Source organism: Balaenoptera musculus, chromosome 3 (assembly GCF_009873245.2).
Source record: "Balaenoptera musculus isolate JJ_BM4_2016_0621 chromosome 3, mBalMus1.pri.v3, whole genome shotgun sequence".
Taxonomy (NCBI): Eukaryota; Metazoa; Chordata; class Mammalia; order Artiodactyla; family Balaenopteridae; genus Balaenoptera; species Balaenoptera musculus.
The window spans coordinates 168,872,838-169,012,435 of NC_045787.1; the positions used below are offsets into that span (position 1 = coordinate 168,872,838).

Below are 139,598 nucleotides of genomic sequence, written 5' to 3' on the forward strand. Positions count from 1 at the left end.
AACCAGGATCGGAACCTAGAATTCTGGTTCCACAGTCCACGCGCTTGACTGCCCTGTGAATGTGCCTCCACAGAACCCCAATGACAGATGGGGAAACTGAGGCCCGGGGCGGCGGCAGGATGGGTCTGGGGTCTGCAGCCAGTTTTGAGGCAGAGCTGGGCATAGAAGATGAGCTGTCTGCTCTCAGGCAGCTCCCTGTGTCCCAGCGGCCCAGTTTCCTGGGGGAGGACGGCGGGGCTGGGACTGCCATCGCCCATGGAAGGAGCCGCACAGCGTCTCGTGATGCCTGGGGCTTGTCACGGCTCCTGGCCTCTGCGAGTTTCCACTTCCTCACCCATTCCCAGAAGGAAGCAATCACTTCCCTTCTGGGCTGCGAGGATGCGCCAGGTGGAAACAGCTCTCCCCGCAGCCCCCAGCCCCACTTGGGGGGATTCCTGAACCACATCAGGAGGGGGAGCAGAGAGGCTCCTGATTCCTCAGTGGCTCCAGGACAATCACAGCTGCAAAGATGGAGTTTTTCAGACTTCAGGTTGTGAACCACTCGTGAGTCACAAAACCCAAGCTGTGGGTGGCGACCAGGATTTTTTTTTTTCTTTAATGAAACAGAAGAGGAAAAAACAAAAAAAGAAATCGGTGCATCTCAACAAAATTAACTGTTGCGGACTTCCCTGGTGGTGCAGTGGTTAAGTATCTGCCAGCCAATGCAGGGGACACAGGTTCGAGCCCTGGTCCGGGAAGATCCCACATGCCGCGGAGCAACTAAGCCCGTGTGCCACGACTACTGAGCCCACGTGCCACAACTAGTGAGCCTGCGCTCTAGAACCCACAAGCCACAACTCCTGAGCCCATGTGCCACAACTACTGAAGCCAGCGTGCCCAGAGCCTGTGCTCTGCAACAAGAGAAGCCACTGCAGTGAGAAGCCTGCGCGCCGCAACGAAGAGTAGCCCCCGCTCGCTGCAACTAGAGAAAGCCCGCACGCAGCAACGAAGACCCAACGCAGCCAAAAATAAATAAATAAATAAAAATTAACTGTTTCTTGGTGAGATCTTTCTTTGTTCTCCACACTTTTGGGGGCAACCCAGAGGAAGGTCAAAGGGTGCAGCCCCCTGCCGTAGGTCTCACCGCCGTCTTGGCAGCACCCAGAGGAGCCGACGAGCTTCTGAGCGTCCGTAGAAACATCACATGAACTGATACTTTGATGAAGGTGAAGGATCCACAAGGGCTTGTGTTTACTCCTCTGCTTTTCCAGTAGCTGTGTGACCCTGGGAAAGTCACTTCACCTCTCTGAGCCCCCACATCTCCACTGTGAATGGGAAAACGGTGGGAATCTTAGTGACGATAATTCAGGCAGTGCCTGGGGAACTCCCCGGAATGATTATTAAAAAGCCCGTGAGCTCTGGACTCAGGACCGGGTTTGAGTCCCAGTTTGGCCACCCACCAGCTGCATGACCCAACCAATCTGGGGCTCAGTTTCCCCACATGAAATGTGGAGCCAAGAGCCGTTCCTCTTGTGGGCTTGGGCGAGCTGGTGCGTGTGGAACCCCCCCGGCACCCTAGGAGGACAGGGGGGCTTACGGTACCTCTTCCACCTCCAAATAGCAGAAGCTCCGGAGACCAGCCCGTCTCCCCAGCTTTCCCAGTGGGAGGCGAGGCTGTGGGTTTATCTCACTGACTGTGATAGTCAGAGGTTCTACTGCAGGAATATTTACTGAGTTTGATGTATCCCCGTCCTGAAATCCAAGGAATCTGAGACACACGTGGCTCCTTACTGAAGCATTTCAGATTGTGGAACTGTGGGGCGTTTTTTGTTTGTTGTTGGTTTGTTTGCAGGAAACTTTTTATTTTGGAATCATTTTCAATGGACAGAAATGTGGCAAAGATAGTCCGGAGAGCTCCCGTCTCCTCCTGAACAGCTTCCTCTCGTGATGACATCTTACATAAGTGCCGTGTGCTCATCACAGCTGAGATATTAATGTGGGACCCGTACCACTACATTTCTGTTAACTAAACTCCAGACTTTAGATTTCACTGGTTTTTCCACCACGGCCCCTTTTCTGTTCCAGCCTCCAACGCAGCATCTCACATGGCATTTGAGGGTTTTTTTATTTTAATAAGTTTATTTATTTTATTTATTTTATTTTTGGCTGCGTTGGGTCTTCGTTGCTGCGCGCAGGCTTTCTCTAGTTGCAGCACACGGGGGCTACTCTTCATTGTGGTGCGCGGGCTTCTCATTACGGTGGCTTCTCTTGTTGCGGAGCATGGGCTCTAGGCGCATGGGCTTCAGTAGTTGTGGCACATGGCCTCAGTAGTTGTGGCGCACGGGCTTAGTTGCTCCATGGCATGTGGGATCTTCCCGGACCCGGGCTCGGACCCATGTCCCATACATTGGCAGGCGGATTCTTTTTTTTTTTTTTTTAATTTATTTATTTTATTTACTTATTCTTGGCTGCGTTGGGTCCTCGTTGTGCGGGCTTTCTCTAGTTGAGGTGAGCAGGAGCCACTCTTTGTTTTCACTGCACTGGCTTCTCATTGCAGTGGCCTCTCCTGTTGCGGAGCACAGGCTCTGGGCACGTGGGCTTCAGCAGTTGTGGCACGCGGGCTCAGTAGTCGTGGCTCACGGGCTCTAGAGCACAGGCTCAGTAGCTGTGGCGCATGGGCTTAGCTGCTCCGCGGCATGTGGGATCCTCCTGGACCAGGGCCCGAACCCGTGTCCCCTGCATTGACAGGCAGACTCTCAACCACTGTGCCACCAGGAAGTCCCGGCAGGCGGATTCTTAACCACTGCGCCACCAGGGAAGCCCTTTGAGGGTCTTTTTTTTTTTTCCCTTTCTTAACTTTTCATTTTGAAATACTTTCAGAGTTATAAAAAAGTTGCACCGGATTCTTCTGCAAATGTTAACATTTTACCACATGCCCTTTATCCCATCCCACCCTGCTCTCTCTCTCTTTCTCTCTCTCTATATATATATGTATACACACACACATTATATATAAGTATATGTGTATATACTTATAATTTACATAATGCATAGCTATAGTTTATTTGCTATACATTTATATATTACATTTAATACGTACGTATTCATTGTTATCGGAACCGTTTGCGAGTAAAGTTGCAGCCCTGACACCTTTTCCCCCCCGGATACTTCAGTGGGCTTGAGTCCCACTAAAAAGCAAAGACCCCCCCAGGGCAGTGGTGAGCAGGTGATGCGCGTGATGCAATCCCTTCACCATCACGTCCCGCTGGCATTCCCAGTTTCCCCATGAATGTCCTTCAGGGCCATAGAAAAGCGACTCTTTTCCTTGGATCTCGAGTGCAGCGGTGTCGCTGGGTCCTGCCCTCACTGCCTTCAGAATTGCTGGGAGTGGGAGGGGCGAGAGCCCCCCAGGGGCGGTACAGGAGGGTTCCACCCCCTCTTCTGCCGCTTCCTACACTCCCCGCCTCCTCCCTGCTGTGTTTCCGCTGCTCCTGGTTCCTCTTTCTGGCTCCAGCCAGGGCACCCCTTCCCTTTTTTGCTGCTGGTCCCAGTTCCTCCTGCACGAGTCCCCTTCCCCATCCCTGGAGGGACCCCACACCAGTGTCCCCCAGGAGCCGGCAGGGCGACAAGGTGTTGCAGGTGGTTCCCGGCCCCGCACCTCCCGCCTGGCTATCATGCCCATTTCACAGACGAGAAAACAGAGGCTCAGAAAGGGAGATATCGGGGCTCAGACAGCAGGGAGCCAGGCCTTGCTCTTTGAGCTTCCAAAGCTTCTAGTGTTATTATCCCAGACCCATGACTGGCATTTTGACGTGCGACCCTGCACTCAGAAGGGCCCTGTGGTTTCATCCAGCATTTGGCCCTGGAGATTCTGTCGGTGAGCCTGCAAGGACCCCTCTCCCCACTCTGGTCCATCAGCAAGGTCGTGTGTATTCTGTCTCCCAAATATCTTGTGCATATGTCCTCTTCTCTCTAGCTCCACGTGGCCACCTGGGTCCAGCCTGGACCAGAACACTCCCATCTGGCTGGGTTCACCCCTCCCCAACCTGCCCTCCCCTCAGTAGCCAGGGGCCACCTGTGAGCCCCTGGGTCAGGCCCCACCCCTCCTCTACCCACAGCCCTCCAGGCTCCCACCTTCCTCGGGGTAAAAGCCCAAGTCCTCCCCGCGGCCCACAAGGCCCTGCATGACCTGCCCCGTCCCCTCCCTGCCATCCCCTCCTCCCTCTCTCCCCCTCGATCACTCTTCCCCAGACACACAGGCCTCCTGGCTGTTCCTCCAACATGCCAGGCATGGTCCTGCCCCAGGACCTTTGCATGTACTGTGCCTGCTGTTGGGAACGCTATTCCCCCTTCTCTTCTAATGAATTCTGTCATCTGCCAGGTCTCAGATGAGATGTCACCTCCTCAGTGAGGCCCTCCTAGATTACCCAGCCTAACTCAAAGCCCCCAGCTCCTTAGAACCCCTTCCACAATCATAATTTCACCTCCTCCCTCTCTCCCCCTTGCTCACTCAGCTCCAAGCACACAGGCCTCCTCGCTATTCCTCCAACACACCAGGCCTGGTCCTGCCCCAGGGCCTTTGCACGTGCTGTATCCACTGCCTGGTGCTCCCTCCTCCAGATCTTGGCACGAGAGCAACCTTCCCAGCCTTCAGATCTCAACGCCAATGTCACTTCCACTGAGAAGCCTTCCGTGACACTTAGCTGTAGTAGTCACTTAATCACTCTTTATCTATTTATCTTATTGTATTTCCTTCACAAAACTTTCTCTACCTGAAATTATTATAGTGAATAATAATAATAGTAATTATAATCATGGTAAAGACTACTATTGCTAATAATAGTGGACAGGAATGTAGCTCTTACTATGTCAAAGCACACTCTAAGCCAGGGGTCCACAGACTTTTTCTGTAAAGGGCCAAATGGTAAATCTTTTCAGCTTTGCAAGCCAGAGGGTCTCTGACTACTCAACTCTGTGGCTGTCCCGAGAAACCAACCCTAGATAATTTGTATACAACCAGGCACGGCCATGTGCCAATAAAACTTTATTGACCAACCCTGAAACCTGAATTTCATGTCATTTTCAGGTGTCACCAAAAAGGAATCTTTGGATTCCTTTCAGCTGTTAAAAAATTCAAAAACTGTAACCATTACAAAAATGTAAAAACTGTAAGGGTGAAAAGAATTAGAAATATAAAAACCATGCAAACTGTAAAACTTTGCTGGCCATGAAAAAACAGGCAGCTGTCAGGAATTCCTTGGTGGTCCTTGGTGGTAGGACTCAGCGCTTTCACTGCAGGGGACCCCGGTTCCATCCCTGGTCGGGGAACTTAGATCCCACAAGCCACACGGTGTGGCAAAAAAACAAAAACAAAAACACAAAAGAAAACAAGACCCAAAAAATAAAAACAAAAACGGCGGCCGGTAGGCCGTGGTTTGCTGCCCCTCCTGGGACAAACTTTTAATGAACTAGTTTACCCCTCACATCCACCCAGCAAACCACGTTTCACAGGTGGGGAAACCGAGACACAAGAGCCATGAAGCTGCTCACCCAGGATCACAGAGCGGGGATTTGAACCCTAGTGGCCGGATGTGGCGGGTGGCGGGAGCCCCGGAGGGCTGAGCTGACCGCAGAGTCGTCTCCCCAGGCCCCGGCGAGAGCGGGAAGAGCACGTTCATCAAGCAGATGCGCATTATCCACGGGGCGGGCTACTCGGAGGAGGACCGCAAGAGCTTCCGGACCCTGGTCTACCAGAACATCTTCGTGTCCATGCAGACCATGATTGAGGCTATGGAACGGCTGCAGATCCCCTTCAGCTGGCCTGAGAACAAGGTGAGCATCCCGGGTCTCGCCACATGGGCGCCACACTGGGTGGGGGTTCCTTAGGACTTCAGGGTGGGACTGTGTCCCTTCAGATCCCCTAAGTCCTTGTTAAGAACCACCTCCTCCAAGGTTTCCTGGGATCCTGGTCTGCATTCCAGACAGCTCAGCACCAGCAGGTACCCACCCCCCACCCCCGACTTGCAGGTTCCCCGTGGACACCCAGGGCTCAGCCATCTCTCCCTTGGACCCCATGATGCCTGGTAGGAGTCCTGAGTCAGCAGGCGTTTTGTTCTGGAAATATTAGTAGGGTGGACTGGTTCCTGAGCCCTGCCCCACCCTGCTGGGGGCCGGGGTGCTATGCAGACTGTGTGTCACATCACCCTTCTCTTTAAAATTTTTATTTTATTGTGTGAAGAACACTCAACATGAAATCTATCCTCTTAGCAAATTTTAAGCGCACGATGCAGTATCAGTAACTGCGGACACAGTGTCATCAGGAAGAGCTCTAGAATGTATTCCCCTTGCCTAAGGGAAACTTTATTCATAGCAAACCCAACTCCCTTCCCCTAGCCCATTCTACTCTCTGTGTCCTTGAACTTGCCTCTTCCAGATGCTTCATATGAGTGGGATCGTGCAGGATCTGTCCTTCTGTGACTGTGTTATTTCACTTAATATGGTGTCTTCAAGGTTCATCCACATTGTCCCCTGTTTCAGAATTTCCTTCTTTTTAAAGGCTGAATAGTATTCGAGATGTATCTATCTTTATCCATTCAACCATCGATGGACATTTAGGTTCTTTCCACATCTTGGCTGCTGTAAATAACGCTGCAGTGAACCTGGGTGTACAGATATCTTTTCAAGATCCCAATTTCAATTATTTTGGATAAATACCCAGGAGTGGAATTGCTGAATCATAGAGTAGCTCTATTTTTAAAAATTATTTATTTATTTATTTGTCATGCCACATGGCTTGTGAGATCTTAGTTCCCCGACCAGAGATGGAACCCGGATCCTCAGCAGTGAAAGCGTGGAGTCCTAACCACTGGACCGCCAGGGAATTCCCAGTAGCTCTATTTTTAATTTTGGCGGGAACCTCCATACTGTTTTCCACAGTGGCTGTACCAGATTGCATCCCCGCAGCAGTGTATGAGGGTTCCAATCACCAAGACCTCAGGGTTGGTTCTTTCTGAGGCCTCTCTCCTTGGCTTGCAGACGGCTGTCTTCTCCCTGTGTCCTCACATGGTCATCCTTCTGTGTGTGTCTGTGTCCCAATCTCCTCTTCTTACAAGGACACCAGTCCCATTGGATTAGGGCCACCCTCAAGACCTCACTGTAACTTCATTACCTCTGTAAAGACCCTGTCTTCGGACATGAACAACAGGAGCGCCTGCTTCCGGTGCAAAGAAAGGAGGACAGATAGAGCAGAGGTTACTGCCCCAGGCAGGGCCACCCAGAACTGGCGCTCCCTGCACGCAAGCCCCTTCTGGCCCCTCGCGCCGTGCGCTCCGCCTGTGCCCGCCCTCGGTGGATGGACGCCGGGACGAAAGGGGGTGGAGACGTCAGGAGGGCAACCCGCCCCACCCGGCTGCTCTGACCCACCCCTGTCCGTCCGTCCCTCCCCAGCACCGGGCCAACCTGATCATGAGCCAGGACCCCTACAAGGTGACCACCTTCGAGAAGCACTACGCCGTGGCCATGCAGTGGTTGTGGAGGGACTCCGGCATCCGCGCCTGCTACGAGCGCCGGCGCGATTTCCACCTGCTCGACTCGGCAGTGTAGTGAGTCTGGGGTCCGCGGGGACGGGCGCGGGGTCGAGGTGCCCAGCGCGAGGCGGTGCCGAGGCGGAGCCAGAGGAGACCCAGTCCCAGGGATCGGAGCCGGCAGAGGGGCCCCAGGCTGGCCGGCTCCCACTGCTGGGAATGCTGTGGGTGGTCTTGCCCCGGGGTGAGGCCGTCCCTGGGGTGACGCTGCTGCCCAGGTGACACAGCTCCTGGGGTGCACTGTTCCTGGGGTGACATCGTTCCTGGGGTGACACTGTTCATCGTCATGCAGTGAAGCTGTCCTGGGTACGACGCTGGGTGTCTAGTGCTCCAGGCTATCACTGTTCTTGGGGCAGTGACACACCTGGGGTGACAGTTTTCCCAGGGTGACGCCCACGCCAGCGAGACTGTCCTTGGGGTCACGCTGCTGAGGATGAAGCTGCTTCTCCCCATGCCCCCATGGCCTTAGGCTGTGCTCCTGAGCCACCTGGGACCCCAGAGATCCTGGCCCTCCCCCGGGGGCTCTCCTCCCCCCAGCAAGGTCCTCACCAGGCCCTGGGTGGGGGGCCTGAGAAGCAAAGGGAGGTTTCAAGGCCAAGACTCAGGGCTTCTGGCTCCACAGCTACCTGTCAAATCTGGACCGCATCACGGAGGAGGGCTACATCCCCACCTCGCAGGATGTGCTCCGCAGCCGCATGCCCACCACCGGCATCAACGAGTACTGCTTCTCCGTGCAGAAAACCAACCTGCGGTGAGCACATAGCCTGGTGGGTGGGGAAGGCTCCTGTTGGAGGGGCAAAGGAACTGGGGCACTGAGGGATGAGTAGGAGTTGCCTAGTCCCAGCCCACAAAGGGGCTGCCAGGCTGAAGGAGGCAAGGCTGGACACAGACACCTCCAGCCTCTCCATGGAATCAGGACTGGGACCTGGGGGAGTCCAGACTGAGCCCCCAGAGCTCTGGGAGGGTAAGTCTTCCTGGAGGAGGGGACATTGGTATTAGGGCATTGAAGAATGAATAGGAGTTCACTAGAGCAAGGAGGTGATGGGAAGGAAGAGACAGAGACTGTGCAGTCAGGGCTAGACCAGAGGGATTGATTTGGGGTTGGGGAAGCTCACCCTCTGAGCTTCCCCAGCCCCAAATGAGGGGTGAGGCTGGAGGTCAGGAGACCCAGGAGAAGGCAGGAGCCATGGTTCAGGCAGAAAGGGTTGGGAAGTGCCCGGGCAGTGGCCTTGGGGATGGAAATGAGGGGACGGTGCAAGAATGCTTTCTGATGTAGAATGGGCAGGACGAGATGAGCATGGAAATTAGAGCAGAGAGTCAAAAGTGACTCCCTATGGGGTTCCCATCAAGGTGACAGAGTAGATGGTGGAGCCACAGTGGTGGTGGCGGGATGGGAGGTGTTAGAATAGATGATGAACTCATTTGGGGCAGGTTGGGTCTGAGGGGTCTGGGGCATCTGGGAGGTGGCTGGGCGCACACAGGCCTGAGCTGGAAGCCAGAGGTGTGGGTGGCCAGTGCAGCAAAGGATGGTCCATGCAGAGTCATGGTTAGTGTCAAAGGCCAAGGAGAGGTCAGGAAGAATACAGTGAGAGAAGCGACTTCTGAGATTGGCCTTTAGAGAATCCTCAGTGACCTTAGTGGCCTTTAGAGAATCTTCAGTGACCTTAGGTAGGGAGCTGTGGAGGGTGCAGGGTGATGCTTGAGACCCTTCAGTGTTCAACCCACCCATGTTGATCCCTTGTTTCCCTGAACACCCCCTCCCCCGGCCCCATGTTGTTCTGGCCTCTGCAATAGTCCTTAGCAGGAAAGTTCATAATTTATCTGTTTGCATTGGGTCTCCTCCACTAGATGGAGAGCCCCTCAAAGTTAGGGGCTGAGTTTGATTCTCCTGCTTCACTAGTGATGATCAGCTGAAGGTCAGAGTGGAAGTTTGTAAATGTGAGTGGATGGTTGGAAAGATGGATGGATGGATGGGTGGGTGGATGGATGGATGGATGGACTTATGGATGGATGGATGGGGGGATGGATGGGTGGGGGGATGGATGGATGGGGGATGGATGGGTGGGGGGATGGATGCATGGATGCGTGGATGGGTAGGTGGGTGGATAGATGGATCAATGGGTGGGTGGGTGGGTGTATGTATGTATGAATGGATGAATGGATAGATAGATGGATGGATCGATGGGTGGATGGGTGGGTGGGTATGTGGACGTATGGACAAATAGATAGGTGGGTGGGTGATTGGTTGGATGGATGAATAGATGGATAGGTGAGTTGGTAAAAGTTTAGGAGTAAACGTAGTGGTTGGGGAAGTTCAGAAGGAAGGCTGGGCTGAGGAAGGGAATTATCAGATGGGGAAACTTGAGTCCGTTCTTAGGCCAAAGGTGAGGGCTCAGAGGAAACTGAGACTCCGAGCTGGCAAGTAGCATACCCCACACCTATCTCAGCCATCGGAGCCCCAGTCTCAACCGCTGCTTCACCCATCCTGCTCTGGATACGGGGTTTGAGGGAATCTGAGCATCATGAGACAGGCTGGTTTCGGGAATCAGGCGCCGCAGGCATCAGCCTGGACTTTCCTCCTGTACAGCAGGGCAAGTCTCTTCTTGCTCTGAGGCTTCTGGTATTTCCTACCAGCTGCCTGAGTAATGGTCCCATCCCTGGGGAAATGACACAGGGCTTGTTATCAGTAACCCACATTTCTTAGAAGAGAGAACAGGAAGGCAGGAGGGCCCAGGCTTTTGCTGTGGTGTGTGGGAGGGTGGAGGCAAACCCTTGCCCTGGGCCACACACAGAGGGGATGACGTTTGCCCATCTGTGTGGCCACTCGACACTCCCATAGTCAGCCAGAACACAGCTGATGGGACACTGAGGTCTGGAGATGATCCGCAATTTCCCTCTTGTCACCCAGCCAGAACCAGGGCAGACTGAGGGCAACCAGCTGTCCTCTACCATGGGGTAGAAATCAGGCAGCCCAGTGTAGTAGAAGCTCTAGAAAGTCCCCTCTCTCCCTATACCTCGGTTTCCTCATCTGTAAAATGGGCATAATAGCGATACTTGCTCCATGGGGTGAAATGCTGTAATACACAAGGTGGCTGGCATCTATTCTTGTTGCTATTAATATTGCTCATGGCATGTCCCAACCATGACTGGGGTCTGGGACGCCTCGTCACGGGGGTCCCGATTAAGCCTGAACTCTGAAAGGGAGTTGTTCCTGGTAGGATCGTGGACGTCGGGGGCCAGAAGTCAGAACGCAAGAAGTGGATCCACTGCTTCGAGAATGTGATCGCCCTCATCTACCTGGCCTCGCTGAGTGAATACGACCAGTGTCTGGAGGAAAACAACCAAGAGGTGAGGGGCCACGATGGATGCAGGGGCACCATTTCCCCTGCTTTTCTTATCCCCACCTTGGGCCGGGGACCCACAGCTGAGCAGGCACTCTTGAGTGGAGCTTTGTGTGTCTGGCTTGGCTTTGAGCGTCACCATCCACTCTTTTGTGGTCAGACCATTGAACCCCAACACATAGATCTACAAGCATTTGTGAGGCCAGGACCCTGACACACACACACACACACACACACACACACACAGAGTCAGACACTCGAGCCTCAAGACACGCACCCCACCCCTCACCCCCACCCCCGAAGCACAATGTAAGCCGTCCTGGGAATGTGGGTCATGGGGACAATGTCCTGCTTTTACTCAGAATTCTTCTCCTTTTCGTGAACTCTTCTCCTAATTAACCCCCTGCATGAAGGTCAGGCACGTTATCATCTCTGACATGTGCACTTTTCAGGGTTAAAGTTTCCCATAGACAGTTTCGGGATCCAAGGGTCTGATGTTATAATTTCGACTTTCAAACTGAATCAGATAGAATCAATTTGAGGTCATTCTGACACAGATCTTGCTCCAGTCCAGCCACACGAGATGTCCTAGTTTGCTAGGGCTACTGTGATGAAGTACCACAAACTGGGATGTGGCGGGCGTGGGGGTGGGGGGGAGCTGAAACAACAGAAGTGTATCGTCTCATAGTCCTGGAGGCCAGAAATCTGAGGTCAGGGTGTCAGTGGGGCTGGTTCCCTGTGAAGGAGAATCTGTTCCAGGCTCTCCCAGCTTCTGGTGGCCACTGGCAACCTTTGGCGTCCCTTGGCTTACAGACACATCACCCCATTTTACCTCCATCTTCAAGTGGCCATTTCCTTGTGTCCTAATTCCCCTTTTTATAAGCATACCAGACATTGGACTTAGGGCCCACCCTACTCCAGTGTGACCGATTCTTAACTAATTACATCTTCAAAGACCCTATTTCCAAATAAGGTCTCATTCTGAAGTTCCAGGTGGACATGAATTTTTTTTTTTTAATCAGTCATCAATTTTATACACATCACTGTATACATGTCAATCCCAATCGCCCAATTCAGCACACCACCATCCCCACCCCACCGCAGTTTTCCCCCCTTGGTGTCCATACGTTTGTTCTCTACATCCGTGTCTCAACTTCTGCCCTGCAACCCGGTTCATCTGTACCATTTTTCTAGGTTCCACATACATGGACATGAATTTTGAGGGTGGGGAGGACACTACCCAAACCAGTACAGGCACAAAACCACCTCGGGCATACATAGGCAGCTGGCCACACCACCCTCAGACCCAGCTGGGCGGGAATTGGGGAGCCTCAAGCTGCTGCTTGGGGGGCTGACAGCCCCATCTCTACGTGGGGGGAGGGCTCCTGTTTGGGCTGAGCTGGCCATCTGGATCAATGACCTGCTTGTGCCCCCCAACCCAGAACCGAATGAAGGAGAGCCTGGCCCTGTTTGGCACCATCCTGGAACTGCCCTGGTTCAAAAGCACTTCCGTCATCCTCTTCCTCAACAAAACTGACATCCTGGAGGAGAAGATCCCCACCTCCCACCTGGCTACCTACTTCCCCAGTTTCCGGGGTGAGTGGTTCTAGAACTTTCTATACCCTTCACTTCCCAAAAGCAGCTCCCAAGAGAGATGCTGGTCCAGGTCCTACCCCAGCCTAGAGCCAGTGGGGTTTCAAATGCAATGGGACAGGCCTGAGTTCCAGACCCATCTCTGTCCTCTGCCCAAGCTCTCTGAGTCTCAGCTTCCCCCTCTGTAGAATGGGGATAAACTAACAGAAGCCTTCATGCTGGATGCTGAAAACAGCAGAAATTTTTCTCCTCACAGTTCAGTAGGCCAGAAGTCTGAAATCAAGGTGTCAGCAGGGTTGGTTCCTTCTGGAGGCTCCAGGGGAGAATCTGTTCCAAGCCCCTCTCCTAGCTTCTGGTGGTCACCTGCAATCCTTAGCATTCCTTGACTTGTAGATGCATGTCTCCAATCTCTGCCTCTGTCACCACATGACTTTGTCTCTGGTTGTCTCTTGTCTTCTTATAAGGACACCAGTCATTCATTCATATATATATATATATATATATATATATGAGAATATATATTAATATTCATATATATATATATGAATGAGAGATGGTGGGGGGGAATCGCATGTGTGCCTCACCAGGATGGCCATCCTTCCCCCCACCCCTCGGCCTCAGTTTCCCCATTTGCACCTCCCCAGGATGTCTTTCTCTGCAGTTCCAGGCTCCCATCCCCCCAGCTCCAAGCCCAGCCAAGAGAGAGGGTCTCTCTTTAACACAGTTCTGCCCAAAGTCCCAGAGACCAGTCTCATTGGTCCATTCCAGGTCATGTGACCTGCATGAACACATACCTGATGCTCCTATTGGCTGGAACTGAGTCATGTGACCAGCTAGAAAGGCAGAAGATGGCGGTGGCCGGCAGGCACTTTGGTGGGTGGTCCCTGCAGCCCTGTTGCTGCCCGTATCAGGGACAGGGTCTCCAGAGCCCACCTTGGTCCCAGGAGGGAGAGGCTCCCACCTGCCCCATGAGCTGTGTGCCCTGACTGCCTACCCCTGTCCCCAGGCCCGAAGCAGGACACGGAGGCAGCCAAGAAGTTCATCCTGGACATGTACACCTGCATGTACGCCAGCTGCGTGGACGGAGCAGATGGTGGCAGGAAGGGCTCGCGCTCCCGCCGCCTCTTCAGCCACTACACATGTGCTACGGACACACAGAACATCCGCAAGGTCTTCAAGGACGTGCGGGACTCAGTCCTGGCCCGCTACCTGGACGAGATCAACCTGCTGTGACCCAGGCCCAACGCTCCGGACTCAGACCTGCGAGTGGCAGGCGGGACCTGCGGGCGGTGGGAGCGAGGTGGGCTGACGCTCAGCGAACCCAGGTGCCCCTTTCGCTCCAGCCCCAGGCCCAGGTGGCAGAAGGGCCACGAGTGAGCCAGGGTGGAAGGCCGATCGGCGCCTCCTCCTTTCTCCGCTCCTCAGCAGGACAGCCTCTGTGTCTTCCGTTCCTCGATTCACTGTATCTCCTTGGAGAGGGAGCATAATGGCCTTTTGAGAGGCCAGGGTGCAGGAAAAGGTGAAAAGAGCAGGGGATCCAGGACTTGGGTGGATGGGGTTCTCTCAGGACCCCCACCTCCAGGTATGTCCCCCCTTGGGCAGGGGTCTGGGACACTTTTGGGGGTGATGCACCAGCCCCGGGACAGGGGAGTGGTCCTTCATGCCGAGGGATGCGGACTCTGGCGCCCCCTAGCGGAAAGGAGCCGCATCCCAGCCTGAGGTCTGCGTAGCTCAGGGACTTCCGTTTTCTTAGGAGAAAGAGACGCCCGGAAAACGCCGCCGTATCAGAGCCTCGTGGCTCGAAGTGTGTCCTGCCCCAGTTTTCAGATGAAGGAAACCGAGGTCTACAGAAATCCCCCGCCCCCCTTCCTTACCAGGCTGGGGACCGGGCGTGCTGCATCTTACAACCTTCTGTATTTATTCCCTCACCTTCTGCGGGGCCCCTTGAAGGGTGGACATTAAAGAAATGACATTCTGGAGACCTTTGATTTCTTAGGGGCGTCCTGTTTAACAACCAACCCCCTGCCCCGCGCGGTCCCATTTCAGGTCGTCTGTCCCGGGCAGGGTAGCAACATGGCAAAGGAAGGAAAAAGTTCTACTTGCTGTCCATCCACTTGTGTAGGGCATGGTACACAGAGCTGTGTGGGACTGCGTGCACTTTGAGCCAGGAAGTGGAGTTCAACCTCTCTCCCTGGCCCCGGGGACATGTGAGCTGACCTTCTGTTGCTACTCACCCAAAATTCCAGCAGAAGCCACCACCTATCCCTGATGGAGATGATGATGACTCCACTTACCCCAGATCCTGGTCTCCCACCATCCTCAGGGCAGGCCCATGTAGCACAAACCCCATCACCCCCATTTTACAGATGGGGAAACCGAGGCACAGAAAACTGAATAATTTGACTAAGGCTAAACACCTGGGTGGTGGCCAAGCCAAGATTCTATTATTCATTCAAGAGGTTTTTTGTTTTGTTTTACTTTGTAAAAAATAAACTTTAATTTTTAGAATAGTCTTAGGTTTATAGAAAAATTGCAAATACAGAGGGTTGCCTTATGAAACCACACCTGATTTCCCATATTATTAATATATTAATATGGTACATTTTTTTTTCCATTAATGAACCAATATTGACCCATTATTAACTGAAGTCCAACAAATTTCCTTTTTTCCCCTAATGTCCTTTTTCTGTCCTGGGACCCCACCCAGGTTCCCACACGACATTTCATCATCACGTCTCCTTAGGCTCTTCTGGGCTGTGATGGTTTCTCAGACTTACCTCGTTTTTGATGACCTTAACAGTTTTGAGGAGTGCTGGTCAGCTATCCTTTTACTTCCCCAGGGCTGCTGTAACGAAGTACCACAGACAGAGGGGCTTAAAACCACGCAAATGTATTCTCTCACAGTTCTGGAGGCAAAGTCTGAGACTAAAGTGTCAGCAGGGCTGTGCTCCCTCCAGAGGCTCTAGGGGAAAGTCCTTCCTGCCTTTTCTAGCTTCTGGTGGCTCTGTGTATCCCTGGCTTGTGGCTGCGTCCCTCCCGTCTCTGCCTGTGTCTTCACATGGCCATCTCCTCTTGTGTGTGTCTGTGTCCAAATTTTCTTTTTACAGAGACACCAGTTACTCTGAATGAGGCCCGCCCAAATGACCTCATCCTAACTTGATTCTATCTGCAATGATCCCATTTCCAAAGAAGGTCACGTTCCCAGATACGTCTCCTAAAAGGTATTTTGTCAAATATCCCTTGGTTGAGTTTCGTTTGATGTTTTTCTCATGGTTAGTTGAGGTTTAGATTTTAGGTCGGAGGAGCACAGAGGTGAAGAAGGTTTTTGTCCCATTATATCAAGAGTACATGCCGTCAACATGACCTTGGTCCCCTGAGTTAGGCACCCAATTCTTATTTATTTATTTACGCTGCATTGGGTCTTCGTTGCTGCACGTGGGCTTTCTCGAGTTGCGGCGCACAGGCTTCTTATCACGGTGGCTTCTCTTGTTGCGGAGCACGAGCTCTAGGTGCGTGGGCTCAGTAGTTGTGGCACATGGGCTCAGTAGTTGTGGCTCGCGGACTCTAGAGCGCAGGCTCAGTAGTGGTGCACAGGCTTAGTTGCTCTGTGGCATGTGGGATCTTCCCGGACCAGGGCTCGAACCCATGTTCCCTGCATTGGCAGGTGGACTCGTAACCACTGCGCCACCAGGGAAGTCCCTGGTTACTTTCATTATCCCTGATATCATACCATTTCATCCACATCCTTCTAATATACAAAGACTCCCTTCTAAAAAGGATAACCATAATGCAACATTATCACATCTAAAAAAGTTAGCAATGATCCTTGGATATTTAATATCCAGTCAGTATCCAGATTTCCCCATGTGTCTTGTAAATGTCTTTTCTAAAGCTCCCCCCCGCCCCCCCGCCCTGCTGCGCTGCACGGCTTGCAGCTTTTGGGATCTTAGTTCCTCCACCAGGGGTTGAACCCGGACCCTCGGCAGTGAGAGAGTGGAGTCCTGACCGCTGGACTGCCAGGGAATTCCCTAAAGCTTTTCATTTTATAATAATTTTAGATTTACAGAAAAGTTGCAGCAATAGTGCAGAGTTCCTGAACATCGTCCACTCACGTTCCTCTGATGTGAACCTCTGAGATAACCATGCTGCAAGTCAGGTTATCAAAGCCGGGGAATTAACATCAACCTAACCTCTAGACTTGTTACCTACCTAGGTAACATTACCTAACCTCTAGACTTGTTAGAGTTTGGCCAGTTTTCCCTCTCCTGTCCTTTTTCTGGGCCAGGATTCCACATTGCATCTCCTGTCTTTGTCTCCTTGGTGACGGCTCGTCAGCCTTTGTCTGTCATGACCTGTTTAAGGAGTTCTGCCCAGGGGACTTCCCTGGTGGCACAGTGGTTAAGAATCCGCCTGCCAATGCAGGGGACACGGGTTCAAGCCCTGGTCCGGGAAGATCCCACATGCCGCGGAGCAACTAAGCCCGTGCGCCACAGCTACTGAGCCTGCGCTCTAGAGCCCGCGAGTCACAACTACTGAGCCCACGTGCCACAACTACTGAAGCCTGTGTGCCTAGAGCCCGTGCTCCGCAACAAGAGAAGCCACCGCAATGAGAAGCCCACGCACTGCAACGAAGAGTAGCCCCTGCTCGCCACAACTAGAGAAAGCCTGCGCGCAGCAACGAAGACCCAATGCAGCCAAAAATAAATAAATAAATAAATAAATAAATTTATAAAATTAAAAAAAATAAAAGAGTTCTGGCCGGTTATTTTATAGAACGTCCCACAATTTGGGCTTGTCTGATGTTTGCTCATGATGTGATTAATGGCATGCATTTTGGGCAAGAACGCCGCAGGGTCCCTCTTAGTGCATCAGCCGGGTGGGCCCATGATGGCAAAATGTCTCATCGCTGATGATGAAACGTCATACGTGTTTTTTCCGCAGGTGGTTCCTTTGAGTCAGGACCCAAACAAAGCCCACACGTGGCATTTGGTTGCTGTATCTCTAAGTCTCTTTTCACCTATAACCATCACCCAACCTTTTTTCTTTGCCATTTATTTGTTGAAGAAACCATGTCGTTTATCTGGTAGAGTTTACCAGCCTCCTGATTGGGTGGGTTGCTTCCCCGGTGTGGATTAATGGGCTCCTCTGTCCCCTGTAATCCCTGTGAATTGATCTACCTAGAAACATGAGCGGACTTCCTAGATGGTGTGAGCTCCACCAGACAACATATCTAGTTTGTTTTCTCTCTGTATCTCTGTGTCTCCCTGTCTTTGTCTCTCTCTCCATGAGATACGTAACAACATTAACACCCAGTTGGTTCCCTCCCCCACCTCGTTAAAATTGACCAGTGGGTTCAGGTGGCACAAGTCTGATTCATTTACTGCGAAATTTCCCCATGAACCTCTCTCATAATGGTCTTAGTGGCCACTGGTGATCATTGCTTACATATATCATTAGGGGTTGCAAAAATGGTGACTTTGAACACTTTCATTTCTTCTGCATTTATTGTCTGGAATTTTTCTGTTAAAAAACCCAGCTCAAGCAAAAGAACTGAAAGCAGGGTCTGAAAGAGATATTTGTACACCCGTGTTCACAGCAGCATTATTCGCAATAGCCAAGAGGCGGAAGCAACCCGTGTCCATTGAGAGATGGATGGATAAACAAATATGGTTCACCCATACAGCGGAATATGATTCAGCCTTAAAGTGGAAGGAAATTCTGACACACACTACAACATGCATGAACTTTGGGACCTTATGCTCAGTGAAATAAGCCAGACAGAAGGACAAGTACTGTCTGATTCCACTCACATGAGGTCCTAGAGGAGTCAAATCCATAGAGACAGGAAGTAGATGCTGGGGGCCAGGGGCTGGGGGAGGGGGAGTCAGTGTTTCATGGGGACAGAGTTTCAGTTTGGGAAGATGAGAAAGTTCTGGAGATGGATGGTGGGGATGGTTGCACAACAATGTGAATGTATTTTTTTTAGATTAATTTATTTTTGACTGTGTTGGGTCTTCGCTGCTGTGCGTGGGCTTTCTTTAGTTGCAGCGAGTGGGGGCTACTCTTTGTTGCGGTGCGCGGGCTTCTCATTACGGTGGCTTAGGTGCACGGGCTTCAGTAGTTGTGGCGCACGGGCTCAGTAGTTGTGGCTCGTGGGCTCTAGAGCGCAGGCTCAGTAGTGGTGGCCCATGTGGGATCTGCCTGGACCAGGGATCGAACCGGTGGCCTCTGCATTGGCAGGCGGATTCTTAACCACTGTGCCACCAGGGAAGCCCCAATGTGAATGTATTTAATGCCACTTAACTGTGCACTTAAAAATGGTTAAAATGGTAATTTAATGTCACATGTAATTTACCACAATTTAAAGCAATTTAAAAAATGGAGTATGATTAAAAAAACATCTTTCCCCTATCAAGTAATTGGTTACCCAGAAGTAAAGGCTGTGCAGGAAAGACAGGGTAAATGCCTGATTCTTGACTTTTCTTTAGCAGTTTTCAAAATAATTTGTTACTTCCTCAATATCCACAAAAGATCACCAGAGAGTTTTTTTTTTTCTCTTTTGTGTCACTATGAACTCATGGATGTAACATCTGATGTGTTTCTATCCATTGAATATCTTATTCTTCTCTTATGCCCACATTGTTTCGTCTTTGGCCAGTGGAAACCTCTTTGAGTTGGCCCCTAAGTCCTTTTGATGTGACCCAGTGGCCTTAAGGCCCTCATAGTTCTGGGGACTCCCCTGGCAGCCCAGTGGTTAAGACTCTGCATTTCCAATGCAGGGGGCATGAGTTCCATCCCTGGTTGGGGAACTAAGATTCCACATGCTGCGTGGTGCAGCCAAAAAAAAAAAAAGAGCTCATGGTTCTGGCACAGCATGATGCTTTCTACTCATTCCATACTTCACAGCCCCAGCCCTGGACCCGGCCATTTCTCCAAGGAGCCCTGCTTCCTTTTAACGGGAGATGATATTTAGAGACCATAATCTGACCACAAAGTTAGGAAATCCACATTTTCTTCACTCATCTTTTGACTTTGAAAATATTTCAGACCTACAGAAGTTGCAAGACGATGACAATGAACTCCCATAGACACTTCCTCTAGGTCAGGGGTCACTATCTGCTCTAAGCCTGTTTTCGTAAATAAAGCTTTATTGGCACATGGCCAGGCCCATTCATTTACACATGGTCCGGGGCAGCTTTCCCCGATGACAACAGTCATTGTGACAGAGACTGTCTGCCTCTCAATGCCAAAAATATTTACTATTTGGCTCTTTGCAGAAAAAGTCTGCAGACCCCTGAGCTAGATGCTCCCACAGTTAACCTTTTGCTTTATATTTCTCTATAAACATAATCTAAAAGTATACAATCTATTCCATAAAGAATATACACATTTTTTATTCTTTTTCTCAATTTTTTTCTAAGTAATTTGAAAGTGGGCAACATCATGCAACTTGACTCCAAAAAAACAAAAAAACAAACAAAAAAACCAAATGTATTTCCTGCAAACAAACACCTCCTGTTATGTAACCAGAAGGTGTTGGTCAAATTCAGGAAATCTAGCACTGATACAATAATAGTATTTAATATACAGCCCATATGAAAATTTCAACCGTTGTCCCAATATTGTCTTTTATAGCAACTCCCCCCTCCCCCCTCCCCCATTGTTGTATTCAGTTGGGGATCACTCATTGCATGTAGTTTCATATATCTCTGATCTCCTTTCTTCTGAGACAGCTTTAGGCTTTTTTTGTTGTTGTTGTCTCTTATGACCTTTTACGACCTTGACTCTTTCCAGGAGACCAGGCCAATTATTCTGTGGGATGTCCCTCAGTGTGGGTTTGTCTGATGGTTCCCACGATCAGATGCAGGTGATCCACGTTTGGCAGGAATATCCTAGAAGTGATGTGTCCTTCTCAGTGCCTTGTATCAGGAGGCCCAGGAGGCCCATGAGGCCCATTTTTTTCCCCCATTCCCAGTGTGTTTACTTGGTGTCTTGGTTAAGCTGCTATTCACCAGGTTTCTAAGTAAGGCATTTTCCCCTTTGTAACTGATAAATCATCTGTAGGAAAATACTTTGAGATTATGTAAATATCCTGCTCCCCAACAAACTTCCACCTAATTACTTTAGCATCCACTGATGAATCCTGCTTGGATCAATTATTGCTGGGATGGTTACCAAATGGTGATTTTTTAAACTCTGTTATTGAGTCAGTGCCTGGGAGTGGGATTGCTGGATCATACGGAATGATCATTCTTTTTTTTTTCCTAATTGTTTTTTAAAATACACATAACATAAAACGAACCGTGTTGTACATTTCAGAGGTATGGCTGAATGAATACATTCGTCATTTTGCAACTGTCACCACCATCCATCTGCAGAACTCTTTTCACCTTGTAAAACTGAAACTCTGTCCTCATTGAACCCTAACTCTGAATCCCCCCCCCCTTTCCCTGCCCCTGGCACCCACCATCCTACTTTCTGTGTGATTTTTTTAAAAAAAATTTATTTATTTATTTTATTTTTGGCTGTGTTGGGTCCTCGTTGCTGTGCGCGGGCTTTCTCTAGTTGCAGTGAGTGGGGGCTACTCTTTGTTGCGGTGCTCAGGCTTCTCATGGCAGTGGCTTCTCTTTGTTGCGGAGCACGGGCTCTAGAGTGCAGGCTTCAGTAGTTGTGGCCCACGGGCTTAGTTGCTCCGCGGCATGTGGTATCTTCCTGGACCAGGGCTCGAACCCGTGTCCTCTGCACTGGCAGGCTGATTCTTAACCACTGTGCCACCAGGGAAGCCCCATGTCTGTGTGATTTTAAGATTGTTCATTGTTGATACTCAAATTGTCTCAGGTTTGGCCAGCCTGTGTTTCTCCCATGGGTCCCCATCCTTCTCGGAGCCCTTCCTTACTCTCTGGTGCATCAAGACATTCCAGGCTCACCTTGTATGCTTTCTGCCCCATCCCTGGAATCAGCCGTTTCTCCCTAGAGTCCTGGATGCCTTTTTTTTTTTTTTTTTAGGGCATGATATTTAGAAGCCAAGATCTGGGTGCTAGGTGTGCTCATTCCTATTGGGTTATCTCAGTGGATGGAGTTAGGAAATTGATTTGTGTTTAAATATCAAGTCCACATGGATACTTTAATCCCATTTCATCCCTGTGGGGTTCTTCTATTTCATCTTTGCACCTTCTTTCTCCCCCAGGGAACACCTGATTCCTAATAATATCAACACACTTGCTACTTCGCCACATTTGCTACTTCACTCAATCCCACAGTACACGATAGTTTCAGAATCACTACATCTATGCCACTCCCAAAAACAAATGTACTGAACCAAATTTAAATTTTTTTTTGCAGTTCCCTTTGCCTTTAGAGTGAGTAGTGTGTCCAAAAGTTGCATAAGTTGGTTCTTTTCTATTTCTGTGAGGTTATGTTTTTCATTTGACATATCGTTCAGTTCATTTGTTTTCTATTTATAGTCCATCTTAAAGCTTCTGTCCTCCATCGTTGTTGATTTAAATTTTTGTTGAATATAGAAAGCATTAACAGTTTAAAAACTATACAAAGAGGAAAACACAAAGGGTGTCATCCCCTCCTCTCTTCAATTTCAATCCCATCCACTCCTGTAGATAACCAATTTGATTGGTTCTTGGTTTATCTTTCCTTTTGCAAAAACAAGGTATGTGGATATTTTACTCCCCCCTTCTTTATTATACAAAAGGTAACATACTACATATACTCTTGTACTTCCCCCTCAACTTAACAATACATCCTGGAAATCCCCCATTCCGCTCACAGAGATCACCCTCATTCTTTTTCATGGCTGCATAGTACTCCACTGTGAAGTGCAGTGTAATGCATCAGCCTCTCTCCTGTGTACAGACATCTGGATTGCTTCTAATATTTTACACTTACAAATGACGATGAATAACCTTCTGCATACTCACATGTGTATCGTTAAAGCTGTGTTTTCAGGACAGATTTCTAGAAGGGGGACTGCTCTTCTGTAGCATGGGGATAATCGTAAGATTAAATAAGGTATGATGCACATATGGCCTTTCACCCAGGCAGCAGGTACTTCATGGCAGAAGGTCACCACTGTTGGACAGCTTGGCCTCAAATTAGCCAAACTCTGCTCTCTCATAGCATTTTAGTCTAGTTCTCAATTTGCTCTCCCAGCCTGGGGTCAGGGGCTCAGCTGGGGTTGGGGTTTAGTCGGGGTTGGGGCTCCACTAGAGTTGGGACTCAGCTTGGCATCGGGGCTCAGCTTGGGGTCAGGGTTCAGTTCAGGGTCAAATCTCAACCAGGGTGAGGGGTCAGGGTTGGAGTCAGGCTACGGTCATGGGCTCAGCCAAGGTCAGGATTCAGCCTGGGATCAGGGCTCAGTCTAGGACCAGGGCTCAGTCCAAGGTCAGGACTCAGCCTGGGATCAGGGCTCAGCTGGGGTTTGGGGTCAGCCTGGGTCAGGGATCAGAGTTGGGGTCAGCCTATGGTCACAGGTTCGGCCAAGGTCAGGGTTCAGCCTGGGATCAGGGCTCAGTCCAGGGTCCAGGCTCAGAACATGCCGTGTGTCTCTCTGTGAATGTGCCTGGGTCAGGTGGTCCCTCGTGAGGCCGGGACTGGGTCTCGGGTGCTCATCCCCTCCCCCCTCCCCCCGGCTGCCTGCACAGCCCCTCCTCTCACAACCCCCCCCTTCAGATCCGTTTCTGCTTGGTCACCTCCAGTGATGAGATGCTGCTACTTCCCAGGGCGCCCCTCCCTCTGAGCTTCCCTGTAACTGTCCTGCTGCAGAGCTGAGCAATGAACTCAGGGTTCAGGTGCTGGGCGGGGGCCACAGTCCCTGGGCTGTCCTCAGCCCCTGTGTCCTGCCCACCCGCCACTCATGGGGGACACCAGAGGCCCTCAGACACCTGTGTCTCCCCCCTCAGACACTGGCCAGGGCCGTGCCTCCCCCCTCAGGCCCCCCAAACATCACTCCACACATAATCCCCGACTTCCTCTCCCGACCTGGTGCCCACACGCCTCCGTCCTCACCCTTCGCTGGTTGAGTCAGTGTGAGCCGGGTCAGGATGGCTGTGCGGTGGCGGTGGGGTGAGCGCCCCACTTCTGTGAGCCCCTCCCCCTCCAGAGGTGAGGTGCTGCCCCGGGTGGCGGTCCCCAGCAGCTCTGCTCCTAGCAAAGCCAGCTAAGGGGGCAGGAGAGGCAACGGAAAACCTGGGGAGAGAGGGTCTCGCCACGGAGGCCCTGGGTGAACGTGTGGGTGCGTGGGATTCACCTCCAGGCTGTGTGCTCTTCCGCGGGACCCGCGACGGACACAGCCTCTCCAGGCCTCGGTTTCCCCTTCTGTGGACTGCGTGGTCCTGGCCCTGTCGTGAGGCTAAAACGGGGTGCATCTGCGCTATCGATGAGGAAGCTGGTGGTGCTCCTGTGTGTGCAGCCGCTTGACGCACACTTATTAAGCACCTACTGTGCGCCAGGCGGGCTTGGAGCAGTTGGGGAGCCGGTGACGGAACAGCGGGTCCCGCAGGGAGTAGCTCATGGGGGCGGGGAAGTCGTCCAGCCCGGGTGTCACCGGGGAACAGGCTTCCCCCCCTCTGGGACGGGGCGGGGACCCCACCCGCAATGAGGCACCGCGGTCTCGCAGCAGGCAGCAGCCGCAGCGCCCTCCGGGAGTCCGGGTGGGAAGCGACCGTTGGGATGCCCCTCCCCGTCCCGGCCTCACCCTCACCCTGGGGGTACCTTGAACATAACAGGAAATTTCAAATAACAGGAAACCAAGACCGGGCAAGGCGAGCGGCTCCACCCTGCCTGGGGCGAACCACCCCGGGCCTCAGTCTGCCCCCGGGGACCGCGATGAACGCCACGGGGGCCCCGACCGAGGCCCCCGAGTCCTGCCAGCTGCTGGCGGCCGTCGGGCACAGCCGGCTCATCGCCCTGCATTACAACCACTCTGGCCGGCTGGCGGGGCGGGGCGGGCCCGAGGAGGTCGGCCTGGGGGTGCTGCGCGGGCTCTTCGTGGCCGTGAGCTGCTTGGTGGTGCTGGAGAACCTGCTGGTGCTGGCGGCCATCGCCAGCCGCATGCGCTCCCGCCGCTGGGTCTATTACTGCCTGGTGAACATCACGCTCAGCGACCTGCTCACGGGCGCCGCGTACCTGGCCAACGTGCTGCTGTCCGGGGCGCACACCTTCCGCCTGGCGCCGGCCCAGTGGTTCCTGCGCGAGGGCCTGCTCTTCATGGCGCTGGCCGCCTCCACCTTCAGCTTGCTCTTCACGGCGGGCGAGCGCTTCGCCACCATGGTGCGGCCGGTGGCTGAGAACGGGGCCACCAAGAGGGGCCGCGTGTGCAGCTTCATCGGACTTTGCTGGCTGCTGGCAGCCCTGCTGGGCCTGCTGCCTCTGCTCGGATGGAACTGCGTCTGCGCCTTCCAGCGCTGCTCCAGCCTGCTCCCGCTCTACTCCAAGGGCTACATCCTCTTCTGCGTGGTGGTCTTCGCCTGCATCCTGGCCACCATCATGGTGCTCTACGGCGCCATCTTCCGAGTGGTGCGCTCCAACGGGCAGAAGGCCCTGTGCACCCCGGCCCGCCGCAAGGCTCAGCGGCTGCTCAAGACGGTGCTCATGATCCTGGTGGCCTTCGTGGTGTGCTGGGGCCCGCTCTTCGGCCTCCTGCTGGCCGACATCTTTGGCTCCAACGTCTGGGCTCAGGAGTACCTGCGGGGCATGGACTGGATCCTGGCGCTGGCCGTGCTCAACTCCGCGGTCAACCCGGTCATCTACTCCTTCCGCAGCCGGGAGGTGTGCCGGGCCGTGCTGGGCTTCCTCTGCTGTGCGTGTCTCCGGTTGGGACTCCGAGGGCCTGGGGACTGCCTGGCCCGGGCCGCCGAGGCCCAATCCGTCGCCTCCACCACCGACAGCTCGCTGAGGCCGAGGGACAGCTTTCGGGGCTCCCGCTCGCACAGCTTCCGGATGCGGGAGCCCTTGTCCAGTATCTCCAGCGTGCGGAGCGTCTGAGCCCACGGTTGGGGCAGTGGTCCAGCTGCCGGGTGCACGTCCGGGCGCGCAGGGATGCAGCAGCAGGCAGCCTGGATGGAGAGGAAGGAACAGGGCAGCCGGGGGCGTGCGTCCCAGGGCCCTGCGGTCCTCCCCGAAGCCTCCTGAGGCTGCTGACGCCCAGTGGATTTCCCACGGTCTCCGTGGAGCAGGAGGCAACAGGAGAAACAGAGAGCGCGCTGGAACGGGGATGAATGGGTTTGCTGTGTACGCCGCCCCCCTCCTGTGAGATTCTGAGGAAATCCCAGCCCCACACTGGGCCTCAGTGGGGCTCCCAGGCTGCCAGGGCTAGGCTGGGTAGGGGGGTGTCTGTGCCCTGGCAACGCGAGAGTTCAATGATGGGATGAGATGCTGCAGCCCCTTATTCACATGTGGCATCAGGGTGATGGGATGAGGGCGGTGGGTCTGCTGGAGCTGTGCCTGCAGCACAGGGAGGGCCATGACACCCGCCCCTTCCTGTTCACTTCCCCTTTCCCTGCCCTATCTCTCATCTTGGGTCCTGGGCGGCCTCCTTCCCCCACCTCTGGCCTCTGCATCTCTTGGGACTCGGTCTGGAGACCAGCAGAAGGGGAGCCGACTGGCCCTCCTGACCTCGGGGAAATCTCACCCACTTCTCCCTTTAGCACTAACTGCCTCTTCCTTCCCCGTCTGTAAAATGGGCCTATAGCAGACGGAACCCACCGCAGGAGGCGGTCGTTACTCGCTCAGTGTTTTTGCCATGGCACGTGGCATCAGTGTGTTGACAAAACATTCAGCGATGGTGGAAATGTTCTACATCTGTGCTGCCAATATGGGACCCCCATGTGGCTACTGAGCCCTCGATAAGTGGCCTGTGCGACTGAAGACTGAACTTGGAATTCCTTTGCATTTAAACAGTCCACAGGACTTGCGGCAATGGTATGGGACAGCGACACAGGGGTACACCCTCCGGAGGTAGCCACCTTTGGCTGGTGGAAAGTTCTCTCTCTCCATCTTCCTAGCCAAGACAGTGCCCGCAAGTCTTTCTGCCTCCGTCTTGCCAAGTTCTTGGGTCAGCATCCCGTCTGCCACTCTGGATGGGATAGCTCCGTTCTGAGCCTCCGTTTCTCCCCTGCAGGATGGGGGATGCGGCGATGGGAAACTGTTTACTGCGCTGTTTCAATAAAGCAGCCATTAGCCACACGTGGGTATGTAAATTAATTAAAATGAATTTTTAAAATTCAGTTTCTCGGTGCATTTCTCGGAGCTGCCGTATCAAAGTATCACAGACTGAGGGGCCTAAACAACAGGAATGCATTCTTTCATGACTTCCCTGGTGGTCCAGTGGTTAAGACTCCGCGCTTCCACTGCAGGGGGCACAAGTTTGATCCCTGGTCGGGGAACTAAGATCCTGCATGCTGAGCGGTGCGGTCAAAAAAAAAAAAGAAAAAAGAAAAGAAATTTATCCTCTCATGGTTCTGGAGGCTGGAAGTCTGAGATCAAGGTGCCAACAGGTTTGGTTTGTTCTGAGCCCTCTCTCCTCGATTCTGGGGATTTGCTGGCAATCTTTGGCATCCCTTGGTTTGTAGACTCCATCTTCACATGGGTTCTCCCTGCGTGCACGTCTGTGTGCAAATTTTCCCTTTTTATAAGGACACCAGTCCTAATCCAGGTGGATTAGGGCCACCCTATTCCAGTGTGACTCAGCTTAACTAATTACACCTATAACCATCCTATTTCCTAATAAGGTCCTATTCTGAGGTCCTGGGGGTTAGGATTTCAAGACATGAATTTTGGAGACACAATTCAAGCCATACCACTTGATCACACTAGCCACATTTCAAGTGCTTGATGGGACATGGGACTTGTGGCTACTGTTTTGGACAGCGTAGACACAGAGCATGTCCATCATCACAGAAGTTTCTGTTGGACAGGACTGGAAAACGTTCCAAGCATGTATAAGCTGGGATACTTCTTACATTTTCCTGATTCCTGGTCCATGTGTGTTTATTTGGGACAGTGGCAGGCAGGGTGAGGTCTCGGTGGAATTTGATGTGAGTGGAGCCTGGGCCTCCTTGAAGCTCTCAGCCTGCGTCCTGGGCCTGTGTGAGCGGGCCCTGTGGCCCCTCTGCCCTGTGGGGTGTCACACTTTGCTTTGACTGAGCTGCACTAGTTGCTGCTCCCTCCCATCTGGGGTCTTTGCACCTGCCTTTGTTGTCCCCAGTAGAGTGGCCTGCCTGGCACGTGCCCTGCCCATCCTTCAGGTCTCAGCTTTAGCATCACCTCCTCCAGGAAGTCTCCCTGATTTCTCCTCCTCAGCCCTCTTCTGGGCTCCCACACCTGCCTGTGCAACTCCATTATAGATCCAATCGCGCCTGGTTACACATCCACCTTCTCCCCTGGACTTTGAGCTCCATAAGAGTGGAGGTAGGCCTCCCTGGGGGCACAGTGGTTGAGAATCTGCCTGCTAATGCAGGGGACACGGGTTCGAGCCCTGGTCTGGGAAGATCCCACATGCCACGGAAAAACTAGGCCCGTGAGCCACAACTACTGAGCCTGCGTATCTGGAGCCTGTGCTCCGCAAAAAGAGAGGCCGCGATAGTGAAGAGGCCCGCGCACCGCGATTAAGAGTGGCCTCCGCTTGCTGCAACTAGGGAAAGCCCTCGCACAGAAACGAAGACCCAACACAGCCAAAAATAAATAAATAAATAAAAGATTACTATTAAAAAAAAAAAAAAAAGAGTGGAGGTAGTGACAGTGTTTGGGCCACAGCTATGTCCCCGGCACCCAGCACAGGACCCAGCAGATAGTAGGTGCTCCATGACCTAGAGTGTTGGGAGAACTAGTCCTAGCATCATGCCTTCCACTGAGCCTGGGAAACCTCTTCCCCTCCTTACTCCCCACCCCCACCTTCCTCCCTGACTACGATGAAACTGTCCCCATGAATCCTGGCTTCTGCTCTTAGGTGGCTCAGGTGTCTGTAACCCATTACCGTTCCCCAGCTCTGCCACTCACCATGGGCTTCAGTTTCCTCATCTGTAAAATGAGGATATTGATATCCCCTGCCCTCCTGGGATGTTGGTAAGGCAAGGAATATAAAGGCCCTCAAACTTATGTGTCTGATTTTGTAATAGGGAAGAACAAATCTGACTCCTTTTTAGACCTGTTCCTTTTACTTTAACCTTTGTGCCCTGTTGCCTGTGCTTAGTCATGGTGGCCTTGTACCTTTTGTACAAGAATGTTGCCTATGGCCTGAAATATACAGGTGAGCCTATTCTCAAGGCTCCGACATTTAAGAGTCCATTCACATAGAGGTAAAATGTTTCAGAATAGGGAATAACATTTGTTTTGTTGGAGGTTTACAGGAACATCCTGACCTGACCTGCACAGCTGCAAGAACAAAGGATTCCAACACCAAGAAGTTTGCAACAACTAACCACCTCCCTCTCTCATTTGCCTTTAAAAGTGCTTTGCTGAAACCCTTTGGGGAGTCGGGGTTTATGGGGCATGAGACACTGGTCTCCTTGCATGGCCCTGCAATAAACCTTTCTCTGCTCCAAACTCCAACTTTTGGTTTGTTTGTCCTCACTGTGCATTGGGCACACGAACTTGCGTTTGGCAACATTTTTAAATGCCTTATGTATCACTCAACGTTATCCTAGTCACCTTTGTACTAGCTCATTTAATCCTTGGAAAATCTCCAGGAGGCAGGTACCATCATTAACTCCATTTTATAGATGGAGAAACTAAGACCCAGAGAGGTTAGGTAGCTTATGCAAGGTCACACAACTGGGAAGAGGCAGAGCTGGGATTCAAACCCAGACAGGTGACTTTTTTTTTTTTTTCGGGATCTTAGTTCCCTGACCAGGGATCAAACCCACGCCCCCTGCAGTGGAAGCGTGGAGTCTTAACCCCTGGACTGCCAGGGAAGTCCCCACAGGTGACTTCTGGATCCCTGTCTGTTACTGCCTCTTTGATGAATGAATGAATAAATGAATGAAAGAATGAATACCAGTTCCTTCTCTCCTTGGAAAACTCGAATGAATGTTCCATTTCATTCTATGGGCTGCCCCAAGGTTTCATCTCCACAAAGCAGGATTAGTTGAACCTCCCCATTTTACAGACAGAAAAACCAAGGCTCAGGAGAGGAGGCGGAATGGGCAGCCCTAAGGTCCAAGCCTTGTTATCTGAGCCAAGTTCAGGGCTCTTTCTTGCTTTGTCTCTAGGTGAGTGTGCGTGTCTTGCCTGTTCATAGCCTGGCCTGGAAGAGTGGGGGTAGATGGAGAAGCAGGTAATAAACATTTGCTGATGAAGATCACGTGGGCCAGAATTTCTCAGTCTTTTCCCTGCCCTGCCAAGCCACTCCTGACTCCTCATGCCTAGGACCTGCCTGGGGATGGCTGGAAGCAAGGGACACAGCTGGAAGGAAGGGGCTGGTGTGTTGGGGTTTTCATGACTCATTCATTCATTCACTCAACAACTGTGTGTCAGGCTCTATTCTGGGCAATGGGGTTGCAGCTATAAACAACCTGGTACCTGCTCGCGGAAAGGTCGCAATTTGCTGGGTGTGACGAACATCAAACTAAGAAATGTCCAACATCATTTCAGTAAGGAACTAGCCATGCAGAAAGTGGGAGGGGGCCCGTGAGTGTTTTGCAGGAACAGCGGATGCAGCAGCTCTGAGGCTGCACGAGCTTTGTGCGTTCTCATAATACCAACACTTATTGAGTGCTTCATGTATGCCTCATCCTTTCCAAGTGCATTCACGTGGATTATCTTATTGAATCCTCACACACCCCTGGGGAGCCGGAGAATAGTGTTAGATTATTTATCATCATATTTGGCAGCTGAGGAAATGGAGGCTCAGAGAGGTGAAGCGACTTGCCCAAGGTCACACAGCTGGGAAGTGGAGGAGCTGGGACTTGAACCCATGCTGTTAATCAACACAACTGCCACCTTTCACTTGGGACAGAAGAGAGGCCCACTTCCCTAGGCAACGGTATCAGAACCTGGGGGCCAGGGCCATGTGCTCTGCACCCTCTGGCCTCAGTCTTCCCATCTGTACAAGGGAGTGTGAGTTACTGATGCCCCTTAAGGCCCCTGGCCCAGAGACAATTGGGTTCTCAGGGGGCCAGATTAGAAAATACGAACTTAAGACACCCAGTAAAATTTGAATTTCTGATGAACGAATAATTTTTTTTTACTGAGTATGTCCCAAATATAAATACGCCTAAGTATAAATGTATCACCAACCCCGGCACAACACCAAGCTGCAGACTACAAGTCCCAATATCCATTGCGACATCCCTTTAGGAACCTTCTGTCATGATTTCTTGATTCTTCTTTCATTCTTTTATCCAAAAATTATATAAACCACCCACTGTGTGCCAGGCCTTGTGTTAAGTTCTGAGGAATACATCAGTGCAAAAAACAGACACAAGTCTTTGCCCTCATGGTGTTAACATCTATATTTCTTGGGAGTTTTAAGTGATTTTTCCCGGACTTCTGCCAGGAAGACTTCAGCTCCCATGACCCCTTGTGCTTGTTCAATGAGACTACAATTCCCAGGAGACCTAGCGCATCAGGCCGGCCCCTCTCTTCCTTATTCCCAACTTTCCTCCGGGTCGCAAGGTCACGTCTTGCACACCCCCCTGCATCCCTCCACCTTCTACCACAGCAAAGACAGGGTCTCAATAAGTTCCGCCGATTATAGTTTTTTTTTTTTAAGTCTCCGTATTTTCTGACTTGGGGTTTATGTGAAACCTTACTCAAACGGTCCACCACAGCTTCCTCTTTCGGGGAGTAACAGAATGGGCCTACAACTCCCAGGTGGCTCCGCGCGCGCCGGGAGGACTACAACTCCCAGCAGGCAGCGCGGCGGGCGGGCGGCCCTCGGCGGTGCCCGCAGGACCCCGGAGCGGGCGCGGGCTGCCCGGCGCAGCGCCCGCAGGACCCCGGCACCTACCCATGCCTAGGTGAGTTCGCGTGAGCCGCCGCCGCCGCCGTCCCGTCCCCGCCGCCGCCCCGCGCGGCCCCGCCGCAGGCCAGGATGCTGGAGGAAGCAGGAGAGGTGCTGGAGAACATGCTGAAGGCGTCGTGCCTGCCGCTCGGCTTCATCGTCTTCCTGCCCGCCGTGCTGCTGCTCGTGGCGCCGCCGCTGCCCGCCGCCGACGCGGCTCACGAGTTCACCGTGTATCGCATGCAGCAGTACGACCTGCAGGGACAGCCCTACGGTGCGTGGACCCGGGCCCCTGGCCTCCCCCCGGGGCCGGGCTTTCCCCATGGGCTCCTGACCTCCCCCAGCTTTGCCTCCCCGCACCTGACCTCCCGCTCAGCCTTTCTCCTCCCCGAGGCTCCGGCCTATGCCGGCCAGGATGCCCTCTCCTTCGGTTCGGTCTCTGCTCCCCGGGCCCCAGGACCTGCCTCTCCCACCTGTCCAGCAGGAGTCCAGCCCGCAGACCTCACTTGGGCCGCCAGACACTTACCCAGATCCCAGGCAAGTCCGAGCTTGGATACCTGGACCGACGCTAGGCCCCCAGCTCTCTCTGCCCCAGGGACCCGCCCCGCTGGCTGCCACAGCACCCCGGCCCCGTCCCCGACAAGGGCTACATACTCCAGCACGCAGAGCTCTCTCCCACCTTCAGGCCAAGCTGCCCCTGCTCCTTTTCTCCTGGGTCCTCTCTGATTCCCAGCTGGAACAGAGCCCCAACCTTGGGTCTTCTTCACTTGGAGTGGAGCCTCTCAGCGCGGTTCTTCCAGGCCGAGCTGGCCACCCTTTCACAGTCCCTGGCACCCCAGTGTGTTTTGTCCAGTGTCTACATTCTGACACCTTTCAGGGCTCAAGAAGCTCTGATCGCTGACCCCAGCCTGGCCCCGTGTCAAGGCCCATCTCTCCCCAGGCTCTGCTCCCTGGTCCCAACTCATGAGCCAGGTTCCTCAGAATTCCTTAGCTAATCCTTCAGTCCCCTGCCTTTGGGCTCCTGAAATCCCTTGGACCCCATTTCTTGCTCCCCGCTTTGGTGCATACCCACCCCTCGGCTTCCTGGAACACCACCAGCCCACCCTGGCTCCTTCTATCCACGATTTCAGGCCCCCACGGCTGGATCCTGTCCAGCTCCTGTTCCCCGGCCCTGCTCCCTCATCTGTCAAAGTTCTGACCCCAGTGCTCAAGTCATTCTGAATTTCTCTCTTTTTCCCCAGCCTTGCTGTATCTGGTGTTCCAGAACCTCCTGGTCTCTGGTTTCTCTTCCAGCTTGGTGCCTTAGGCCCCCACAAGTCAAGGCCCGCCCTCCCCAGTTCCCCTGGTCCCCTCCTCTCTGAGCTCTGGTTCTCTTGGACTAGCCTCTCTTGTTGGAACATCAGGCCTAGCCTGAGCCCCCTGGATCCCCTGCCACTGCCAGGCCCCTGGGGAGCCCCAGTGTCTGGAGATTCCCCTCAGATCCCTCATCACCCCAGAGTTATGTTGTTTCTGTTTAGTGCAGTGGTTGTCAACCCACTCAGTGGTTGTCGCTGAGTGATGACTTTGGGTTGTCGTGACTGGGGGTGCTCCTGGCATCGAGGGGGTAGGGCCAGGGGTGCTGCTCCACACCCCACAGTGCCTGGGATGGCCTCTCCCAGAGAATGATCTGGGCCAGATTGTCAGCAGTGCTGAGGGGGAGAACTTGGGGTTACAGTGATGTCTCTAGACCCCAGGCTCTCGACCGGTGGGGAGGAAGGCCAGGAGCCCCTAATGAGTGGGCAGTTTGTATGCGTTGTTGACATCCCCCTGGGGAGAGGGTTTCAGCCGGTGCTGTCACAGGTGGTCTTTTGAGATGTGGCGCATGCAATGGAAGAAGGGGATCTTTAGCATCTCTTGGTGGTTAACTGTAACAAGCTTGAATAGCTACGTGTGACTAGCGGCTGCCGTCCTGGTCTAGAGGATCCTGCAGTCCAGCAGCAGGCCTGGATCCTAGAACTCTCCAGGTCAACCCGCCAGACCTTCCCTCACCCAGTCACTCCGCCGTCCCCTCTCGCACTGCACTCGGAGCCTTGCCGGGAGCTCTCCCAGCACACCCAGCTCCGCTCCGGGACCCTTGGGCGGCTGTAATCCAGCAGCCTGGCTGCCCCGGATTCCCCCACCGCCTGCTCAGCGCTGGCCTGCTTGCGGGTGTGGCCCCCTCTCCCTGCCCCAGACAGGTGCCGCAGACCCGCTCCCTGACCGCATCATTCTCCTCGCAGGTCCTCGGGAACCTTCTCTCCTTTCTCCCTGCCCTCCTTCCCTCTTCCCCTCCTTTACCTGAGTTCTTCGCCCCTGTTCCTGGATTCCTTCCCGTTCTTTTTTCTGACCCAGTGTCTCCCCCCACCCCACAGGCCCTCCTTTCCGGCCCCCATCTTTGTTGCTCATGGTGAGAAACCTGGATGCCGAGTGGGCTCGGGGGTGAGCGGAGGGGCCTGGCAGGGCGCCCACCCGTCTCAGCTCGCACGTCTACACCTCCACCCAGATCACACCAGGCAGCGTCCCCCATTGGCAGGGATGTGAGGTCCCCACCGCTGCCTGGGGAGATGCTGGCGGGATAGTCCGGGAAGGCCCGGTGGTGCAGAGGGAGTCCCGGCTCCTCCCCGGTCGTGGAGCCTCTGAGGGCTGGTCTGCTGGGTCACTGCTGATTGCAGCATCCCCGGCATCACGCACGCCCTCGGCTCCCGCCTCCTGGCGTAACCCTTGCTCTGGGCCTCCTTTCCCAACTTCCTGTTCGCTCCTGTTGAGAAACAGGCGGGCAGGGTGCCGGGAAGGGGAGGCGTGTGCTCTTTGAGCTGGGGTGTGACCCCCACCCCCCACCCCCCGAATGGACTCCGGCCTTTCTGGGCTGGGCCGCTCACGCCCATCCCACTTGGTCCCCACAGAAACAGCCCTGGGAGGTTGGGATGTGGGCACCCACACCGGGCACGGGGATGGGCTCTCCGCCCCTTGCTGGTCGGTGGCTTCGCGCTGCAAAGGACCAGTGCAACCCGCAAGGAGAGAGGACTGGCCCTGGGCCCTCGGTAGAGAAGCTTGTGACCTCTGTCCAGGTCTGGTCCCATTGTGGGAACCGGCGACTTCCGTCCAGGTGTCCACCGCCCGCCCAGACGCAGGGGTGACCGAGGCTGCGCTGGCTTCAGCCTCATGCCAGCAAAGACGGTCTCCGCTCTTGGGGCGCTCAGCCTCTGGGGGCGGTTGGGGGGCTGGCGTCCACCTGGTTCTGCTCTCACCCCCCCCTTCCCATCTCTGGGTCTTTGTAGGCTCCACCCCGAGGTGACAGGTGACATCCGAGCCGCCCCTGGGAAGCTGCGGCTGGGACACGGGGGAGGGGCCTGTCCGGCATTCCCAGAGCTTCAGGGGCCCCTGAAGGTCTTTGCCGCCCTCCCCGCCAGGCCCTCCCGGGCTCCCACGTTGCCCTAAAGCAGAGGAAAGGCCCTGGGGCGGGGGAGAGGCACACAGCCCCCAGCCTGGGGCGCATGGCCCAGCTTCGCTCCTTGGTCACAGACCCCTGCCCCTGAGACAGCCCTGCCCTTTCCCACCTGGGGCGCTGTCCCTTCTGTGTTCTGCTGGGCCCCTCTGACGGACCAGCCCTCAAGATGGGCTGTAGGAAGCGACCCTTCTCCCGATGGCACGTCCTTGGAAAGCAGAGGTGGGGACCTCGCTCCTGGCCCTGAGCCTGAGGTCGTCTGGGCCTGGTGCATCCCTGAGGACACAGGTGTCGCCTTGCCCGGCAGCCTCGACCTCCAGGCAGCACACTCTGGCTCCCTGGGGGAAGCAGACCTGTTTCTCTGCATTGTTATTCTGACACTCACTGTGTGGGTCTCCAACTGGAGGCCCTAAGGGCCATATCTGGCCCCCATGTGCAGTAGGGTTTGTTTGTCTTTGTGCATCCTGGGTCAGCCTGGGACCTGTGAGACATTTTGGACCCGCCGTGTGCCTTTGTCACCTGGGTGATCTGACCTAAGAATCTGGATTTCTGGCAGCATCCCGCTGAGTGCTGGTGGCCCTGGCAGCTGGGGGCCTGCCTGAGCCCCCTTTCCCATCAGTGCAGGGATGGCCCTGAGGGCCCGCCGCTGCATACTGTGCACCCGTGGGTGCTGGCGCCCCCTCCTCGTTGCGCTGAAACGTCCACGCAGCTTCTCGCCGCCTTTCTCCAGTAGAGCTCTGAGGACAGCAGTGCTGTGTCTGAGGGGACCTGCTGGCCTTAGAAACGCGCTCTGTGCAATCCTGGCTGCAGCCTACTTCTCAGGCGGGGAGGGGTCAGCTGCCTGGAAAAGCTTGTGAGCGGGGAGGGGGCCAAGCCGGAAGCAGCCTCTCCCTCCCTCCCTGATTCTCTGGCCCTTTCTTGAGCTCCCAGAGATGAGAAACCCGGGTGGTCCTGCCCCCAGGGCACACCAGGCCATGTCTGGCATCATCTGTGGTTACCATGACTAGGGGGCTCCTGGCATCGAGGGGGCGGGGCCAGGGAGGCTGCTCCACACCCCACAGCGCCCAGGACGGCCCAGGGGGAACAGTGCAGCCCTGACTGGAAGAAGATGGACAGACCCTGGTGTTTTCCTTCCTGAGGGGCTTCAGGGAGACTGGGCGTTGGTTCGTTCCATGTCCTGAGCCTGCTGGGCTGGGAGTCGCCAGGCGATGCTGGGTTTGCAGTGTGGTGAACGAGGTCTCTACCCCTGGAACCCCCAGGCTAGTTAGGGGAGTAGATAGCGAGGGCCCCGGGGACATGGACAAGGCCGTGTTAGAGCTGTGAGGGGAGGGGGCCCTGGCCTGGGGAGGGCGGGACGGGGGCCACTGGTCAGGTTAGCCAGGGCAGGGTTTGGGTTTTCCTCGGGTCATTGGGAACTGTGGGGGGCAGTCCTGTAGGAGTCCTGGGGGCTCCCTCTGCTGGGGACTAGACCCTGGAGTGGGTGCTGGGCTCTGTGCTGGGGGTCTCCTGACACCCTGGGCAGGGCGTGAGGCACCTGTGGGGCCCTGCGTCCCAGGAGTCATGGGGAACCCGGGGAGGAGGGCTGGGGGAGCAGGACCGACTGGGTTCCAATCCCGGTGCTCCTGCTGACGGTCCCGCCTTCCGGGTGGGTGGCGTGGGGGGCTGCTGGCTGCCTCTGTGGGCCGGGGTGAGGGCACCCGCCCCTGAGCTGCCGCAGGGACATGGGGCGGGGGGCACGGCACCCAGCCTGGCAGGAAGCCCGCACATCCTCGCAGGGCGGCTGGGTGGGCAGGGACCACGTCACTCTCTGAGGGATGACTGTGGCCGTGGTGCAGTGGCGGAGGGAGGGTGCCAGAGCAGGGACAGTGGGTCCAGCCCTGGTTTAGGAATGGAGGGGTAGGGGGGTTGGTTCAAGGAGAAGGGTCTTAGTTTTCGGTGAGTTCTCGGAAGGCCCCTCGAGACCAGGGTTGGGGTGGGCGCGGCTCCGGTGGGTGGGCGGCTAGCTGAGGGACCCCTCCCTGCAGGCACGCGGAACGCGGTGCTGAACACGGAGGCGCGCACCATTGACGCGGACGTGCTGAGCCGGCGCTGCGTGCTCATGCGGCTGCTGGACTTCTCGTACGAGCGCTACCAGCGCGCCCTACGCCAGTCGGCCGGTGCCGTGGTCATCATCCTGCCGCGGGCCATGGCCGCGGTGCCGCAGGACGTCATCCGGGTGAGGCCCGCCCCGCCCCACCCCACCGGCTCCGGCTCCGGCTCCATCCCGTCCAGTCCCCGGTGCCCGCCCTCTAGGGGCAGCCCCGGGCCCCCCTGCCCGAAGCCGCGTGAACGTTTGTCTGTCCCGCAGCAATTCATGGAGATCGAGCCCGAGATGCTGGCCATGGAGACCATCGTGCCTGTGTACTTCGCCGTGGAGGACGACGCCCTGCTGTCCATCTACGAGCAGACGCAGGCTGCGTCCGCCTCCCAGGGCTCCGCCTCTGCCGCTGAAGGTGGGCTCGGGGCGGGGGGCGTGCGGAGAGGGGCCCCGCTGTGCAGTTTCCAGGACCCCCTCTCCCGGGCTGGGGGATGCTGCGGTGAGCTTGGCAGCCGGCAGCTCTGCCGTTTGACCGGTCCGGGGGCCATGGGGGAGAGTGAGCTAGCAAAAGTGGTCAAAGAATTGAGCCAAAAGGATCCAATCGCAGGTGTAGGAAAAGGAAGCTGGTCCTCGGAGCCAACGAGAGTGGGCAAGGCAGGCAGGTTTGTCCACACAGTGGACTCACCCAGCTCCTTGGGGAAACAGTTTGTGGGTATGTGTTTAAGCTGTAAAGGAAGGGTCATTCCTCCTGGCCAGATTATTAGCTGCGTGGATGCTAGACTGGGGGATGGCAGACTGTGGCCCTCGGCCGCCTGTTTGTGTAAATAAAGTTTTATCGGCACACAGCCAGTGTTACACACGGCTTATGGTGGCTTTCACACTACAGTAGGAGAGTTCAGTGGCTGTGACAGACTGGCCCACAGAGCTAAAAATTTCGACTCTCTAGCACTTTACAGAGAAAGTTTGCTAAACCCTGGTCTGAATTAAAGTCTGGACAGTGGCCGTCTGCATTGTGGCAGCACAAGAGTGAGTGTTTGGAAAGATCTTAATTTCTAGTTAGAGCGGAAGGGAGGGGGAGGAGTCAGCTACTTGGTGGAATATTACGCAGCCGTTAAGAAATGGCATCGGGTGTGAGAAAGTGCTTATTTTACGTTGGTCAGTGGAAAAACCAGAATATAAGATCATAGATCAGGATCACAACACTTTCTTAGGCGTAGCTTGTTTGTTTTGGAATAACACTGGGGTTCGGAAGAAGTTGCGGACATACTACGGTTCCTGAGAGGCACCCTCCCAGCTCCCCCAGTGATGACACCTCCCATGGCCATCACGATTGGGGTTTGTGTCATTGTCATTGTTGTTTTTCGGCCGCACCGCACGGCTTGCAGGATCTTACTTCCCCGACCAGGGATTGAACCCGGGCCCTCGGCAGTGAAAGCACAGAGTCCTAACCACTGGACCGCCAGGGAGTTCCCACGGTTGTGTATTTAAATGTGTAAAGAACGGAAGGGCTTGAGACAGGGTGAGCTCACGGGCGTTTTAGGGCAGCCGCTGCCCCCAGGTGAAAAAGTGGCAGGCGCAGTGGACCACTGGCTTGCATGGAGCAAGGTGGGCACCACCTCACCTCGGCTCAGGAGAGAGTGGAACTTTCCTTTCTATGAAAGTTTGAGTTCTCACGCCATCTTTGCTTTCGGGGCTGGGCTGGAGGATTGTGGGCCATCTGATGGGAAACTCCTGTTTTGGGGTCACTGCTGAAGTGATCCTTGGGGAGCTGGGTCGGAGGTTGTGCACGCGCCTTCGTGATTTAGGAACGGTCCCTGACGGTCCCGCAGAGCGAGGGCGCACGCGCCCTCCTCACCGACCTGAGTGGTGTCCGGGTGACTGTTTCACCGGCTCTTATACTGGACACCTAGGCTCTTGCCCGTGTCCAGTTACCGCATTGTGTTCTAGTCTGTGTGGTCAGTTCTGCTTTTGCTCAGACTGAACCCCTGGAGTCTGGGGTGCTGGGGTGGTGAGCGTGCCGGCTCTGGTCCGGGAACCCCCAGGCCGCGGCACGGCAGCCCCCGGGCTCAGGCTGGTCCTCCCCGCCCCCGTCCTCAGTGCTGCTCCACACCGCCACCGCCAACGGCTTCCAGATGGTCACCAGCGGGGTCCAGAGCAAGGCCGTGAGCGACTGGCTCATCACCAGCGTGGAGGTGAGTGCCCGGCGTGCCTCACTGCCCGTGCCCACTAGAGGGAGCCTCTGACTGGGAAATCGGGTCAGATGGCCGCCCGCCCGCCCGCCCTATGGAGAGATGGGCCTCCAGCCACACACCCTGCCTCGCCTCCTCCTCCCCCCACCCCTGCCCCACCGAGAGCCCCCTCCCCGAGTGGCCGGCCCTTCCCCTAACAGTAACATCACGGGGGCTCAGCTGAGCTGGTGGAGAGCAGAGCTCTGGGCAGCAATTAAAGCCTAATCTCCCACCGGGAGGGCGGGTGTATGCAGGCATCCAGGCCAGAGCAAGGTCCAAGTTCTCCCCCTCGCAGTCTCCCCACCCGGGTCAGCTCCACGGGCCGCCCGTGGGGTTGTCTCGCTGCACCCGTCCCACCCCCCCCGAAAAAAGCCTCCGGTGGTTTTGTTCCCCTTCCCCCACGAGGAGGCCGCAGCTGAGGCCTTGCAGAGCTGCCCTCTGTCCAGAGAGTAAGGGGCGTGGGGCCTCAGCACATGCTGCCCCCGGCTCGGACCGCCTGCGGGCCCTGCTCCCGACAGGATGTCTTTGCCGTCTGTTCCCTGCTGGACTTGACCGGGGGCTGGTTTACGCAGGAGGACCTCGGCCAGGGCGCTGGACCCCGACCCCCTGAGCTCTTCCTGTGCTGTCAGGACCTTGCCGTGCCTGCCGTCAGCGGGGCTCGGCCTTTGAAGGGTGGGCCTGGTTTCCCGGTGGCCAGGTCTGGCCACCCCCTGTGTCCACAGTGTAGCCGGCAAAGCCGAGAACACTGCCGCCGGGTGGGAGGCGGCCACTGCCTCAGGCCGGCTGGCCCTTCACACCTGTGTCTCTGCAGGGGCGGCTGACCGGGCTGGGCGGAGAGGACCTGCCCACCATCGTCATCGTGGCCCACTACGACGCCTTCGGGGTGGCCCCGGTACGTCCGTGCCCTCAGGGCCCCGTGAACACCCTGCGGGACGGGTGTCATCGTGAAGCTTCACTCCCCCAAACGAGACGTGACAGCAGAGGGAGGGGCGGTCCCCGGGGAGGCCCATGAGACCCAGCCAGGGATTCTCACTTGGGGCTGGTCACGCAGGCACCTCTGCCCGGCACGGCCGAGACCCCAGACCCAGGAGGAGAGCAGGTGCCCGTGCAGACCCTGTGTCTGCACAGACAGTGTCAGGACAGGGGGCCCCCGAAGTTCGGTTCCCGGCGCCCCCGAGGGCTGGCGTGGCCAGCGTCCCTCCAGGCTGCAGGCCACCCGGGGCTGTGCCCTCAGAGCCCCCGGCACGGTGGGGTGGGAGGTTCCTGCTGGAGAACCAACAGCCAGCTGAACCAGACAGTGTGGGTGCTGGGAGGGCCTGCATCCGGGCGTGCGCCCCTGACCGCGCCTTGCGGGGCACCCCACCTGGGAGGCCAAGGCTGTCCTTGAGGACGCCGGGGCCCAGAGGCCGGCCCTGGACAGTCAGCTCAGAGCCACGTTCTCACCCTTTTCATCATCCACCCCCACAGAGCCTTTTTAGACACCTGTGTCCTCATCTTCCCTTTCCTGTGAAATTTTCTTAGATATTTGAGATGTGATTCCCATAACATAAAATCCATCCTTTTAAAGCACGCAATTCAGAGGTTTTTAGTGAATTCACAAAATTGTGTAGACATCACCACTCTCTGCTTTCAGAGCGTTCCATCCCCCCAAAAGAAGCCCCCTCCCTATGAAGTCACCCCACCCCTCCCCCAGCCCCCGACAGCCAGGAACCCACTCTCCGTGTCTGTGGATCGGCCTGTCCTGGATGTTTCCCCTCAGTGGGGTCACACCCTGTGTGTCCTTGTGTCTGGCTTCCCTCACTGAGCACTCCGTCGCCCCCTCCCTGTGAACTTGAACAACATCGCACACCGTGTGTCAGTTGGTGAGCTGTGACTGTGGGAGGGTCCCAAGCCATGCAAACAACCCAGTTTTTTTCTCTCCAAGAACCAGTCGTTCCCCGTAGGGAATGTCGCCTTAGAGCGCAGGACCCAGACACGTGGGGGCAGTTCACAGCGCAGGGGGGCAGAAGGCCGGAGGTCCAGCTGGAGGGAACTCCCAGGGCGGATGCCCAGGCCGGACGGAGGCTGCGCACGGGGCTTCCCGCGTGCGTGGAGGCCGGGCGGCGCCCAGGGGCCGTCGGTCTTGGGTTTGGGCCGCGCAGGGTGGGTGAGCCCAGCTGCACTGGAGATGTGGACCGGGGGCGAGATTCGGGGGGGGGGGGGGGGGTGCGAGGCGCCGCACGTGGACGTGGGGTGACCTCGGCCTCCTCTCTGCACACTCGCAGTGGCTGTCGCACGGCGCGGACTCCAATGGGAGTGGCATCTCCGTGCTTCTGGAGCTCACCCGTCTCTTCTCCAGGCTCTATACCTACAAGCGCACCCACGCCGCGTAAGTGATGGGGGCAGGGCGGTTCCGACCCCGGAATCGCAGTGTCGGGTCGTGGAGCCCAGCTCCTCCCGGGTGCACCCCCGGGAATCCCCCCCAGGAGGCCGGGCTGCCCTCGCTCCCAGAAGAGCCGGGGATGCTCCAACGGCAAGAAGCAGAAATACCTGCGAGCCGGTTGCTCAGGCTGGCGTCTCCCCATCGTGGCCCTGGGCACAGCTGGTCACCGGTGTGGGCGCTCGTCTCTACACCGCGCTGCCCTGGGACGGCAGGGGCCCAGTGACGAGCGAGTCTCCCTGAGCTGCCGGGCCCGGCCCCATGCACACAGGTGCCCTGAGCGGCAGGGGTGCTCACGTTCCAGGCGGGGAGGGGAGGTTGAGATCAGGGTGTCAGCAGGGCCACGCCTCCTCCTGAAACCCCAGGGGAGGGTCCTTCCCGTCGCTGCCGGGTTCCAGCAGTGATGGATTCCTCGGTCCCAGCGTCACGTGGCCTCCTCTTCCTCCGGGTGTCTCTCCTCTCCTATAAGGACCGCCGTGGCCACGGCGGGATGGATGGGGCTGGGGGGGCGGGCGCGGGGACATGGTCCTTCACGACACCCCTGGCTTCAGTCCTGCTCGAGGGGCGGGGTGCTGAATCACCTGTCACTTTTTATTTCCCGATTGGTCCACCCGGTCTCTCCTGGTTTCGAGAGTTCAGTGAGGCCCCTGAAGCCATGCTTCTCACCAGAGAGGCAGCCAGAGCTGTGCTTCTCACCTGGAGCCCCGGGGGGACACTGGGCCATGTCTGGGGACATCTGTGATCATCATGACTCGGGGGCTCCTGGCACCCATTGGGCGGGGGCCAGGGATGTTGCTGCACACCCCGCAGCACCCAGGACTCCCCAATGTCAGCAGTGCCAGGATAGGGAGGCCCAACCCTGAAGGCTGGTTGGATTTCGTACTTGGGGGGAGACCACCTCCTCCTTGTCAGGGACCTGGACTCCCACGTGTCAACGCTGGCGCCCCACTGCTTCCCGCCAGGTACAACCTCCTGTTCTTTGCTTCTGGAGGAGGAAAGTTCAACTACCAGGGCACCAAGCGCTGGTTAGAAGACAATCTGGACCACACAGGTGAGCGGCCCCAGTGGCCAGGGTGGGGTCCGGGCCCCCGGTACTGCCCCCCACCTCCACCCACCAGCCCTCACTGCACTCAGATTCCAGCCTGCTCCAGGACAACGTGGCCTTCGTCCTCTGCCTGGACACCCTGGGCCGGGGGGACAGCCTGCACCTGCACGTGTCCAAGCCGCCCAGGGAGGGGACGCTACAGCACTCCTTCCTGCGGGAGCTCGAGACGGTAGGCGCCCCGCCGGAGGCCAGGCTGGGACATGGGATCTTTGCGCACCCTGGGGCCTCGGGTGAGCCTCAGGTGGGTTTTCTGGGGGGGGGGGGGCAGGTGGGCTTCTCCCTGGGTTCCAGAAGCAGGAGGTTCGGGGAGGGACTTGGGACCCGCCGGACGCGAGGGGCCACCTCCACAGAGACAGGCAGGGCTGGGGCGCGGCCTGCGGGCGCCGGGCAGAGCCTGAGAGTGCCCCTTGCAGGTGGCCGCCCACCAGTTCCCCGAGGTGCGGTTCTCCATGGTGCACAAGAAGATCAACCTGGCGGAGGACATCCTGGCCTGGGAGCATGAGCGCTTCGCCATCCGCCGGCTGCCTGCCTTCACCCTGTCCCATCTGGAGAGCCACCGCGATGGCCAGCGCAGCAGCATCATGGACGTGCGGTGAGCACCGCCGTCGGAGCAGGCGTGGGCCGGGGCATCAGCCGGTCCTTGGGCATCCGGCAGGCTTCCTGGAGGAGGTGGCACTAGAACTGATGGGCGTGAGCCAGGAGAAGGGTGTGGCTCGGTGGAGGGAAGACTTGGGGGGACGCGGGGGACCTCCCGGGGCAGCCCCCCACCCCACGCCGACGCCCACTCGGGTCGGGATGTGTTGCCTCTGAGGCTCCTCTTCTACGGTCCTGTGTTGCTGGCAGCCCTTGGTGTCCCTGGGCTTGTGGCCGTGCCACCGTCCCCGCCTCTGTGGTCACGTGGCCTCTCTCTCGTGCCTGTGTCCAAATTCCCGTCCTTATAGGGACACCAGCCGTGGGACTTCAGACCCCCCTACTCCAGTGTGATCACATTTTAGCTAATAACGTCTGCGGAGACCCTACTTCCAAATTGGGTCCCGTTCCCAGGTTCCGGGTGGGCGTGAATTTGGGGGACACTGTTGCCCCCACTACAGGGCATTACAGCAACTCCACCCTCAGCAGCCCATGGAGGCGGGTGTCCTGACCTCCCCCAAGGTCCAGAGGAGGAGACAGGCCCGGGGCCGCCAGTCACTAAGGCAGACGCGCGTCCATAGGGCGCAGGCTTGGCCCGGGCACCCAGGGTGCAGGGCAGCCCCGTCGGGGGCGGGCCCGGCCCAGAGAGGAGCCCGCGGTGCGGGGGGCGCCCGTCTGCTGGGAGGGCCGTCGCTCTGCTTGTCTTTATCGTTACCAGGTATATGCTCGCTCTTGGTTTTTGGCGATTGTGAACGATGCCAATTCCTGATATATGTGTTTTTAAAACCTGCCCTCGAAGGTCCCGGGTTGACTCTAAAACCCTGACCCGAAACACGAGGCTCATCGCCGAGGCCCTGACCCGTGTCATCTACAACCTGACGGAGAAGGTGAGCCCCCGCCCGCCCGCCCGTGAGCCCCCCGCCCGCCCAGCCGCTGGCGGGTCTGGACTCAGCCCCATGCTCTCCTCTCTCCGCAGGGGACGCCCCCGGACATGCCAGTCTTCACGGAGCAGATGGTAATGGGCGGGCGGGCGGGCAGGGGGGCCGGTGGGGCGGGGGCAGGGGTCCCGTGACCACGGCCGCTTCCCCGCAGCAGATCCAGCAGGAGCAGCTGGACTCGGTGATGGACTGGCTGACCACCCAGCCGCGGGCCGCGCAGCTGGTGGGCAAGGACGGCCCGCTCCTCAGCACGCTGGAGCGCTACCTCAGCCACTACCTGAAGGAGGTCAGGCCGCACCACGTGAAGGCCGACAAGCGGTGAGGCCGGGCGCCGCCCCGCCAGCCAGCGGGTGGGCTCTTCTAGGGCCTTCCTCCCCTCAGGGCCAGATGGGGCAGACAGAAACACTGGACGAAAAATAAACACGATAAGTGAGAAGTGCAGGTGCCCCGTTAAACGAGTTCCAGGTGAACCGCAAATTGTCTCGGTGTAAATATAGCCCACGCCGTGTCTGGGACATACTTACACTGAAAGCCCATTTCTTCTTATTTGCAGTCCTCGTAGAACTGAAGCCCTGTGTTTTATCTGGCAGCCCTATACCCCCAGCTACCCTTCGTGGACCTTTTGTGTTCTGGGCCTCGGGTGACTCCTACCCCAGGTCCCCTCCTGCCCTCGGGATGCTCTTCCCCACTGCAGGCCTCCTGAGTTCTGTCTTCTTTCTGTTCAGTGCTCCCATGCTCCCTGGTTGGGCTGAGCAGGGACCGAGGAGGGGTGTCTGGGGGATCCACAGGCAGGAGACACCCCCCGGAAAGCTTGGTGCCCCTCACTGGCTCTCCACCTTCCTCCCAACTCATGGCGCTCCAGGGAGAGCAAGCTCTTGAACAGAAGAAGAAACTGAGGCTCAGAGTGGACCCACAGCTGTGGAGCTGGGGGCCTCCAATTCCTAGGCTGTGGTCGTTCTCCCTCTATAGAAACGCTTCCCAGACCAGATAATTTCCAGTTACCACACTTCGTTTTAGAGAGTACACCCCAGAAAGCAACAGGAAAGACATTAGTTGAGAATAAAGGACGGTCCTTCCCCAGGAGGGGCAATGGCAGCCTTGTGCAGGCACACACCTGGGGTGCCCCCTTCCTGCGCCACGTTCCTAGGCTGGTGGGACCTCCGGTGGCCCTGCTATCAGGGTGAGCCTGCTGAGAAAGCGCTCTCTCACCAGGGACCCTGAGTTTGTCTTCTACGACCAGCTGAAGCAGGTGATGAACGCCTACAGGTGAGCGCCCTGGGTCACCGTCCAGGGGACTGGGTCCTCGGGACAGCTGGGAGCAGCCCGCTGACCCACCCCGCCACCCCCTCCCCTCCCCAGGGTCAAGCCGGCCATCTTCGACCTGCTTCTGGCCGTCTGCATCGGCGCCTACCTCGGGATGGCCTACACGGCGGTCCAGGTGAGCAGGGGACTGGGGGAGGTGAGGCCTCTCAGGAGACCCCTTGGGCGGCCCGAGGGCCTTCGTGCTGGCGGGGTCGCCCGACCTCACTGGAGCCCTCCCGCTGCCCCCAGCACTTCGACCTCCTGTACAAAACAGTTCAGAGACTGCTGAAGGCCAAGACGCAGTGACACGGCCGCTCCGCGCCGGCGGGAGGGCAGGGCCTTGCCCCTCGGCGGCTGTAACCCTGAATTACAGAACTTTTCTGTGTTGCTCTTGAGGATTTGGGGGCTTCTTTCTCTTGTTGATCCTTGGAGCTCCCTCGGAGGAGCGCTGGTGGAGGTCTGGTCTGGGGCCTGGCCGCGGACTCTGGGACAGAAGTGTGGATGAGCCCCCGCCCTGGAGTCGGCTCCGTGGCCCTCAGGGCGCGTAAGCCACGCCAGGAAAGAGGAACTGCGCCCAGCTCAGCCTCGCCCTCACCCCCGCCCGTGATGCTGGCCCGTGATGCTGACCGTGGACCTGGCGGTCGCAGGCCAACAGGGTCAGGGCCAGGCCACCCCCGTGCTGGCTCTGCGTCTGACCTCGAGGCTATCCCCACCCCCTCCGTCGACCCGGGTACTCCCTTCCCTCCCGTCTGGAGAGGGTGGCGCCGCCTCTGGGTCTCCGGGTTCTGGCCGCCCCCTCGCAGCCTTGTGCCCTCACCCAGCCGGCCCTGGGACGCGACTCCCCTGAGCCCGCTTGGGCGGCTGGCGCCTTGAACACCTGGCAGCCTCCCCAGGGGCCCTTGTGCTGCTCACCCTGCTTCGCACTGCCTCTGCCCCTCCTGTCCCCGCCCCGGACTCTCGGGGCTCTGCGCTCAGCCTGTCCCCCTGCGGAGCCCCCAGGGCGGGGGGCGGCCCCTTTGCTCATTTCCCTGGACCTTGGTTTCCTCATATGCAAGGAGGAGGATGCTTTCGGGGGGAGTGGGCACCCCCCCCCCACCCCAGGAGGAGACGTGACCATGGGAGCAGCTCTTCCTGGGACCCTGAGGGGGCGGGTCCGGGCCTGAGCCCTGCAAACCAGGTGCCTGGTGGGGCCTGAGCCGCTCAGAAGGGGTGGAGGGGGCAGGGCTGGGACTGACCTCAGGGAGACCCAGGTGTTCAGATTCATTAGCAATACAGTCAGTGAAGTGTTGAGTGCTGGGGCGTCAGGGTCCAGGAGAGGGGACTCCAGGGGCCTCCTGGCCACCAGGGAGGGCTCGCCTGCCTTCCGGTTCTGAGGGACCTGGAGGGGCTGGGGACTGGCTCACTCCCAAAGCCGCCCGATGCTCACTGGAGGGAACGGGCTCCTGGGGGCGCCTGGCTCGGCTGACCGTCCCGTCAGGCCTGGGATGGGCAGGCGTGGAGGCTGCAGGTCCTCTCTCTCGTACCTCCCTCTCCCTGCCCGGTGGCCCGTCTCCCCCAAAGACTGTTTACCGAGTGCCCGGCCACCTCTGGGGCGGGTATGGGCCCGGCCCCGCCCGGCCCATCCTATCATTCCCCACGTGTGAGTGTGTGAGCCGTGGACGAGCTGTGGTTGCCGCGTGAGCGTCCTTCCTCCCCAGGGCACATGGTCAGGATCGCTGACCAGTTGGAGCTCAGGATGTTTGTGGGACGCGGCCGGACGATCAGAAATAAAGCCATAATGAATGACAGCCTTGCGTGTCCTGTCCTGTCGGGGGCCGGGCCCTCAGGGTTCAGTCCTGCCCACGTGAAAGTGGTTTGCGTTCCCCTGGGGGGTGGGGGGCCTGGTGCCCGTATAAAGAGCAGGGCCAGCATCCCTCCGGCCCCCAGCTGAGACCACCACCACTCCCCACTGCAAGATGGGGGTAAAAACCAGCTCAGAGCTGTTGGGACAGTGGGGCGTGTTCCTTTCCTGCGGTGGCTGTACCACGAGCTCAGTGTCTCAAAACAGCAGGGATTTGTTGTGTCCCAGCTCTGGATGCTATGAGGGCGAGGATACCCGGTCTGTCCTGGCTTCTGGTCTCCGTGTTGCGTGGCCGTCTTTTCTGTCTTCTCTCATAAGGTTGCGTCTTTGGGTTTAGGGCCCATCCTACCCCAGCAGGACTGCATGCCAACTAATCACATCTGCAAAGGCCCTATTTCTCCGTAAGACCATAAGTCTGAAGTTATGCGTGGACGTGAAATTTGGAGGGACACCATTCAATCTGATGCAGGGGTGCAGTGGCTGTGTGAAGGCCACGCCCACTGGTCAGGCGCCGCCCCGCCCCCCCAGCCGCAGACCAGGCTCCGGGGAGGCCCTGGCTGGGCTGTGGTCCTCGGTGCCCGGTGCAGCTCAACACAGGGGTTCCGGCGTCGAGCTCTCTGCTCTGGACCTGGGAGCTCCCGAGGGTCTGCCTTGAACAAAGCTCTGCCCTCAGGAGCTTGGGTTCTGGGGGTGGGGGAGGATACACAAAGTACAGAGACGTATGCTGCGGGGACATGAAGCCACAGGCGACGGAGGCAGTGCGGGGGGTGCAATTTGGACGAGGCATCGGGGGAGCCAAGGGAGGGGGCTGTGGGATCCTTTCTCCCAGGGAGGTGGGACCCTGGAGGGCTGTGGGCAGAGGAGGGGGCGGGGCCTGACTCAGGTGCTCACAGGCGCCCTCTGCTGGCGGCTGCGGGGAGGACAGACGGGGGAGGGCGCCAGGCGCTGAGGATTGTGCTTGTCTAGGTGGGGGCACAGGAGGGGAGGAGCGGGCTGGGTTCCCCGAACCCAAAGGAGGGGCTAGGAGGGTGCTCCTGGGACCGTGTGGGCCAGACCGCAGGGGGCTGCTCAAGTTGCCTTAGTGACGCCCGTAGTCAGGGTCAGGGTCACAGCCGCCTCTCCTCAGACCCTCCTCTCCTCCCCCCACTGCCCTCCCCCACCCCGCCCCCCACCGCCCTGAGGCTGGAAGGTGGCTCTGGCCCCAGCACGGACTCATGTAAAACTCCCCACGTCTCAGAGGCAAAGCCAGCCCCTCATCTCATTTCAATACAGGTTGATATTTCCTCCTCGTTTTCCACAAAACTGTTCCATTGACTGTAGCCAAGAAAAGGAAAATCGCAACAACACCGGCCCTGCGGACAGAGATGGTCACCATCTACATGCTGGAGCTTTGTCCTGTACCCACACACCTGGGTACGTGGGTGTGTGTACACGTATGTACCCGAAACCTCGTTCTGGAACTGAGGTTCATGTATAAAAATGGTTTAAGTGTTTCTCTCCGTAGGCACAGTGGACAGGCACCCATGAAGCCATCCCACATGGAGGGGGTGGTGTGTGCGTCGTCCCGAACGCCCCCGGCTCCCCTTGCACCCCCTCCCTCCGCCCTCCTCCTCCCCAGGCGCCCGCTGGTCCCGTCACTACATATCAGTCTTGTTCGACTGTGGAGTGAAACAGTATTTCCCCACCTCCCCGCCACGTGCCAGGTACCGTGCGGGGGCCCGCAGACGCAGCCGCCAAACGGAGACCGCGGGGCTCGCGGTCCGCAGGGAAAGATGGATAAGTAAAAATAACGCCCGGTGGACATGAGGGGGCTCTTGAGTGAAATCGGGATGACAGGACGGTGGTCCAGGCAAAGGGCACAGCCCGTGCAAAGGCCCTGGGGCAGTACCATGCCTGGTGTGTTGCAGGAACAGCCAAGAGGAAGCCCGTGTGTATGCAGCAGAGTGAGGGAGGGGGAGAGAGGGAGGAGGGGAGGGCAGGAAGGCCCCCAGGACGTTGGTGGGCGTTTGCATTCTGCTCTCAGTGTGATGCGGAGCTGTAGGGAGGGGTGGGCTGAGGAGAGGAGGGATGTGGAGAGGTCACTGGCTCCCAGGGGACAGTTATGAAGATGACCGCGTTCCTTGGGCTCCCTCAGTGCCCATGAGCGTCACCCGAGGTCCCCATCAACCCTGGGCAGCAGCAAACGATTTGGGCAAAGGTGTCCTCCAGCGAGGGCATTGCACCCCCAACAGGGACCCCCAGGGGGTCACATCCAGTGGCTTTGATCTCTTCCCAGGGGTCTTTGTTTTAAGGCTGTAAAACAGGAGGAGCGTCCCATGAAACCACCTCGGTCCCTCCCCCTTCTGCACAGAGGCGTCGTCCACTGTCTGTAACTTTGTCATTCTTTTAAAAACGTTTACATGCACGTTTATGGATCCAGGGACAATATTCAGCATTGCGTGGTGTGTGGCCTACACATCTTCTATGGGTGGCATTGTGCCGTCCCTCTCTTGCGTTAACTCTTTTTTTAATTAATTAATTACTTAATTAATTTATTTATTTTTGGCTGTGTTGGATCTTCGTTTCTGTGCGAGGGCTTTCTCCAGTTGCGGCGAGCGGGGGCCACTCTTCATCGCGGTGCGCGGGCCTCTCGCTGTCGCGGCCTCTCCCGTTGCGGAGCACAGGCTCCAGACGCGCAGGCTCAGTAGTCGTGGCTCACGGGCTTAGTTGCTCCGCGGCATGTGGGATCTTCCCAGACCAGGGCTCGAACCCGTGTCCCCTGCATTGGCAGGCAGATTCTTAACCACTGCGCCACCAGGGAAGCCCTCTTGCATTAACTCTTGCTTTGGTATCTCCCACTTACACCCCACACCCCTTTTCCCTGCTGTGTAGTATTCTACCCTCAGAAGACACCACAACTTACCCACCCGGCACCCTGCTGATGGACATACCATCGCAAGCCTTCATAGGTGCCTCTTGGGAGGGAGTGTGTTTAACCAGAGGTCAGAGAACTGTGGCTCGTGGCTGCGTCCGGCCGTTCCCTGTCTTTGTAAATAAAGCTTTATTGGCACACGGCCACACCCACCAGACTGTGTATGGTCCATGGTTACTTTCTCACCAGGGACCCACCAACCCCCAAGTGCTTACCTTTACGGCTCTTTCCAGGAAAATCTGCAGCCCCCAATCTGCCCTCTGGTTTTTCTCCTTTCTCATCGTGGGAAACCTTTGGCCGCTACCAGAGCAGAGTGGCTCTGTGGTCCTTTTGCGGGGGACATACATCCTTGGCTTCTTTCGACATTTCAGTCTCAGTTCTGAGAGTTACTGCTGATTTTAATCGCCGTTTGACCTACAGCAGGTCCAGAGGAAATCAAGCCGGGGTCGGGGGGAAGGGGGCGGGTGGGCCATTGCAGGAACCGTGAATGAAGTGGGAGTGTCATTCCTGAGCGCAGTGTGATGTAGTGTCTGCCGGGCATCTCACCGGAGAGTCACTGTTTCCCCCTTTGTGATTAATAAGCAACTTGCAGGGAGATCCTTCAGTCTCTGCAAATACCACTCCTCCTCCAGGTCACCCCACAGTGTCAGCGCCCACTGACGATTCCTGCCCGAAACCAGGACCCTGGTGCCCAACAGGGACCCTCCTTCCATCCCTCCTCCTAAAGGTACAGGTCAGGATCACATACCTGCTCTTATGTACAATTTACAGAGAACAAAAGGGGAATCCAGGCAGGTGAAGCATCTTGCCTTGAGGTCGTGTGGCAAAAGGGCACAGCTGGCATTCAGACAGGTTTTTTTAATTAAAAAAAAAAAGCCTTATTGAGATATATTCACATACCATAAAATTTACGCTTTTAAAGTGTATATAGTTCAGTGGGTTTTAGTACATTCACAGAGACATGCATCCATCACCTCTATCTAATTCCAGAACATTCCATCACGCCAAAAGGCAACCCCGTGCCCATGAGTAGTCACCCCCATCCCCTCCCCCAGCCCCTGGCAACCACGAACCCACTCTCTGTCTCTGTGGATCTGCCTGTTCTGGACGGTTCACAGAAACGGAATCCTACACTATAGAAACCCACGCAGTTCTGATGGCAAGTTACTGGGTCACACTGAGGCTGCCTCATTCAGAAAAGAGAATTGATTCATGTCTTTCTCATTCTAACTTGGGGGGGAAAAAAACCCTGACAACTCCAGCGTTCAACATGGTGTGCACTCAGCCCCTCTTGTTCTCAAGCTCAAATTCCCAGGGCAAGAAGCCCTGTGGGGCAGGTGTCCACTCCTGTGGCGGGAGGGGTGGGGAGAAGGGGCCACGGCCCCCGGGCGGCCACGGCTGGATCTCTATTCCTGTTTCCAGCCCCTCCTTCCTTCCTTCCCCTTCTCCAGGCTTTCTCAGGGTTGGCCAAGCTGTGCTTCAGACCTCCCCCTCCCCGACCCCGTCCTGTCCAGGGAGTGGGGTTTGCTGAAAGAGGGAACAGGGAGGGGTTGGTCCAATGAGGAATCATTTCCCATCCCTGAAGCCAAATGGTGGGGACCGGGGAGGATCCGGGGTCCCTGCAGGAAAGTGGATGGGCAGCTCCTTCCCAAGAGAGGGAAGGCAGTGGAGTTGGGGGCACTGAGAACTGGAGAGCTCTGGCTGCTTTATGTCCTTAGATGTGTGAAGGCGGCAGGCATCTGGGGCAGGTGGGGACTGCGGTGTAGTGTTTCTGGGGGATGCATCCTGAGCCCCTAGGCCCTTGTAGGATGGACCTAGGGCATCAACCCCCTGGAATGTGCCAGAAGAGCTGTACACAGCCTGGGCAGTGAGGGTCTTCGAGGCATGGAGGGGGCAGAGCCAAAGGGCACCAGGGTCTAAGGGGATGAGGTGTGGCTGACCATCACCCAGGAAGACACTCAAGCTGGCTGTGCAGGGACCACTGAAGGGAAGGGGCCACCGGCACAGGGCAGCTCCAGGCCGGGCCCCCCGCCCCACTTGCTGACTCTGCCCTGCTGGCTGACCTTTCCACCGCCACCAATAACCCCCAAGCAGAGAAGGGCAAGACAGGGACCCAGAAAGGACATTTCCCTTCGTGGGCTCAACCCTCTTCACACCCACACCCTATGAAATGAGAGTCTTGCTAGTAAAAGTCAAGACAGGAACGCAGTGGATGTCTCCTCATAACTCTGCTGCCCTTACCTGGAGGCAGAGTCCCAGGCCGCACCTCAGACCCGCAGGATCGGAATCTGCATTCCTGGCAGGATGCCCAGGTGGTCTCGCGCACATCTGAGAGGTGCCAGCGGGGACTCTGCCCCCTGACCCCAACCTGGACCCTCTGCTGAGGTAAGCACCTTACCTGTCCACATCAGCAGTTCTCACCTGGGGCAGTTCTGCCCCCAGGGGACCCTGGGCCACATCTGGGGACATCTGTGGTGGCCACGACTGGGGGTGCTCCTGGCACCGAGCGGGTGGGGCAAGGATGCTGCTCAGCCGCCCACAGAGAATGACCTGATCCCAAATGTAGACAGTTTTCCTTTAAGATAAATTTATTTAAGTTTGGGTAATTATTTTGAGAAACCCTATTCTGGGAGATGAACACTAAGCAAGTGCAAAGGTCCTGGGGCAGGTTTTTGACGACAGATCCAGAGAGCCAGGCAACTTGCCAGAAACCTCCCAGCCCTGGATCCCCCAACAGGCTCTGTCCTCACCCTCATTGCCTTTTAAGTAACAGTCCAAACCGTGGGCCTCCTGCCATGATGCCAATGTGACAAGTTTCCTCTGGCTGATAATAAATCAGAGAGTCGGCCTCAAGGGCTTCAAATGCTTTCAGGCGCACAGCCTCTGTTTTCTCTGCCATGACCCTTTCCCTGATACGGCTGAGGTGTGTCAGGGAATAAACTCCAGGGATGAGTATTGTTCAGGATGTGGGATGCTGAATTTAAGTTCCCGGAGGTCAGACTCAAGCTAGACTGGGCTCTTTCCCTCAGTGGAAGAAAGAGGCTGAGAAAAATGCCTCTTTGACTCACAGGAGAGCTGATGGGGTTTTATTTTTATTCTTTTAAACGACTCTCCCGGCACATCAGAGGGCCACAGGGCTTCAAGCATTCTGTCTCCATGGAGACAGAGCCTATCTCCATCCTGGCTCCACAAGCCCAGCCTGGGGCTGAGCCGAGAACCAGGGGCTGGGCAGGGCCAAGGGGTGGAATGTTCTAAGAGGACTCTGGACCCCTCACCCGGGCTCTGCTCCTCCCCCAGTCCTGATGTCCTGCTCCTGTCTGGGGGTGGGCAGGTGGCTTCTGGTAACAGTCATGATAATAGCCATTTATTGAATGATCAAGATGTCCCAGGCGCTATGCTGAGCCTCACCTATTAGCTCACTGAATCCATGCCAGGGGCTTCACCCTCTTAATCTCACTCGGCAAATAAGGAAATGGAAGCTTGGCTGTGTAAAGCGTGGGAAAGACGGTGTGGGATCACGGGAAGCGTGTGGGTTCTGGAGTCCAGCTGGCTGGGTTCAAATCCCAGCACCCTCGCTGTGTGACTTTGCCCAAGTGACTTGACCTCTCTGAGCCTGTTTCCCCCTCTGTAAAGCGGGTATGGGAACAATACTTACCTCTTACGTTTGCTATGAGGGTGAGTTTGCCTGGGGAGCAAAGTTTAAGGGGGGGGTGCCAAAAAACATCAAGATAAAGATCATTTTAATGCAATAATTTTTTCTTTTTTTTTTTGAAGATCTGGGTTGTGTTATTTATTTATTTTTATAAATTTATTTATTTTATTTATTTATTTTTGGCTGCATTGAGTCTTCATTGCTGTGCGTGGGCTTTCTCTAGTTGCGGCGAGCGGGGGGTGCTCTTTGTTTCACTGCGCGGGCTTCTCATTGCGGTGGCTTCTCGTTGCAGAGCACGGGCTCTAGGCACATGGGCTTCAGTAGTTGTGGTGCATGGGCTTAGTTGCTCCACGGCATGTGGGATCTTCCCGGACCAGGGCTCAAACCCGTGTCCCCTGCACTGGCAGGTGGATTCCTAACCACTGCACCACCAGGGCAGTCCAATGCAATAATTGAAAAAAAACTAAAAATAATGCTGAAAAAATCCATGGTGAACAAAATGTCAACATTTTAAATAGAATCAGAATTACTGAGGTTTCCTTTGGCTCAGTATGGCACTGTTTCTGATCATGTTTTTATTTTAAAATAAAAACAAAATAAATTTAAAATGAAGTCCGTGTTGGTAGACTGCCCCCAGTGGCTGTGTGGTGCTCTTTCTCTTACAGCCACTGATCCCTGTTTCTCCAACCCTGCCTCAGGGCCTTTGCACTTGCCACTTCATTCTCATCTTTGCTTGAAGGCCATCCTCTCTAAGTCTTCCCTGAATTTGCCTCCTAAAGCCGTCCCTCCACTTCTGTTTCCTCCATTGCATTGATGACGGTGTAAAATATCTGGTTTACTTGTCTGTACCCACCCCAGGCATTTGTTGTGTGGATCAAATGAGTTCATACATGTCAAGCACTTAGCACAGAGCCTGGCACCTGGAAAGAGCTATGTGGCTTATCAATAAACGAGTAAGTATATAGCAAATTAGAATTAAATTAATTAAATTAAAATGAGTATAAATGCTATGGAGGAAAAAGGAAGCCTGAGAAAGGAAGTAATGGTAGCTGAACGATTTTCGATCAGGTGGACAGAGAAAGTGATGGGAGATTGAAAGAGTGGGCCATGCATCATTTGGGGGAAGGGAATTTCAGGCACAGCCTGTGCAAAGGCCCTGGGGCAGGACCATGCCTGGTGTGTTGGAGGAACAGCCAGGAGGCCCGTGTGTCTGGAGCAGAGGGAGCGAGGGGGAGAGAGGGAGGAGGGAAGGGCAGGGAAGGGACAGGACAGGTTGTGCATGGCCTTGTGGGCTGCAGGAAGGACTGGGGTTTTAATTTTGGGACATCTTTGTAGAGTTTTTTTTTTTTTTTTGAAGTATAGTTGATTTACAGTATTGTGTTAGTTTCAAGTGTACAGCGAAGTGGTTTGGTTTTATATATATATGTATTCTTTTTCAGATTCTTTTTTTTAATATCTTTTCTTAAAATTAATTAATTAATTATATTATTTATTTATTTATGGCTGCGTTGGGTATTCGTTGCTGTGCGCAGGTTTTTCTCTAGTTGCGGCGAGCGGGGGCTAATCTTTGTTGTGGTGCACGTGCTTCTCATTTCGGGGGCTTCTCTTGTTGAGGAGCACGGACTCTAGGCACGTGGGCTTCAGTAGTTGTGGCACGTGGGCTTCAGTAGTTGTGGCTTGCGGCTCTGTTGCTCCGCCGCATGTGGGATCTTCCTGTACCAGGGCTCGAACCTGTGTCCCCTGCATTGGCAGGCGGCTTCTTTACCAGTGCACCACGAGGGAAGTCCCTTTTTTCAGATTCTTTTCCATTATAGGTTATTACAAGATACTGAATATAGTTTCCTGTGCTCTACAGTGGATCCTTGTTGTTTATCTCTTTTATATATGGTAGTGTGTATCTGTTAATCCCAAACTCCTAATTTATACCACCCCCTTCCCCTTTGGTAACCATAGGTTTGTTTCCTATGTCTGTGAGTCTATTTCTGTTTTGTAAATAAGTTCATTTGTATCATTTATTTTAGATTCCACATGTAAGTGATATCATACGATATTTGTTTTTCTCTGTCTGACTCACTTCACTTAGTATGATAATCTCTAGGTCCATCCATGTTGCTGCAAATGGCATTATTTCATTCTGTTTTTTATGGCTGAGTAGTATTCTGTTTTTTTTGTGTGTGTGTGTATATATATATATATATATACACACACACACACACACACACACACAACAGAATATATATACAGGATATATATATATATATATATATATATATATATATATATCACATCTTTATCCATTCAGCTGTTGATGGACATTTAGGTTGCTTCCATGTCCTGGCTATTGTAAATGGTGCTTCTATGAACATTGGGGTGTATGTATCTTTTCGAATTAGAGTTTTCTCCGGATATATGCCCAGTAGTGGGATTGCTGGTTCATAGGGTAGCTCTATTTTTAGTTTTCTGAGGAGCCTCCATACTGTTCTCCATAGTGGCTGCACCAATTTACATTCCCACCAACAGTGCAGGAGGGTTCCCTTCTCTTCACACCCTCTCCAGCATTTATTGTTTGTAGGCTTTTTGATGATGGCCATTCCGACCTGTGTGAGGTGATACCTCCTTGTGGTTTTGATGGAGAGTTTTAAGCAGGGTTGACATGATGCCCATAGAGCACTCGGCCCAAATGCGTCCATATCCTTCGAAATATTTTGGACAGTATGTGTACATGGCAAGCGTGACAGAAAGTGTTGCTGTTGATATAACACAATGATTGCTATTTCTATTTCATAAGTTACAAACTTGAAACTGCTGAGCGCAGTGCCTAGCACATAGTATTATCAAAGTGTTCTTTCTTGTTGCTGTTATTATTATTATTCATGATTGTATACTTAAACATTCCAAGGACAGCCCTGTAAATGCCAAGTAAGCACCGTATAGAACTGTGCGCTACTTTTAGTGTTTTTCCTGCTGTTATCAGTGGGAGGAGCCCGTGCCACCTGGGGGCCTGGTCTGTCCTGCCTAAAGCTTCGCTGTCACCTACCCAGAAAGCAGGGGCTACGGGCCCGGTGGACTCAGTTTACCGGCCCGGACTGGGCGCCGGGATGCGGGATGTGAGATTCAGGATGTTCCAAGTGCGATGTGGGATGCGCGATTTGGGGTGCGCGATGAGCGCGGAGGCGGGATGCGGGATGCGGGATGGGCGATGCGCGCGGGGGGCGCCGCCTCGGCGAGGCGCGCTCTGGCCGCCAGGGGCCGCTGCGGAGCCGCCCTTTTGTGGTCCTGATGCTGGAGCGAGCGGGCGCGCGGAGGAGGGAGGAGGGCGCGGGGACGGGGCGGGAGAGAGGCGGGAGGCGGCGTCCGTCGCTCCAGCTGCGAGTCCGCCCGCCGCCCGCCGCCGCCGCCGGCTCGGTCCCGCGCCCGCCGCCCGCCTTCGCCCGCCATGGCCCGCCTAACGGAGAGCGAGGCGCGCCGGCAGCAGCAGCAGCTCCTGCAGCCGCGGCCCTCGCCAGTGGGCAGCAGCGGGCCCGAGCCCCCCGGGGGGCAGCCCGACGGCATGAAGGACCTGGACGCCATCAAGCTCTTCGTGGGCCAGATCCCGCGCAACCTGGACGAGAAGGACCTCAAGCCGCTCTTCGAGCAGTTCGGCCGCATCTATGAGCTCACGGTGCTCAAAGACCCTTACACGGGCATGCACAAAGGTGGGCACCCGGCCCCCTCCCTCCCCTCCCCTCTCCTCCCTCGGCCTCCCCACCCCACCTTCCGGTATCTTCTCCCCCCCACCCCACCAACCCTCCTCTCCTCACCTCCTCCCTCTGCTTGCCTCTGCCACGGCATCATTTCTCCCCCCCACCAACCCTGTTCCACCCACCCCCTCCTCCCCCCTCTGGGGGTGCAGCTGACAGATCCGAGCTGGCCCCCTCCCCTCCTCCGCCCCCTCTCCCTCCCTCCCCACCTTCCGGCATTCTCTCTCCCTCTCCCTCTCTCTCTCTCTCTCTCTCCCTCTCTCTCTTCTCTTTCCTTTTCTCTCCTCTCCCATCTCCCTCTACCTCCCATCCTCCCCCCCCACCAGCATCCTTCTCCTTCTCTCTCTTGCTCTCTCTCTCCCTCCCTCTCCCTCTCATTCCCTCTAGACCCCCACCCCTTCCTCCCTCCCTCACCCACTCTTTCCTGCCCTTTTGCTTGGGGAGCTGCCTGAACACTGCCACCCCTCCCTGCCGCCCCCCTCCCCATTCATTCGGCCTCTCCAGGCCCCGTCGGGGAAGTTTGCACCTCTGGACTCCATTGCTCTGGTCATTTTCACAAAGCCAGGCCGGTGGGGCAGGTCCAGCCGGCCACGGGGGACACGGATGCCCAGGATCCCGGGCTAATCGGTAACTACAAAGAAAGCGGGGTGGGGGGCTGGGGTGCAGGCAGCTAAGCCAGTCAGGGGGAGCACCAGCCTCGGGTGGTTAAAAGGCTACCGCTTGCCCTCCCCCCTGCCCACCCTGTCTGGAGCAGCATCCCCCCCTCCATTTCTCTATGGCCCCCCACCCTGAATGCCGCCTCCACCTTTGGCTCAAGTTAAAACTGGCCAAGCCTGTTAGCAGTGTGTTGAAGGCTGAGGCCAAAGACGATGAGCCTGGACCGTCCATCTGGCAGAGCCCAGATCCTGGGGTGGATGAAGAGGCGTGGGCGACCTGTGAGCCCTGCGGGGGAGGCAGGTGGGGTGTGGAGGCCTGCCCGCCTCCCTGCCACCTGATTCTCTGGTGGCATGCTGGGAGGGGGTGCCAGGGACTGTGGCCCCAGCCCTGGGCTCTGATCATGGCCCAGTATCCGAATGGGGGTGGCCCTGACAGTTCTTCCGGCAGGGGCTGGGGACTGCGGGTGGGGATGGTAGAGGCTTTGTGCTGACACCCCAGGTGAGACCCTGGAGGGGTCTTGGGGATGGATCAGGTCCCATGACCTATTTCAGGCCCCATTCATGCCTGTCCTCCCTTCAGTGTGGCAGGCATGGTAAGCATGAATACGTGTTTGTTGAATGAATGGATGAATGAATGAGTGAATGAATCAATGAATGATGGGTCAGGGCAGGCCATAGGGAGGGTCTGGTGGGTTGGAGCCCAGGCCTGCCACTTCACCTAGACCCTCCAGCCGGTACCCTGGGGGAGGAAAGCAACTCTTCCCATCCCCCACCTCTTTTCAAATCCAACCATAACCAAAAAAAAAAAAGGGCCTGGAAAATCTAACTTCTCCCTGTGGCCTAGGAGGGCAGAGGGCTTGCACTCATCCACGAGTCAGGCTAAGGGGTCCACGGCTGTACGGAGGGCTCTTTCCACAGCCCTCACCTCCTGGTGTGTCTGAAGGGCCATTTTCTAGAAAGATTCTGGTGGGGTGGGGGAGTGTCCACGTGGCCCCCCACAAATGTTGAATTGAAAGGCTGTCGGTCAGCTCTGGGTCAGGGAGACAGATGGGGTACGGGGAGAAGGAGACACCCGGTGGCCCTCCCCTCGTTTCTCATTTTTAAATCTCCCCTGGAGACCCCTGCCGCCCCCGCAGCGTGGGAAGGTGAGGGAGAAACTGTGGCTGGATTTTCACCTGGTCAGAGCCTCAGTTTACCTTCTGTTAACAGAGCAGGGTCTCATGAATGTGGGTGGGATTATTTTTTTCTGGCTGGAGAATGTTGGGATGGGGGGCATCTCAGGGTGTTTCCCATTTGCGATCTTTCCTTGGAGGGTGAAAATTAGGAAGCTGGATGTCCATGACACCTGGCTCTCAACCTCCACTTTGCAGGAGACTTGGGTCGGGCTGAGCCCTGGATGCAGGGCCTGGGGGTATGGGGGGTGGGGGTCTTCCCCTTCTATTCTGCCTCCCAGTATGATCAGGACCCGAATGGTTCCCCCTCCTGATCCCACCTATGCTGGGCCTGGCAGGACCTTACCTGTGGATGGGAGCTGGGGGGAGCTGAAGGCCAGCAGCTGGGATCGAGGCCTGTTTGTGGGGCTCAGCTGTGTGACCTCTGGCCAGTGGCTGCCCCTCTCTGGGCCTCAGCCAAAGGGAAGTGGAAGGATGCCTGGGAGGTTGTGGTGTGGGGACGAGCTCCAGGCCCCTCCTGCCAACACGTCTCTAGTTTCGTTTCTGGGGAGCCTACAGGGTGCAGGGTGCCTGCTGGGGGTGCTGGCTGAGAACCATGGGGTGGGAGTGTGGACCCCGGGTTGTGGAGAGAAATCCCCTGAGAGCTTTCTGGGCCACCGGAGGCTGGGCACCAGGGGAGCTGAAAGGGCCGGAGTGGGGTGAAGTGAAAACACCCATTGTGGTCCCCGTGACCCCAGCACCCAGTGGGAGAAGGACCATCCAGTATCACATTATTCTTATGATCACCATTGCACCCTTAATTTTCACATTTGGGGGCCTGTTTGATCCTCAGTGAAGGTATCGTCACTCCCATGAGCTTGTGAGCACCTGTGCATTTCATCCAGAAGGGAAACTGAGGCTGGAAGGGCAAATACTGGGTCCCAAGGACCGACCAGAGCTGCCCCCCAGCTGTCACCCACCTGTCTCCCTCCCAGGCCAGAAGAAGCAGAAGTATATCTGTGTGATGAAGGGGCGACAGTGTCCCCCAAGCTGAGGATGAGGACCCCCCCCCCACCGCGGTGGTGTTGGGGGGGGAGGGGAGGGGGCGGGGCTGTGACATCTGACAGCCGTGGCCAAGGGTGGGGGGTAGGGACACCCCATTTCCTATGGGCCGTGCTGGGACCAGGAGAAAGGCAGGGAGTCCAGCTGGGTCCTTGGGCTCTGGGGATGGGGCAGCGTTGCAGGGAGAAGGCAGGGCGGGAAGTGAAGATTCCTCAGGAGCAGGGCCGGCCCCTGGGTGCTGGCTTTTTTTGTTTTTAAGAGAGAGAGATGGAGACAGAGGTGGAGAGACACAGCAAGAGCAGAGAAGGAGAGAGATACACAGAGACGGAGGGAGGGAGAGACCCAGGGAGCCGCCCCCAGACCCCCCCCCCCACAGGAAGAGGCAGAGAGAGGGCGGGAGTGGGGCAGAGCTGGAGAAGGGGGGGCAGGGAGGCCACGAGACCTTCCCCCCGCCCAGATCGGCGCCCCATCCAGAGAAAGGAGGCCTCCCCCGCCGCTCCCAGCCCAGCTCGGGGCTCAGGCCAGGCACTGGGGGGGGGGTCTCCCACTGGCCAGTGTCCAGTCATCACTCTCTCCAGTCACCTTCTGGGGGACAGGCCCCCTCTGGGACCCTCCCTCCGAAGGCGCTGGGTGCACGTGGGGTCCCCGGAGGTGCCTGGTGTGGCTCGGGCCGTCCCTCTCCCGATCGGGCTGAATATTAATACCCAACCTGCCCGGGGCAGGCGCCTGCCAGAGGGCTCGTCCGCTGCCGCGCGGCCCCCATTTATGGTAATCACATATATATTTGCATGTTAATGACAATATTTGTCTTAAAGCGGAGGTTGTGAGGGGGGCCTGTGCAGGTGGAGGGGGCGGGTCGGGGGCCTACGGTTTCCATGGGAGCACCAGCTGCTCGGCTGGCGGCAGGGGGGGAGGCTGTAGCACGCCGCGATTGAGGCGTGAGATTCCGAGTGTGACGTGCCAGCCCCAGGGAGACGGCGGGCTGGGCGGCCGGCAGGCGCTGCCTGGCGGGGGGGACGGAGGGAGGGGACAGCGGCGGGGGGCTGGGGAGAGCCACCAGGGCTGGCTGTGCGGCTTCGAGCCAGGCACACCCCTCTCAGTGCCTCAGTTTCCCATGATGATGGGTTTAACAGGCTTTTCTGAGGGTGACTGTGCCATCGTTTCTGCCTTCCTTTAGGCTGAGGAAGGCTTGAGCGCCTACTGTGTGCCGGTGTTGGTGCAGGGCTGAGATTCTGAACAAATAGGAATCCCTATGTGGCACGATGGAGTCAACAAGCCGTAAATCCATCTCCCCCTATGACCAACATTTATTGAGCACCTGCTGTGTCCCAGGCCCCGTCCTAGACCCAGGATACAGTGTTGGGCAAACAGATAAAAATCCTCTCCCAGACTCGTCCCACCCCCAGATCCCACATGGTGGAGGACACAGTGAGGAACCAGGAGGTTACAAGGCACTGATGTCAGGGCTGCGATGGTGGAAACACATGAGCGGGGACAACCCAGAAGAGGCCCCAGCCTCCTCAGTGCTGTTATCTATAGAGTTGGGAGGCCAGCGGGACCTCCCATCTCGGAGAGGGTTGGGGGATGTAAGGACCAGAATGGTGGTTAAAGCTCTTGACACAGGGCTGGGCACAGAGCCATGCTTATTATGCGAGTAAGCTGAGACCTGAAGGGTGGGAAAGCTCTGTTGACGGGGAAGGGTGTTCCTGGTAGAGTATGTGCAAAGGCCCAGAGCAACGCTGATGCCGACTCTGGGAAAGTTCAAGCAGGGGAAAGACAGAGTTTTTGCCCTGGTGGGAAAACAGCAAAGAGTCCTGGGAGCCCCAGGGTCCCCTTCTGATGTGGGGCATATCTGGCAGGGCTCCTCTGAGAAGTTCTGGCACGGGGGGGTGGACCCACGAGCTATCTCTGAAATAGGCCCGTGACTCTCTCTTTCACCCCTGATGTTGGCAGATGAGACCCTCGCCATTAGGAGCACTCAGTAGGACCACACTCACTAATTTAGCCAACACTTCCTGAAAGCCTTTTGGGGCCTTGCCTTGTACTAGGCAAGAGAGATCTGAGACCCCTCTGATTGGTAGACAGAGCTAGACATTGGCGCCTATAGCTGGAATGGTCAGGGTTGTATGAAAGGGAAGGGATGCAGGGTTGAGGGAACTGGATAGGACATTGAAGGCTCTGCCTGGGGACTCTGGCTGCATGGCGGAGGGACATTAGAAGTGGGGTTTTGAAGGATGAATAGGAGCTTGCCAGGTGGAGAAAGCATTTCATGTATTTATTCACAGAGCACTTTTTTTGTTCTGGGCCCTTTTATGGGTGTGAAAAAAAGCAGTGAGTCAGCTAGGTGGATGTCTCTGTCCTCATGGATGTGGACAGAGGGAACTGGGTTTGCAAAGGCCTGGAGGAGTGAAGGGGCACAGATGGAGTAGAGGAGGAATTAGGTGAGGCATGGGAGGTGAGGCCAGAGAGTTGGCATGGGCTGGACCCTGAAGAGCCTCTTATGCTGGACTGAGCTTGGACTCTTTCCTGAGGACACTGGGGAGCCATGGAAGAATATGGAGCAGGGGAGGATCTCAGACCTGCATGAAAAGGGAGCTTCATGTCCTGTTAACTGTCATGGCCACCATTGGCCTCTTTCCAGCCTCCCAGCCTTGTTCAGCATATGCACATTTCCTACACACCTGGATGGGTACAACAGAAGCTTCCCCTTGGGGCGAGGCTCACAGTGTGGGACAAGAGGGTCACAAAGAAGCAGACATGTGCTCAGGTCGCAGTGGTTCTTAGAAAACCAGATTCCCCTCCCCCACATGGATAGGCGAGGAATTGGGGCTCAGTGATGGGCAACACCCAGACTCAAGTCACACAGCAGTATAGCTAGGTGTCACACCTCCCAACCTGAGACTTGACCCACTTTGGAAGAGAAATAAAGGAGTCAGAGAAAGAGATGTGATTGTGGAGACATAGACTCAGGATGAAAGCCATCCAGGGATGCTGGCTGTCCTTGTCCAGGGCCAGAGGGAGGGGCTGCTAGGTTTGGAAGACACTGACCTAGCAATAGCCCTGTTGGTCTGGGGTCATGGTCATCATCACTGACATGTAAGCTCTGTGAGGGCAGGGACTGTGTCTTGTTCACCATTTTTTTTTTAATTAATTAATTAATTTTTGCTGTGTTGGGTCTTCGTTTCTGTGAGAGGGCTTTCTCCAGTTGTGGCAAGCGGGGGCCACTCTTCATCGCGGTGCGCGGGCCTCTCACTATCGCGGCCTTTCTTGTTGCGGAGCACAGGCTCCAGACGCGCAGGCTCAGTAGTTGTGGCTCACGGGCCCAGTTGCTCCGCGGCATGTGGGATCCTCCCAGACCAGGGCCCGAACACGTGTCCCCTGCATTGGCAGGCAGACCCTCAACCACTGCGCCACCAGGGAAGCCCTTGTTTACCATTTTGAAGTGGATCGTGTGGATGAACAAGGGCCTGAGGGAATGAGAGGATGGGAAGGTGAGGGAGTGGTTGGATGTGGGGGGTGGGGCTGGTCAACAGGTGGATAGATGGATACATGAGTAGATGGCTCTAGGTATGAATGGACGGATGGGTGACAGTGACTTGGCTGTATGAGTGCATTGCTGGATGAAAGAGTGGGTAGACAGATGAAAGGCTGAATGGATTGATGGATGGATGGGTGGGTGGGTGGGTAAATGGATGGATTAATAGATGGATGGATGGATGGATGGATGAATGGATGGAGGAATAAATGGGTAGAGGGGTGGATGGATGGGTGAGTGGACGGATAGAGGGACGGATGGCTGGCTGGCTGGCTGGATGGATGGATGGGTTGGTGGACACCCCTCCATTTACCACCTTCCTCCCCACCTGAATGGGAATGACCATCAGCTTTGCAGCCGGGCAGGCTTGGTTCCTATTCCTGGCTCTGCTTTTTATTTCTGTGTGATCTTGGACAAACCACCTTATCTTTTTTCTGAGCCTTAGCGTCCTCATTTGTAAAAGAGAAAGAATATCCATAGTTGTCTTACAGAGTAGTTGTAAAAATTAGAATTAATTTATAGAATGTGGTTAATGCAATCACTATCAGTAGTGTCTTGTGTATACTTGGTGTCAGTAAATGGTTGGGTAGCCAGATAGTCAACAACTGTCTGTCAAGTCTCTGGGATGTGCCAGAGCTAGGCTCTGGGGGACACAAAGCAATCTGAGGGGAGGAGGGATTGACAATAAATGAGCAAACAGTTGAATAAGATTTGGGTAGGAGAGAGTTGCTCTGGAGGAAGTAAAATGAGATGTGTGTTGAAGGGTGACAGCTGACCTTGGGTGACTGAAGATGTCAGGAGGTGACATTTGGGATGAGAACTGCAATACAGATGAGAAAGATGTTGTTCTAAAGCCAAGGGAAAGGCATTCCAGGAAGAGGACATGGCATGTGCAAAGGCCCTGAGGTCAGAATTAGTTTGCTGTGTTGGGAGAATAGTGGCCTGTGTGTCTCAGGGCCCAAAAATCTGGAGGTAGAGAGCACAGCATGTGCAAAGGCCCTGGGGCAGGATAGGGCCTGGTGTATCAGAGGAATAGCAGAGATTTCTGCCACCACGGTTGAGCCCAGCTCCTCTGAGGGGCTCCTGAGAGATGGCGGGTTGCCTGCAGATGTCATGTAGGGTAGATTGTGACCTCCCCTAACTGTCCTCCTACTTCTCCCAGCAGCCTTTAAGGGTGGAGTCTTCACTTCTGAGAGGTGGGGAGGGGGCACTCATTATGTCCTTGTCCCTGACCCTCTGCTAGGAGGAGGGACCCAAGGAAGCATTCCCACCACAACTAGGGGTCTCCCGAGCAACCTCATGGGGAAAGGCAGGCTCAGAGAGGGGAGGGCACCTCCCCAAGGACACACAGCATGTTCATCATAGCAGTGTCTACGTTGGAAGGGTTTTGGTGTCATCTAGAGCTACCCCAAGTGGGTGGGCAGGGCTGCAAGGTCATTTCTTCACCTACATACCCACCCCCTCTCTCAACTGTTTGTTTTTTTTTTTTGTCGCTATTATGTGCCACCTTTGAGTGAACCAGACCTACTGTGCCCACGAGGAGCACAATGTGCTGTGAGAAAGTTGTCAGAACAGCTGAGTGGTCCTAAGGGTGGTGATTTGTGGTGATTAAAAAAGTCAAATCGTCATCTCTTGGTGGGGGGAGATGAGGAGGAGGAAGGGGTCCAGTGAGGTGGGTCTCACCCAGAGCGATCCTGCCCCCTGGGGGACACTCGGCATTGTCTGGGGACATCTGTGGTTGTCATGAGTGGGGGAGTCCTGGCTTTGGCTGGGGACCAGGGAGGCTGCTCCACACCCTACAGCACCCAGGATGGCCCCCACAGAGGATGACCCGGCCCCGATGGCAGCAGTGCCAAGGGGGGGACCCCGATCTAGGATCACACCAACATTCTGGCCTGAGCGGTTGGTGGTCAGTGTGGTGTCATGTAGACAAGCCCTCAGGGTGCTCAGGATAGAACCATGGAGTCACCCTCACTCTCCCCCCCCTCACACCTCTGCTCCCCATCCCTCCCTCCTGATGGCTCTGCCTTCTAACCTTCTCCACATCCACTCACTTCTCCCCCCAACTCTGTCCACCCCATCATTGCCCACCTGGACCGGCTTCGTCTCCTCCACCCCGGTCCCTCGTCTCCCATACTCACCCCCCACTGTCTGTCCTCCCCACAGCAAGCTGAAGGTGCCTGTGAGCACCTGAGCCAGACCCCACCCCCTCCTCTGCCCACAGCCCTCCAGGGTCCCACCTACCTCCCTTGGGGTAACAGCCCAAGTCCTCCACAAGGCCCTGCACGACCTGCCCCGTCCCCTCCCCTCCTCCCTCTCCCCCCCTCGCTCACTCTGCTCCAGACACACGGGCCTCCTCGCTGTTCCTCCAACACACCAAGTCCGGTCCTTCCCCAGGGTCTTTGCACGGGCTGTGCCCTCTGCCTGGACCACACTTCCCCCAAATAATCACATGCCTCCTCCTTCATCCTCTGTAAACTTCACCTTCTCAGTGAGGCCATCCTGCAGACATGATTTATAATCTCAGCCACTCTCCAGCACTCCAAACGCCTCTTCCCTGCTTTCCCCCTTTTTTTTCTGTGAAAATGAGAACTTCTGATGTACCATAGATTTTACTTTGTATTTTATTGGTTTTTCTCTCCTCCCAATAGACTAGAAACCCTATTAAGATGGGATATTTCTGCCTTTTGTGTTCACTGATAGGTCTCGAGTGCCTAGAAAAGTATCTGAAACACAGCAGGTGGGTGGGTGGATGCACGGATGTATGTATGGATGGATAGATAGCTCGATGTGTGGATGGATGAATGGGTAAATGAATGAATGATGGATGGATGAATAAAGTAATGGATGATAAATGGATAACGGATGGATGGATGGATGGATGGATAGGTGGATGGATGGATGGATGGATATGAGGATGGACAGGTGGTTGAGAGGATAAATTGAATTGTACTAATTGGATGGATGGATGGGTGGATGGATGGACGGATGGATGGATGGATGGATGGACAGGTGGGTGGATGGATGGATGGATGGACAGGTAGATGGGTGGATAGATGGATGGATGGATATGAGGATGGACAGGTGGTTGAGAGGATAAATGAATGGATAATGGATGGATGGATGGATGGACAGGTGGATGGGTGGATAGATGGATGGATGGATATGAGGATGGACAGGTGGTTGAGAGGATAAATGAATGGATAATGGATGGATGGATGGATGGATGGACAGGTGGATGGATGGATGGATGGGTGAGTGCACAGATGGGGGAATCACTGGTGCAGCGATGGTGACTAAATCCGTGGGAGGAGTCAACATGGCCGCAGGCAGGAAGTCGGGGGTCCAGATGAGCCCTGAGAAGCCCCAGTGTGTAAGGTGGGGGCAGAGGAGGAGAGAGCAACAGAGGCTAAGGAGCAGCAGCCCAGAGACGGTGTGCCTGAGGGAGTGTGAGCCCTGGGTCCTAGGTCTTGCCCTCTTGGACAGGAAGCAATGAGTTTATAAGCAGAGGGAGGGGCCCATCAGCCCCACTATCTCAGCAAAGTGGGGGATGGCTTCAGGATGAGAGGTTGGACGAGGAGGTGGAGAGGGTGACCAGGGACAGGGGGTGGTGGAGAGGTGGCGCCACAGCAGAAGGGAATGTCTCCTATAATCCTTAGTGGATGGTATTATTATTTTATGGATGAGAAAGTGGAGGCTCAGAGAGGTTAAGTGGCTGGCCCTAGGTCACACAGCAGAAGGGCATCGGGCAGGGTTAATTCCCCATCTTTAGTCCCTAGATGAGTGCTGAATTGAAAGACCTTGAACCTGGGGTGCCAGTCTGCGGTGGGTGGGGATCAGAGGGGTTTGAGACGAGGGCTTTGCACAATCGGTCATGGTGGGAGTCCTGGCTGGGGAGGGGAGATGTTGGTGGTCAGAGAGAAATGAACAAGGCTGTCTCTCCTGCTTTTGTTTCCCCAGCACAGCTGGCACATGACAGGTGCTCAGGAAATATTGACTGACCCGATGCTGGGCATGGGGGGCGGTGGAGGGAGGGAGAACAATGAATCAAATGTAGTTGCCGCCCTCCAGGAGGTGGTCTTGATATTAGCAGGTCAGTTTGGAAACAAAGTCATTCATTCAGTCAGTATTTATTGAGCACCTACTCTGTTCCTGGCACTATTTAAGTTCTGGGGACCCAAAACTGAACAAAATACAAACCTCCCCCCATCCTCTTGGAAGTGGCATTTCAGTGGGGGAGACAGAAAAAAAAAATTATGTGCCATTTGAGATGGTGACAAAGGCACTGGAAAAAATAGAACAGGGTTGGGGGTGGTTGAGGACTGTTTTTGGTTGCACTGGGTCTTCGTTGCTGCACGCGGGCTTTCTCTAGTTCCGTCCAGCCAGGGCTACTCATTGCGGTGGCTTCTCTTGTTGCAGAGCACGGGCTCTAGGCGCGTGGGCTCAGTAGTTGTGGCTCGCGGGCTCTAGAGCACAGGCTCGGTAGTTGTGGTGTATGGGCTTAGTTGCTCCGCGGCATGTGGGATCTTCCCAGACCAGGGAATCGAACGAATGTCCCCTGCACTGGCAGGCAGATTCTTAACCACTGCGCCAACAGGGAAGCCCCAGGACTGTCGTTTTAAACAGGGTGCTCCGTGGAGGTTTCACTGAGGGGGTGACATTTGAGCCAAGACCTGAAGGAAGTGAGAGGGTGAACCGTGCAGAGATCTGGGGGAACTACATCCCAGAACAGCTTGTGCAAAGGCCCTGGGGCAGGACGGGGCCTGGCGTGTTGGAGGAACAGCTGGGAGGCCCGTGTGTCTGGAGCGGAGTGAGTGAGGGGAAGAGAGGGAGGGGGGAGGGCAGGGAGGGGACGGGGCAGGTCGTGCAGGGCCTTGTGGGCCACGGGGAGGACTTGGGCTTTTACCCCAGGGAGGTGGGAGCCCTGGAGGGTTGTGGGCAGAGGAGGGACGGTGCCTGACTCAGGTGCTCACGGGCGCCCCCTGGTGGCTGCTCTGGGGAGGACAGAATGTGGGCGCCAGGGCGTAGCTGGGGACCAGGGTGGAGGGGACTGAGTTGGTCCAGGTGGGGCTGGACCAGGATGGAGACCAGGAACAGTGGCCAAATTCTTACTGAGCACGTGCTGTGTGCTGGGCCCAATGCTGGACACTGAGAACACATCAGTGACTGGGACACTACCTGTCTCCACCCCCCTGACCCAGCATCAGTTGGGGATGGGGAGGCTTCCCTGAGGAGCAGTGACTCAGTTGGGACCTTCAGGCTGAGGAGAAATGAGCCAGGCAAAGATGAGGGTGAGGGTGTGTGAACCAAGGAAAAAGCAAGTTCAAAGGTAGTCAGCAAGGGACTTCCCTGGCGGTCCAATGGTTAAGACTCCACGCTCCCAATGCAGGGGGACCAGGTTCGATCCCTGGTCAGGGAACTAGATCCCGCATGCCGCAACTAAAAGATCCCACATGCCGCAACTAAGACCCGACACAGCCAAATAAATAAATATTTAAAAAAAACCAAAAACAAAGGCAGTCACTGAGAGGCCAGGCGTGGGGTGTGTCCAGAGTCAGGGTGCAGCCAGGGACACGACCAGTGTCAATCAGGGTCAGTCCCCAGACCTACCAAGCTGCCTGGGAAGTGACAAAAATCCCAGACTTATGCATGAACATAAGGGCTATGAATAGTAAAAAGGAAAAAAAATTGTTTTTCTTTTCATTTTTAAAACAGTTTTTTTAGTTCATTAGATCAATGTAACAAGCTCCAGCGACTTAAGTCGTCCCCAACGCTCTGGAATTTTCTGGAACTCAGAAGCCCTTTACCCACCCCCAGTTTGGGTTTAGCACCAGGGGTTGTTTCTGACTTGCTGCGGGACCTCAGGAAAGCTGCTCAGCATCTCTGAGCCTGGGTTAACTCATCTGTAACATGGGGATAAAAATAGTGAGAATCCAGGGATGGCAGGGAGAGCAGCTGCATGAGGGCTTGGCTCTGTGCACATGGCTGGTACCACTTGGGGGATTTTTAGTCAGTCCTGCGGGGGTCCTTCCTATGAAGACCCCCAAACCCTCAGATCCAGCAGGGCCCAAACCGGGTTCCACCTCTTCCTTCCAAACTGCTCCTCCTCCTGGGTCCCCATCTGTACTAGTTTCCTGGGGTAGCCGTTACAAACGATCACAGATTCTCTCTCAGTCCTGGAGGCCAGAAGTCTGAGATCAAAGCTGTGCTCCCTCTGGAGGCTCCAGGGGAGGGTCCCTCCTGCCTCTTCCAGCTTCTGGGGGCTCCAGGCGTCCCTTGGCTTGTGGCTGCATCCGCCCAGTGTCTGCGTCCATATTCCCCTGTCTTCTGTCTGTGTCTCCTCTTCTGTCTCGTACAAGGACACTTGGCATTGGATTTGGGACCCACGTGGTTGTCCAGGATGATCTCATGTCAAGATCCTTACTTACATCTGCAAAGACCCTTTTTCCAAATAAGGTCCCGTTTCCAGGTTCCTGGAGTGGATGGATCTTTTCTTGGAGGACCACCATTCAGTGCCCAGAGATGCTTCTCATCTTCTGGGCTTCCTTAGCCCTGTGTCCCCACCTCTGCCCCAGGCTGACAACACACAGGGGTGTGTCTATCTCTGCCTCTACCCAGCCTGGAGGCTTAGCATCACCCATTAGTCAAAGCATTGTCCCCAGAACCCCAGCTGAGCAGAGGCCTGTTGCCATGGAGGGACAATGGGCACCTCCGCCCCCTTCCTCAGAGAGGAGCATCCCCAGGGCTGGAGAGAGGAGCATCCTGTGGGCTGGGGGAAGAGCCCTGTGTCCTGTGTCATGCAGGTATGGGCTTAAGTCCTAGCCCTGTCCTATCTGTGGGTGACCTGGGCCACTGGGAACCTCAGTCTCCTCATCTGTAACGTGGGCACTCTTCTCCCCACCATCGTAGGCTCTGTGGGGTCGGCCTGGGTCTCCATGTTTGGGAGGCCTGTATTAATGGTTCAGTTTATCTGTGCATCAAACAGTTGGTGTCTAGACTAGATTGTAGGTGGCCCACAAGGGTCTTTTCATGGATGCGCTTAAGGCCACCTTTGTCTTAAAATATTAAAGGTGTGGAGTGAGTTCAAGGAAGATGGCAGAATTGGGTGCCCCTGCCACTCCACACCCCAGGGACCAAAGCCCCAAAGGTGCAGTGGATGGGAGTGAAGTCCATGACATCGGATACCCCTGGCTTCAAATTCCAGCTCCACCCCTTACCTGCTGTGCAATCATAGGCAAGTCACTTTGTCTCTCTGAACCTCAATTCCTCCGTACTATGCATAACACCTCCCTCATAGGATTCCTGCAGAGAAGAGAGGGGCGTGGAGCCAAGTACCCAGGACAGCGAACGCCCTAAGTGTTCAGTGAATTGGCTGTTATTGCTACTACTGTTATCTTATAAGAGGGGAAATATTGTGGTGCAGAAGGGCTGGGACTGGAGTTAGACTTCCAGGGTTCAGATTCCACCTCTGGGACCCGTCGCTGTGTGACAGCTCAATGTCTGGTGTCTCCATTTTCCCCATCTTAAAATGGGGAGAAAAATAGATACAATAGTGCCATTCTCTTGGGCTAGGCTGAGGGTTTGAAGGGTTCATATGGGTGATGTCTCTATAAGATGCTTGGCACTCAGTGAACTTCAACTATTACTGTCATTATTACAACTTCAAGTCATGAAATTCCAAAAGCTGTGATCTTGGAGCAGAGAGCAGAGGATCTCGTCTAGAGGAGGGACCCTCTGGATTTCCCAGTAAAGAAGTTTCCTCTCTGGGGATCTGCTTGCTTACCTCCAGGGACAGGGCACTCCCTCCCTCCAGAGAGAGCCATGATGAGGTAGATCTAGTTGTTAGACAATTTTCATATATTGAGGAAATCTCTTGTTTCCCAAGGATCCCCCCATTGGTCCCTACTCCACCTGGGGTGTCGAGAGGTCAGCTCTTGTCCAGGCTTTGAAAATGGGGGTGGGTGTGAAGGGAACCATAGGGTTGTCAAGTACTGAGCATTCTGGGTTATTGGTTCTTGGAGGTGGGGCTGCCCTCTTGACCTGCCCCGCCTCTACAGAACCCCAGGGCTTGGCCAGCGCGGGGCTTGGAGTGTGTTTTGCTGAACACCTGGTCCCACCCTCTTGTCATTGACGAGGCTGGTGTATAGGGTGAGGGTAGCCAGGGCTGGAATCTGCTGAGAGGCTCACCCATTGTGGGCACTGGCTGGGCTGAGATTTCCCTGGGAGGGTCCCTCTAGGACTAGGATGCAGCAAAACAGACCCCCTCAATTGAACTGGGGTCCATGGCCTCTTCAACATTTGATCCAGCAGCACATTCTCTCAGAAAGGTGGTACTATTTTAAGGTTCCTTACAGGGAAAGTTAAGGCAGGGGCCTGTGACCCTCCACATAGGCCTGGGGGGCCTATTTCCCTCATAGGCCCTGGGGGAAATTTTTAGAAAAGATGCAAACTCCAAGCAGTGTATCCCAGTGGTTAGCACACAGTTCGAGGCGCCTGACTGCCTGGGATGTTCCACTGTGTGACCTTGGGCAAGTCACTTCCCCTCTCTGTACCTCAACCCCTCATCTGTAAAACGAGGACAATGCCAACAGCTCCTTTGTGGGGTTGTTGTGAGGATTAAATGAGTCAGTATTGAGTATAAGCTTATTAGCAATAAAAACTAAGGAGCTTTATTAACATCATCACTAAAAGTCTGTGTTTGTTGGGAACTGTATTCGTTTGTTAAGGCTGCTGAAATAATGTGCTGCAAACCAGGTGGCTTAAAAAAACAGAAATGTAATCTCTCCTAGTCCAACAGGCCAGAAGTCTGAGATCAAGGTGTTGGCAGGGCTGGCTTCTTTTTTTTTCTTTTTTTTTCTTTTTGGCTGCACTGTGTGGCATGTGGGATCTTAGTTCCCCGACCAGGGATCAAACCCGTGCCCCCTGCATTGGGAGTGCGGAATCTTAACCACTGGACCGCCAGGGAAGCCCCAGGGGCTGGCTCCTTCTGAGACCATTAGGGAGAATCTGATCCAGGTCTTCCAGCTTCTGGTGGTCCTGGCAGTCCTTACTGTTCTTTGGCTTGTCATACATCCCCCAGATTTCTGCCTTCATGTTCACATGGCGTTCTCCCTGTGTGCATGTCTCTGTGTTCAGGTTTTCCCCTTTTATAAGGGTACCAGTCTCATACTGGATTAAGGTCCACCCTACTCTACTATGACCTCACCTTGACTAATTACATCTGCAACGACCCTATTTCCAAATAAGTTCACATTCTGAGGTCCTGTTGGTTAGGAGAACAACATATGAGCTTGGGGGAGGAGGGAGACAATTCAACCCTAATAGAACCTGAAATTCGAGGCTCTATTATCCAGAAACTGGTGAACATGACACGTTTTCACCAATTAGAAAAGAGAAGCTAAGAGGCTGAGAAGAGATAGGGCCAAGAAAACAGGGAAACATTTCAGTACCAGGGACAGCGGTTCGCGTGTTTGTTTTGGTTTTTTTCTCTCGCTGCAAACCTTCCAGACCCAGAGGCTGATGGAAGGTTATTCAGGGGTCTCACCTACCCTCCTAGGGCCAGCACACTCCATCTTCTGCATATAGGGCTCCACAGGCAAGAAAGGACCCAAGGAGAAAGGGCTTTGCCCCTATTTGACATCTCCCTGCAGCCCAATTTCTTGCCAATCATGCCTAATTTCTCTCAGTCTTTATGGTTGATTTTCGTAGTGCTTCTCCTTTCCCTGAAGACCTTGGGAGATTCTATTCAGAAAATAGAAACACCAAAAAAAAAAAAAAAAAAGTGGAAAGACAAGGCATGTATTGGAAGAAGACATGGGCATCAAATATAATCAAAAAAGGATAAGCACACACAATTTATAAAGAGGCGATGTTTGTAATATATCCCAATTACAAGTTTTTATTCTGGTAAAATTACATAACAAAATTTACCAACTTAACCATTTTTAGGTGCACAGCTCAGTGGCATTCAGTACATTCACATTGTTGGGCAACCATCCCCACCATCATCTCCAGAACTTTCTCGTCTTCCTAAACTGAAACTCTGTCCCCATTAAACACTGATTCCCCATCCCCCTTCCCCAGCCCCTGGCTCCCACCATCTACTTCCTGTCTCTGTGGATCTGACCCCTCTGGGTCCTCCTATGAGTGGAATCATACTGTATTTGTCCTTCTGTGTCTGGCTTATTTCACTGAGCATCAGGTCTTCAGGGTTCATCCATGTTGTAGCAGGTGTCAGAATTTCTTTCCTTTGTGGTCCTTTTATAGATGGACCACATTTTGCTTATCCATTTATCTGTTGATGGATATTTGGGTTGTTTCCACCTTTTGGCTGTTGTGAATAATGCCGCTATGAACACGGGTGTGCAAATATCTCTTCGAGTCCCTGCTTTCAATTCTTTTGGGATATATACCCAGAAGTGGAATTGCTGGATCATATGGTAATTCTATGTTTAACTTTTTTTAGGAGCTGCCAAAGTGTTCTCCACAGCGGCCGCACCATTTTACATTCCCAACACATTTAAATGTTTTTTAAATGCTAGAAGCTGTCCTCAGCTCTGCCTGGTGCCCCTTCCCCAGGGCTGCAGGGCACCTCTCAGGCCTGGGGCGGGGACCCCTCCCCATCACCAGGCCCAGCTGGTGGGAGCAGCCGCGTAGTGAGCGCAGCCCAGCAGGATGCAGCTTTAATTAGCTCCAGCCTGGGGCGGAAGTGGTGCCCACGGAGCTGTTCCTAGGGGCTCTGCACAGGGGGTCCTCTTCGGGGGAGGCAGAGAGACCATGGGGAGGGAGCTGGGCATGGAGGACACAGGACTCGACAGCATCAAAGAGCCAACGATGGTCTCATTTCACAGACAGTGAAACTGAGGTCCATAGGGGTTAGAGAGGCAAACCCAGTGCTGGGGCCCAGATCCCTATGTCCATCCCAGGGAACTTGCCTGCATCCTCTAGCCCGCCTCGGGCAAACATCTTTCAAAATATCTTTGATCTCATTGGCCTTTCTCTGGGCGCCTCCCTCTGCTCGCTCCTCTTCTGTGTCTGTCTCTCAACCTTTCTTGTCTCTGTGGCTCTCACGCTTCTCACCCCCCGCCCCCACTCAGGACTTCCTCCAATCACACCCTCTCTCTGGACCACTTTAGGGCCGACCCCGCCTCTTGCCTCTCCTGATTGGCCCTGCCCTTTGACGCCACACCCCACCCGTGTAGCTCCGCTCCCCGCCCCTTGGTGGGTCCATCCCACCGCACCCTCGGACCATCCTCTCTGATGGGGGAAACTGAGGCCCACACAGGGGCAGCGTCCCATCCGAGGCCACAAAGCTGGTTAGTGGCAGAGTCACTCATTCCTCATTCCAGTGTTGAGGCCTCTTCTGACTCCTTGGGGCTGCTGGTGCCCTCCCCACCCTCCTCCCTGGGGCAGCAGCTCTGCCCCCTCTCCCCTCCCCCACCTCGCCCCGCTTTTTAACATCAGCCACGGATTTAATTAACAGCGGACTCTCCTCTCTGCCTTTCCCTGTCTCACCCTTTGGGAAGTGTACATGTGGGAGGGGAGAGCTGAGCTACTCCTACTGCCCCACACCCAAAGGGGGCTCCAGCCTCCTTTTCTCTTTTTTTTTTTTTTTTAATGTTCTAAGTGGATGATATATAGGTTTTTTTAATTTATTTATTTTTTATTTCATTTTTTTAAAAATAATTGAGTTCTATTTATTTATTTATTTATGGCTGTGCCGGGTCCTCGCTTCTGCGCGAGGGCTTTCTCTAGTTGTGGCAAGCGGGGGCCACTCCTCATCGCAGTGCGCGGGCCCCTCCCGTTGCGGAGCACAGGCTCCAGAGGCGCAGGCTCAGCAACTGTGGCTCACGGGCCCAGTTGCTCCGCGGCATGCAGGATCCTCCCAGACCAGGGCTCAAACCCGTGTCCCCTGCATTGGCAGGCAGATTCTCAACCACTGCGCCACCAGGGAAGCCCATCCTTTTCTCTTTTTGTTTTTTAAATTGTAGTAAAATACACATAACATTAAATTTACCACCTTCATCATTTTTCCTTCTTTTCTTTCCTTAAATTTTTTTTATTGTGGTTAAATACACATAACATAAAGTTGACCATTTTAACCATTTTTAACTGTGCAATTCAGTGGCATTAAGTACACTCCCACTGTTGTGTAACCATCCCCATCATCACCTCCAGAACTTTCTCATCTCCCCAAACTGAAACTCTGTCCCCATGAAACACTGACTCCCCACCCCTCCCCCAGCCCCTGGCCCCCACCATCTACTTCCTGTCTCTGTGGGTCTGACTCTCTAGGGACCTCCTGTGAGTGGGATCACACAGTATTTATCCGTCTGTGTCTGGTTCTCTCACTGAGCATCACATCCTCAAGTTCATGTATGTTGTAGCATGGGTCAGAATTTCCTTCCTTTCAATTTATTTATTTGGCTGTGCCGTGCGGCATGTGGGATCCTAATTCCCCAACCAGGGATCGAACCCTCGCCCCTGCAGTGGGAGCGTGGAGTTTTAACCACTGGACCGCCAGAGAAGTCCCATTTCCTTCCTTTATAAAGCTGAGTAATATTCCATTGTACAGGTGGACCACGTTTAGTTTATCCATTCATCAGTCAGTGGACGCTTGGGTTGTTTCTGCCTCTTGGCTATTGTGAATAATACTGCTGTGAACATGGGTATACAGCATCCTTTTCTCCTAACACCCCTTTTTGTCTCCCCTCCAGGCTGTGCCTTTCTCACCTACTGTGCCAGGGACTCCGCCATCAAAGCTCAGACTGCCCTGCACGAACAGAAGACCTTGCCCGGGGTGAGTCCTGGGTGCTGTCTGGGAAGGGAGGGGACACATGGAGGAGATGCTTTCGGCCTGGGGAAGGCTAAGGCCCTTCCTGGGATCAGCTGTGAAGCCCACGTGCCTCTGGACTCAGAAAGAGGCATAAGGAACAGGGAGACAGAAATCATCACCAGAATGAGCATTTCTTGTGTGCCTACTGCATCCCATGCTGTATACTTCACATCAGGGTGGTTGTGTGCCGTGCAGGCTGCATACTGCACAAGGGCACCTGACTTTGCACGTGAGTGTCATTGGACTGAAACCTGAAGGATGAGGAAATATTGGCAGGGCAGAGGGACAGCCCGTGCAAAGGCCCTGGGGCAGGACCGGGCCTGGCGTGTTGGAGGAACAGCGAGGAGGCCCGTGTGTCTGGAGCAGAGTGAGCGAGGGGGAGAGAGGGAGGAGGGGAGGGCAGGGAGGTGAGAGAGGCAGATGTGCAGGGCCCGTGGGCCTCAGGGAGGAGCCTAGACCCTACCTGTTTCTCACCATAAAAAGGGAAGGGGTTCTCTTTCCCCTTGTCCTTATGGAGCAAATGAAGCTATGGCCCCTTAATGTAATAGTTCCTCCCCAGGGAAGGCTGGCCCAGGCTCTGTCCCTGCTGGTCTCTCTTATCAGCCCTGTCCTCTTTGGGTGGGCAGGAGGTCCCTGCCCCCAGTAAAGGATGGATGGTCCCCCTGAACCAGCCAAGCCAGGTCTCCAGTGAGAACTGTGGCACACCCCCCCATGAGTTCGGGGGTGGGGGGTTGCCCCTTCCCTCCGGAAATCTCAGGGACCCTTCAGCCTCAAGGGGATTCAGCGGATGCTTTGGTGGCATCATGCCATCACTGCTGGGAGCATGGGCACAGCACGGCTGACAGTGGACAATCTGGGGTTCGCCTGCCAGGGACATGAAGCTGTGGCATGGGTTTGACTCAACTCTGAACAAGCATCAGAATGTTTGGGAGGGGGTGGCCTCAACCTTATCTTGCAGAACAAAGAACCCCTCTTTGGAAGGTGAAGTGGCAGAGGCAAGAGCATACGCTCTGGCGGCCACATCAGTGGACTCCTCATTCAGCTCCCACCTGTTTTTGCTGTGTGACAGTGAGCCAGTAACTCAACCTCTCTGGTCTTCAGCATCGGAAGAGTATAATGTGGTGAAACTGTAGAGAAGGTCATGGAGGGATTCACAGAGTAGGTGGCATCTGAGAAGAGACTTGAAAGATGAGAAGGCAGGGCATGCCAGGAGAAGGAGCAGGACACGCAAAGGTGACTTAGAGCCTGTGGAATAAACACCATCCGGAATTCACTCTTCTCCCTCCCTTGGGCCTTCTGCCAATACCTCCCCAAACCAACTGGAAACTGGAGGGCAGGTCTGTCCATACAGGTTAGCGTCAAGGGGCACAGTGGAGTTCTGCAGACTGTATTAGTTATCTCCTGATGCATCACAAATTACTGCTCAACTTAGTGGCTTCAAAAAATCAGCATTCGTTGTCTCACAGTTGCCAGGGGTCAGGAATTGGGGCGTGAGTTTGCTGCATGGTCCTGGCTTCGGGGTCTCTCCTGAGGTTGCAGTGGAGTCGTCAGCCAGAGCTCGACTGTTGGCTGGAGGCCTCAGCGTCTCTCCCCGTGGGCATCTCCCTCGTGCTTGCTGCTTGAGGGAGGGGCCTCGCAACAGGGCTGCTGGCTTCCCCCAGGGCACGTGATCGGAGGGAGCGTGAGCCAGGAGGAAGCCACGGCGCCTTTTATGGCTTCCTTTCAGAATGACACACTCTCATTTCTGCCATATTCTATCCTGGCAATCTGCCAGGAGCCAGGGGGCCTTGGGGAGGGACACCTTGGAGGGACAAAGTTTGGTAGTGGATTTGTCCAAGTTCTGGCAGCCAGCAAGCAGCAGAGCAGGGATATGACCTTCATGGTCTGACTGCAGACCCCATGCTAGCAACAGCCCCAGTGCTGTTTCCCAATCCTTCCATATCCAGTGGACCTTTTTTTGTGTGTGTGTGTGGCATCAGGTCTGGCTGGAAGCTCTGACTCTCTGTCCAGAGAAATCAATACCCACATGGAGATTTGCCAACGTTCCTAGCAGTTTCCCTTCACCCCATCAGCTAAGTCCCTCTTCCCCATTCCCCTGCGCCCATTTTCCTGATGGGATCACTGAGGTCCAAAGCCAGTGCCTTTGGCTGCCTGAAGCCTCAGGGGCCTGTTCCCTCTGTGTTGGGGGCTAAAGCTGGGCTCTGGCAGACGGTGGAAGAGCCAGGAGTCAAGGAGCCATCCCTCCCTGTATGCCCCGCCCCTCTTGCCAGGCTGGTCTCTGGTCCGAGGCCTCTTCAGGATGTAAAGATGCCAGTTGCCAGGGGTTCATTCTCTGTGTCAGGCTCAGGGCTCTCTGTCCTCCTCTCTCTGCTCACTCTCCCAGCCCATGGATCCAGTTCTTTCATCCATATATCCAGCCACCAGCAAACTTTCATTGAGCACCTATGCTGCACTTCTCTCGCCAGCTCTGTGTGCAGAAATCACCCCCTGGTGACTCTCCCAGGCACCCCAGACCCAGCAGAGCTCAAACTGGCCACAGCATCCCCTTTGAACAGGTTTCTCCTCCTCCCTCCCTCCCCCATCCCCCCCCCATCCCAGCCATCCCCACATCCTGCTCTCCAGAGCCTCTCCTCCATGTGTCACCCCTCCCCCCACTTCTGTGATCCTGTGGGTTCACATCCCAGCTCCACCCCTCCCAATCTGTGTGACCTTGACAGTGTCTTTCCTTCAGAGGCTCAGTCATCCTTGTCTCCAAAATGGGCATCGCCAGGTCCATCTGACCAGCCTGGAGAGAGGGTTGTTAAAAAATGTGGGTACAAAGTAGATTCCATTTTTGGAGATGTTAAGCTTTTATATTTTGGTCTCCGGCAGCCCCTAGTTCCTAGAAATTCCTCACTCCCCAGATACTGAGGGCCTGGAAAGAACACCAACCTCTAGGTCATGCCGAGAACGTGCGGGAAACTGCCTTCCTACCTGGAGAATCTCTACGCTGCTTTCAAGGAGACCCCTGTTATCTCCTCCCTCTGCTCATCTCTGACCCCTCGGGGCCGGGGGTGTCTGCACCTGCCTATGTCTCCCCCTAGATTGGGGGTCCCTTGAGAGCAGACCCTGACTTTCAGGATGGGAGTAAATCCGGTGGTGTAGACGTCTCCTAGGGCCACTCTTAACAAGGCACCACAAACTGGGTGTCTTAAAGCAACAGAAACTTACAGTCTCCCAGTTCCAGGAGCCAGAGTCCAAGATCCAGTTGTCAGCAGGGCCGCCCTCCCTCTGCAGGCTCTCAGGGAGATTCTATCCCAGGCTGTCTCCCAGCTTCTGGTGGTCGCTGGCAATCCTTGGCTTGTAGACGCATCCCTCCAATCCCTGCCTCTGTCATCACGTGGCCTTCTTCTCTGTGTCTTCAGCTCTCCCATCTCCCTCTGCCTTTCTCTCTCTCTCTCTCTTTTTTTAAAAAATATTTATTTATTTATTTATTCATTTGGTTGTGCCGGGTCTTAGTTGCGGCTCACTGGCTCCTTAGTTGTGGCATGCAAACTCTTAGTTGCGGCATGCAAACTCTTAGTTGCGGCATGCATGTGGGATCTAGTTCCCTGACCAGGGATCGGAGCCGGGCCCCCTGCATTGGGAGCGAGGAGTCTTTTTTATTTTTAATTAATTTATTTTATTTTTATTATTTTTGGCTGCGTTCGGTCTTTGTTGCTGCGTGCGGGCTTTCTCTAGTTGCGGCGAGCAGGGGCTACACTTCGTTGCGGTGCGTGAGCTTCTCATTGTGGTGGCTTCTTTTGTTGCAGAGCATGGGCTCTAGGCACGCGGGCTTCAGTAGTTGTGGCTCGCAGGCTCTAGAGCGCAGGCTCAGTAGTTGTGGCACATGGGCTTAGTTGCTCCTTGGCATGTGGGATCTTCCCAGACCAAGGATTGAACCCGTGTCCCCTGAATTGGCAGGCAGATTCTTAACCACTGCGCCATCACAGAAGTCTCTGCCTTTCTCTCTCTCTATTTTTTTTTAATAAATTTATTTATTTTTGGCTGTGTTGGGTCTTCGTTGCTGCGTGTGGGCTTTCTCTAGTTACAGCGAGTGAGGGCTACTCTTTGTTGCGGTGAGTGGGCTTCTCAGTGCAGTGCCTTCTCCTGTTGCAGAGCACGGGCTCTAGGCGCGTGGGCTTCAGTAATTGTGGCACGCAGGCTCGGTAGTTGTGGCTCACGGACTCTAGAGCGCTGGCTCAGTAGTTGTGGCGCACGGGCTTAGTTGTTCCGCGGCATGTGGGATCTTCCCGGACCAGGGCTTGAACCCGTGTCCCCTGCATTGGCAGGTGGATTCTTAACCACTGTGCCACCAGGGTAGCCCCTCTGCCTTTCTCTTATGAGGACACCAGTCATTGGATTTAAGGCTCACCTAAATCCAGGATGACCTCGTGTCCAGATCTATCACTTAATTACATCTCTAAAGATGCCTTTTCCAAATAAGTTCCCATTCACAGATTCCAGGGGTTAGGACTTGGACGTATTTTTAGTGAGGACAGCCATTCAACTCACTACAAGGGGTGACCACAAAATGAAGAGCCAGATATAAGGGTCACCGTGGGCAGCATCTCAAGGGAGAACCAGGTGACCTGCGTTGATGACCTCGTGGAGGGCAAACAGGGTGGCTTCTTGGAGGGGGATGCATTTGAGCTGAGTCGAGCAATGGGGAGGATTGTGGCAGATGGGGGTGGTGTGAGCGCGGGGTGTACCAAGACTTGGAAGCAGGAACATGCCTGGCCTGCTGAGTGCAAGGACATGTGAGAGCCTGACGGACGAGTTTACTGCCCCCAGGGACACTGGGCAATGTCTGGGGACATTTGTGGTTGTCATCACCGGGAGATGCTGCTGGCATCTTGTGGGTAGAGGCCAGGGATGCTGCTCCAAACCCTACAGTGCCCAGGACGGCCCGCCACGATGGAGAATTATCCAGCCCCAAATCAGCAGTGCTGAGGCTGAGAAACCCTGTTTAGGAGAATAAGGAGCTGGTTAATGTTCTAGAACGGTGCTAATAGGAATAGAATGCAAGGCATGTATAGCATTTAGATTTTTCTAGGAGCATCATTTAAAGAGTAAAAAGAAACAGTTGAAATGAATTTTAATGCTATCTTTTATTTTAACCCACTATCCCCAAAATCCTATCAAGAGGCAGTCAGTAGGGCCCACGTAAAGCTTACTAACGAGATAGTTCACATTCCTTTTTTTCATCCTAAGTGTTCCAGAATCCGGTGTGTTGATTGCACACTTCTGGTCCATCTCAAGTGGGACACTCAGTGGTTATCAGAGATGCTCGATCTGGATTTGCATTTTATAAAATTGACAGTTGAAAAAGTAGATTCACTTGCCCAAATCGTCCTAAACATACTTAAAGGTTTTCCAAGAATGAAGTCAGCTAGTATCAGTTTTTAGACTTAGGTTTACCTTTATATTAATTTTAAAAGAAATAAGTTCATTTATTTATTTTTGGCTGCGTTGGGTCTTCGTTGCTGCGCGCCAGCTTTCTCTAGCTGCAGCGAGCGGGGGCTACTCTTCGTTGCGGTGCGCGGGCTTCTCATTGCAGTGGCTTCTCTTGTTGTGGAGCACGGGCTCTAGGTGTGCGGGCTTCAGTAGTTGTGGCTCGCGGGCTCTAGAGCGCAGGCTCTGTAGTTGTGGCACATGGGCTTAGTTGCTCCGAGGCACGTGGGATCTTCCTGGACCAGGGATGGAACCCGTGTCCCCTGCATTGGCAGGCAGATTCTTAACCACTGTGCCACCAGGGAAGTCCTATATTAATTTTAACTAAACACAATTAAACACAGTTCCGTTTCTCGGTCACACAAGCCACATTTCAAGTGCTCAGTAGGCACATGTGGCTGTTGGCTGCTGTACTGGATGGCATAGTTCTAAAATGTTCCAGGCCAAGGGTCAGCCAGCTTTTTCTGTAAAGCAGAAATGTATGGCTTTGCCGGCCATATAGCCTCTGTCACATCTACTCAAAGTGTAAAACAGTAACAGATGACAAGTGAACAAATGGGCGTGGCTGTGTGCCAATAAAACTTTATTGACAACAACAGATTGGGGGCCCGAATAGGGCTGTAGTTTGCCAATCCCCATTATAGACCACTGCTGTCCAATAGAACTTGAAGGTGGAAGTGTTCTCTCTGTGCTGTCAAATAGGGTGGCCACTAGCTCCGTGTGGCTATGGAGCCCTTGAAAAGGGGCAAGAGTGACACAGGAACTGAAGTTTTAATGTTATTTAATTTTAATAGATGTAAATTTAAACTTCCAATGTCTACATGTGGCTAAGGGCTACCATACTGGACAGTGCAAATCTAGAATGTTCTAGATCAGGGATCAACTACTGTTTTGGACAGCCCAGACCCAGAATGTTCCAGACCAGGGCTCAGCCACCATATTAGACAGTGCAGACCTAGAATGTTCTAGGCTGGGGGTCAGCTACCATGTTAGACAGTGCAGACCTAGAATGTTCTAGGCTGGGGGTCAGCTACCATGATAGACCATGCAGACCTAGAATGTTCTAGACTGAGGGTCAGCTACCATGTTAGACTGTGTAGGCTAGATTGTTCTAGAACCAGGAGCATGGTGCAGTGTCATCATACATCTAGGTTAGGGAGTTCTCGGTCTCTCTTTGACACCTGCTCACAGTTGGGGATGGGTGAGGAGTCTCAAGCAATGCCCTTCTCTTCTTGGGCCTCAGTTTCCCCAGGGTTATCACTGTTTCCCAGCACTGCCGGGGCACCTCATCCATCTGCCATGTCAGGGGGGCACCAGGGCTGCTGCTCACCCCATTTGACAGGTGGGGAGACTGTGGTAAGAGAGAGGAAGGGACTTGTTTGAGGTCACCCAACAGAGTGAAGACTGCAGCTCCACCCACCCAGTTCCACAGACCTTGAACCTCTGGCTTCTCTGGCTCAGTTCCTGCAAGCTGGCCCCCTTCCTCCCTGGAGGTGAGGGCTGATGTTTGATAAAGAAGAAGGAGGTGGCTCGGGGCTGGACCCTGGGGACGGAGGGGCCCCTGGGGGCCACCTCCTGACTGGGGCAGCATTCTGTGGGAGTAGAGCCTGGCTTAAAATTTTTTTTTCTTAAAATTTGAAAAATACTGCACACTTAAGAGAAAAGTGCATGCAACCCAACTGATTACAAAGCAAGCACCCTGTTACCACTACACAGTTGGCACCCTGGAAACCACCCCGTCCCATGTCCCCAAGCCCAAGCCCCTCTCTTCTGTTGGAGGAGCTGCTGCCCTGACTTTTACGGTAACCAACCCCTGCTTTTCTTCTGGTACCGCGCCCGTGAGATTCAATATCACGCCTCAGCGCTTTGCACTTTGTCATCGCTGTGTGGTATTCCATGGCTGGGACACACCATTTATTCATCCACTCTCCTGCTGGTGGACATTTGGGTTGTTTCTAGTTTTGCTGTTAAGGCATAGAGATCCTTGCCGGTGTTTTGTCTTTGGTGGACACATGCCACGTTTGGGTCAGGTGCATACCCAGGAGTTCCGATCCCTGAGTACACATATCTTCCGATTCTGATGAGCGAAGACGCTGATTTGAGGGGTGAGCCTCCCTGCCTGAGAACACCCGCAGAAATGGAATCAGCCTTTCAGAACAAGCGCTGGAGGCTTGCTTGCTGATCGCACGAGGAGGCATGGGGGCTACTGCGCAGGAGACCCCCTTGCCTGTCAGCGGCAGCTGAGCACGGGCTTCCGAGCCCCCTCCCAGGCGTCTCCGCCAGAGGATGGAGCCTCGGCCGGCCGCCAAGAGAAAGCCCACCCCGCGGGCTCACGTCTCCGCGCATGCCCGCGCGCACCGCTGGGGAGTCGGGGAGGCCGGGGCTGGGTTGCGCTAGAGACAGACAGCCACCATCTCTCCTGTCCCCGTGTGTGTGCGCGTGTGTGTGTTGGAGGAGACGCATAAAGCGGACACTTCTGTTTTTCTATCTCTTGATGACCCAGGAGGGAAGTGGTCCCCGTTGTTTGCCGGCTCGGTGCATCTCTCCCTGCCCTGGCAGAGCCCAGGCCCCCTCCTACCATAATGCTGCTTTCTGCAGCGAGTGACCCACCCACTCCCACTTCCAGTTCCCTCCTCGAGTATGACAGCGGCGTCCGTGGGGGACGCAGTTTAATCAAATCTCAGCACTCTGGAATAGGACCCTACATTGAATAAGAGAATCCCAGAATAGAACCCAGAATGGACCGCAGGACCCTGGAATCCACGCTGGGTGGATGTCTCCGATTCCCGCAGGGGTTTCCTGCTGGCTGTCAAACCCCAGGACGGGGTTCCTGCGGATGGAAGGGACCCCCGCTCCCCTCCTCACACCCCCACCCCTATCGACAACAGGCAACAGGTCCAGCTCCCGCCTCTTGGATGGTGAGGGGCTGGGCCATGTGAGGCAATGCCATCTCTTTCTTTGTGAAGGCCTTGGGGGGTGAGGGATGCCCCAGACCTGGTGGCCGCCATGCTGCTCATCTGAGCACCCTGGAAAAGGATGAGTTTGTCCAGCTATGAGTCCCCCAACAGGCCCCTTCTGTGCACACAGGGGTCTCTGAGGTGGTCCCTTTGCACGATCCACCCCCATATCCCATGACTTGGCTCAGAGTCAAGCCAACCCTGAGAATGGGCGGGGGGCCCCAAAGTGCCGAATGTCTCATGATCTGGCTTCCCCAGACCTCAGTCTCCTCGTCTGTAAAGTGGGTTTGCGGAGTGTTTTGAGGGTCCTGTGAGGTGACACAGGCCAGATGCTGAGCACACACTTGGCAAATAGATGCTGAGTGAATGAACGCAGGGTCCCAGGCAAGTCGAGCTGTGGGACTCTGGCCAGTCATGTCTCTTCCCGAGCCTGTTTTCTCCCGTGAAATGGGGACAGTGCAGACATGCCTGGCACGAGCTCTTGGGTTACTTCCCGTGCAGGGCACTGTGCCCAGCATGCCTGCCCCACTCTTGCCAACAGGACAGGAGTCTGGAAACCATAGGTCTCGTCTCGTTTCATCTCAGTTGTCATTGGTGGACCCTATGCTGGGTCTTTCTGGGGAGGAGTTCCCAGAGCCCCTCAGCCCTGACTTCAGGAGTTCACCCCAAAGAGGGACGGTGTGTGTGTTGGGGGATGTGTCACCATCAAGGCAATGCCTGGGCAAAGCAACCAAAGCAGATGGGGATGGAGGGGAAGGCTTCGGGGATAGGTGGCATTCAAGGGGCTTGTGGGGCGAGGATGGGGTGTACAGGGGTGCATTCCAGCCCTGTGTCCTCGGGGTGTGGGAGGAGGAGGGGGCAGGAATGGCTGGGACTGGGCAGTAAAGGTGCCTCGAATGCCAGGATGAGGAGCTGGCACTCTACCCCAAGGGCAATAGGGAGCCAAGGCAGAATCTAGACCAGGAGAGGGGCTTGGTCTGAGAGGTTGGGCTGGGGCTTGGGTGGGAGAGGAAGAGGCTGGAATGGTAGCCCAGGCGGCCCAGATAGGGGTCCACTTGGCTTCCTTAGCCTCCACACCATCCAGAAACCACCCAGTTGGGGCTTTCCCTGGGCCCCCACATCTAAAGGCATAGCTTTGCAAATCCAGGAGAATATTTTGGGCCCCAGCCTGTCTACCGAAGAACCTTCCTGCAGTCCCTCCCCACAGTGGCCTCAGTTTCCCCATCTGTAATATACACAGGTCAGACATACGGGACCCTGTTTTCCCAGTGGTGTATGGCTTGATTGAAGTCACTCAGCAAAACCTAGGTGGCAGAACAAGAACTGGATTCCAGCCACTTAATGTATGCCCACCCAGAGCCCTATCCCATCTGATCCTTGGCTGGAGGAATGTCTGGGTCCTCAGAGGCCCCTGAGGAAACTGGCAGTAGGTCTGACCCCTGCTTCTGATTTTCTCCTCTCTCCTTCTGATTTGCTACCTGTAAAGGGGGCATGTTCCCATCTCATAAAGTTGTTTGGAGATTAAATGAATCAGTGGACGTAGGTATTGCTCGAACATGCTCCCCCCGCCCCACCACCAACTCCTATTTATACTTCAAAACCCACTGCAGATTTTCCATCTTCAGTGCACCCCCAGGATGATAGCCTTTGGCTCTTCATTGTTCTCGGCTCTAGGCTCTCCCAGCACTTGATCCTTCCCTCTGCCCCAACCCTGACCCCATGAGTCTGGAAGTGTCTGCATATGCCTCTGTTTCCCCCTCTGCCAGACTAGTAGGTTGCTCCCTGAGGCTGCAGAATTACTCAGCGTGAGGCACGCGGGAATGTTGTTGAATAAGTGAAAAGAGGAAGGGAGGGGGCAGGGAAAGGGTGCGGTGATGGGGAGCCAGAGAAGGTGGAGGAGGGAGGAAGGGCACTCGGCAGAGACCTCGGTGGGACAGATGGAGAGAGGGAGCCGGAAGGAGGTGGGCAGAGCCAGATGGGCGGGTTGGGGTGGGGGGGAGACCCAGCTCTCCCCTGGCACGCCTCCTCCCGGCTTGGGCGGGCAGCGCGCGCAGGGCCCGGCCTCTGGCGGGCGGATCGCCTGGGCGTTGGGCGCGGAGAACGAGGCGCGGAGCCCGGAGCCCGAGTGTGCGTGCGGCGTCTGCGCGCCCGTGCGCCCAGGGCCAGCCGGGCGGGAGGCGGCACATGGATGCCAGCCTGGCGCGCGTCTGCAGGCCGGTGGGTAAGGCGAGGCGCGGGTCCGCGGGGTGTGGATGGCCGGGCCTCGCAGCCTCGGCTTTCGAGTGGGCGACTAGAGAGGAAGGGGCTGCCCACCTGGCTTCTCAGAGCCAGACCAGGACCACCCCCCCCCACCCCCCCGCCGACCTGACCCAGGAGGGGGAAGGGGCCTCCCAGTCGGAGGCGGAAGGTCCCAGGCTCTGCAGCGGGTGGGGGAGATGGGAAGCAGGTAGCCAGGCCGCGAGAATGGGGTGGGGGTGGAGGATGCCGTGATGGGGGCAGGTTCCCTCCCTGTGGTCCCCCTCCCTCGCTCCCTCCCTCGGCTCATCCATCTCCAGAAGATTATATTTAAATATCTCTTTTGTGCAAGGCAGGAGCTGGGCTCGCCCCTAAGAGGCGGTTTCCATGGCAACAACAATTGCCAGCTTCCGTGTGGTGAATCAGCGTTGCCATGGCAACCCCATCCTCATCTGTCCAAGGTGCTGGGGGTGGCGGGGAGGAGGTGAGGGCCAGCGGAGGCGGGTGAGAGGGGTGGGAGAACGGGAGACTGGAGCCCAGGTGCCCCCTCCCCCCCACCTCCCTTCACCACCTCAGTCTGCCCTCAGCCCAGAAACTGGTCCCATCGGTTGAAATAATCTCCCCTCCCGCCTCCAGCTAGAGGGGTGTGGCACCCAGGTGAAGAGGGCCCAGGGTGTGTGTGTGTGTGTGTGTGTGTGTGTGTGTGTGTGTATGGTGGGGGAAGGGGGATGTGGTTCGGCCTTTCCCAGGTGGTCAAGGTTCCTCTGAGGGTGTGGCTGGGTGGCAGGAAGATTGGGCTGGGGGAAGTGGGGGCCAAGAGGGGAAAACAGAAGCCTCTCTGGTCTGGGGCTCCCAAGGCTGTGTTCACATTGAGGAGGCCCATATGTGCCCCAGACATACACTCAGAAAGAGGGAGAGTATCAGAGCGGGAGGGGCTCACCGAGGGGAGGGGAAGCAGAAAAATAACCTTTCCAGGCCTTGATTTTGACATCTGTAAAACAGTGTAAAAATTGTGCATCTTTCTGAAAGCTTGCTGGGCAGCTGCACTGTGATTTAAAAACATGTTTATCAAGCACCTCTGAATGGCTGTGGGGATCTACTCCGAGACTGTCTGACCTGGGAGGGGGGGCTGGGACCAGTACTCGTTCCAACCCCAGGCCTGGTGCAGAGGGACCAGGTGCCTTTCTATGCTGGTGGGTGTTGGCCACTTCCTTCTGGTCAGTTCTGTTCAGCAAACTCCTCTGATTCTCTCCTGTACCCTGCCCTGAGGGGCGGGGTTGTGATGTTATGGTCTCAGTCTGGAGGGAAACAGAGCAACACATAGACACTTCCTGCCCTGAGGCAGAGGGAGGAAGGGACCCAGAAAGGTGGAAGGATTGCCTGCATGGGGGCTTTTGAGCTGGGTTTTGAAGGATGAGTAGGAGTTCACCAGAGACACCGGGTTGGGAGGAAGATTCTGTCCTAGAATCAATAGAGAAGCAAATGCCACCCAACCCCACATCCCTCAAATCTGTTCTAAAATATTCACATTAGCTCATACCCCTGGCTGGGTAAGTTGCAGGAGTGGGGGTTAGAGAAGGATTTCTTCCACTGAACAGTTCACTGGTTTCTTCCATTTTCAGTGCTGGGAGTGGGGGACAGTGTCCAGAACAATAAGTCCAGATTGCAGGCCAGTCCACTGAAGTATGACAGTTCCCCCAACTTGAGGCTCAGGAAGCTGGCCAAAAGTAGCTGCCTTGGTGTGTCAGTCAGCTACTGCTGAGTAATAAACTGCCCCAACCATTTTATTTGTTCATGATTCTGTTGGTTAACAAGCTCAGGCTGGGCTTAGTTGGGCAGTTCTACTGCTTTGTCCTGAGTCATTCATGCAGTTTCAGTCAACTGGGGCTCGACTGAGGCTAGCTGAGCCAGGACTCCCATGCGTTGTGTGTCAGCAGGGCATCTCTGTGCATGAGATCTCCTGTCTTCCAGTAACTCGCCTGGATTTGTCCACCTGGCAACCTCCATGGTTCCAAAAAGGCAAGTTCTCTTGAGGGCAAGGCTTGGAACTCTCACAACTTCACTTCCACCACATTCTCTTGGTCAGAGCAAGTCGCATGGCCAAGTCCAAAAGGAAAAGGTGGGGAAATAAGACTCCAGTCCTTGATGAGAGGAACCACAAAGTCACATCACATACAGGGACTGCAGGAGTTGGGCCATCTTTGCAAACAATCTATCACACTTGGGGAGGCAAGAAGACTTCCTGGATGAAGGGTTATTGTTACTGGGCTTTGAAGGCAAAGTGGGAGTTTTCCAGGCAGCAAGAGCAGAGCCCTGTAGGTGGGACCATGTGTCATTTGGTGTGACTGGGGTGCTGGTTGCTGCCAGAGGTTGGTGGGATGCTGAGGCTGGGGAGGTGGACAGGAGAGCCCAGCAGAGCTCAGGTGAAGCTCCCACCCATGCTACCCCCACTGCCCACCTTGACCTCCCTCCCCCCTCTCTCCACAGATGGCACGGCCAATCCAGGTGAAGCCTGCGGACAGCGAAAGCCGAGGAGGTAGTTGTCATCTCTCCGTGGCCACCAGGCTGCGGGTTGGCAGAGGACTGGGAGGAGGGAAATCCTTGCACAAAGGTGGTGGGAGAGGCAGAGGCGCAGGCTGGGGTTGGGTGGGAGAGTAGGGAGGCCGTGTCCCCTCCTCCTAACCACAGGGCCACAGGCCCAGCAGTGGGAGGTGTGGCCAGGTCCTGCTGCTTTCCCCTAGAACTTGAAATACCCCACTCGTCTCAGGGTGCAATAACGGGGATCTTCAGACGCAGAGGGGATGGGGTCCCTGAAGGACTATGGATTGGTTTCCGGGCTCTGCGTGTGTGTGCATGTTTGCATGTCTGAGCAAGTGCAGGTGTGTGTATATGAGCATGCATTCCTGGGCACAGCTGTGCGCAGATGTATGCAAGTGTGTGCACAAGTGCGTGTGTGTTTCTGGCAGGTGCAGTGGGGGCGCCTGCCTGTCTGTGTGCACATCTGCGTGCCTGGGCTGTGCGTGGGTGTATATGTTCAAGCGTGTGTGCTTGACTGGTCCCGGCTGGGCGCGTGGGTGTGCAGGCTGGGCCCTGTGTCTGCATTAGGCTGGACCTCTGGGTGGCTGTGTGCCTATGGGGAGATGCTTGGCTGTCCCCAGTGGGATCCAAGGCTAGTCATTCTTGGAGATTTTTGACCCCCCTCCCCATCTCAGGTGGACTGGGGGCTGAGGGAGAGCAGCCAGCCTTGGAGGTGCTGTAGGGGTAGGGCTGTTAGGACCTCTGTGTATGTGTAGGATCCTGGTAAAGCCCGTCGGGACTGGGAGCTTGTTTTCACACTCTCCAACCTGGCCTCCACTGTGGGTCAGGGACTAGAGAGGGGGAATCTGCACGTTTTCATCTCTATCTCTCTGTCTCTCTCTCTCTCTCATTCTCTCTCTCCTTTGCTCCCTCTCCCTCCATCTCTGTTTCTCTCTCCTAATCTTTTTCTCTCCTCCTATCTCTCTGGTTCTCTTTGTGCTTCTCTGTGTATCTCTCTTTGCCTCTTACTGTCTCTCTCTTTGCCTGTCTCTGTCTCTCAGTCTCTCCCTGTCCCTCTCTCTCTCCCTCATATGTCTCTCTCTCCCTACTTCTGTGTCTCTCCCTCCCTCCCACCCCTATGAGTGACAGCTGCCAGAGAATGGGTTTCCATAGTAACCAAGCTCACCCTTCCTGGAAGAGGAAGCTGCCGTGTTCCTGATTACAGGGGAGCAGTGCAATTCCCCCGGGGGGAGGGGGGACAGAGCTCTGGTACCTCACATGGGAGAGGCTGGTCCAGACTGGCCCCTGGCCTTAAGAGTTGGGCAGGTCCCAGCCAGGCCTGCAGCCAGGCCCCAAGCCAACCCCAGGCTCCCCAGGCACCTGGTCTTGTGCACACACACTGTTCATTCATTTAACAGACGTTGATTGCTTGGCCCTTCCTGAGCCCTGGCAAGGTTGGGCGGGGAGCTCTGCTGGGCACTGTGAGGATGCAGGGGCCCTCAGCGCTCACCCCTGCCTGGAAAATCTAGATGGCAAACAGACAGACAGACATGGACCCAGGCCAGGCAAGGCAGTTCCTAACCCTGGTACTATGTGTGGACTCTGAGTGCATAGGAGGGAGTGGCCGTTTTGCCCAGAGAGTGGAAGCAGTTGGACAGAGAGGCATTCCAGGCAGGGGGCACTGCATGAGGTGGGACCTCGCAGGCACGTGGAAAGGTGGAGAGACCCAGGCAGGGAAAGCGCGTGGCTGTGTCCTCCCTCACACGCGCAGAAAATGGCCCAGGGGGGTCCAGGCGCCCTGCTCCACGCCCTGCTACCTCCACTCTCTGCTGGAGGGACGGAGAAATTCCCGGAGGTTAGGACTCGGCTGAGGTGGTGTCTCCGCCCACAGGGGACCGGAAGCTGTTTGTGGGGATGCTGAACAAGCAGCAGTCAGAGGAGGACGTGCTGCGGCTGTTCCAGCCCTTCGGGGTCATAGACGAGTGCACCGTGCTCCGGGGGCCCGACGGCAGCAGCAAAGGTGATGGGCCGGGGGCGGGGCTGGCTGCCGGGGGCGGGGCTGTGGGAGGGCGGGGCTGGAGGGATGGGGCGGAGCGGGTACAGGAGAGCGCGGCGGGATCCAGGGGGCGGGGCCGGACTCGTGGGGCGGGGCTGGCCCACAGTGGGCGGGGCCTAGCACGTGGAGAGCGGGCTGGAGGGATGGGGCCCCGCTAGGTACACAAGAGGGTGGGGCTCGCTCAGGAGGCGGAAGCGGCACATGGGAGGGCGGGGCCGGCTCCGGGGGGCGGGGCGAGCAGAGACTGTCCAGTCCCACGTGGTCCTACCCGTGTGCCCGTGTCCGTCTGGGGCTGCCTGTCTCCACCTGACTCTGTCCATGGAGCTGTTGCCGTCTGGATTTGCCTATGTCCTGTGCCTGATCCTACTTCCTCCACCGTTCCTGTATGGTTGTACCATGCAGGAATGATTGTTTAATGATCTCCAGAAACTTGTTTTCCGGTCTGCTCACGTGACTGCATGTACCTAGGGTTGAGTATCACTCCGCCTGTGTCTCTTAGTCTCTGACCCTCTTTCTGAGTGTCCAAATGGCTATTTCTGTTTGGGTATCCATGTGCCTGGTGGTCTCCGTCTACCTGATTCTACGTGTTCAGGTTCATCTGTCTGGGACTGACTCTCAGTTTGCCTGTCTCTGCCCTGGCGACTTTATCTTACTGGGACTGAATGTATCTGATGGTCCCTGACTGTTTATTTGCCTGGCTCTTTTCTTGTAATTGAGATGTGATCACATACTGTAAAATTCACCCTTTTAAAGTGTACAGTGAAGTGCTTCACAAAATTCACAAAACTGTGCAACTGTCACCACTATCTAGTTCTGGAACATTTTCACTCCCCTTCCCCCCAATCTGCCTGGCTCTTCCATAGCCCTCTCTCTGTCTGGAACTGTAGCCTATGACCGTCTGTCTGGATTTGCCTGTGTCTGGTGGTCTCTGGTTGTCTGTCCACCTGATTCTGCCCTTGCCTGGTGACTTTTCATCCCCATCTATCCAACTCTGGCCACATGGGCATATCTGTCTGGGTCTGAGTGTACCTCTGCCTGAGTGTGCCCACAGGACTGCATCTCTCTGTGTCTATGTCTGATGGTTTGTCACTCTAATTCTGCGTATCTGATTACAACTCTGGATCTCGTGGCATCGGTGGCTGGTGGGCGTTCTCTAAGCCCGTCCCCTTCACTTGTTCTAATGGGCAGGGCCTGCCTCTCCACCTGTGCACCTCCTCACACCCTCTGATGAGGTCTTGGACAAACCGCTATCTGGCTGGCTGGCTGTGTGCTTGTCTTACTGTCTGATCCTTCCTTGTCCAGCTGTCTGTCTGAACAAATGGCTGGCTGTCTCTCGGACGTCCGACTTTCGGGCTGCCTGTGTCCACGCTGACCGGCCGTGCAGGGCTGTCAGCCCCTCTCCTGTGGCCCCTCACCCGTTCCCCTTCTCTCGGAGCAGGCTGTGCCTTCGTGAAGTTCTCCTCCCACACGGAGGCTCAGGCGGCCATCCACGCCCTGCATGGCAGCCAGACCATGCCGGTGAGTCGGAGTTGCCCTGGGCGATGGGGATAGGGGTGGGAAAGGAGCAAGGGGGCCTGGCCTTACCATCCCAGCCATCCGGTAGCCCCTGCCCCTTCTTCAGAGAGGTCATGGTGGGGAGAAGAGGCGCAGTCTTTGATGGTGGTATGGGTGGGTGTATGTGTGTGATTGTGTGTGTGAGCCTGCAAGTAAGTGTGGAGTGTGTATGGATGTCCTGCCAGCACGTGGCTGCCTGTACGCGAGTACGCGCAGGCCAGTGTGTGTGTTGGTGTGTGCACGTGTGCGTGTCTGTGTGTGAGCGTGTGGTTGTGAGTAGGTGGGTGTCAGTGTGCACATGAGGTGTGTGTAATGGGTATGGATACATGTGCACGTGTGCGCTGGTGCATACACACATGTGTACACGCGTGACTGCATACACACAAGTGTGTTAAGTGGGTGTGTTCGTGGGAGCACACGTGTGCAGGTATGTAGCTGAGTGCACATGTATATTTATGTGCGAGTGTGTGTCTGGGTGACGTGGGGGGAGCGAGTGCATGTGTGTACATCTGTAGGAGTGTGTGAAGGCAAATGTCTATGTGTGGAGGGGTGAGCATGCGTGTGAATGTAGGCAGTCACGTGTGTACATGTGTGACTGTGTGCACGTGAGTGTGTGAGTATATGTGCACGTATTTGGGAGTGTATGCATGTGTGTCTGTGAGTGTCAATGGTGAGTGTGAGTCTGTGTGGGCGGAATGCATGTGTAAGTGTGTGCAAATGTGTGTGAGCCCCAGAGGAGCAGGAAGAGATGGGGCTGGAGGGGCCTGCAGTTCAAGGCTGAGAAGCATGGGGTTCCTCCTAGGGTGATGGGGAGCCCCAGAGGGAAGGGACCAGGTTATTTGGAAATGTCCCCGTAGGGCCAGAGTGGGGAATGGGCAAGTCTGGAGCCGGGAGCCTGGGCCTGCAGCAGTGAGAGGCTGGAGGGGACCACACAGGTGTTGAGGGTGGCCCTGCCTCCCAGGAAAGTGGCCCTGGGAGCCACCATCACTGTACATAAATGTCCAGATCTGCCACGGGGAAGACAGGCCTTGGGGACCCACTCTCTGTTGTTCTGGAAAATGGGTGTGGAGAGCAGGGCAGTCTCAGATCCTTCCTTCTATTGCTCTCTGGGTCCTCAGGCATCAGTTTTAGTCCCTAGAGGGGCAGGAATCAGCTCATCCGAAGGTCAGGCTTTCTCCTGCTCCGAGCTGTCCAGTGATGGAGCTGGTGGGCGGCGCAGGGAGTGAGCTCTCCATCAGAGGAGGTATTCAACCTCTCTGATGGTTGGAGCCTTACCTGTTCTCAGGTGTGGGTGGCAGCTATAGGGTCCTCCATGCGGGCCCCCATTGTTCCTCTCCAGCAGTTGGATTCTCCACCCATTTTGAGAGTGTGGTTGACAGTCAGGGTCCTCACTATGCCCCAGATGCAGGCCCCCCGCGCCCGGACGCCCCATTTGTGCGCACGAGGGGGCTGCAGGGTCAAGTGCGAGACCTGGGATGCTGATCTCCGGACTGTCCTCACTGTGGCACCTGGGACCTCGAGGGTGGGGCTGACAGCTGCTGCTATCCACACCCCTACACCCCTTGTAAGGGACCCCAGAGTCCCGGCTACGTCCCCCCTTCTTTCCCTCCCTGCTTGCGGCTGCCCCTGCAGGGTGCCTCCTCCAGCCTGGTGGTCAAGTTTGCTGACACGGACAAGGAGCGGACACTGCGGCGCATGCAGCAGATGGTGGGCCAGCTGGGCATCCTGACGCCGTCCCTCACCCTGCCCTTCAGCCCCTACAGTGCCTACGCCCAGGCTGTGAGTGACCCCGGCAGACGCACTTCTGTCTCCAGCAGGGCTTCTGAGACTTCTCTGGGGATCTGGCTCAGTCTGTCTCGCTCTCTTTCTCCATCTATTCTCGGTCTAGGGCTTCTGCCTCTTTGCCCATCTTTCTGTTTCTCTGGCCCAATCTTTCTGACCCAGGGCCTTATTCTGACTGTGGCTGAGTCCCCAAATCCAGGCCGCTTCCTGACCCCAACCCCAGCTGAGCCCCCAACCATGGACTATGCTCCGAGCCCAAGCGGAGCCCCACCTCTGGACGGACAGGACACCAGACTCAACCCCTACATGCAGCCTGAGCCCTCACCCTGCGTGAACATCAAATGAAGATCCAACCTTGAGTTGACCCCCAGATCCTAGCTGTTCCCCAAATCTAGATTAGCCCGAATTCTAGCTAAACCTCCTGGCTGACTCCAAGCTGAGACCCAACCCTGAGTGAGATCAACATTGGCTGAGCCCTGGTCCCAGACTGAGTCCTGATCTTAGACTGAGCCCTAATTCCTGGCTGAGCTCTCATTCCTAGATGAGCCTGGAACCTAGTCTAGGCCCTGATCCTACACTGAGACTTGATCCAGGCTGAGCCCCAATTCCTAACTGATCCCTGACCGCGACCTGAGCCAAGACACCCGGCCTGACCCCCTAGTTCCTGGAGGACCCGCCCCCCACCTCATGAGCCGTGATCTCAGGCCAGATGCCACTTTGACTGTGCACGTTGACTCCCTCTCCACCCCCAGCTCATGCAACAGCAGACAACGGTCCTGTCCACCTCAGGCAGCTACCTGAGCCCCGGCGTGGCCTTCTCACCCTGCCACATCCAGCAGATCGGCGCCGTCAGCCTTAACGGGCTGCCCGCCACACCCATCGCCCCTGCCTCTGGTGAGAGTCCGCCAGGGACCCACGGATGGGTGGGCAGGGCCGGGGCCAGTATCAGGCTCCCCATGACGCTCTTCCGCTCCCCAGGACTGCACTCGCCCCCGCTGCTCGGCACCACCGCCGTGCCCGGCCTCGTGGCTCCGATCACCAACGGCTTCGCAGGTGTTGTGCCCTTCCCTGGTGGGCACCCCGCCCTAGAAACCGTATATGCCAATGGCCTTGTGCCCTACCCAGGTAACTCGGGTGGTCCCCGGGGGCCGAGGAGAGTGGCAGGAGGCAGGGAGGGTGTCCCTCGGACAAGCATGAGTCCCTATGCCTTGGTGTTCAGGGAACAAAGGAGCAGGACAAAGGGAGTCTCAGGCGAACAGATACTAGCTGTGGGCACAGAGAAAGAGGTTAAACATAGAAACTTTGCATCCAGACCTTTCTGGGTTCGAATTCCAGTTCGGTGGCCCTGGGGGGTTTCTTTAAGTCTCTGAGCCTTAGTTTGCTCATCTGGGAAATGGGGCGGATAACATCAGTCATCTCATGAGATTGCACCGACGAGGCAATCAGTCTGTAAAATGCTAACGCGTCACCTGGTACCAAGAATGGCACCGTCAATCTTCATTAGTAATCGTTACCATTTGGGAAAATATCAGTGCCCATATTCATTCATTCACTCATTAATTCATTCATTCAATATTGGCCATGCACTGACTTGTTGGGCTGGGCTCTGCCCTCCTGAAGCAGAGGTCTCACTTTTCTCTACCCTATACCATAATTTCAAGGCAAACGTCTTCCCACACCTTGCTTAGGTGAAGTACGTCATCTGCGTTTCCACCGCTGAGAATTTGTTTATTCTTATCTTGCAATGATTGGCGCTCACGGGGAGTTTCAAAAATAATACAGAGAGGTCCTGGTACCCCTCACCCAGCGTCCCTGGATGCTAACGTCTTACATAACAACAGTACGTTGTCAAAACCAGGAAACTGACATTGGTACAGTACAATGAACTCAACGGGAGTTGGAGAGCCTATTCAGACTTCACTATTTACAGGCACTTGTGTGTGTGTGTGTGTGTGTGCGTGGTTCTGTGTCATTTTATCACAGGTATAGTTTCATGTAACCACCACCACAATCTACATACAGAACTGTTCCATCACTATAAAGTAATTCGTTCATGAGACCGCTTTACTGTCTTACCTCTCCCCCATCACCACTGCATCTTCTAGCAACCTCTCTCCATTCAAGATTTTTTTGCTCAATTTTCCCCAGACTCTCCAGCTCTGGTTGCCTAGACAAGCTCTCCCCTACCCCTGTGTCCTCCCCTAGGGACCGTCGGAAGGTCACAGCCACGTAGGGGATCCATAGGGTGTCTGATGATCAAGGTGTGGGGAGGGATAAAGGGAAGGGATGGGGATGGGTGGTGATCAAAAGCAGAGACCTGGAGTCCTGGAGAATCCAGAGAATAAAAGAGAGGAGCAAGGGGGGTCAGGATGGGGACAGAGAGTTGAAGTTGATTGTTAAACCTCTCTGGAGTCTGAGAAACCTGGATTCGAGTTTGGCTTCTGTCATTTCCTACCTGAGCGGCCCTGTGCCAGCTGCTGTTTCCCCACCTGTAAAATGAGGGTCATACCTGTAAAACGTTTATGCAGAAGTGAAGCTGGGGGTGGGTGTTGCGGGGTGGATGGAAGACTTCTGCTGCCCCCGCCCCACTCAGCCCCTCCGTCTGCCCCGCAGCTCAGAGCCCGACGGTGGCCGAGACCCTTCATCCTGCCTTCTCCGGAGTCCAGCAGTACACAGGTAGGGAGGCAGCGCGGCCCCGCCCCGCGCGTGACCCCGCCCCTCGGTCCCCGGCGTCCTACCTGGGCTAGCCACGCCACGCCCCTAGCCACACCTAGATATGGTCCCTGCCCTCAGAGCCGCCCTCTCATCCTACCTTCCCTCTTCTGCCTGTGCCTCCTAGTTTGGGCCCAATCCCAGTTCTTCGCCTTCCCCCCGCCCCGCCTTTCTTCAACATTTGGCCCTGCCCCTCATAACCTGCCTTTGGTACCGCCCCTCATGTCCTGCCCAGACTGACCCCGCCTCTGCCAGGGCCTCGCTCGGATCTCTGGCTTGTCTTCATAAGGGCTGCCTTGGCCCCGCCCTCAGCCGGGGCCACGCCCACTCTGCTCTTCCCTGTTGCCTTGGCCCCTCCCTCCAATGTGACCACGCCCTCCCAGACCCGTCCTCGAATATCACCACGCCCCCTCCTTCTTCCCAAGACGGGTCCTTGGCCTTGCCCTCAGACCGTCTCTCCCATGTGACCACACCCCTCCGCCTTCCCTAGACCCGGTCTTGGCCCCACCCTCAGCTGTGACCCCGCCCCTCACGTCTTAGCCCCGCCCCCACGCGCACCGGCTGCCCACCGGCCTCACGCCCGCTCCGCCCTGTGTCTCGCTCCCGGTCTCTGCAGCCATGTACCCCACCGCGGCCATCACGCCCATCGCGCACAGCGTCCCCCAGCCGCCGCCCCTCCTGCAGCAGCAGCAGCGAGAAGGTGAGGGGGCCGCGACCTCCCCTGGGCGCCAGCCCCGCCCTTTGACCACCCCCCTCCACCTCCAGGACCCCCGGCTCGGCCTGGCCTCGGGGAACCCCTCGGCCTGGTGTCCGGACAGACCTGGGTTCAAGCCCCGGCGTAGCCCATGTGTGTTTGGCGGGGCGACTGACTCTTCCTCTCTGAGCCTCAGTCTCCTCCTCCGGAAAGTGGGAATGGGGCTAGTCCCGACCCAGTAGGGATAGCCATGACCCAGAACGGGATGATTCTCTGAAATTTTTTTGAGAGAATTTAAGGGGTGGGATGGTGAGGTATCTCGGGGCAAATAAGGCTTCCTTAGTAAAGTCAAGGGGGCGAGGAGTTAGATTCTGGAGTCGGAGAACCGGGATTCAAATCCACCCAGTTCTGACTTGTGAGCGTCATAAGGAAGGCACCTCACTGCTCCGGGCCTCAGTTTCCTCATCTGCCACACAGGCGACCACCTTACTCCCCTTGCTGGGGAGTAAGCAGCGCCGGTTCCTGACACATGGTGGGCACTCAGCCAGGGAGGCCCTTCCTCTCCTTAATCCATCTAGTGGCGGTGGGGGCGGGGGGCTGGGGAGAGGCGACCAACCAGAAAAGCCCCAAATCGCCCCACGACCTGGGAAGCTTGCGGGTGGCCTGGCCCGCAGACTGATTTCTGTGAGGCTCTGTTCAATTTCTCCCTTGCCCTGGGCCTGCAGGAAGGGGAACACTGGCAGGGTGCAGTGGATAAAAGCTGGTCCCGATGCAGTCCGTGCTGCTGTAACAGGATGTATGCTTTCTGGAAAGTCACCTGAGTTTGCAGAACCTCACAATACCAACTACAAGGCTCCTGGGGGAAATGGGGTCGTGGTACACCATTCAGAAACGTTGGCTGTGAGGTGCCAAAAAAGAAAAAAGATAAGATCCTAATGAAAACAGTAGCAGTTTTATGCGTGTTAGATGGTTTAGAGATACCCGAATAGTACAATAAATTTGGTACTTTATCTTGGAAAAGACCGCAAGTTTGCAGGGGGAAGTGGCATCGGAAGGGTTGCAGCATGTGAGTTACCCTGAAGTGGTGGAAAGGCTTGTCTGAAATCAGACGGAGAGTCGGAACCCCAGACGGGGATGGGTCCTGCTCATAACATACTTGGAGAACTGAGAAAGTTGATGGATGTTGAAGCTGTGTATGCGTCTGTGTGTGTGTGCATTTTGCTTTCTTATGAGGTTCGGTGCAGCTGCATGTGGTTTTCTGCATTCACCTAGTGTTTCTTGGAAATGAGATAGCACACAGACAAACACAAAGTTCATGTTTGCTCAAAATTGTTCCGTAACATATCAGTTGTATGGGAACGCACTTGCATTTTAAAAACAAGCATGTTAGGGAATTCCCTGGAGGTCCAGTGGTTAGGATTCGGCGCTTTCACCGCCGTGGCCCTAGGTTCAATCCCTGGTTGAGGAACTAAGATCCCACAAATCTCGGGGCACGGCCAAACAAACAAAAACAAACAACAACGACAACAACAAGCATGTTAGCAGAACTGTGGTCCTCATCAGGAAGATAAGGGTGGATGTGGATGTGAATGTGTAATCTTGGATTTTGTCTTTTCTGGGGTGGGGAATATTCATTGTGAGGGTGGGGGGATTCTCGGTGGTTTGAGGGCTACCTTTTTGGCGGGGCGGGACCTGGGAGAAGGTTGTCTGTAGGTTTGGGATTAGAGGCAGGTTTGAGGACTGTTGATGACTTTGGATAATCAAGGTTTTAAAATGCTATTATTATTTATGGTTCTTATATGAGCCATGACTGGGGATTACTGGGGGAGGGGATGATTCTTGAGGGTTAGCTGTGCTTTAAAAAATTATTTGTGGTTGGTATAGCATATCATTTAAAAATTATCGGTGGTTTCAGGATATCTGGGGTTCGGGACTAGAGAATAATCTTTTTATTTTACTTGATTTTATTTTTGCATCATTTTTGAAATTATCCAAGGTTTTGAAAATTATCCAAGGTGTGGAGGGTTATCCAAGGTTTTGAAAAATATCTGGATATTTGGGGTTTAGGACCAGGCAATTACTAGCCTTATTTTATTCTGTGATCATCAGACTTTCAAAAAGGCATGTTTCATTTTAAAACCAGTTTTAGATTTATGGAGTTATTGCAAAGACAGTACAGAGTGTCCGTATACCCTACGCCCAGTTCATCTGATTTCTATAAATGACCAGGAGTTTGAGGCTTAGGGATTTTCCGGGGTTTGGGGTTGTATGGGATTTTTGGATTATCTGGGGTCTGGGATGGAAGAATTTATCTCAGTTGTGGAGGGTAGGGATCATACGAATTTTATAAGTTCCCTGGGGCCTGAGGATCATTAGAGGTTTGGAGTGTCCGAGTGTGGGATTTTATAGGCAAGGGATTAGGGCTCCCGGCCTGCCCTTCCTGCCACTTCCACGCCCCTTCTTTCTGAGTGTCACGGGTCACCCCTCTCCCAACAGCTGGAGATGCCAGATGTGGGCTCCGGACCCGTGCCCCTCCCCGGGGGGTCCGCCTCCTCTCCTTGGGGGCTTTATGTCTTTCTCTCCCCCACCTGCAGGTCCCGAAGGCTGTAACCTGTTTATCTACCACCTCCCCCAGGAGTTTGGAGACACGGAGCTGACGCAGATGTTCCTGCCCTTCGGCAATATCATCTCCTCCAAGGTGTTTATGGATCGGGCCACCAACCAGAGCAAATGTTTTGGTGAGTCCCTGCTGCGGGTGCCCCCTCCTGCTTGCCAGCCCCGTCCCACGCGCCCCTCGCCCTGGAATGGGGGTTGGGAGGGTGTGGTCAGCCATGAGACAGACAGGTCTGGTCCAAAAGAATCCCTGGAGGTCCAGTGGTTAGGACTCCGTACTCTCACTGCCAAGGGTCCAGATTCAATCCCTGGTGGGGGAACTAAGATCCCACAGGCCTAGCGGTGTGGCCAAAAAAAGAAAAGAAAAAAAAAGAATCACATTTATAATCAAAGTAAACACTTATTAAGCACCTACTGTGTGCCAAGCACTCACCATGCAGCACTTCTAAGACTCCCTTGTTCATTTATTCATCAACAAATAGACATATGGTATACCTACTGTGTGCCAGCGCTCAACATTGTGCCTGGCACACAGCAGTGAAAGAAGCCAACAAAAATCCCTGCCCTCTGAAAGCTCACAGTCTTGCCACTCTGCCTGTAGAACTTTCTCCGATGATAGAAATGTTCTACATCTGTGCTGTCTGAGCCGACCACCCCATGTGGCTGCTGAGCACTTGAAATGTGGCCAGTGTGACCAAAGGACTGAATTTTTTATTTTACTTAATTTTAATGAATTTCAGTTGAAATAACCACCCGTGGCCAGTGGCTGTTGAACGAATTGGAAAGCACAGGTCCAGGGGGAGGAGATGGAAATAAACAAATATAGGATATAGGCCAGGGAGTTATAAATGGTATAGACAAAAATAAAACTGGTAAGAAAATACAGACTGATAAGGAGGAGGCAACATTTCAGCTGAGACCTGAATGATGAGGAGCCAGCCATGGGGTGTCTTGGAGAAGAGTGTTCTAGGCAGAGGGAACCACATGTGCAAAGGCCCTGGGGCAGGACAGTGCCTGGCATGTTGGAGCAACAGCGAGGAGGCCCGTGTGGCTGGAGCAGAGTGAGCGAGGGGGAGAGAGGGAGGAGGGGAGGGCAGGGAGGGGACAGGGCAGGTCGTGGAGGGCCTTGTGGGCTGTGGGGAGAACTTCCTTGTCCCCAGAAACAGAGGACATTAAGGCTCAGAGAGGCACGTAACTTGTCCGAAGTCACACGGCAGCAAAGAGGCAGAACCTAGGTTAGAACCAGTCTGTTTGACTCCAAAATCTGGGCTCTGAACCCACCCTGTCCTCTTGGAAGGGTCAACTTTTGACTATTTATTAAGCACCTCCTGTATATACTCATTATCCAACCATAAAAGGGAAGAATTATCCCAATTTACATGGGGAGGAAAGAGAGGCACAGAATGGTCAAGCGACATGCTTGAGGTCACACAGCAAGTTAGGGACACCACCCCCTCCAGTGCCCAGGCTCCCTTCTCTACATCCTGCTTCCAGGAAGAAGAAGGAAATTTCTGGAGGAAAACCTACTCTGTCGCATTCAGCAGTCAGGGGGTCACATGCCTTCTCTGAGCCTCAGTTTCCTCCTCTATGTAATGGGAGGTGTGGGTGATGTGAAGACATCCACCCACCCCAGCTCCAGATTCCCCTATGGCTCCGCATGGGCCTCAGCCAGACCCCTCAGCCCTGACCCCACCATCTCTCTGCCTGATCTCCCACTCCCACCCAGCCTCTCCCGTGGAGCTCAGGTATCCTGCCCCCAAATGCCCGCACATGCAGTCCTCTCCCCCTGGAGGATCTCCCCAGCCCCTGTGGTCTCTGCACAGTCCCCCAGGAAGTCTGTGAGGACCAACAGGTGAGGGGCAGGAGTAGGGCCAGGTGGAGGGTATTATGCTGGTGGAAGCTTAAGGGGCGGGGGGATGCTGGAGTGTTTCTGATGGCCCAGGGTGAGGGGGAGTCTGGGACTGGAAAGACTGATGGTGACAAAGAGAGAGATAGAGACCAAAAGAGAAGAGACAGAAAGGGAGGGACAGAAGAAGCACAAAGACACACACACACACACAAAGACAGAAAAAGAGAAACAGAGAGACAAGGACAGACAGAGACAGTCACATGGGCAGACAAGACCCCAGATGGATAGAGATCTCAGAGGAGGCGAAGGGTGGGCATCCAGAGCCTAGAAGGAGGCAGGCATGGGGTCTGGGGAGGGAGAACATGGCCCTCCCGGGGCCCCCAGAGACCCAGCCTGTCCCCCACGTCAGTTGGGAAGTCTCAGCAGAGCAGACCCCAGGTAAGGAGTGAGCGCCCCGTCCCCCAGGCACGCAAGCCCAGCGCGTGTCAGAACCAGGCCAGGGCTGCTGTGTGTGCTCTGGGAAGCCCTCCCACCTCCCTGGGCCGTCTGCCCCTGCGAGCGCACACCCCCGCCCCCAGGACCCCGCGAGCCGGGCAGCCAGGGCTGCAGCACTGGAGCGAGGAGAGGACGCCCGCGTTGCCCTCCATCGTGGGTCCACCCCGGTCTCCGCAGGCTTCGTGAGCTTTGACAACCCGGCCAGCGCGCAGACCGCCATCCAGGCCATGAACGGCTTTCAGATCGGCATGAAGAGGCTCAAAGTGCAGCTGAAGCGGCCCAAAGATCCGGGACACCCCTACTGACCGGCCCACAGCGCCCCGAGGCTGCGGGCTTGGCCCAGGTGAGCCGCCAGGCGGCCCCGCTCCCGCTCCCGCCCCCACCCCGGTCTTGTCCGCACCCCCTTCTCATTCTCCAAACCCTCCCGAGGCTGGGGGGATGCTGCAAGAGGCTACAAGGAGCCCCCAGGTTTGGTTGACGGGGACAGAGCTGGATGAAGACACCCCCAATCCCCACCTAACCCCCCACCCCCACCCCACGCCCCGCCAACCCCGTGGTCAGGGCTGGAACCAGAGCAGTAGGATGGGGTTGGGGAGGGTAGTTAAGGAATCCTTCCTGGAGAAGGCTTTGAAGGATGAAAAAAAGTTCACCTGAGAGGCGGGGCTTGGTCTGGGGTGGGGGCGGGCTGTGGGGAGGTGCTTCTGTCCTGTCCTAAGAATCTGTTCTCCCAGCTGGGCCCCTCTGGGAGCTCTTCATTTGGCATAATTCATACCCAGTGGGTTGATGGGAGAGTGGAATATTTACCCCACCCGACAGCATGCGGCGGGGGGGAGGGGGGTGTCGGAAATCCCCTCGAACAAATGAACAAATCCCCAAGAGTGTTTGTGCCATCAGAGTGAACACCTCTGTCAACTCATCGCTTCTTTGGGGAATGAGCCGTGAGCCTCAGGGGCCAATGGGGAAACTTATAAGTGAGGCCAAGCCTTGACAAGCCTCATCTGTGAAATGGGCCCGTGCCTGTGGCCTCCTCCAGGGGTCGTGGGGCGGATTCACAGGGCACTCGGTGTTTTCCCGGCTGAGCCCAGGACCAGCCACCTGGAAAGCTCTGGATAAGTCGTTTCGATTTTTTCCTCTTAACCACCGTCGCCATCGTCATCACAGAGGCTCCTCTGGGGTCTGGTGCGAAGCAGGTGCTCAGTGAGGGGCTGCTCCCAGACCCTGCCGGGGCAGCACCCACAGATTCGAGGGTGTTCAGTCACCGGGTCGTGGGTCGTCGGGGGCGCGCGCGCGGAAATCCGCCACCAGAAGCCAACAACAGGATATCGGCGTGCTTTGAACATGCTGACAGCAAATCCTCACTAAGCACCTACTGTGCGCCAGGCACTGTTTCCAGCACCACGAATGAACAGAAATGGGGGCGGGGAACTGCTTCGTGGAGATTCAGGGGCAGGGAGCTGGGAAGAGGAGGCAGAAAGAAACAGAAATGTTTGTCCCCAGTGGCCGGATGAGGACACGGGCTTGGCGACCCTCGGTCCCTTCCAAGCCGGGTGTGTCAGCCTCCAAACCCCGAAATGGACTCTTTCTGCAAAGGTGGGGGCCCTTGGGTTCCCAGACCCCAGCCTGGCCAGGGCAGGGGGGGTGGGTGGGAGGTGATGTCGTCGGTCGACGTGACCCTCCCGCCCCCAGCGCCGCGCCCTAACGCCCCTCCCTTCTCCGCCAGGTGAGGGGCCTTCCCACTTCCAACCGATCCAGGACTTTTACGTAAATTACAACTGAGTTTGGACACCAGCCCCCCCTTCTCCCCTGACCCCCTCCCCATAATGTGAAACGCTGCCCAAGGCCACATGGAATGGGGAGGGGGCTTCATGGTCTGTGGGGGACTCCTGAGTTGGGGGCCAAGGGGTTCACTGCCCCCTCCTGGGAGATTTCCTCGCTCCCACCTTCCTCCCACACACACAACCTTTGTGGCTTCCCCAAATGAAATCGCAACTTTTCCTATATATATATATGCATATATATATAGAGCTATAGACAGTATATATATTTTTTGAGTATAGATCAAGGGACCAAACTTTTCCGACTTCCTTCCATCCAAGAGAAGGTGACCCTGGGCCGGTCACTCAGCAGGGACGCTCAGAAGGGCTGAGGCTGGCGGGGCAGCCCAGTGTCCCCCACCTCCCGCTGTCATGTCAGACCAGGGCGCCGGCCAAGCACTGGGAATCATCAGCCAACGCGATATACCTCCAGGACTTTTGACCCCCCGCCATCGACGATTCTCGCGAGCCTGTGGGCTCAGCCGGCTTCAGTGTCCCTGGTCCTAGCTGCAGCTTCCGGAACCCCCATCCCCTTCGTTCCAGGGCCCTGCCTTCCCCGGTTGTAGGCACAAAACAGACCCCTTGGCCTCTCCCACCCTCTACCCTCCCCAGTCATAGCCTTACTCATGTGACCAATAGCCCTTAGCTTTCCGTCGGGGACAGACAGGGTCGGGGGAGCCCCCCACCCCTGGAGCCCCCTCCCAAGGGTAGGCGGCCACCCTCCCTGCCTTTGGATCACCAGCCTGGAATTCACAATCTCATGACCAAGATCGCCATGTGCACTGGACAAGCCCAGCTTGCACGGGCCCAGCATCCCTTCACCGGAGATACCTCTACAAAGTTGTTTTTTTTTTTTTTTTTTTTTAATCTTTCTGAGCAGGTACAAAGAAGAAAAGAAATGGGGGGAAAAATCAAAGGACAGTGGATTTTTGTTTCCTAGTTGGGGTGGGGAGGGAAATCCTGTGGGGTGCCTCTGTATAGCTACCCAAACCGTGAAAACCCCCCTTGAAGCACAGAGTCAAGTTCGGTTTTTTTTTTGTTTTTGTTTTTTGTTTTTTGGACGTCCGGTGGGGCCTCGCACCAGACGAGGCACCAGAGAACTTCATAAGCTCAAGAAAAAAATTTTTTTTGAAAAGAAAAACAAAGCATTCCCTTTTGTTTCTACCAAAATGTGTTGACCGACCCAGAAAAAAAAAAAAGAAAAAAGAAAAAGAAAAAAGAAATAGCAAAAAAAAAAAATATCTTCTGACCAACCTGTTTCGATATTCCAGAGTTTGATAATTGTTCCGAGACCCTGTCTAGTGCGCCTGTGTCCTGTGCGTCTGCGTGTGCGTGCGCGTGTGCTCAGGGGTGGCGGGGCCTCGCCGTGTCCGTCCCGCCCAGCCCCCGCCAGGCCTGCTTGGGAGTGCGTGCTGGCGTGCAGTGGCGTGTGTCCTCTGGTCCATGTTTACTGGCTGTAAATACCATTTTTATACTCCACATCAAAGACCTACGTGATTTGTACGATGTACTTTATTTCTGCTACAAGTAATTTCATGAAGTTTCAACTTGCAAACCGACTTTTGGAGACAAACCGCGCCACACACACACGCACACAGAGAGAGAAAGAAAGAGGAGAAAAAGACTTGGAGGGAACTTTGGGTTGACTTGGTTTGAATCTCGAGGTCCCTGTCACTGTGGCGTGTTTCAGGTGAGAAGCTGCAGACTTCATCTTCATGTCCAAAACGCCTCTCTTTGGTCTGGAGAAACTGAAAGTTTATTTAATAAAAGTTTTACTTGCTAAAGGACTGGGTCCTCCCTCGTTTGCCCTCTCGTCGAAAAAGACGAAGTAGATCTGACCGGGTTGGGTGCCTGGGCTAGAGATAAATCGGATTTAGAGTGAAGGGGTGCGGGAGGAAAAGGGTCTGACATTCCCATGGCCGGGATTTGGACGGATTCATCTAGACATTGAAGAAATGGAGTGTTCTTTCTGAAGAAGAGCCAGTGCCTGTGTTTGTTGATTCACACGTTCATTCATTCATTCAACAAACGTTTATTGAACGGCTACGGAGTGCCTGACCCTGTGCTGGCCACCAGGGACGCAGCAGTGACCAGATGGTTTTGGGCTCTGCCCTCAAGGAAGCAGCCAGGGGGGCGCGCGGGGGAGACACTCACTATTCGATACACATTTTTGCAATTGGGGTAAAATTCACACAACATAAATTTCACCAGTTTTACCATTTTGAAGTGTACAATTCAGTGTATTAAGTACCTTCACAAGGTTGTGCAACCATCACCCCTATCTAGTTCCAGAAGGTTTTCATCACCTCAAAAAGAAGCCCCGTCCCCATGAGCAGTCACCCCCGCCCTGTTCCCCTCCCCCAGCTCCTGACAACCATGAATCCACTATCTCTGCAGATTGGCCTGTTCTGGACGTTTCCTATCAATGGAATCACACACTGTGTGTCCTTCTGTATCTGGCTTCTCTCACTGAGCATCGTGTTCTCAGGGTCCATCCACGTTGTAGCGAGTGTCAGGGCTTCTCTCCTTTTCATGGCTGAGTGATGTTCCAGTGTGTGGGCCCTTGGTTCCACCTTTTGGCCATTGTGAATCATGCTGCTGTAATTATTCGTGTGCATGTTTCTGTCTGAACATCTGTTTCAGTTCTCTCAGGTACATACCTAGGAGTGGAATTGCTGGGTCCTGGTAACTCTGTGTTCCCACCAGCAACACATGAGAGTTCCTGTTTCTCCACATCCTCACCAATGCTTGTTACACAATAGATTTGAGTTGGAATGTTGAGGGAGAAATCCCCCCATTGGACCTGACACAGTCAAGGACCCAGAAATGTACGGAAGAGGTGAGACCTGGAGGAGATAAGATCTAAGAGATGATGTGGCTTTGGCTGAAAAAACAAAGCAGTCTGAGGCCCCTTCCCCACCCCGGTGAAAGCCTCAAAGGTCCTAAAGAAAAAAATTCCTGAGACCTGGGATGGGGGACAGTGGGCTCCAGGGTAAAATCCTGGAGTAGGACTGTGAGTAGAGGGGGATGGCCACACCCAAGCTGAGCCTTTCCAAGTTCATGGGAGGGGTACTAACCACTCGATTTAATGAGCTACTTAATATCCTGCCAGGGGCTTTGCAGAAACGATGTCTTTTAATCTTACCAAGGACTCATCCCATTTTACAGTTGAGGAGACTGAGGCTCAGAGACAGGAAGTGCTTTGCTCCAGCTCCAGCAGAGAGAACGAGACCCATCTGGAGTGGGAGCTGGAAAGGTGAGTCTGAGTCCACCTGGAAGGATTTTCCAGGTGGAAGGAACAGCCTGGGCCAAGGCTCAGAGGCTTGGGATGTTGTGGTCATTGGATCATTGGCCAAGACCACAGCACTGGGTGAAAAGATGGATGCAGAGATGACAGGGGCTGGGTTACAGAGGTTCTTTTGCGACTGAGCACCTTCTGTGTGCCGGGCCTTGTCCCTGCCCACCCAAGGTTTCAATCAAGGAGAAAGTACTTTTGGACAAAAAATCAAAAGTACCCCATCCCCACAAGAAAAAGTAATTCTCAAGTATGCTAAAAGTTGTAATCACAATGAGACCAGCAAATCTGGGAGATTTTTAATTTTATTTGGCCGTGCCACGTGGCATGCGGGATCTTAGTTCCCTGGCCAAGGATTGAACCTGTGCCCCCTGCAGTGGAAACATGGAGTCCTAACCACTGGACCTCCAGGGAATTCCCTGGGACATTATCTTGATGTCAGTTGGGAGCTACAGAGGATTTTGAGTAAGGGAGGGGTGTGATCAGGTTGGGGTGTTAGGAGGATACCTGGGTGACCTCTATGCTGCTGGCGGGGTGTAAATTGGCACTCTGGAGAACAATTGGGTAGAATAATATTCCTACCAAGCATTTATGAAGCACTTACTATTTGCCAAGCGTTGTTTCAAGCCTGTGTCATCCAATATAGTAGCCACTAGCCACCTGTGGCTATTTACATTTCAATCCATTTATCAAATTATTACTTTACTTCCTCAGTCACACTAAGCCACATTTCAAGGGCTCAAGAGTCACACATCCGTCACTTGGGAAGTTCTCTCGGACAACACTAGCCTCAACATTTTACACGACATAACTCAACCTGCCACAGCCTTGTGAGGTATGTCCTATTAATGGCCCCACTTTATGAGTCAGTAAACTGAAGCCCAGAGAGGTTAAGTGACCTCCCCGAGGCTTCACAGCAGTAATTGAACCCAGGCTCTCAGGCTGGTCTCTTAACCACTATGCTATCCCAATTCCCTGTCCTGTGTAGTGGCTTCAATTTGAATGTATTAAGTTGTAATTCAAGTTGTTATTTGCGATAGTCCAATTTAAGCTTTTAAATTTAACTCAAAGTCAGGGAATTCCCTGGCGGTCCAGTGGTTAGGACTTGGCGCTTTCACTGCCGGGGCCGGGGTTTGATCCGTGTTTGGGGAACTAAGATCCCTCAAGCCTTGCAATGCACGAAAAAAAAAAAAAGTACATAAATAAATTTAACTCAAAGTCATTAAACATTTAGAATGTGCATCCGTGCAAAACAGAGATTCTACCTGAGAAGAATAGGGTTGTGCTTGGGATGGCTGAGCCCTGGCTGTCATGTAGGTGTTCATCCAGGGGGAATAGGCTAAGTGACACCCAGGGCATATCAGTTAGCTGTTGCTGCATAACAAATTAACCCCCCCACCCTGCAATTTAGCTGCTTAAAACACTACACATCTATTATCTCACCCTGTTTCTATGGGTCAGGAATCCAGGAGTAAATTAGCTGAGGGGTTTTGGCTCAGGGTCCCTCAGGAGGTCACAGTCAAGACATCAGCCAGGGCTGCCTCATCTGAAGGCTCGACTGGGGCTGGAGGAGCTGCTTCCAAGCTGGTTCCCTCCCATGGCTGTTGGCTGGAGGCCTCAGTTCCTCACCACGTGGACCTCGCCATAGGGCTGCTCATGACATGGCAGCTGGCTTCCTCCAGAGAGTGTGATCCAATGTGGGGGGTGGGTGGTGGTGGTGGTGAGAGAGCTAGAGAAAGAGAAAGAAGAATATATATAGTTAAAACATTCTCTCTGAGAACGTGTATATGATTGTAAGAATGAGAAGATGGAACTTCCCTGGTGGTCCAGTGGTTAAGACTTCACCTTCCAATGCAGGGGGTATGGGTTTAATCCCTGGTTAGGGAGATGAGATCCCACATCCCTCATGGGCAGGGAACCAAAGCATAAAACAGAAGCAATATTGTAGCCAGTTCAATAAAGACTTTCAAAATGGTCCACATTAAAAAAAAAAAAATCTTAAAAAAAAAAAAGAATGAGAAGGAAAGGCTAGACGTGGACTTCCCTGGTGGCGCAGTTGTTAAGAATCCGTGTGCCAATGCAGGGGACACGGGTTCAAGCCCTGGTCTGGGAAGATCCCACATGCCACAGAGCAAATAAGCCCGTTTGCCACAACTACTGAGCCCATGTGCCACAACTACTGAAGCCCATGCGCCTAGAGCCTGTGCTCCGCAACAAGAGAAGCCACTGCAATGAGAAGCCCATGCACCACAACAAAGAGTAGCCCCTGCTCGCCTCAACTAGAGAAAGCCCACACAGCAATGAAGACCTAACGCAGCCAAAAATAAATAAGTAAATAAATAAATTTATTTTAAAAAAAGGCTAGAAGTGTATTCACCAAAATGACGACGGGATGGCTTTAGGGGGAATGAAGAATTAGAGGCTAAGATTAAGCAGAGTTGAACCTCAGCTGCAATCTTTACAAGGTGAATATATTTAGTTATTATTCAGGAAATTAATAATTAGGTTTAAATACTTTTTTTTTAAAGATGAAAGAATGGGAAAGACAGGTGTGGGAGTTATTTGGGGGAAAGTACCTACATGCAACTCAACTGCTCCACTGCCCTTCGGAGAGACCCTCAGAGCAAGGAATGGGGTGGGGCAGCCTCCAGCCAACAGCCAGTGAGGAACTGAAGTCTACCAGCAACCACATAGGCTTGGAAGCAGATCCTGCCTCAGTCGATCCTTCAGATGAGACCCCAGCCCAGCACAACACCTTGATTGCAGCCTGTGGGAGACCCTGAAGCAGAGGACCCAGCTAAGCACTCCAGATTTCTGAAACTGAGATAATAAATATTTTAAGCCACAAAGTTTTAAGGTAATTCATCATGCAGCAATGGTAACTAACACATCAGCAAAACCTCATCAACTACAAAGTACTACAACTACAAAGAAACTACAAAGTACCTGGAATAAACCTCAGAAAAATCTGCAGAGAGAAAACGGTAACATTTTACTGATATACATTTTAAAAAATACCAACCAACAAACAAAAAACCAAAAAACAGACAAGTGTGAAGTGGATGATGGAGGTACCCAGGGCAACTCACGATCTTAAAGGATCAGTTCTCTCCCAGATGAACCTTGAACATCATCGCAGTTCAGATCCTTGCAATAGTTTCCTTGGAAGTGGATAAACCGATTCTCAAATTCATGTGCATAATTGATTTGTAAGCAAAGCAAGGCTGGAATGTCCCGAAATGAATGACTCTTTATTGAGCATATACTATGTGCCAGGCACTGTTCCCAGTGCTTTTGTTATTAGGATTAACTCATTTAATCACCGCAGCAACCCCAGGTGGTTGGATCTAGTTCACAGGTAATGGAAGTATAGAGAGCTTGGGTGGCTGGCTGCAGAGCCTGCCCACTGGACCTCTATGCCACACTACCCTATACAACAGTAAGACACATTATAAAGCTACAGTAACTAAAATAGCAGGTCATCGGTGCCTGTCCTGTTTTATTTACTCTTCTATTCCTTAGAGCCCAGCACATAGTATCTGCTCGCTAAATGTCCTAAAATCATAGTGCTTAAGTCTGGAGGCTTGAGCTTAAGTCTGGAGACTGCCCAGGGTTTGAATCCCAGTTATGACATTTATGAGACCAGTGGCCGATCTCTCTTCAGCTAAGTCCCCCCCCACCTCTGGAAAATGAGTCTAATCGGGCACGCTTCTGAGGACTGTTGTGGGAATGAACGAGTTAATATTTATACAGCCCAGAGTAAGCACTACAGAAGTGTCAAAATAAATCAATCCCGCGGGAAATTCACTTTCCAGAGGCTTCGCTGCTGGCCACCAGCAGGGGGCAGCAGAGACTCACGCCTTCGTTCAGTAGTACTGGAGCCTTCACTTGAAATGCGACAAGCATATATTGAGCACCCAACGTGTGCCGCGCGCGCGCTTGGGGCTGGATGAGGTGGTGAGGAGATCCCTGGGCTCTCTCCTGGGACATAAAAGCTACCTTGCCCAAATTTCTTAGCCCGTCCCTTAAAGCCTGTGGGATCAGCCCCCACCTCCCTTCTGCCCCCTCGTCTCTCCAGATTGAATGTGGTCTAGCTGCCAGGCCATGGCACGTGCGGTTTCCCACACCGGGAAACCCTCCTACCCTGGAGTTCTGAGGCGCTGGGTTGGGGTGGAGGCACAGGTAATCTTCCGAGCACAGGGAACGGTACTGGCCAAGGTGTAGAGTTGGGAATGACCCGGGCCCTAGTGACAGAACAGGGAGCCCTTCAGCCTGGTTGGCCTCAAAGCTACACAGAGGATGCAAGCAGGGCACGTGGTGGTCAAATAGGGTGTCATTGGACGGACGTGAGGGCCACGAGGACAGAGACCGGCATGCTCACATCTGGGTCCTCAGTTTTTGCTGAGCTATTCAAGGTGTGCATGCCCTTGAACAACCTCATTCTCTTTCCAAGCCTCAGTTTCCTCATCTGTAAAATACTATGCACCATCCAGGATTGTTGATACGATCAAGAAGATTAATGCACACGAATAACAGCCGTTGTCATTATAATATAACATTGAGAGAAGGCAACACAGGATCTCCCGAATCAGAAACGTGAACTCTCGGACATCACTCCTACTGGATTCGAACGTCAACAGGCATTTACTGAGCGCCTGCGGTACGCCAGGCGCTGCTGTAGGTAGGTACTGGAGACACAGCCGGGAACAAAATGCACCAAAACACCCCCTGACCACGCCCCCAGCGCATCGCCCCGCCCCAGACCCGCCTCCTCTCCGCCCCCTCTTTCCTGAGCCTACCAGAACGAGGTAGAGGTGGAGCTTATCTACATATTCATGAGCCCATCAGCCAATCCACAGCCTGAACTCAGGCCTGTCTTTGGAGCCCGGGTGATTGTGACGTCAGGAGTGACGCAGTCAGTGATACTTAAAGGCGCAGTAACCTCGTATAGAGTAGGGAGTTCGGAACAGATTTAGAGCGACACACAACTGCCTCTCTTTGGGGGTCTGTACAATACAGGTTGGGATGTGCGAGGCATAGAAACCAACTCAGACTAATAGCACCGAAAGAGTGTTGCTTTCGTGGGTGAAGTCAGGGATACGTTTGGCGCGCGCACTCCCTGCCAGGCACTTGTCCAGCGCCGGGTTCTTGCCTGGAGCTGGAGCTTCAGCACCGGGGGTCGCGGACAGCTCCAGGGCCCAGACAGAGGGCCCTGAGTGGGTGGGTGTGCGGGTATGTAGAGGGCTCTGGGGACAGGGTCCAGAAAGAGCCCTAGGCCCTCAGCCAGCCCACGGGAACAAGGACCTACTCTCTCTGCCTGTCTGCCCCCCTATCCAAGCCTCAAAGGAGCCCAGCCCCCCAGATCTATGAATCCACCTGACATCTCCAGGCGGATGTTCATTAGGTCGAAACTGTTCCTGGTCCCCAGTCCTGCTGCTCCCACGTCGTCTCCATGTCTGCAGATGGCAGTTCCATCCTTCCAGGTGCTGGGGACAGATATCTTGATGTTATCCTTGACTTCTTGCTTGCTCACTCCATAACCAATCTATTGGTAAGTCCTGTCGCCTCTGCCTTCAAAAGTCTATCTTAAATCTGTGCACTTCTCCCCCCACCTCTGCCTCCCCTTGACGCAGCCCTAGGATCTCCCACCTGGACCAGTTCAGTCTCCTCCATCCAGGCCCTCAGTTCCAGTCCTCACCGGCGCCCCCCCCCGTCTGTCCTCCCCGAAGCAGCCACCAGGGGGCGCCTGTGAGCACCTGAGTCAGGCCCCGCCCCCCCCTGCCCACAGCCCTCCAGGGTCCCACCTCCCTGGGGGTAAAAGCCCAAGTCCTCCCCGCGGCCCACAAGGCCCTGCACGGCCTGCCCCGTCCCCTCCCTGCCCTCCCCTCCTCCCTCTCTCCGCCTCGCTCACTCTGCTCCAGACACACGGGCCTCTTCGCTGATCTTCCAACATGCCAGGCATGGCTCTGCCTCAGTCTTTGCACTGGCTGCACCCTTTGCCTAGAACCCCCTTTTCCCTGGATATCACCTCCTTTCCACTCACAGCGAGTGAGGGTGGGATAAGTTAGCAGAGGGCTAACTTTCAGGCATCATAGGCCCTGGAGACCTGGTGGCGATGTTGGTCTCTATCCCAAAGGCAATAGGGAGCCATGGAGTGTTTTATAGGCGGGAGAGGTGAGACAATCACATCTGCATCTTTTAGTTTCCCTCTGGCTGTTGTGTGAAGAACAAACTGCCCAGGAGACTATGTAAATAGAGGAGGCTTGTGCCGGCTCCCAGGCGGGCAATGGTGTGGCTTAGATGAGGCCAGGGCCCCCCAGAATTCCCCTTGGGAGAATCTGGGGTCTGCCTTGATTGTGCTATGTCCCCCAGAGCTCAGTACAGGACCTGGCATACAGCAGGTGCTCAACAAGTCTGAGGAAGGAAGGAAAGAAGGAAGGAATGTCCCATGCCCAGAACCCTGGCTTGGAGACATCTGACATTGCATTGGGACCTCACAGCAAAGCCGCGAAGAGGACATCATTGGATCCATTGTACAGATGGGGAAATTGAGAGTCAAAGAAAGGAATATGCCTGAGCAAACCCAGGCTGACTCAAGGGTCAAGGCCTCTGGTGGTAATGGAAGGTTTCCAGGGGGAGGTGGCATTTGAGTCGGGCCTGGAAAGACAGGGATGAAGGTCAAGGGCCAGAGGAGGGCACTCTTGGCTACAGGAAAGGCATGAGCGAGCGTAACGTCGTGCGATGGTAGGAGGATGAAATCCAGCTGGAAACCTGATGGAGAGATTGTGCAGGGCTGGAGGTCGGGGAAAAAGGTCCTGAGCTGGGAAGGTCTGTCCGGTGCAGAGAAAAGAGCTTCCGTATCTGCCCCGCGCCCAGACTGGGGGTCACCCATTCCCCTTGAGTGTGGGAGGGGCCTGCGACTTGCTCTAACCAATGGAATATGCGAAGGTGATGGCGTCACTCCCACGGTTAGGTTACTTTTTCCTCCCTTGTGGTTTTTCCAATTGTAGTTAAATACATGTAACATAAAATTTACCATTTTAACCATTTTAGGAGTACAGCTCAATGACATTAAGTACATGCATATAATTTATAATATAAGCATTTAATGCTATGACTTTTCTCCTAAGCACTGTTTTAGCTACATCTCACAAATTTTGATTTTCATTTTCATTGAATTAAAAGTATTTTCTCATGGCTCTTCCATCTAGGTTAGTAAGAAGTTTATGGTTTAATCTCCAAATCTTTGGAGATTTTTTTCATGTAGCTTTCTGATTTTTTTTCACATAGTTACTGATATCTAGTTTAATTGTGATACATACTTTGGATTATTTGACTTTTCTTAAATTTAAGGTTCATTTTATGACCTACCTTGGTGCATATGATTAAAGAATATGGTCTATCTTGTTGAATGTCCCATGTTAACTTGAAAAGGATGTATATTCTGCTGTTGTTGGGTGGAGTGTTCTAGAAATGCCATTTCAAGTCGGTTGATAATGTTATCAAGGTCTTCTAGTTCTTTGCAGATTTTCTGTCTACTTTTCCCACCAACTGCTGAGAGCATAGTTTGAAGTCTCCAAGTATAATTGTAGATCTGTCACTTTTCCTTTCATCTTTATCAGTTTTTGTTTTGTGCGTCTTGACTGTATATTGTTGGATTGTTTGCTGGTTGTATGTGGTGAGATGCATACACATTCAAGATGGGTAAATTGGCCCTTTTATCATATATGTCCCTTGCTATGATGTCTGCTTTGTCTGCTTTTTAAATTTTATTTATTTATTTATTTATTTTATTTTATTTTTGGCTGCGCGCGGGCTCCCTCTAGTTGCGGTGAGCGGGGGCTACTCTTCGTTGCGGTGCGCGGGCTTCTCATTGCAGTGGCTTCTCTTGTTGCGGAGCACGGGCTCTAGGCGCGCGGGCTTCAGTAGTTGTGGCACACGGGCTCAGTAGTTGTGGCTCGCGGGCTCTAGAGCGCAGGCTCAGTAGTCGTGGCGCACGGGCTTAGTTGCTCCACGGCATGTGGGATCTTCCCGGACCAGGGCTCGAACCCGTGTCCCCTGCATTGGCAGGCGGGTTCTTAACCACTGCGCCACCAGGGAAGCCCCCAGTATATTTTAAATGACTATTTTCTTGGTATATTTCCCCCGTCCTTTTACTTTTATCTATGTCTTTATATTTAAAATGGGTGTCTTGCTAATCATGAATTTCCTCAGCTTTTGTTTGCTGGAAAAGCCTTTATTTCTCCTCCATATTCAAATGATATTTTCACTGGGTATAAGCTTCTGGGTGGACAGGCTTTTCCTATCAGCACTTTAAAGACATCCTTTTTTTGTTTGTTTTTTTTCACAGTTAAGTCTGTGATCATTCTTGTCTTTGCCCCTCTGTAAGCCATGTGTCTTTTTCTCCTCAGCTGCCTTCAAGAATTTTCTCTTCATTTTTAAATTTCTGCGTTTTGAGTATGACATGTCTGGGTATGTATTTGTGGGAATATTTATTCCGTTTGGTATTTTCTGAGCTTCTTGGAACTGTGATTCGGTGTCTTAAATTTTGGAAAATTATTGGGCCATTCTCTCTCTCTCTCTCTCTTTTTTTTTTTTTAAGTCAGTTGAGGGAATCCCCTGGTGGTCCAGTGGTTAGGACTCTGAGCTTCCAATGCTGGCCATTCTCTCTCAAAATATTCTTCTGCCCACTTTTCCTTGTCCTTCTGAGATTCCAGTTACACATCTGTTAGATCATTTGAACTTGTCCTATGGCCTTCGGGGGCTCCCAACCTGTCTACAACACCTCTTTAATGCTTAATCATCTTTTTAGGAAAGACAGAGCAGGCTTCAGGCTTGTTTTCTGGTTAGAGTTGGATAGGACTGGGGAGGATTTTTATTGTATTTATCGTTTCAGCTGACCTTGACTGGTGGCAGCCTGTAGTGGTGAGTTGTACTTTTCTCTTTAAACACATCCAAGTCTTTTTCTAGAAATGGTCGGATGGGAAGAAAAATGTTCAGTAATACTCGGACACAGACAAAAGGGGGGGCGGGTGGTCTGTGAGTGGCAGGAGGTTGAGGGGGGCTTTCCTACCTAAACTCCTCTTTTGGCAGCTGGGGAAACTGAGGCTCAGAGTGGCCCTGGGCCCTCTGTCCTTGGGATTGGGGGGTGGGAAGTGGGGGAGGTGCTGGGGGGACCCTCACTGGGCCCTGGTCCAGCTCAGCTGCCGCTGAGGGTTTGGACATCCAACTGGCCCGCAGGGGTCTCAGTTTCCTTGAATGGAGATGTAGCTGATGAGCCAGGCCCCTCGACCGGATATGTGTGTGTCGGGGCGGGGGGGACCCCAGAAGCCTCACCAGCTCCCCTGTCGCACAGGGCATGGCTGGGTCTCTAGGCCTTTCTTGTTCTGTCTGTCTGTCTGTCTCTCTGTGTCTCTCTTTGTCTCAGTCCCTCTGTCTCTCCCTGGCTCTCCCTGTGAAGTCTCCTTCTCTCACCCTTCCCGTTTGAAAGCCACCTCCTACATCTGCCTTCCGCCACGGGGCTCTGACCCGCTGTCTGAATGGCTGACTCCCAGTGCACATCTGTGGGGTAATGGTCTCCTACGATCACAAGGTACTGAGGCAAATTATAGTTACGGGGCGGGGGCCTCCATGCGGGTGAACTGCGTCTGCTGGGCTGGGCCCTGCCGGCCTCAGCTGGGCAAGCTGGCTGAGGCGTGGCCCCGCTCGGGCCACGAGAGCTATGCCCGGCCCCTTGCCCCTCCCCACCCCCCTTGCCAGACCTGCAGCTTTTGTGCCAAGAGGAAAATGCCTTTGGGGAGAGTCAACAGGAAATGCCAATGTTTGCAAAACCCTGACCGGCTCTTCATTCATTTATTTCAACAAATAGATTACCGAGCGCCTACTCTGTGCCAGGCACTGTTCCGGATACTGAGGCCAAAGCCGCGAAGAAGACAGACAAAAGCTGATATCCCCCCCCCCAGCTGGGGGCCACAGACAATCAATAAGTAAAGTGATTAAGGGAAATAAAGCTGGGAGGGGGCTGCATGTGCGTGGCGGCGAGCACTATTAAGCAGGGGGCTGGGCGGGCACCTTCCTCAGGAGGTGTCATCTGAGCTGAGACCCGAAGGAGGCGAGGGTGGAAGCTGGGTAGGTGTTCAGCATTCCCCCAAATCACAGAAGTGAGTTCTACTTGCTGTGTGTCCCTGGGTTCGTGACTAAACTTCTCGGAGCCTCAGTTTTCCTGTCTGTACTGACCTTACACGGCTTCTGGCGTGTAGTAGGTGCTCAAGAAACAGTTGCTGTTAATAACAGTGATCTGAATAATCAAATCTGATCCACACCCTTGCGCTTGGTCAGGGATCATTGGAGCCTGTTGTGTGTGGGAGTCCCAGCTAGGGCTCAGACCCAGGTCCTGTCCTCTGGGAGTCCCCAAGCCAGACACAGAAACTCTCAGTCCCGTGTGCTCAGGGTTGGAACCTAGGGCCAGAGGGTGTGGGTTGCACAATGTCTTTCCAACAAGAAAAAGGTGGCTGAGGGACTTCCCTGGCGGTCCAGTGGTTAAGACTCCGCCCTCCCAATGCAGGGGGCCCTGGGTTTGATCCCTGGTCATGGAACTAGATCTCACATGCCGCAACTAAAGATCCCGCACGTTGCAACAAAGATCCCGCGTGCAGCAACTAAGACCCGGCTCAGCCAAATAAATAAATAAATATTAAAAAAAGAAAAAGGTGGCTGATAATCCAAGCCTCTCAGGGTGGGAGGTAAGAGCGTGTAGCCCAGACAGTGGACAGGGCATGGCTGGGTGTCTCTCTGTCTCTCTCACTCACTCTGTCTCTTCATCTCTGTCTCTCTCTTAGTGTCTCTGTTTCTCTTTATCTCTGTCTGACTCTACCTCTCACCCTCAGGGACAGGTGGGGAATATTGGGCTGGTTTTGAAGGATGCATAGGAGTCCCCAGGTAACGAAAGGAGGAAGGGTGTGCCGGACAGAGGGGACCAGGAGGAAGCCAGGCCCAGTGTCACTGGGGGCCTTAACCTGGGGTCACTGGGGAGCATGGAGGGTGGTAGGCAGGAAAGAGAACCCGTCAGAGCCATGTTTGAGGAAGAATCCGCCAGGTTGGTGGCAGAGCAGAAGGGGCGGGCCTGGGGCAGCCATTCCCAGCGTGCCACCGTGCTCACTCCCGATGCCACCGGGGTCAGCTTCGGTCCCCATTCATGTCCAGTCCTACTGCCACCATCTCCCACTCCCTCTGTCCACTCCTAATTGGCAGGCTTAAAGCCCAGTGGAGAACCAGATGCCACACACTCTCCAGCCAGACCTCGCTGCTCTGCTGCCACTTCAGAGCTCCCAGCAGCCCCTGGCCAGGCCGGGGGGTCCTTCCTGCTGTCCACCTTCAGTCTCTCCTACTGCCAGGGCATCAGCCCACACAGAGCAGAGACCAGCCCCTTCTCATCGAGCTTAGGCACACCCTCGGCGCTCCATAAATGCACAACAACCATTAGATGATGAGACCAAAAGAATCCCCCTGGCTGGCTTCTGCTCAGAAGTTGGGAGAAGGAAGGAAAAAAGTGAGATGACGATCCCACCCCCTTCTATGCGCGTCTGCGTTTTGTCTCATCCCCCATCCCCACCTGTACCACTGTCCTCAGTGGTCAGCTGACATCTTCAAGACAGGGAGAGGGAAGCCCAGAGAGGCCCAGGGACTGGTCCGAGATCACACAGCCAGGACTCAACGATCCAGGGCCCTCGGATGCCACCCTCTTTGTGCACCGAGAGTGCCTCTCTCTCCCCACCTCTCAAAACGTACCATCTGCTGTGCCTTGGCTTCAGGGCCCCTGCCTGGAGTTAATGAGGCCTCGGGGCCTGGGCACCTCCCCAGCCGGCATCCAAGACAGGGGTGGGTGGGAGGGAGGGAGTGGGGGTCGAGGCCCCCCCGCTGCACGCACCCCAACTCCCTCCCACCCCCGAGCTTTCTTCCCTGATGGAGTTGATGGGAAGGTGAATCAGCAGGGGAGGGGGAGAAGGACAAGCCACACGCCTTCCGGGGGTGGGAGGGGTGTATTCCCAATCAGAGGCTCATTCACAAATCCACGTACCGACTGCTCTCTCTCTCTCTCACACACACACACACACACACACACACACACACACACACAGACTCACGGCCTGTGACGGCCTCCTTGGGCTGTGGGTGGCCACTTGCAAGAGACCGGCCTGGTGTGTTTCAGACCAATGCATCTGCATCCCTCCCCCTCTCTCTCAAGCCTGTGATCTCCAGCTCTGAGAGTCCCTGGCACCCTCTTCCGACTCCACCAGAGAAAGCCCCTCGCTAGGGGCTATGGAAGTCTGGACCCCGGACCTGCACCCCAGGCGGCCGGCCCAGCCTGTGCTTCTGACCGAGTGAGGCAGCTCGGGCTGCCCTTGCCTCCTGCCAAGCATGGAGGTGCCCAGGCCCCTGGTGTCCAGCAAGCCGGGCGAGACGTCGGTCAAATGGCAGCTCTGCTACGACATGACGGCCAAGATGTGGTGGATGGTGAGTGGGAAGGCACCCACCAGTGCCGGGTGAGGCTCGGGTGGAAGTCTTGGGGGGCAGGAGGGGACAGCGGGGAGCCAAAGGGCTTCTCGCCCCGTTCTCTGGCCTCTTGGATTTGGGGACACTTGGACATTGGTGAAGGGGGGTCAGACGTGGTTGGCGGCAGCAGTGACCCCTCCCTGGGCATTTGGAAAAGGAGGAGAGGTGGTCAGAAGGGGGGAAACCAAAGCCAGACAATGGAGAGAAAGCCATTCCGGAGTCTTCCACCTGGAAGCGTGGCCAGGGCTGCCCAGAGGCGATTAAGAGTCCAAATGTGCCGGTGTCTGTGGCCAGGAGGGCGCCAAGGCTGGCCGTCATCTGGGAAGGTTTGCAGTATGTTAGCTGGATCTGAAACCTTGCAGTAGCCATGACTCCGTTGCCCCAGGGCCTACGATGGGAAGTTCTGAGTAGAGCGAGGTCTGGGGGCTAGGGGCGCTGGGTGGGGGGCTCAGGTTAACAGACAGGAGACAGGAGACTCAGGTCTGAGCTGCTGTGGGACTCTGGCCACACCTCTGCCCGTTTCTGTGCCCCCAGACCCTGGGGAAGGAATGGGCGCCCTGTAGCATCCGCCCTTAAGACTGGGCACATTTCTGGAAACTTCGAGGGGGATGGCCATGTTCCCTGTGTCGGGACCCAACTGATGGGAGAGAAGACATTCTGGGGCAAGGCAGGCTGTGGCACCTGGGGGCTGGATGTTTGCTGTCTGAGACTCTTCAGCCAGCATGAAGCCACAAACCTGTGCACCATTGTCTGCCCCGCCATCCATCCATCCCTCTGTCCCTCCAGGAGCTGACCTGCCACCCAAAGTGGAACTCTGAAATCTTCTACCTACCTATACAGTTCTAGGTCTGAACCTGGGTGTGCTGTGTGACCTTGGGCCAGTGGCTTGCCCTCTCTGTTCCTCAGGTTCCCCTATCAAGGAAATGGGTTTGGCACCTAGACGTCTCAGGCTTCTCAGCAAGTGTTCTCCAAGGAGAGCTGGGCCTTGGGTGGAAGACCTCCCACGACCCCTCATTACTGCTGCCCCTGGGGTTCAGGTGACTCAGGTGGGTTGGGTGAAGCGGGAGTTATAGAGTATCAAGGTTTTGGGGTCCATGAGGACAGAGATGTTCCCACATCCCTGAGTAGCGTCACGTGTCGGTTTCATTTTTCATTCCTCATTTAGCCAACATTGATTAAACACCTACTGTGTCTCCAGTCCTGTTCTCCTGCTGAGGACACAGCAGTGACCCAGACAAAGACCACTGTCCTCTTGGAGCTGATATTGCAGTGAGGGAGACGGAAAATAAAAGTATCAGTGCACAAAATCGGACTTAATTATGATTGTGGAAGGGGTTCTAAGGAGCTGGGGGCTTTGAGTTAGGCTGGGCAATCTAGGAGGGCTTCACTGAGGAGGTGACATCTCATCTGAGACCTGGCAGATGACAGAATTCATTAGAAGAGAAGGGGGGAGAGCATTCCCAACAGGAGGCACAGCCCGTGCAAAGGTCCTGGGGCAGGACCGGGCCTGGCGTGTTGGAGTAACAGCCAGGAGGCCCTTGTGGATGGAGCAGAGTGAACGAAGGGCAGAGAGGGAGGAGGGGAGGGCAGGAAGGGGACGGGGCAGGTCGTGCAGGGCCTTGTGGGCTTGTGGGGAAGACTTGGGGTTTTATTCCAGGGGCACTAGGGAGCCCTGGGAGGGCCGTGAGCAGGAGAGGGCCTCCCCCGTCTGCCGAGGGGGTCCCTCTGCCCGTCTGTGAGTGCCGCCCGCTCTCTCCCTTGCCGTGTGCCCGGCGCTGGGGTGGGATTCGGGGGGCACGTAGTCTCCCCAGCCCCCGGCCCGTGCCCGCCCAGCCGCCGCCCACTCTGCCCACATCTGAGGGACTGAGGAGCCGGACAGTCTGCTGCAAACCACGGAATGTTTCCCGGAGCACCTGGGCCGGGAATGTCGGTGAGGAGGGGAAGGGCGGCGAGCCCCGGAGAAGAGAGTTGGGGAGATACAGAAAGCAGGGCCAGGGAGGGGGGGCAGCACAGAGGGCTGAAGGGGTCACCATCATGCCCCCCCCACTTTACAGACGGGGAAACGGAGGCACGGGGCGGTGAATGGACTTGTCCACAGAGCTGGGGTGAAGCAGCACAAGGATTTGAACCCGGGCTGCAGAGCTTGTGGGCTTAACACCTAAAGGAGTCAGTGCAATTCTTTAAGTGAATGCATGAAAGAAAGAAAGAATGAATGAATGAATGAATGGTCTCTGCAAGGGAGTGAATGAAGGCAGCCAACACCGCCGACCCCGCCTCTCACTTGAGCCTGAGACAACCAGTACCTGACCGCACCCGTCAGCTCCCCACCCCACCCCGGCTCCGGGTCCCAGCACTTTCCTGCCTTCTGGAAGTCTTTCCTCTCTTCCGTCCTTTCTTCTCCTGGGCAGGCAAACATGGGGTGTTCAGAGCCTCCCCTGGGGGCTCCTGAGGCTGCCCCTCCAAGAGCAGGGTAGAACTGGGCTGTTGCTCATTCTAGAAGTCAAGAGAAGGGAAAGCCATGGCTCAGAGAGGGACAGTACTTTCCCCAAGGTCACACAGCAAACTACTGTAAATTTGCAGCGCTGAGCCGAGAGCTCAAGATAATAGCCAATTGGAGTCCTCCCAAAAAGCCTATGAAGAAGGAACTGCTATGATCACCATCTTACAGATGGGGATACAGGCTCGGAGAGGGACGGTCACTGTATGAGGACGAAGGGATGTGACAGGATAATGCGGTGGTTCAGAGTTTACCCTCAGGACCAGCCTCTGTCTGTCATCCATGAGAGGCTGCTATTTTGGGAGGTCACTTCACCCAGGTAGTGGGTGTCACACCCCAGCCCCACACAAGCTGATGACACAGTGCTTCTGTCCACCTTTGCCCCTGGTGGCCTTGAGAGGCTCCGAGAGCCCGAGGCCTAGAGCCAAAGACAGGGTGGCGGTGCCTGGTCTTTGGATGGAAACTCAGGGAGCAGGGAGCGGGCCCTGGCCGGGGGCGGCGGGGGAGCTCCCTGGAGGAAGTGGCATTTCAGCCAAGCCTGGGGGGATGCTAAGGCTTTCAGCTTAGAGAGATGGTGGTGTGGGCATTCCTGGCAGAAGGAACTGTGCAGACACAGGTGTGGCGGTGGGAATGTGCTGGGTGTGACAGAGCTAAAGGCGGGAGGAGGTGAGTGAGGTAGCAGAGGGAGGCGAGAGAGAAGTGTGAAGCCAGACCCTGGTGGGCCTTGCATGCCGGGCTGCGGAGCCGGGCCTTCCCTCCCGGGCAACAGGGAGCCATGCGGGGTGAATGAGTGGAGAGGGGCATGGCCAGATCTCAGGCAGCTGTGGGATTGGGAATGGGGGCTGGGAGGAGAGTGAAACGGTGATCCAGATGTTGGAAAAGGAGACCTGAGGAAGGATGGGGGAGAGCCCCGAGGGGGAGAATGGGTAGAACGTGAGGACCCACAGGCTGCGGAGAGGGAAGGGGGAGGAGGTGAGGTCGATGCTGCGATCCCAGCCTCAGGGGCGGTGAGCAACGGTGGAATTGTCCCTGAGGTGGGGACATGGGGTGGGGGAGGGGCAGGAAGATGCTGAGTCTAGGGACCCTAGGGGATGTCCCTGGGGGGATGCTGAGTAGGGTGTGGAGAAAACCACTGGGACCTAAAGTAGTGCGTGGTACCTCTTACGTGATCAGTAACTGCTTATCCATGGGAGGGAGGGACAGAGGGTCAGGGAGGGATAGATAGAAGGACAGAGGGATGGATGAGTGGGTGGGTAGATGGATTGTGGATGGATGGATGGATGGGTGGATAGATGGGTAGATAGATTGTGGATGGATGGATGGGTGGATGGATAGATGGGTAGATGGATTGTGGATGGATGGATGGGTGGGTGGTTGGATGGATGGATGGATGGATGGGTGGATGGATGGATGGATGGGTGGATGGATGAATTGTGGGTCGGTGGATGGGTGGATGGATTGTGGATGGATGGATGGGTGGGTGGTTGGATGGCTGGATGGATGGATGGGTGGATGGGTGGATGGATGAATTGTGGGTCGGTGGATGGGTGGATGGATTGTGGATGGATGGATGGGTGGGTGGATGGATGGATGGATAGATGGGTGGATGGATGGGTGGGTGAACATATGGACGATTGGATGGATGAATGAACAGATGGGTGGGTGGAGGCTGAAAACAGAAGTGGCTACCCTAAGTGTGAAGGCAAAAGGGCCCAGCACAGCCTGGTGAGGGCCAGGCCAGTGAGATTTGGGGGGCGGCCCAGAAACCATGTCAGTTTCCCCATAACTCTCTCGCAGTGAGGCCCCCCCAAGTCCTCTCCTCTGTCCTCACTCTCCATAGACAGCTGTGGGGCTAGATATTCCTCTCCACACACACATGGCTCAGCTCTGGGGGGCCCACCGCAGACAAATCAGTGGAAAATTAAAATAGTGCCTGTGTGCTGGTTATCGGCGGCCTCGGCTGGGCCACTTAATGACCCCTTTCTGGGGATTGTTACCAGCTGGAGGTGGCTGGGGGTGGGCATCAGCGCTGAGCCACCCAATCTGAAAGGGAGAGGGAGGGGGTGGTCCCTGGAAACAGTGCTGCCGGGAGAGGGGAAGGGCCATACGGTGGTCGCGATGGGAATCCAGGAAAAAGATGGTGCTGAGCTCTAGGTATGGACCAGCCTGGGCCCTGCATTCTGGTGGGTCCTCCCTCAGGGCCTCTGCCCTGCAATCCCTCCTGCAGGGGCGCCTGGTAGTTTCAGCTCATCTTTTAAGTCTCAGGCCCAATGGCACCACCTCCTGGAAGCCCTCCCCAGACCAGATCAACTCCTCCAATCATTTACTCTCTGCCCTGCTCACCTGTATGTATAATGTTATCCTCATGGATACACAGGTGTTAAGAGCAAGAACTTCACTTTGCCACTCGCCAGCTGTGTGTCCTTGGGTAAGTCACTTTCCCTCTCTGTGCCTCATTTTCCTCATCTGTAAAACAGGGATGATAATAACCCCTTCCTCATAGAACTGTTGGGAGGATTCAGTGAGCTATTCAGGGCAAACTGTTAATTACTGAACACTTACTATGTGCTGGGTAATCCCATTTTAGGGATGGGGTCATTGAGGCCCACAGTTAGATAAACTAACCTGATACCGTCATTATGTTGTGTGCCTGGACCAGGACAATCCCTTCTGTCCTGATTCCTCAGCTCCCACCCTGGTCTCCACAGTCTGTCCTCCCCATAATGACCACCAGAGGGTGCAGGTGAGCATCTGAGGCAGGTCCTCCTCCCTCTTCTGCCCACAGCCCTCCAGGGCTCCCACCTCCCTGGGGTAAAAGCCCAAGTCCTCCCCACCGCCCACAAGGCCCTGCACGACCTGCCCCATCCCCTCCCTGCCCTCCCTTCCTCCCTCTCTCCCCCTCGCTCACTCTGCTCCAGACACGTGGGCCTCCTCGCTGTTCCTCCAAAGGAACCAGGCCTGGTCCTGCCCCAGGGCCTTTGCACGAGCTGTGCCTTCCACCCGAGATGCTGTTCCATATCCTTTGGCCAAATTGGCTTTGTCTCATTCCTCAGTTCTCAACTCAAATGGCCCTCGGACAGTCCCCCTTCCCAACTAAAGCAGGTCCTTCTGCTGTTCTGTCCTTACCCCTCCCCCATTCTTCTCCTGAATGCAACAAACGCAAGTTGCAATTATATTCTGTGTAATTCTGTATCTCCCACTGGACCACAAATGAGAGCAGGGATTTCTGCCCTGGCCTTCTCTGGGTCCCCAGCGCTCCACATAGGACATGGCACACAGGAGGCGCTGAATAAATGTTTATTGAAAAATGAACAAAGGAGTAGATAAATATCACACAAATAATGTGCATGACAGAGCAGTCACAAACTCCCATCTCTCCAAGCTCAGCACCTTTATTCGCCCTGCTCTGGCCGACTTGATAATAATTTTAAAATAGTAGTTCATAGATGCCACTCTTTTTTTTTTTCACTTTCCATTTTTAAGATTCAGTTACATACGGGATAAGACAAATCCAGAGGGCAGAAATAGACCTCGATATATTTGGGGACTTTTCCAATTGGTGGAGAAATGATGGCTTCTTCGATAAATTTTGATCGAAGGACAGCTTTAAGGAAAAAAACTCCAACATTTTATTTTGGTATAGTTTTAGAGAAAAGTCACAAAGGTAACACAGAGAATTCCCATATACCCTCACCTGACTGCGCTGATGGGAAAATCTTTCTTAACAGCTGTGCATTTGTCACAACTAAGAAATTAACATCAGGATAGTAGTATTAACTAAACTCCGTCTTTTAACATCACTACCTGAGTTTTACCATTTTTTCTATTAATGCCCTCTTTTTGCTCCAGAGTCCCACATGGCGTTTATTCATCATGCCTCCTTAGGCTCCCTGGGCTATGATAATTTCTCCATCCTTTCTTGTTTATCATGACCTTGACTGTGTCGAGGAGGACTGGCTGACGTCCTGAGAACATTCCCGGATCCGGGTTTCTTGCATATTTTCTCATGATTAGACCGGGGTTTTGGGGAGGAAGACACAGAGGTGAAACGCCCTTCTCATTACACCCCATCAGGGGTCCCTGACGTGCACACAACATCACCCTGAGGATAACCTTTTTAAAACAATTGAACAGTAGTTGATTTACAATATTGTGTTAGTTTCAGGTGTACTGCAAAGTGATTCAGTTACATATATATAGTCATATATTCTTTTTCAGATTCTCTTTCGTTATAGGTTATGACAGGATATTGAATATAGTTCCCTGTGCTATACAGTAAATCCTTCTTGTTTATCTATTTCATATATAGTAGTGTGTATCTGTTAATCTCATACCCGTAATTTATCCCTCCCCCCACCTTTCCCCTTTGGTAACCGTAAGCTTGTTTTCTATGTCTGTGAGCCTGTTTCTGTTTTGTAAACAAGTTCATTTGTATTATTTTTTAGATTCCACATATAAGTGATGTCATATGATATTTGTCTTCCTCTGACTTACTTCACTTAATATGATCGTCTCTAGGTCCATCCATGTTGCTGTAAATGGCATTATTTCATTATTTTATGGCTGAGTAGTATTCCATTGTATACATAAACCGCATCTTCTTTATCCACTCCTCTGTCAATTGACATTTAGGTTGTTTCCATGTCTTGGCTATTGTAAATAATACTGCTATGAACACTGGGGTGCATGTGTCTTTTTTAATTAGAGTTTTCTCCGGATATATGCACAGGAGTGGGATTGCTGGATCATATGGCAACTCTATTTTTAGTTTTTTAAGGAACCCCCATCCCATTTTCCATAGTAGCTGCACCAACTTACATTCCCACCAACAGTGTAGGAGGGTTCCCTTTTCTCCACACCCTCTCCAGCATTTCTTATTTGTAGACTTTTTGATGATGGCCATTCTGACCAGTGTGAGGTGATACCTCATTGTAGTTTTGATTTGCATTTCTCTAATAATTAGCAATGTTGAGCATCTTTGTTTTTTTGATATTGAGTTGTATAAGCTGTTTGTATATTTTGGAAATTAAGCCTTTGTTGGTCACATCATTTGCAAATATTTTCTCCCAGTCTATAGGTTGTCTTTTCATTCTGTTTATACCCTGAGGTCAACCTTGATCATGTGGTTGTGATGGTCCACCAGGTTTCCCCACTGTCAGGCTACCCTTGTCCCCTTTTCGTGCTTTGTTCTTTGGAAGCCAGTCACTAAGTCTAGCACCCCTAGACTCACCTCCAAGAGGGAGGAATAGCTACATGAATTATGTAAAATTCTTCTGCAAGGAAGATTGTTCTCCTCTCCTCCATTTATTTATTTATTAATTCACTTATTATGATCAGTATGGACTGATGACATGTTAATCTTAGGTTCTAGTTTATCATCTGATACTGCATTATTCATTTTTTTGCTTTGATTTTTTTTTTTGGCTTTGACATTGGAGCTCTTTCAGGTGGCTCCTGTGAGGGGGAAGGACAATTTTTTAAGCCTTGGAGAAGAAAACTTAAATTGCCTCCCTATACTATATCTTTCAGCAATATCCATTACAAATGGGTCAACAGTGAAGCCATAAAAAAATTAAAACACAAAAGTACTAGAAGAAAATATGGGAGAAACTGTTTATAGGATCAGAGTGGAAAGGCCTTTCTAAGCAAGCACAAAGTCCCGTGAAGTCATAAAAGAAATGTTTTATTACATAAAAAATAAAATTTCATGGAGGGCAAAAAGGCCCCAAGATCAACAACAAATGTGAGAGAAATATTTGCAACATACTTGCAAAAGATTTTTGCCAGACAACAAATATGTAAAGAGTGCCTACAAATCAACAAGAAAAGACCAACTGAAAAAAGATGCAAAGGATATGAACGGACCATCCCAGAAAAGACCTGAAAGAAATAAAAATGGATTCAAAATCTGTGAAAAGATGTTTGACCTTATAGGGTGGGACATTCACAATAAAACTACTATCGTTCGGATTGCTAAAAAGCTAAAGTTTTCTTGTATGCTGCATTGTAAGTCATGGGGCACTGGTTCTAAACCAGGAGTGATTTTGACCCCAGAGGATACTCTGCGATGTCTTAAGACATTTTTGATTGTCATGACTAAGGGGAGGAGGCTACTAGAATCTAGCGGGAGGAGGTCAGGGGATGGGGTTCAACACCCGGCAATGCACAGGACGCCTGCCCCTCCCCCAGCAAAGAATGGTCCAGCCCAAAACGTCAATAAGGAAGCAAGCTCTTTTGTGTATTACTTGGGAGAACATACATTTTTTAGAGGTAATTTGGTATTATAGCATCTGCCAAAGTTTAAAGTGCAAACATCTTAAAAAACATTTCTTTTTAATTGAAGTACAGTTGATTTACAATGTCGTGTTCGTTTCAGGTGTACAGCAAAGTGATTCAGTTATGTATATATTCTTTTGCAGATTCTTTTTTTTAAAATTTATTTTACTTATTTATTTTTGGCTGCGTTGGGTCTTCATTGCTGTGCAAAGGCTTTCTCTAGTTGTGGTGCTCGGGCTTCTCCTTGCGGTTGGCTTATCTTACTGCGGAGCACGGGATCTAGGTGCCCAGGCTCAGTAGTTGTGGCTCGCCGGCTCTAGAGCACAGGCTCAGTGGTTGTGGTGCACGGGCTTAGCTGCTCCGCGGCTTTTGTGGATTATTTTTCCTTGTAGGTTATTACAAAATATTGGGTCTAGTTCCCTGTGCTATCCAGTAGGTCCTTGTTGGTTATCTATTTTATACATAGTAGTGTGTATATGGTTTTTAAAAAATATTTATTTATTTGGTTGCACCAGGTCTTAGTTGCAGCAGGCGGACTCCTTAGTTGCAGCAGGCAGACTCCTTAGTTGCGGCTCACCAACTCCTCAGTTGCGGCATGCGAACTCTTAGTTGCGGCACACATGTGGAATCTAGTTTTCTGGCCAGGGATCAAACCCGGGCCCCCTGCGTTGGGAGTGCAGAGTCTTAACCACTGCACCACCAGGGAAGTCCCTGTAGTGTGTATATGTTAATCACAAACTCATAATTTACCTTTCCCCCCAACCCCGCAAACACCTTTTAACACCACATTTCCAATTCTTGCAATATATCCTCCATGTCTGCAGAGATACAGGTGTAAAGGTATTTGGCACCATATTGTTTGTGGTAACAAACACTGGCAACAACCAAAATTAGCCTCAAGAGAAGACTAATTTATAGAAACCGTGGTCAGCAGAAAACAGGATGGTGGTTCCTCAAAAAATTAAACATAGAATCACCATATGACCCAGCAATTCCACTCCTGGGTGCATCCCCAACTGAATCAAAAGCAGAGTCACAAAGAACTATTTGCACACCCCATGTTCATAGCAGCATTATTCACAATAGCCAAAAGGTGGAAGCAACCCAAGTGTCCGTCGACAGATGATGGATAAACAAAATGTGGCCCATCCATACAATGAAATATATTATTCAGTCTTAAAAAGAAAGGAAATTCTGACATGCTCTCCAACATGGATGAACCTTGAAGACATCGTAGTGAATGAAAAAAGCCAGACGCAAAAGGTCAAAGTGTCTGATTCCACTCACGTGAGGTCCCTAGAGGAGTCAAATCCATAGAGACAGGAAGTAGATGGTGGGGACCTGGGGCTGGGGGGAAGGATGGGACGTCAGTGTTTAAAGGGAACGGAGTTTCAGTTTGGGAGGATGAGAAATTTCTGGAGATGGATGGAGGGGATGGTTGCACGACAATGTGAATGTGCTTAATGCCACTGAGCTGTGCACTTAAAATGGTTAACATGGTAAACTTTATGTTATATATCTTTTACCACAATTTTTTTTTTTTTTTTAAAGTGTGCATCCATGCAGTTGACTTCAGTCCTTAACAAGCTGCTTTGGCTGTTGATGGGCAACCATCTCTTAGGACAAACCAAGTAATAAAGGCTGCAATGCTTATGGGTCCCGCGAGAGGGCAGCACATGACCGGGAGACCCGCCTTAACGCTTTGATCCACGTTCGCACGTTACTGAAGGTTTCCTTTCTGTTTCCCACCTTTTTTGTTTTGTTTTATTTACCTCTGTAGTTCTATCCTTTTTTCCTATTACTGTCCCTCCATAGGCAAATGTCTCAAGTGTTCAGCGTGTGTCTTTTTTACATCTACGTGTCATTGAAAATGTATTTTGTTAGGTTGCATGCATAGGTAATATGCCTGGAAAGATGATGCATGAGTGACTGTGTGGCTGTGTGCCAATAAAACTTTATTTATAATAGCCAGGGATGGGCTGTGTGTTAGTCAGGGTTCTCCAGAGAAGCAGAACCAATAGGGTGTGTGTGTATGTGTGTGTGTGTGTGTGTGTGTGTGTGTGTGTGTGTGTGTGTGTGTATAGACATAGACAGACAGATAGATGTAGAAATAAAGATAATTATTTTAAGGAGTTATCTCATGCCATGTGGGAGCTGGCAAGTCTGAAATTTGTAGGGTAGGCCAGCATGCCTGAAATTCAGTTATGAGGCAGTGTTGCAGCCTTGAGCCTGAAATCTGTAGGCTGGGCAGGCTGGAGACTCAGGCAGGACCTCTGTGTTACAGTTTTGAGGCAGAATTCCTTCTTTCACCAGGAAACCTGTGTTTGCAGTTAGGTCCTTCGACTGATTTGACGTGGCCCACCCACATCCTGGGGGGCCATGTCCTTCACTTAAAGTCAACTGATGCAAATGTGAACGGCATCTACACAATCCTTGCACAGCAACATTTAGACGAGGGCTCACAAAATGTAACCATCCCAGGCTGAATTCGATCCATAGGACACAGTGTGCCAACACCCATGTCTTAATTTCCTGGGGCTATTAGAAAAAAATGTCACAAATCAGGTGTCTCGAGCCACAGAAATTTGCTGTCTCACAGCTCTAGAGGCTAGAAGTCCAAAATCAAGGTGTCCACAGGGCTGGTTCTTTCTGAGGCCACGTCGAAGAATCTGTTCCACATCCCCCTCCTTGGCTTGTAGACGTCTGTCTTCATGTTCACATGGCCTCTCCCTGGGTGCACATCTCTGCCCAAATTTCCCCTTTTTAGAAGGACACCAGGCATATTGGATTAAGGCCCACCCTAATGACCTCATTTTTAGCTTGATCACCTCTGTAAAGGCCCCATCTCCAAATACCATCACATTCTGAGGTCCTGGAGTTTAGGACTCCCGTGTACGCATTTGGGGAGGATACAGTTTGCCTCGTAATACCCTGTTATAAATGTGGATGGTTCTTTCTCCTTACTGTATAATATTCCATTGTATGAATATACCTCACTTTTTTCATCTGTCCTAGTAAGGATGGGCATTCTGGTTGTTTCCATTTTGGGGTTGTTATGAGTGAAGCTGCTATGGCCGTTCCTATATGTGCCTTCTGGTGGATAGATGCAGCATTGCTGTTAGGTGTGTACCTACCTGTGTCAACTGGTAGTGACGGGCTGCTTCCCAGGGGGCTGCCGCAGTCCACACACACACACACACACACACACACACACACACAGGTGGGCTCCCAGCAACCCTCAGCATCATCCATCTTTCTCATTTTGCCCCTCAGACAGGTGTAAAGTGATACAGCTGTGCTACTCTGCATTGCTCCTGGGTTGACCATTTCTGCTTTCCTCTGAAAGTCGCCTGTTCACACACGTTGTCCATTTTGCTCTAGGGGTGCCATCTTTTTGTAATGGTTTTGAGGAGTAGGGCCACTGTATGGCACACCTCCAGGGCAAATATTCCCACTGGGATGTCTTAGAACTCAATTAGACTAGAGTGAGAATGACTTCCCCTGCAATATGCAATACAGCAGCCCTGGGTAGGAGTTCCTTGTATACTCCAGCTATTGGCCCTGCCATTTCTCCTCCTGTCCCGTCATCTCTCTATTCACTCTGTTCCTAGTGTCCTTGACTGGACAGAAATCTTTAATTTTAATGTCATGGAATTCACACATCCTTTGCCTTCTGGCTTGTGCTTCCGAGGCTTTGTTTAAGAAGTTCTTTCTCACCCCCAGGTCCTAAAGTTCTTTTCCTACATCTTCTTCTATCAATGTTCCTGTTTTTTCTTTGACATTTAGGTCTTTAATCTGGGGGGCATCCATCTGCAGGTGACATCAGCCAGGGAACCAGTTTGAGTTTTCTCATGGAGCAAGCCAGTTTTCCCCAATGCCGTTGGTCCAGCCACCCCAGTCTTTTCCTCATTGGCTTGAGGCATCACCTCTGCAGATATCCAAGGATGCACCTCTGGGCTCTCAAATCTCTCTGATGGGCTCATTTGATTATTTTAAACATCTTGCCCCATTGGATGCCGTTGGTGAGGTGTGGACACTTATTCTATTTGACAGTTGGGGAAACTGAGGCTCGGGGAAGGGAAGAGAGCTCCCAAAGTCATACTGTGGGAGGATGAGGGTAGAGTCAGGACCGGAAGCTGGGGCAGGCTGAGTGCTTTCATTGGTTCTGATTATATCCGTTAGTGTAAAGCAGGGGGTCGCAAGTTTTTTCTTTTTTTTTTTTTAAAGTTTTTTCTATAAAGGGGTAGATAATCAATATTTTTAGCTTTGTGGGCCAGTCAGCCTCTGTCATGACTATTGAACACTGCAGTTCCAGCATAAAAGCAGCCATAGATGACATGTAACTAAATGGGATGGCTGTGTGCCAATAAAACTTTATTTATAAAAACAAGTGGTGGGCCTGACTTGGCCCCTGGGCTGTAGTCTGCTGACCACTGGCCTAAATGTTTAGCAAATCCTGCTGGGTGTCAAGCTCTGTTCTGGGCACTGGAGATACAGCAGTGACCAAGACAGATGTGCACAAACACAGAAATGAATAACTTCTAACAATGAGGAGGCTATGAAACAAAAAACAGGATGACAGGTGGGTGGCGAGTGGGAGGGGAGAAGGGAGGGAAGGCCTCATAAAGAAAGTGTCCTGAAAGATGAGAAGCCAGCCTTGAAGAAATTGGGGAAAGATGTCCCTGGCCGAGAGCACAGCCCATGCAAAGGTCCTGGGGCAGGACTGGGCCTGGAGTGTTGGAGGAACAGCGAGGAGGCCCGTGTGGCTGGAACAGAGTGAGCGAGGGGGAGAGAGGGAGGAGGGGAGAGCAGGGAGGGGACGGGGTAGGTCGTGCAGGGCCTTGTGGGCTGCGGGGAGGACAGCGGGATTTTATTCTTAGGGTGATGGGAGCCATGGAGAAATCGAGGGCCTTTTTACAGATGGGATGGGGTAGGGGCAGGAGTGAAATCCAGGAAACCAGAAAGGAGCTGCAGCAGCCCCCCTTGGGCAAATGGCTTCACCTTTCAGATTCTCAGTTTCCCCATCTGTAAAATGGGACCCATGAAACCCACTTACTCCACAGCAAAGCAAGAGCCCACGGTATGTTCACACGCGCAGGTCTTGGAGTCAGATGAAGATCCGAGGTCTAACTTGAGCTGCTGGAAACCACCTAGGCCCGGTCAGTGCCCCACACACAGTAGGCCTGCAGGGGTGCTACAGGGTGTGAGCAGTGGAGGAAACTGTGTAAATGCCCAATTTCAGGAAGACAGAGGCACGGGATGGGGGTGCAGAGCAGAGGGTGAAGGGTTGAAGCCGTGCCCTGCTTGGCAAGTCCTCGGGGGCAGAACCCCTCCTGTCCTCTCCCATTTCACTCTCCCTGGGTCTGTGCCAGTCACGGGGTGGGGGGTTCCCCAGAACTTCCTGGTAGATTCAGTTACTATGATGGGTGTGGTTCCTGAAAAGGCTGGGGACTGGGGGTCGGGATGGGGGGGAGTGGACCATGGGGTGAGCCAGCACGGGGACCACCCTGTGGCACGGCCTGGGCCATAATAAGGAGCCTCTACTGCCCCCTCCCTGCCTCCGGGGACATCAGACACCTGCAAGGGGCAGCGGGCAGCCAGCCCGGGAGTTGGGAGGAGTGGGGAATTCCAGCCTCTCCCTCATCCAGTCCAGTTTACTGCTTGCCAGCCGAGGCCCTGACCTTTCTCCCAGAGCCCGGAGCTGAGTAATCGTTACCGGAAAAATAAGTCAGGCAGCTGAGTGGCTGCAGCGCATCCTCATGGGGTTGGGTTACTCCTGGGTCCCCAGTCCTGGTTGCTGGAGACCAGGGTACATGGCCACGATGTGTATAGGGTCAAGTTCCTCTCCCCTCCCCCTGCACTCTCTACCCCTACTGTGCCCCACACTGCCCCCAACACAGGTTCCCCACCCCCCAGAAGTGACACTGCCCACCCGTCTCACAGCTCCCTGCAAGGTCTGACAAGTGGGTGCAGAAAAGGCCAGGCATCCCTGGCTTCCCCAAGCATTCTCGAGCCTTGGTCCCGCAGACGCCTGGGTCCAGGAGGAGCAGGGCAGCAAACTTGGCTGGGGTCTTGGACGTCAAAGGGAGCGGGATTTGAACCTCAAGCTCTGTCATTTCTTTGCAGGGTGAGCTTGAGCGGGTGAGCTTGAGCAGCTGACCCTCCCTTCTGAGCCTCAGTTTCCACCTCCGGGAAAGGGGAACAATTAAAACAGCCCTTCCTGTTTTGTGAGGCTCCCGAGGGATGCCCACGTGAGCATCCCAGAACAGAGCATGGTCCTGAGTGGCTATGCAGTACACACGAAGAGCTCCCCAAATGTGTGCAGGGTGCTTCCCGGGTGCCGGGTCCCTGTGGAGCTGGAATTCCAGGGAGAGAGACAGACCACAAAGGAAAAAGAACACAGTGTTGAGGGACACTGAGTGCCATAAGGAAAACTGAAATGATCGTTAGACTTTACTGCTGTTTCAGCTGGCGTTGTTGATGGCCAGTGGGTAGTGTGGATAGCCCATGTTCCACACAAGGCCTCCCAAGGCCTGGGATTATTTAGTGCCAACTGTGTACCACGCTCCAATCGCGGCTTAACCCTGCAAAACGCATTTCCCAGAAGAGAGTGTGAGGTCTCGGGTTTGTCCAAGGTCACGAGCCAGTTGTGCAGGCAGGGCCTGGGAGCGGACCTGCCGGGCAGCACACTTCCTGGACCTGCCTCCCCTCCTTGGGCAGAATTGGCATCCTCCCAACTGCACCGGCCCCACCAGCCCTGAGCTTCCCCCAGCAGGGGTCCAGGAGGTCTGGACTGGGGAGGGGCGTGGCCAGGGCGGACACTGGGGCAGGGCATAGAGGGAGCAGGGTGCCGCCACTGACCCCCAGGGCTGCCTGGGAAGCGCCAACGCCTAATCCTGGCTCCAGAGGACACGTTGTACTAGAGATTATATAAACCAACCTCTCCATTCGTTGGCTTAATTCTTTCAGGCTTTTCCCCTCATCTGTCATTCTTTAATCGCCCTGTTAACGGAGCTCCCGGCCAGGCCTCTCTCTGCAGCCTGACCCCAGCCACTCCCGTCTCTCTCCGTGAAGATCCAAGTGGGGGCCTCTGCCAACCCCCAAGGCCAGGTCGAGGTGGTGGAAGGGGTGCCGGGGGGAGGGGCGGGCATGGCGGATGCAGCGTGTCTGAGAGACGGGAGCATAGGGCCCAGAGCAAGGGCGCCCAAGTCAGGCTCTGACCCCACTCTCAGTTTCCTCCTCCAGAAAGTAGGGGTCCCGACCTCCAGGTTGTGGAGAAGGCCACGAAAGGAGCGAGCACATAGTAGGTGGTCAGTTAACGTGGGTCGGTCACCATTCTGATGAACCAAGAGGTGGGATGCCCACCCCCACCATGGGGCAGTGGGTACAGGACAGCCCGGGACTGGCCCTGGGACCCCATGACACTGGTGGCCCTCGCCAAGACTCGGTGCGTCCCTCTGTGAAGTGGGGAGACCACCTCCCCTCAGCTAAGCCTGTCAAGAGAGTAAATCCTGAGAGTTCTCATTATAAGGAAAAAATTTTTTTCTATTTCTTTGATTTTGTATCTACATGGAATGATGGATAAATATATGGTGGTCATCTGAAAAATTAAAATAAATTAAAAAGCCTCTTATCCTTGAGAAAAAAGAAAAAGTTAAAACCTAAAAATAAGTAAATAAATACATAAGCCAGGCCCATTGCACAGACGGGCAAACTGAGGCTGGGTTCCCCTGTGCGTCCGGGACAGGGCTGGGAGTTGGCGCCCAGTGGAGGGGAGGCTAAGATGGAGAACTGAGCTGAGGGCATCAGTCTCCATGGCCCGATTCCAAGTCATGGCCACCCCTGCTCTGAACCTCTGTTTCCCTCCTCCAACAGATGGGCCGGGTGGGCGGCGATGTCAGGGTGCCCGCCCTCCCCACCGTGCCGCTCTGCCCCTTTACGTAACCCAGCAGCACAGCCGGAAATCACGGTGCCAACGACTCTCTCCCTCTGTAACCGACTTCCTGCGGTTATGGCCCACCTTGGATGCCAGCCGCCCTCTCCCCACCCCACACCCCCGGGCCGCAGAGCCAGGGAGTCCAGTCCTTATCCGAGGCTCCCACTCCCAGGAAGCCAACCCCCTCAAGTGGCATGTCTACCTGGGTGACCGTGGCTGCCTCCTAACCCACAGCTGGAGGTCAGAGGGCAAAGGGCAAAGGCCAAGGAGTTCCCTCTTCAGATCCAGAGGAGCAGGAGTTGCCTCCTGATTTCTGGAAGGGAAAGAAACCTCCCATTTGGCAGGACTTTTCTGAGCTGCTGGCAGGAAGTGGGAGGGAGCCCCCACGGTGGGAAGAGGAGACCCCAGCCCTGCTCAAGGGACATGAGGAGGCACCTGTGGGGACATTCCTCCAGCCAGCAGGGCAGCCTGCAAATAATGGCAACCACGGCCATCATATGACTGCGCCCATTTTACAGATGGGCAAACTGAGGCAAGGATGCCTCCTGCCTGAGGCCACGCCATCTGTGAGCAGCAATGCTAGGGTCTGAGCCTCCAAAGGCCTGACTGCTGGGGCCTGGCGGGTGGGGGTGAGGGGAGGAGGTCTCCTGGGCTCTCTGGGGCTGGAAATCACAGTGCCACTCTGCTCCCATTGTTGCACGGAACTGGAAGGTCTCTTCCCTGCAGTGGCCCCTGCCAGGCACGTCAGTGAGTTCCTCTGGGACAGATGCGGAAACTGAGGCCCAGAAACCGGAAGCAGCTTGTCTGAGTTCCCACGCAACAGTGGGAGACGCCTAAGCTGGGCAGTACTGGGGGCCAGGTGGGCAGTGTCCCCACGCCCACCCTGGATGGCTCAGCAACTCCCACCCCGTGAGATCCAGCCTCAGTTTCTCCAACTGAAGGAGAGATGGCAGAGAGACATGAGCAGGACCTTGGAGGTTGGGCCCGGGGCCGGCGTGTGTGGGCAGGCTTCGGAGTTCCAGGCGGTGCCCGAGCCTACACCCAGGTGCCCGCGCCAGGCCCTCCGGCAAAGGCGCTGGGTGGAGGCCTTCCCCGATCGCCTCCGTGGAGGGCTGGGCTTGACTCCGGCCGCCACATTCCATGGTCTTCTCGCTGTCCCCAAACATGGCAGGCTGCCCCTCCAAGTCACTGGGCAAGCATGTGGCAAAAGCGGGATTCCAACCCAGCTCAGCCCGACTCCAGAGCCAAGGCGTCTGGAGAATTTCAAAGCGTTCAGGGATACAGCTCGCCGGCCAGCCAG

The 139,598-nt window shown here is 54.4% G+C and overlaps 4 protein-coding genes across 15 annotated transcripts in view; all 4 read left to right on the forward strand.

The window, feature by feature from the left end:
* The window catches only part of GNA15 (G protein subunit alpha 15), a 17,645-nt gene extending 3,171 nt beyond the window's left edge, over nt 1–14,474 (forward strand). Inside the window, exons 2-8 of one of the 2 annotated variants that reach the window (XR_005019490.1) lie at nt 5,627–5,811; nt 7,426–7,580; nt 8,185–8,313; nt 10,781–10,910; nt 12,346–12,499; nt 13,503–13,796; nt 14,250–14,468. Coding sequence is in view for 1 of the 2 variants with exons in the window: in XM_036849239.1 (XP_036705134.1) it covers nt 5,627–5,811; nt 7,426–7,580; nt 8,185–8,313; nt 10,781–10,910; nt 12,346–12,499; nt 13,503–13,729 (980 nt within the window). In the remaining variant the exon portion in view is untranslated. Of the gene's footprint in view, nt 1–5,626; nt 5,812–7,425; nt 7,581–8,184; nt 8,314–10,780; nt 10,911–12,345; nt 12,500–13,502 lie in introns of both variants that reach the window. The other variant, XM_036849239.1, reaches the window with a different exon arrangement.
* A 9,860-nt stretch (nt 14,475–24,334) lies between these two features.
* Nucleotides 24,335–25,713, forward strand: S1PR4 (sphingosine-1-phosphate receptor 4). Its single transcript, XM_036848371.1, has one exon. The coding sequence runs from the start codon at nt 24,335–24,337 to the stop codon at nt 25,490–25,492; it is 1,158 nt and encodes a 385-aa protein (XP_036704266.1). The 3' UTR covers nt 25,493–25,713.
* A 5,632-nt stretch (nt 25,714–31,345) lies between these two features.
* Nucleotides 31,346–49,394, forward strand: NCLN (nicalin). 7 transcript variants are annotated; one of them, XM_036848134.1, is made up of 16 exons: nt 31,421–31,722; nt 36,936–37,126; nt 37,259–37,403; nt 38,231–38,323; nt 39,086–39,180; nt 40,028–40,108; nt 41,481–41,584; nt 42,598–42,686; nt 42,770–42,981; nt 43,154–43,332; nt 44,170–44,257; nt 44,347–44,385; nt 44,463–44,626; nt 45,521–45,574; nt 45,668–45,746; nt 48,723–49,394. In XM_036848134.1, exons 1-16 carry the CDS (start codon nt 31,539–31,541, stop codon nt 48,762–48,764), a joined length of 1,839 nt encoding a protein of 612 aa, XP_036704029.1. In that variant the 5' UTR covers nt 31,421–31,538; the 3' UTR covers nt 48,765–49,394. The 7 variants fall into 7 exon arrangements, with proteins under 7 accessions (XP_036704033.1, XP_036704029.1, XP_036704027.1 ...); XM_036848132.1 differs by lacking the exon at nt 48,723–49,394 and adding an exon at nt 45,860–47,397 and having other exon boundaries at nt 31,422–31,722; XM_036848133.1 differs by lacking the exon at nt 48,723–49,394 and adding an exon at nt 45,860–47,397 and having other exon boundaries at nt 31,422–31,722; nt 44,466–44,626.
* Nucleotides 49,395–57,443: 8,049 nt separating this feature from the next.
* CELF5 (CUGBP Elav-like family member 5) lies at nt 57,444–108,950 on the forward strand. Of its 5 annotated transcripts, none has more exons than XM_036848858.1 (13): nt 57,450–57,708; nt 76,874–76,956; nt 90,144–90,195; nt 92,065–92,193; nt 93,668–93,747; nt 95,416–95,562; nt 96,318–96,459; nt 96,544–96,690; nt 98,179–98,241; nt 98,894–98,977; nt 101,566–101,709; nt 104,106–104,271; nt 108,911–108,950. In XM_036848858.1, the coding sequence occupies exons 1-12, from the start codon at nt 57,450–57,452 to the stop codon at nt 104,231–104,233; spliced, it is 1,458 nt and encodes a 485-aa protein (XP_036704753.1). In that variant the 3' UTR covers nt 104,234–104,271; nt 108,911–108,950. The 5 variants fall into 5 exon arrangements, with proteins under 5 accessions (XP_036704755.1, XP_036704757.1, XP_036704753.1 ...); XM_036848857.1 differs by lacking the exon at nt 108,911–108,950 and adding an exon at nt 105,649–107,496; XM_036848860.1 differs by lacking the exon at nt 108,911–108,950 and having other exon boundaries at nt 57,444–57,708; nt 104,106–107,496.
* Nucleotides 108,951–139,598: the final 30,648 nt, after the last annotated feature.

Coding starts and splice junctions, on each gene's coding strand:
- CELF5 (XM_036848860.1), top strand. CDS start 57,450: ATGGCCCGCCTAACGGAGAGCGAGGCGCGCCGGCAGCAGCAGCAGCTC. Junction 92,194..93,667: donor GCCCGACGGCAGCAGCAAAG/GTGATGGGCCGG, acceptor CTCTCGGAGCAG/GCTGTGCCTTCGTGAAGTTC. Junction 98,978..101,565: donor GCAGCAGCAGCAGCGAGAAG/GTGAGGGGGCCG, acceptor CCCCACCTGCAG/GTCCCGAAGGCTGTAACCTG.
- S1PR4 (XM_036848371.1), top strand. CDS start 24,335: ATGAACGCCACGGGGGCCCCGACCGAGGCCCCCGAGTCCTGCCAGCTG.
- NCLN (XM_036848132.1), top strand. CDS start 31,539: ATGCTGGAGGAAGCAGGAGAGGTGCTGGAGAACATGCTGAAGGCGTCG. Junction 37,404..38,230: donor CTCCGCCTCTGCCGCTGAAG/GTGGGCTCGGGG, acceptor GAATAACACTGG/GGTTCGGAAGAAGTTGCGGA. Junction 44,258..44,346: donor TCTACAACCTGACGGAGAAG/GTGAGCCCCCGC, acceptor CTCTCTCCGCAG/GGGACGCCCCCGGACATGCC.